This window comes from Chiloscyllium punctatum, chromosome 10 (genome assembly GCF_047496795.1).
Source record: "Chiloscyllium punctatum isolate Juve2018m chromosome 10, sChiPun1.3, whole genome shotgun sequence".
Taxonomy (NCBI): domain Eukaryota; kingdom Metazoa; phylum Chordata; class Chondrichthyes; order Orectolobiformes; family Hemiscylliidae; genus Chiloscyllium; species Chiloscyllium punctatum.
Window position 1 is genome coordinate 112,636,939 of NC_092748.1, and position 144,179 is coordinate 112,781,117.

At 44.8% G+C, this 144,179-nt stretch overlaps 2 protein-coding genes across 4 annotated transcripts in view; both read left to right on the forward strand.

Moving 5' to 3' along the window:
* Window positions 1-8,320: 8,320 nt before the first annotated feature.
* LOC140481810 (5'-AMP-activated protein kinase subunit gamma-1-like) lies at window positions 8,321-66,947 on the forward strand. 3 transcript variants are annotated; one of them, XM_072578333.1, is made up of 13 exons: window positions 8,321-8,455; window positions 11,162-11,213; window positions 20,357-20,463; window positions 21,570-21,651; window positions 25,660-25,718; window positions 30,761-30,806; window positions 36,883-36,937; window positions 38,094-38,220; window positions 43,227-43,392; window positions 46,316-46,353; window positions 55,620-55,766; window positions 59,587-59,747; window positions 66,382-66,947. In XM_072578333.1, exons 1-12 carry the CDS (start codon window positions 8,423-8,425, stop codon window positions 59,701-59,703), a joined length of 1,029 nt encoding a protein of 342 aa, XP_072434434.1. In that variant the 5' UTR covers window positions 8,321-8,422; the 3' UTR covers window positions 59,704-59,747; window positions 66,382-66,947. The 3 variants fall into 3 exon arrangements, with proteins under 3 accessions (XP_072434434.1, XP_072434433.1, XP_072434435.1); XM_072578332.1 differs by having other exon boundaries at window positions 59,587-59,680; XM_072578334.1 differs by having other exon boundaries at window positions 36,883-36,914; window positions 38,125-38,220; window positions 59,587-59,680.
* A 21,436-nt stretch (window positions 66,948-88,383) lies between these two features.
* Window positions 88,384-144,179, forward strand: part of slc23a3 (solute carrier family 23 member 3) — a 90,714-nt gene continuing 34,918 nt past the window's right edge. The window contains exons 1-7 of the mRNA XM_072578335.1: window positions 88,384-88,624; window positions 91,507-91,667; window positions 108,996-109,090; window positions 116,504-116,589; window positions 121,298-121,479; window positions 140,721-140,844; window positions 142,276-142,423. Coding sequence (XP_072434436.1) covers window positions 88,514-88,624; window positions 91,507-91,667; window positions 108,996-109,090; window positions 116,504-116,589; window positions 121,298-121,479; window positions 140,721-140,844; window positions 142,276-142,423 — 907 coding nt within the window. The 5' untranslated portion in view covers window positions 88,384-88,513. The remainder of the gene's footprint in view (window positions 88,625-91,506; window positions 91,668-108,995; window positions 109,091-116,503; window positions 116,590-121,297; window positions 121,480-140,720; window positions 140,845-142,275; window positions 142,424-144,179) is intronic.

A 144,179-nucleotide genomic window follows, 5' to 3' on the forward strand; every position in this document is an offset into this window, starting at 1 on the left:
TGTCCAAAATCCTTTTAAATGTTATTAATGTACCACCTCAACCAACTCTGCTGGCAGCTCATTGGGTTGGGTTTGGGTCTGGGTGGGATGCTCTTTGGAGGAGCGGTGTGGATTTGATAGGCCAGATGGCCTGTTTCCACTCTGAAGGTTTTCTATTCTATGATTGTGCAAATAGACCTCTGTTTGGTACAAGTCGCTAATTGATCTATGTCCTAGTGACCACTTAGTGATGACAGAGGCATTCTGCCTACCAGCTACAGTGACTGGTACCCAGGAACAGCTTGAGGATGCGAGCAAGATACAAAAAGCCATCAGCTCAGGAGCTCTGTTCTCTGTCATAAACAGGGTTCTTTCCTTCAGTTGTGGCTCTAAGTCAAAGGTATTTTTGTGACTGTTCCTGACACTCTACGCCACTTGCAAACTAACGGAAACTCTGAGAGAAAAGTTATTAAGAAGCAGCAATCTAACAAATCCAGTGAACAGGAACCACTGAGCTGCTTCCATCTATAACTCTCACATTTTCTTTTGTCAGCGTAAAGGAAAGTCAAAAGGAAATTACAGTTTTAATTAGTAAAATGATATATGCTGAGGAGGTTGAGGCGTGTCCTAATAGAGGTTTGTACGTCATGAGGGGCATCGACAAGGTGAATAGCAAAGGACTTTTCCTTCAGGTGGGGGATTTCAAAACTTGGGGCCGTATTTTTAAGTTGACAGGAGAAAGATTTAAAAGAGACCCGAGAGGCAACTTGTTCATAAAAAAGGTGTTTTGTATGTGGAATGAACTGCCAGAGGAAGTGTTGGGTGTATGTACAGTTTAACTTTAAAAGACATTTGGATAAGTACATGAACAGGAAAGGGGTTAGAGAGAACTGGGCCAAATGCAGACAAATGGGACTAGTTTAGTTTGGGTAACTTGGTCAGCATGAATGAGTTGGACCAAAGGGTCTGTTACCATGCTGTATGACTCTATGATCCTATGACAGACTTATTATCTATCTATAGCTTGAAAGCTGATACCTAATTACTTGTAATAAATAGTAATTCTTAACTACTAGTACCTGGTCTGCACTTTCTGTCAATCTAGGTCTGTAAGACAAGTAATTTGGGGAATTCTGCGCAGTGTAAACATCTTAACTTTTGTGATGACTCTAAGAATAGTGAGACTTGATTTCCAGTGTGCTTATCTCAGTGAGATGTGACAATTGATGTCTTTTAAATTGAATTACAACAAAGTGTAAAGAATTTGGATTCTATAATGTTTAATAAATTAAGTAATATAACGATGTCAGGACAAGAGATGTGCAGAATGTGGGTGCTGCTGGACACCAGTGTGACCATGTGCAGTCCTTACTGTCTCCTATTTTTCATTATTTTTGTTTCCATGTGTGGTTTCTCTCATCCTTCTCTTGTGGTATTCTTCACTCAATCCTTAAAATCTCACTAGTCAAGGACACAAGCTGTCATTCACCAAAATCCTCAGCTTTCCAATTTGTGGCGCAAGATTAATTGGATGTGAGGAATATGGAAAGCAATCCAACTCCTCATGCCCATAAGATGTTTATTCAGAATGTTTTGTTGTTTTTTTAGTGCATTCATGGGATGTGGGCATCACTAACTGGGCTAACATTTATTGCCCAACCCTAGTTGCCAACGAGGAAGTATTGGTGTGCTGCTGCCTTGGACTGCTATGGTCCATGTGTTGTAAGTAAACCCACAATGCCACATGGGAAGAAGCTCCAGAATTTTGACCCACCAATAGTGAAGGAATGACGATATATTTCCACGTGTGAGTGGATTAGAAGGGAACTTGCTGGTGGTGATACATCCAAGCATCTGGTCCTCCAGGTCCTTCTAGAGGTGCTGTCCAAAGGTTTGTGGTGATTTTAATTTTGCAATGCGTTTTGTAGATGCTGCACACTGCTGTTACTGAGCACCAGTGGGGAAGGGAGTGAATGGTTTATCTTATCATCATCAAGAATGGTTTTTTTAAATGGGGTGAATCCTATATTATGAAAGAAAACCATTATCTCTTTGAAGCATTCATCATATGTTCCAGACATAGAATATTAGAATTAACAATTTTAGAGCAAACTATTAGCTAGTTATTCCGATAAAGCGGCTATATCTACTGAAGAATTAGAATTATTCACTGAGTAATTTAAATGGCTTCTATGATTTGCAGCAATGTTTGATCATAAGTAGTTACCTCAATGTTAATGTGTTTCTGGAATTATAAAATTAGATCATTTAAAAACCCATAAATAAAATTCAACACCTTTTTTTTATTGTGATAGACATGGGATAAGATGAGCATCATATCCACCTGAAGTTGTCTTAATGGGAAATCTGGGTGTGTGGTATATGGTATAGGACACAACCAAGGTCAAAAAATTAGGGGAAAGTAGGTAACTGATACCGCACTTGGGTTTAAGAAGTCTATAATGTATACACGAGACAGAAAATGTATTAATGTTTGGACGATAACCCTTCCATTAAAGCTTCCAAATGTTCAACAGAACTGAGGAAAGGTCCCTGGATTGAAACTCTGCTTTCTCTCTGCAGAAGCTGCCAGATCTGGTGAGGATCCTACTTTACACACCCCAGGCAACAATGTCACCACTCCTAGTGTGTCCTGTCTCAACAGTCCCAGCCCAGGTCACTGCACAGTGATATACAGTCAGGAGGGCGTTGCCCAGGAGGTCCTCAACATAGACTCTAGACCCCATGACCTATGGCATCAGCCAAAGCATGGGCAAGGAAACCGCCTGCTGATTATCATGAACCATATTCCCCTCAGCTGACGAATCAGTGCTCCTTCATGTTGCACACCAATTGGAGGAAGCACTGAGGGTGACAAGGGTGCAGAACTTAGTCTGGATTGGTGATATCTATCACTAAGTGCCTCAACAGCACCACTACTGAATAAGTTGGTTTTGTCTGAAAAGAAATAGACCCCAAATCTGTGGTAGGAACCACCAACAGGGAAAAACCTACTTGACCTCATCCTAACTAATGTACCTGTGACAGTTAGATTTGTCCATGAGTCAACACTGCAGTTATCATGGAGTCCAAGCCTGGTCTTTGCATTGTGTGGCACTATTCCTCAATGGATAGGGTATCACTTTATTAGAGTCATAGAGTCATGGAGTGATAGAATCATAGAGCATAGAGAAGGGTCATTTGGCTCAAACTGGTCCATGTTGACCAAAATGTCCGTTCATACTAACCCCATTTTCCTGCACTTGGCCCATATCCTTCTAAACCTTTCCTATCCATGTATTTGTCTAAATGCCTTTTAAATGTTGTTAATGTACCTGTCTCAACCACTTCTGCTGACAACTCAGTCCATATACGTACCACCCTCTGTGTAAAAAAGTTGCCCAGTAGGCTCCCTTTTATTCTTTTCCCCTCTAACCTTAAACTGATGTCCTCTAGTCCTCGATTCCCCAACCCTGGGAAAAAAACTAAGTGCATTCACCCTACCCATGCCTCTCATGATCTTATACACCTCTATAAGGTTGCCCTCAGTCTACTACACTCTGAAGAAAAATGTCCTAGCTTGTCCAACCTCTCCCTATAACTCAGACCACTGAGTGCAAGCAATATCCTTGTAAACTTCTTCCTCTTTCCAGTTTAATAACATCCTTCCTGTAGCACGGTGACCAAAAGTGAACACAATACTCCCAAGTGCGTCCTCACCAACGTCCTCAATTGTACATCTGCAACATAACTTCCCAACTTCTATACTCAATGCCCTTACTGATGAAGTCCAGTGGGCCAAAAGCCTTCTTCATTGCCCTGTGTACCTGTGACTCCACGTTCCTGTTGTATCAGGACCTTGAGCACTCTCTCTCCACAGATGCTGCCAGACCTGCTGAGTTTCTCCAGCAATTTCACCTCTATATAGCTAAATATTTTTGAAAAGTGAATAGTTTTAACAAACAGAACTTCTTGGCATCAAAAAATTATCAGTCTTTACAGGGATCCTAAGAACTCAATATTCTATGTAGAGACCATTTGGACTCCTGAAATCAGTCTGTAAATCACTCACCTTAATGACCTTAATGTGCCTTAATGACTGCCATCTGGAAGCTTGGACATCCACCATTATGAAGTGCTTCGAGAGGTTACGAACAACGCACGTAGACACCAGCCTCCCAATTTGCCTTGATCCACTACAATTCACCTCCTGTCACAATAGGTCCACTGCAGAGCTAACTCCCTGCCCCTGCATTCATCCCTTGATCATCTGGATAACAAGGATACCTACGTCAGACTCCTATTTATTGAGTTTAGCTCCACCTTCAACACCATAAATCCAAACAAACTCATCGCCAAACTCCAGCATCTAAGATTCTGCAACTGGATCATCGAGTTCCTGATCCACAGGTTGCAGTCAGTGAGGATAGGCAACAACACTTCCGTCACACTAATCCTCATTAAAGGCTGTATACTCAACCCCTTAATATTCTCCTATTCACTCATAACTGGGTGGACAAATTCAGCTCTGATTCCTTTGACAAATTTACTGATGACAACACCAGAGTGGATCAGATCTCAATGACGAGACAAGAGTACAGGAAACATAGTGTAGAGATAACAACCTTTCCCTCAATGTCAGCAAACTGAAGGAGCTGGTCACCGACTTCAGGAAGCAGAGTGGAGGACATGCCCCTCTCTGTATCGATGGTGCCGAGGTGGAGGTTGTCAAGAGCTTCAAGTACCTTGGAGTAAACATCACCAAAAGTCTGTCCTGGTCCATCCACATCAGTGCTACAGTCAAGAAAACACACCAATGCTCTACTTCCTCAGGAGGCTAAGGAAATTCAGTATGTCCACAATGAACCTTACCAAGTTTTATAGATGCATAGAATCCCTACAGTGCAAAAGCAGGCCATTCGGCCAGTCAAGTCAACATTGACCTTCCAAAGATCATGTCACCCACATCCAGCTCCAAACCCTTACTCTATCCCTATTAGCCTGCATTCCCCATAGCTAACCCATATCCCTGGATACTGTAGCATGGCCAATCCACCTAATCTACACATTTTTGGACTGTGAGAGAAAACCAGAGCACCCAGAGGAAACCCATACAGACACGGGGAGAATGTGCAAACTCCACACGGATTGTAGAGTCATAGAGTCATAGAGATGTACAGCACGGAAACAGACCCTTCAGTTCAACTTGTCCATGCCAACCAGATATCCCAACCCAATCTAGTCCCACCTGCCAGCACCCGGCCCACATTCCTACAAACACTTCCTATTCATGTACCCATCCAGATGCCTTTTAAATGTTGCAATTGTACCAGCCTCCAACACACCTCTGAGGAATAAGAGAATGATCAGGGAGAAGGTAGGGCCGATCAGGGATAGCAGAGGGAACTTGTGCATGGAGTCTGAGCAGATAGGGGAAACCCTAAATGAGTTTTTGCTTTGGTTTTTACCAAGGAAAGGGACCTTGTTGTGAATGAAAGCTTTGAGGAGCTGGGATACAGTCTTGACCAGATCAAGATTGATGAAGTTGATGTGCTGGAAATTTTGGAAAACATTAAGACTGATAAGTCCCCAGGGCCAGACCAGATTTATCCTAGGCTGCTCTGGGAAGCGAGAAAGGAGGTTGCTAAGCTGCTGGTGAGGATATTTGCCTTCTCACTCTCCACGGGAGATGTACCGGAGGATTGGAGAGAGGTGAATGTTGTTCCTCTTTTCAAGAGGGGGAATAGGGAAATCCCTGGCGATTACAGACCAGTCAGTCTTACATCTGTGGTTAGCAAGGTTTTGGAAAGAATTCTGAGGGATAGGATTTATGACTATTTGGCAAAGCATAGTGTGATTAAAGACAGTCAGCATGGCTTTGTGAGGGGCAGGTCATGCCTCACAAATCTTATTGAGTTCTTTGAGGAGGTGTCAAGACAGGTCGACGACATTCGAGCAGTGGATGTGGTGTATATGGATTTCAGCAAGGCATTTGATAGGGTTGCCCATGGTAGGCTCATTCATAAAGTCAGGAAGTATGGGATACAGGGAGATGTGGCTATCTGGATTCAGAATTGGCTGGCTGACAGAAGGCAGAGAGTGGTTGTAGATGGAAAGTATTCTGTCTGGAAGTCAGTGTTGAGTGGGGTCCCGCAGGGCTCTGTTCTTGGACTTCTGCTCTTTGTAGTTTTTATAAATGACTTGGATGAGGAGGTTGAGGGCTGGATTGGTAAATTTGCAAATGACACAAAGGTTGGAGGTGTCATCGACAGTATAGAGGGCTACTGCAGGCTGCAACATCGACAGGATGCAGAGCTGGGCTGAGAAATGACAGATGGAGTTCAACCTGGATAAGTGCAAAGTGATGCATTTTGGAAGGTCAAACTCAAATGCTGAATGTAGGATTAAAGACAGGATTCTTGGCAGTGTGGAGGAACAGAGGGATCTTGGTGTTCAAGTGCATAGATCCCTCAAAGTTGCCACCCTAGTGGATAGGGTTGTTAAGAAAGCATATGGTGTTTTGCCTTTCATTAACAGGGGCATCGAGTTTAAGAGCCGTGAGGTTTTGCTGCAGCTCTACAAGTCCCTGGTGAGACCACACTTGGAATATTGTGTCCAGTTCTGGTTGCCCTACTACAGGAAAAATACAGACGCTTTGGAGAGGGTGCAAAGAAGGTTTACCAGGATGTTGCCTGGACTGGAGGGCTTGTCTTATGAAGAAAGGTTGAATAAGCTCGGACCTTTCTCTCTGGAGAGAAGGAGGAAGAGAGGAGACCTGATCATGGTATACAAGATAATAAGAGGAATAGATAGAGTCTGTAGCCAGAGATTTTTCCCCAGGGAAGGATTGACTGGTACAAGGGGTCATAGATCTAAGATATTAGGAGAAAGGTATAGAGGAGATGTCAGAAGTAGGTTCTTTATGCAGAGAGTTGTGAATGCATGGAATGCGTTACCAGCGGTGGTAGTGGAAGCAGAGTCATTGGGGACATTTAAGTGACTGCTGGACATGCACATGGATAGCAGTGAATTGAGGGGTGCGTAGGTTAGGTTATTTTATTTTAGATTAGGAATAATCCTCGGCACAACATCATGGGCCAAAAGGCCTGTTCTGTGATGTAATTTTCTACGTTCTATGTTCTATGTTTCACCACTTCCTCTGGCAGTTCATTCCGTACCCGTACCACCCTCTGCATGAAAAAGTTGCCCCTTAGGTCTCTTTTATATCATACCCCTCTCACCCTAAACCTATGCCCTCTAGTTCTGGACTCCCCCACCACAGGGAAAAGACTGTCTATTTACCCCATCCATGCCCCCCATAATTTTGTAAACCTCTATAAGGTCACCCCTCAGCCTCCGACGCTCCAGGGAAAACAGCCCCAGCCTGTTCAGCCTCTCCCTGTAGCTCAAATCCTCCAACCCTGGCAACATCCTTGCAAATCCGAATTGAACCCAGGTCCCTAGCGCTGTGAGTCAGCAGTGCTAACCATAGAAGTTATCCTGTCCAGATGCATCACAGTGTTGTATGGCAACTGTTCTGCCCAAGACTGTAAGAAATTACAGAGTCATGAACACAGCCCAGTCCATCACACAAACCAGCCTTCCATCCATTGACTCCATCTACATGTCCCACTGCCTCAGGAAAGCAGCCAACATCATCAAAGACTCCTCCCACCCCGGTTATACTCTCCTCCACCCTCTTCCATTGGGCAGAAGATACAGAAGTTTGAAAACACATACCAACAGATTCAAGAACAGCTTCTTCCCCGCTGTTATCAGACTTCTGAATGGACCTCTCAAATATTTGCTCCATTCCTGATGAAGGGCTTTCACCCGAAATGTCGATTTTCCTGCTCCTCGGATGCTGCCTGACCTGCTGTGCTTTTCCAGCACCACTCTGATCTAAACTCTCAAATATTTGCGTTGATCTCTCTCTGCATCTTCTCTGTAGCTCTGGCACTACATTCTGCATTCTGTTCTAATACCCTGATGTAAGGTATGATTTGTCCGGTGAGCATGCAAAACAATACTTTTTACTGTATCTCGGTATGTCTCATAATGTAATCAAATCATTATTTGACAATCAAGCTATCTTAACTGGGCAATTAGATATTCAAGACTGCAAATTACTCCCAGGTATCCATCTGAACTTCTCAATTATTGGGACACCCTGTAATCCGAAACAGTTCCCCGTGGTCTGTGACTTGAGCTCGAGTCGTCAGTGATTGAGTTGTTCCTGGCTGAGTACACAGGGGAGCTCTGGTATGTGTATAACGAGCGGCAGGCTGCTCTGTCCCAGTAAGGAGAGCTCTCAAACAAGTCTGCCAAGCAAGTGTGACAAAATTAGGCCATGAAGCAAGCTGTTTGCATTCCAGATCAGGAATGAAAGTCTGGTAGTACATGAAGTTTAAACTCTCACACTATCAAGCAAGCCAGGGACAGAATGCAAGAAACTAGTGAGGAACCAGTAGAACAGGTACCGGTATTATACAGTGAGGGGTCAGTGCTGGCAGTGTCTTGTTTTTGTGCCCTCCTTGGTACTGTCTTTAACTATCTGTGCAGTACTTTCTGTTCCTTCCCAGCTTGGTTTCTTTCTGCCTCTCTGTCTCCCTCGTACAGACTCCTTATCTGATTTGCACCTGTCACCTTCTCTCTCTCTTTCTCTCTCTATCTTTCTCATTATCCTTTACCTCACTGTATATGCAACACAATTCAACTCTCCATTTCTCTCTCTCTCTCTCTCTCTCACTCTCTCTCTTTCAGCTTCCCCCATAGTTGGACATTTTTCCCAAGGTGCAGATCAAATCTGAGAGCTTGTTTCAAAGCCAATGATTTTCATGACAAGAGGGCAGAAAAATGTAAATGGGCCGATGGGACATGACAAAACAGTCAGAGGTAAAGGGAGCAATGCAGCCTGCATGTTACCCTGGGGATCTCAAATATAAATTGTTCATCTGCTTCTCCACACATTTCCTGTAGCTCAGAAATGTTCCATCACACTTCTTTTCCCTCCATACCACATTGGTGTACATATGCAGCCTTCATTCTTCCTTATCTCCAAATAGGGAAGAAGACATTTTATTGTCAGTGCAGTTTTACCTTTCCTATTTTTCTTGCTGACGCAGATCTTTTGACAGTAGCGTCTGTCGAGCCTGTCTCACACTGCTAGCTTTCCCTGTGCTTCTCTCTGTACGTCATTCTGTACTTCTGCACTTGCTCTTGGACAGTCAGAATCATACAGCACGCAGGAGGCCCTTCAGCCCATCACGGGCCCACTTTCCTTTCCTTTATTCATATATTTTTCTCAATTGTCCTTCTTTGTTGCACACCTCCTGATAAGTCATTTTCTCTCTCTGTCTAACCCCAGATATTGCTCATTCATAGTTTATTTTATCTTCTATGGAATGCTTGTGTGACTTGTGTGCATATGTGGGTTTGACTGTGTGTGTCTGTGTGAATGAGCGTGCATGTGACTGTGTATGAATGAGTGCCTGTGTATGAGAGTGTTTGGCTATGAGAGTGTGTTGCATGTATGTGCGCTATGTGTCTACATGAGAATGCTTGTCACTGTAGGAATGTGTGTGTCACTGTCTAAGTATGATGTACAATAATAAGATATAGGACCAGAATTAGGCTATTTGTCTAATTGAGTGCTTGTGTGAATGTGTGAGAGACTGTGTGCATTTGACCCTGTGTGTGTGTGAGATATGTCAGTATGTGAGAGTGAGAATGTGAGTACAATGTGAGTGTGTGCCTCTTAGAGTGTGTGAGAATGAGTGTGTGTGTGACTGTATCAGTGTGTGAGAATGAGTGTGAGTGTGTGAGAATGAGTGTGAATGTGTGACTGGGTGAGAGTGTGTGAGAATGAGTGTGAGTGTGTGACTGGGTGAGAGTGTGTGAGAATGAGTGTGAGTGTGTGAGAATGAGTGAATGTGTGACTGGGTGAGAGTGTGTGAGAATGAGTGTGAGTGTGTGACTGGGTGAGAGTGTGTAAGAATGAGTATAAATGTGTGACTGGGTGAGAGTGTGTGAGAATGAGTGTAAATGTGTGACTGGGTGAGAGTGTGAGAATGTGTGTGAGTGTGTGAGAATGAGTGTAAATGTGTGACTGGGTGACAGTGTGAGAATGACTGTGAGTGTGTGACTGGGTGAGAATGAATGTGAGTGTATGATTGTGTGAGAGTGTGTGAGAATGAGTGTGTGTGTGAGAATAAGTATGAGAATGTGTGTGAGCGTGTAAAAATGAGTGTGAGTGTGTGACTGGGTGAGAATGAATGTGAGTGTATGATTGTGTAAGAGTGTGTGAGAATGAGTGTGTGTGTGAGAATAAGTATGAGAATGCGTGTGAGCGTGTAAAAATGAGTGTGAGTGTGTGACTGGGTGAGAGTGTGTGAGAATGCGTGTGAGTGTGTGACTGTGAGTGTGTGAGAATGAGTGTGAGTGTGTGACTGGGTGAGAGTGTGTGAGAATGAGTGTGAATGTATGACTGGGTGAGAGTGTGTGAGAATGAGTGTGAATGTGTGACTGGGTGAGAGTGTGTGAGAATGTGTGTGAGTGTGTGACTGTGTGAGAGTGTGTGAGAATGTGTGTGACTGTGAGTGTGTGACTGTGTGAGAGTGTGTGAGAATGTGTGTGACTGTGTGAGTGTGTGACTGGGTGAGAGTGTGTGAGAATGTGTGTGAGTGTGTGACTGCGTGAGAGTATGTGAGAATGAGTGTGAATGTATGACTGTGTGAGAATGAGTGTGTGAATGTGTGAGAATGAGTGTGAGAATGCATGTGAGTGTGTGAAAATGAGTGTGAATGTGTGACTGGGTGAGAGTGTGTGAGAATGTGTGTGACTGTGTGAGTGTGTGACTGGGTGAGAGTGTGTGAGAATGCGTGTGAGTGTGTGACTGTGTGAGTGTGTGAGAATGAGTGTGAGTGTGTGACTGTGTGAGTGTGAGAATGAGTGTGAGTGTGTGACTGGGTGAGAGTGTGTGAGAATGCGTGTGAGTGTGTGACTGGGTGAGAGTGTGTGCACAGATGATGCTACCTGGGTTTTGTTGAATGCTTCTTAAAGTGTTTTTAAGACCCACCTGGCCCAGGATAGTGCCATAACATGTTGGAACAGGCTTGGTTTAACATATATATATATATATATATATATATATAAAATCTGCACCTCTCTTTCTGTTGTTCAGCTTCAAGATCTGGATGGCAGTCTATATGAGAAATTTCTGCCTGACAAGATTGGTGAGTACAAGTCTATTTAAAGGGGCCAGTCTCCAATTACAAAACGACTTGATATTTATAAATTAGACACCTTTCACATTCTGAGTGTTAATAATACCATTTGGATCCATCATTTAACTGAATATTCTCACAGATTTTGAAATGAGTTTTTGCTTCAGCTTTCATGAAGGAAATGGACCTTGTTGTGAATGAGAACTTTGAGGAGCTGGGAATCAGGCTTGAACAGATTAAGATTGATGAAGTTGATGTGCTGGAAATTTTGGCAAACATTAAGACTGATAAGTCCCCAGGGCCAGACCAGATTTATCCCAGGCTGCTCTGGGAAGCGAGAAAGGAGGTTGCTAAGCAGCTGGCGAGGATATTTACCTCCTCACTCTCCACAGGAGTCGTACCGGAGGATTGGAGAGAGGTGAATGTTGTTCCTCTTTTCAAGAAGGGTAATAGGGAAATCCCTGGCAAGTACAGACCAATCAGTCTTACATCTGTGGTTAGCAAGGTTTTGCAAAGAATTCTGAGGGATAGGATTTATCACTATTTGGAGAAGTATAGCATGATTAAAGGCATGGCTTTGTGAGGGGCAGGTCGTGCCTCACAAATCTAATTGAGTTCTTTGAGGAAGTGACGAGACAGGTCGACGAAGATCAAGCAGTGGATGTGGTGTATATGGCTCTGTTCTTGGGCCTCTGCTCTTTGTAGTTTTTATAAATGACATGGATGAGGAGGTTGAGGGGTGGGTTAGTAAATTTGCAGATGACACTAAGATTGGAGGTGTCGTCGATAGTATAGAGGGCGACTGCAGGCTGCAGCGCGACAGAGAAAGGATGCAGAGCTGGGCTGAGAAATGGCAGATGGAGTTCAACCTGGATAAATGCGAAGTGATGCATTTTGGAAGGTCAAACTCGAATGCTGAATATAGGATTAAAGACAGGATTCTTGGCAGTGTGGAGGAACAGAGGGATCTTGGTGTTCAAGTGCATAGATTCTTCAAAGTTGCCACCCAAGTGGATAGGGTTGTTAAGAAAGCATATGGTGTTTTGGCGTTCATTAACAGGGGGATTGAGTTTAAGAACCGCGAGCTGCAGCTTTACAAATCCCTGGTGAGACAACACTTGGAATATTGTGTCCAGTTCTGGTCGCCACATTATAGGAAAGATGTGGAGGCTTTGGAGAGGGTGCAAAGAAGATTTACCAGGATGCTGCTTGGACTGGAGGGCTTGTCTTACGCAGGGAGCTTAGACTTTTCCCTCTGGAGAGAAGGAGGAAGAGAGATGACCTGATCAAGTGTACAAAATAATGAGAGCATGGATTGAGTCGATAGCCAGAGACGTTTCCCCAGGGCAGGATTGACTGGCACGAAGGGTCATAGTGTTAAGGTGTCAGGAGGAAGGTATAAAGGAGACGTCAGAGGTAGGTTCTTTACGCGGAGAGTTGTGAATGCATGGAACGCGTTACCAGCAGTGGTGGTGGAAGCAGAGTCATTAGGAACATATAAGTGACTGCTGGACATACACATGGACGGCAGTGAATGGAAGGGTTCGTAGGTTAGATTATTTTATTTTAGTTTAGGAATACTCCTCGGCACAACATCGTGGGCTAAACGGCCTGTTCTGTACTGTACTTTTCTGGATAGATCGAGTGAATCCTTAGAAGAGGATAAAGGAAGTAGGAATATATTTAAGAGGGAAATCAGGAGGGCAAGAAGGGGACATGAGATAGTTTTGGCAAATAGAATTAAGAAGAATCCAAAAAGTTTTTACAAATACATTACGGGCAAAAGGTTAACTATGGAGAGAATAGGGACCCTCAAAGATCAGCAAGGCAGCCTTTGTGTGGAGCCACAGAAAATGGGGGAGATACTAAATGAGTATTTTGCATCAGTATTTACTGTGGAAAAGGATATGGAAGATATAGACTGTAGGGAAATAGATAGTGACATCTTGCAAATGTCGAGATTACAGAGGAGGAAGTGCTGGATGTCTTGAAACGAGTAAAGGTGGATAAATCCGCAGGACCTGATCGGGTGTACCCTTGAACTCTGTGGGAAGCTAGAGAAGTGATTGCTGAGCCTCTTGCTGAGATATTTGTCTCATCGATAGTCACAGGTGAGGTGCCAGAAGACTGGAGGTTGGCTGACGTGGTGCCACTGTTTAAGAAGGGTGGTAAGGACAAGCCAGGGAACTATAGACCATTGAGCCTGACATCGGTGGTGGGCAAGTTGTTGGAGTGAATCCTGAGGGACAGGATGTACATGTATTTGGAAAGGCAAGGACTGATTAAGGATAGTCAACATGGCTTTGTGTGTGGAAAATCATGTCTCACAAACTTGATTGAGTTTTTTGAGGAAGTAACAAAGAGGATTGATGAGGGCAGAGTGGTAGATGTGATCTATACGGACTTCAGTAAGGCGTTCGACAAGGTTTCCCATGGGAGACTGATTAGCAAGGTTAGATCTCATGGAAAACAGGGAGAACTAGCCATTTGGATACAGAACTGGCTCAAAGGTAGAAGACAGAGGGTGGTGGTGGAGGGTTGTTTTTCAGACTAGAGGCCTGTGACCAGTGGAGTGCCACAAGGATCGGTGCTGGGTCCACTACTTTTTGTCATTTACATAAATGATTTGGATGTGAGCAAAAGAGGTATAGTTAGTAAGTTTGTAGATGACACCAAAATTGGAGGTGTAGTGGACAGCGAAGAGGGTTACCTCAGATTACAACAGGATCTGGACCAGATGGGCCAATGAGCTGAGAAGTGGCAGATAGAGTTTGATTCAGATAAATACAAGGTGATGCATTTTTGGGAAAGCAAATCTTAGCAGGACTTATACACTTAATGATAAGGTCCTAGGGAGTGCTGCTGAACAAAGAGACCTTGGAGTGCAGGTTTGTAGCTCCTTGAAAATGGAGACACGGGTAGATAGGATAGTGAAGAAGGCGTTTGGTATGTTTTCCTTTATTGGTCAGAGTATTGAGTATAGGAGTTGGGAGGTCATGTGGCAGCTGTACACGACATTGGTTAGGCCACTGTTGGAATATTGCATGCAATTCTGGTCACTTTCCTATCGGAAAGATGTTGTGAAACTTGAAAGGGTTCAGAAAAGATTTACAAGGATGTTGCCAGCGTTGGAGGATTTGAGCTACAGGGAAAGGCTGAACAGGCTGGGGCTGTTTTCCCTGGAGGTTCGGAGGCTGAGGGGTAACCTTATAGAGGTTTACAAAATCATGCAGGGCATGGATAGGGTAAATAGGCAAAGTCTTTTCCCTGGGGTCAGGGAATCCAGAACTAGAGGACACAGTTTTAGGGAGAGAGGGAAAAAATATAAAAGAGACCTACGGGGCAACTTTTTCCCACACAGAGGACGGTACGTGTATGTAATGAGCTGCTGGTGGAAGTGGCAGAGTCTGGTACAATTGCAACATTTAAGAGGCGTTTGGATGGGTATATGAATAGGAAGGGTTTGGAGGGATATGGGCCGGGTGCTGGCAGGTGGGACTAGATTGGGTTGGGATATCTAGTTGGCATGGATGAGTTGGACAGAAGGGTCTGTTTCCATGCTGTACATCTCTATGACTCTACGTTCTATGTTCAAATAATGTTTGGTTTTGATGCCAGTATTTAAATTCTGTCAAATATTCATTGAGGACATAGAGATGGACATTATCCAACCTCTGACCCAGCCATCATGAAGCACAGGCTTGATAAATCCATAATTTGTAGCTGTTTATATATTGATATTTATATGTTAGTATGTAAATTTTTAAAATTCTTTACATGCTGTTTATGTCACAAGTTGTGCCAGTATTTATTTCCTGTCCCTAGATGCCCCTTGAGAAGGTGGTATTGAGTGCCTCCTTGTACCACTGCAGTCTGTAGTGATTGTAATGAGGTCAGCCAGGTGGCCCTCATAGAGTATGAGTTCCCTGATTGGAGCTGTCAATCTGGTCCAGTTGGGGAGCCCTGGCTGACAGATAAGTACAGGAGTGTCAGACATTCCATTCACTCTGAGAGCTGGCCCTGAGGGAGCTGGATCAGTGTCAAGGACTCCCCACGTGTAAATAAAGGGTGACTTGGTGATGGGGTACTGGTCTCCTGTGGAATCATTTCAAAATGATTATGGGCGGCACGGTGGCACAGTGGTTAGCACTGCTGCCTCACAGCGCCAGAGACCCGGGTTCAATTCCCGCCTCAGGCGACTGACTGTGTGGAGTTTGCACGTTCTCCCCGTGTCTGCGTGGGTTTCCTCCGGGTGCTCCGGTTTCCTCCCACAGTCCAAAGATGTGCAGGTCAGGTGAAATGGCCATGTTAAATTGCCCGTAGTGTTAGGTAAGGGGTAGATGTAGGGGTATGGGTGGTTTGCGCTTCGGCGGGGCGGTGTGGACTTGTTGGGCCGAAGGGCCTGTTTCCACACTGTAAGTAATCTAATCTAATCTAAAAAAATTTGACTCACAAAGCCATTAGGGAGGGAATTCCACGATTTTGAGCCAGTGACACTGAAGGAATGGTGATATATTTCCAAATCAGGATGGTGAGAGGCTTGGAGGGAAACCGAAAGGTGGTAGTGTTCCCCTGTACTTGGTGCCATTATCCTTCTAGATGGACGAGGTTACATCTTTGGAAGGCCTAAGGAGCGTCAAGTCTAAGGTATTGCTGTGCCTTCTGTAGAATTTCTTTTATTCTGAGTGACTGTCTAGGTCACTTCAGAAGTTCATTAAAAATCATCTCCATAGCTGTGTGTCTGGAGTCATATTGCTGTGGGTCCGTATGCCAATAGTGTAATGATGGAAAATGTCCTTCTCTCAGGGGGCATTAGTGAAGCATTTGGGTTTATATAAAAATTGACAATAACTAAATGGACCCTGTTACTGAAGCAAGATTTCTGAACTGAATTTAAATTCCACCAGCTGTATTGGTGGGATGTGAAGGTTTGCTCCCAGAACATTAGCCTGGGATTACTGGATCATGGTCCAGTGACAGCATCTCACCTTTTCCCCATAATGGTACACCCTGCTACACTGTGTGTCAGTACTGGAGGGAATGAATTTTGAAAGTGGTGGATGACGTGACAATCTAATGGATTGCTTTGTCCTGTTGACAAGGTACAAGGTAAAGAGAGAATATTACTGCAGTGTCCTCCTCTCTTGTCTCTAACATGGGCTGTTTTTTCAAAATGTTGTTTTTCCTATTTCCCTTTTGCTCTGAACATCAGACAGTATTGTGTTCCTTCACAGTCAGGTTATTAAACCCCATTTAAAATGGCCCACAGAAAGCTTTTCAGGGTGAAAACAAAAGGTTTTGTTTTAGATTCAATTAGGATCCCGACAGTATGGAAACTTCAAATCCACACTGACCCTCCGAAGAGTAACCCACCCAGACCCATTCCCCTAACGTATATTTACCCCCAACTAATGCACCTAATACAATGGGCAATTTAGCATGGCCAATTCACCTGACCTGCACATCTTTGGATTGTGGGAGGAAACCGGAGCACCTGGAGGAAACCCACACAGACACGGGGAGAGTGTGCAAACTCGACACAGACAGTCACCCGAGGCTGGAATTGAACCTGGGACCCTGGTGCTGTGAAGTAACAGTGCTAACCACTGAGCCATTTCTGCATTGAAAACCCCGTGGGGTGTGATGATGGGGATTAGAGTTATGCTGGCATACAGCACGGAAACAGTCCCTTCGGTCTAATTTATCCATACCGACCAAGTTTCCCAAACTAAACTAGTCATATCCCTCTAACCTTTCCTGTTCCTGTACCTGTCCAAATGTCTTTTAAATGTACAAATGAACCTGCAACAACTACTTTTTCTGGCAGTTCATCCTACAAAGAAAAAAACACCCTTTGCGTGAAAAAGTTAACCCTCAGATCCCTTTTAAATCTTTCCCTTCTCTTTGTAAAACATGTCCCCTCCCCTAGTTTTGAGCTCCCCAATCCTCGGGAAAAGAGCATTGCTACTTACCCTATCGATGCTCCTCATGACTTTATAAGTCTCTATAAAGTCACCCCTCAACCTCCTATACTGCAGGGAAAACAGCCCCAGCCTATTCAGCCTCTCCCTATAGTTCAAACCTTCCAGTTCTGGCAACATTTTGGTGAATCTTTTCTGAACCCTCTCCAATTTACAGACACTAACATTCACACTCACTCTGTCTTACGCACTCTCACTCACTTACATTCACTCACTCACTGACTCATACACACACTCCTCACACACTCACCCACACTCACTCACACATCTCACACACATCACACAGACATCACACACTCTCTCACACAAACATAAACATACAAATGTGCACACACAATCTCTGTTACACACACACAATCTTTTACACACACGAACACGCGCGTGCGCACACACACATATACACATAATCTCTCTCTCTTACACACATGCACGTACACATTATCTCTCACACACACGCACATATGCACACACGCACACACACATTCAGGGAAGGTGATGGCTTTGTGCAATTATCCACTGGCCTGTTAATCCAGAGAGGAGAAAGTGAGGACTGCAGATGCTGGAGATCAGAGCTGAAAATATGTTGCTGGAAAAGCGCAGCATCCAAGGGGCAGGAGAATCGACGTTTCGTGCATAAGCCCTCCCCTTCCTGGGGAAGGGCTTATGCCCGAAACATCGATTCTCCTGTTCCTTGGATGCTGCCTGACCTGCTGTGCTTTTCCAGCAACACATTTTCAGCTGTTAATCCAGAGACCCAGGTAATGTCCCAGGAGTTAACATTTTGGATTCAGTGACCCTTCCTCAGAATTGAGGGGTAGGGTGTTCTGAGCAGCGCGTCATGCTACCTGTCCTGCTGAGCTTTTCCAGCAATTTGTGTTTTCGTTTCTGATTTCCAGTATCTGTGGTTCTTTCGGTTTTTAATGTCCATGAAACTGGGTTCAAGTCTCACCACAGCAGATGGTGGAATTTAGAATTTGAATTCGATAAAAAAAATCTGGAATGAAGAGTCTAATGATGACCATGAAATTATTGTCAATTGTTGGAAAAACCCATTTGGTTCACTAACATCCTTTCGGGAAGACAATCTGCCATCCTTACCCGGTGACTCCAGACCCACAACAATGTGGTTGAGTCTAACTGCCCTCTGGGCAATTAGGGATGGGCAATAAATGCTGGCCCAGTCAGCGATGCCCCATTTCGTAAATGAATAGAATAAAGCTTATTCAAGAAATTGAGAAAGGAGAGAAGTTACTAATTAAAAATACTTGAAATCAAAGATGTCTGTCCAAAGATGTGCAGCTTAGGTGATTTGGCCATGCTAAAGTGCCCATAGTGTCCATGAATGTGTAGGTTAGGTGGATTGGCCATTAAATTGCCCATAGTGTTCAGGAATGTGTAGGTTAGGTGGATTGGCCATGATAAATTGCCCATAATGTTCAGGAATGTGTAGGTTAGGTGGTTTGGCCATGTTAAATTGCCCATAGTGTTCAGGAATGTGTAGGTTAGGTGGATTGGCCATGATAAATTGCCCATAATGTTCAGGAATGTGTAGGTTAGGTGGATTGGCTGTGGGAAAAACTGGGATTGGGTCTGGGTGGGATGCTCTTCAGAGGTCAGTGTGGACTGGATGGGCCAAATGGCCTGTTTTCACACTGTAAAGATTCTATGATTCAGTGCAAGTGAATGAGAGAGCGCGGTCAGTCAGTGCCCTATGGGTTGGTCATGCACAACAATCTCTTCCATAGGAGCACGTGGTGGGCATGTTCTGGGGAGTGAGGAGCTGAGTTACTTGTCACAGAATTATCAGAATAGATGATGATAGGAAAAAGCAATTCACCGATCCAACCTCCCCTCCCTACACTGATTTAAGTTGAAGTTTTGGTCATATGTTCCTTCTTCCTCTTTGTTATCTCCTTTAACTTGACACAAATCGTCTGATCCCCTCCAAAGAAAACTCCAGCACCAATTAGGGAAACCCCTTACGCAACAAATTTGCTTCACTGCCCTCCCAGAGGATCATGGGTATCCGGATATCTTCATGCAGCTAATCCTCTGTGAAGATCCCTACCGTCTCTTGCCCCCAGTCAGGGATGATATAATGTCAAGCACCAAGGTCAGTCCCATCGCCTGTCCCACAGTCCCAGGAACTCCCTCACACTCTCCTTTAGGTCATCCAACACCATTCATGGGATATCGCTGTTGCCCATTTACTTCCTCTAATAACCAACACTGACTTCTTGGCCTGAGCTGAGCCCATATCATCTGCAGCCGATTTAACTTTTAGCTCTCTGAGAACCCGGGGGAGAGGTGGAAAGTTGCAATTGGCACAAAGATGGGGCACAATGGGTGGGGTGATGTGATATTCAGCATTAACACTGAAGGGAGCTAAACAAAAATAGGGAGCTTATGCTGCACATGATGTACAGGGTGTATAGGGCGCTGGTGAAGCCACACCTGGAATACAATGTAGGGTTTTGGTCTCCTTACCTGAGAAAGGATGTACTGCCACTGGAGGGGGTGCAGAGGAGGTTCACTAGATTGATTCCGAAGTTGAGAGGGTCGGCTGATGAGGAGAGACTGAGTAGACTGAGATTATACTCATTGGAATTCGGAAGAATGAGGGGGGGGGATCTTATAGACACAATTAAATTATAAAAGGAATAGATAAGATAGGAGGGTGTTTCCACTGACAGGTGAGACTAGAACTAGGGGGCATAGCCTCAAAATAAGGGGAAGCTGATTTAGGACTGAGTTCAGGAGGAACTTTTTCACCTAAAGGGTTGTGAATCTGTGGAATTCCCTGCCCAATGAAGCAGTCGAGGCTAAATGCTTTTAAGGCAAAGTTGGATAGATTTTTGAACGGTAAAGGAATTAAGGGTTACGGTGAGTAGGTAGGTAAGTGGAGCTGAGTCCGTGAAAAGATCTGCCATGATCTTATTGAAGGGCGGAGCAGACTTGAGGAGCCAGGTGCTGGATTAGTGGTGCTTTTGCCCAAAACGTCGATTTCGCTGCTCGTTGGATGCTGCCTGAACTGCTGTGCTCTTCCAGCACCACTAATCCAGTATTTGGTTTTCAGCATCTGCAGTCATTGTTTTTACCTTGAGGAGCCAGGTGGCCTACTCCTGCTCTTAGTTCTTATGATCTTATGTGACACTATTTCTTCCTCTGCAGGATTGGAGCCTGATGCTAACATCTATATGAATTTTATGAAAGCCCATCAGTGCTACGATGCAATACCAACCAGTTCCAAGCTCGTCGTGTTTGATACAACTTTGCAGGTGAGGCAGTGTGCGCGAGGGAGGGAATTCCCCTCTCCCTTCATTCTGTTATAGGACAGGGGTTTACTGGAAAGACCAGCATTTCTTGCCAATCCCTAATTACCCTTATGGCACAGTGTAGTCAGTGGAGTCGCAGGTAGACAGTGTGGTGAAGAAGGCATTTGGCATATTGCCTTCATTGACAGAGCATTGAATATAGGAGGTGGGATGTCATTGGTACAAGACATTGGTGAAGCCACTTTTAGAATACTGCGTACAATTCTGATCTCCCTTCAATAAGAAGGATATCATTAAATTGGAATGGGTGCGGAAAAAATTTACAAGGATATTACCGAGATTGGAAGATTTGATTTATGGGAACAGGCTGAATAGGCTGGGGCTGTTTTCCCTGGAGCATTGGAAGCTGAGGGGTGACCTTATGGAGGTTTATAAAATCATGAGGGGCATGGATAGGATAAATAGGCAAAGTCTCTTCCCTAGGGTGGGAGAGTCCAAAACTAGGTTTAAGGTGAGAGGAGAAAGATTTAAAAGGAACCTCAGGGGCAATATTTTTACACAGAGGGTGGTTCAAATGTGGAATAAACTGCCAGAGGAAGTAGTAGATGCTGGTACAATATTTAACGGACATTTGGTCAGATACGTCAATGGCAAATGGAGGGATAAGAGCCAAACGCAGGCAAATGGGACTAGCTCAGTTTGGGAAACCTGGTTGGATGGATGAGTTGGGCCGAAGGGTCTGTTTCCGTGCTATATTATCTCGCCCATTCTGTTACCCAGTGCCAATTTCCCAACATCCCTGCCCACAATTACTATCCAAAATACAAAAACATCCAATGCCCTTTGCAATGTGACCATGGAACCTGCATCTACAATGCTTCCACCAGGCAGTGGAAGGGTCTGTTTCCATGTCCCCACCTCTGAGCCAGAGCAACCAAATTTCAGTCTTATCTGCCTCAGAGGCGTTTGTACTGAGTGATAAACAGGGAATCCTTGGCATGAGCAGACACATGGCTTTGGGGGCAGTGGAAGGGTGTGGGTGAGGGGAGAGAGGGGAAACCATCCTGAATGGGAGAAAAGCTGAGGGTTTGCTTCTGCTTTCTGCACAGGTGAAGAAAGCATTCTTGGCGATGGTCGCAAATGGAGTGAGGGCAGCCCCACTCTGGAACAGCAAGGAACAGTGCTTCGTCGGTGAGTCTTTAACCCTTCCATCTGACCGTGAAGGGAACAGGGCTGCATCTTGTGAGATTTAATTGTCAGTGAGAATTGACCAGCAATCGGCATCACGGCTTGCATTCCTAAAGCGCCTACTCGTGACTCCGGAGTGTCCCCGAAGCGGGTGATGCATTGCTCACAAAGCGTAGTCACTGTTGCAATGTGGGAGACGCAGCAGCAAACATACGCACAGCAAGATCCCACAGACACATCTTTTTCAGTGAAGTTTGTTTAGGGAGAACTATCCACAGAATTATAACAGTGCAGAAGCAGGCCATTTGGTCCCTCATGTCTGAACTAGCTCTATTATCTTGCCCGGTTCTACTACCCAGTATCAATTCCCCAACTTCCCTGCACACCATTACTATCCAAAATACAAAAACATCCAATGCCCTCTGGAATACGACCATAGAACCTGCATCTTCAGTTCTTCCACTAGGAAGTGGAAGTTCTCATGGTGTGGAAGAGCTTTCTTCCTCACATCATCTTTGCCTCATGTGCACATCACTTCCAAATTATGCTCTCTCATTCGTTTTTTGGTTTTTACAATCGGGACACCAGGAGGATCTTCTCTGTTGTTCTTCAAAGTAGTGGCTATGTTATGTTTGACATCTGCCTGAGAAAGTAGGAGGGATCCTCATTTAATATCTCAAGGAAAGGATGGCATCGTTGACTATTGCAGCACTCCCTCAGTACTGCACTCAATTGTCAGGCTAGATTTAGAGTCATAGAGATGTATAGCATAGAAACAGACCCTTCTGTCCAACTCATCTGCACCAACCAGATATCCTAAATTAATCTAGTCCTATTTGTCAGCACTTGGCCCATCTCCCTCTAAACCCTTCCTAATCATCTACCCATCCAGATGCCTTTTCAAATGTTGTAATTGTAACAGCCTCCACTACTTCCTCTGGCAGTTCATTCCATACACGCACCACCCTCTGTGTGAAAACGTTACCCTTTAGGTCCCTTTTAAATCTTTCCCTCTCACCTTAAACCTATGTCCCTCTAGTTTTGGAGTTCTCTACTCCAGGGAAAAGACTTTGGCTAATCACCCTATCCATACCCTTCATGATTTTATAAACTTCTATAAGGTCACCCCTCCAGTTCTGGCAACATTTCTGTCAGCACATTTTGAAAAGATTTGTAGCTCAGATTGAGGTTCTGGATGTAGGTTTGCTCACTGAGCTGGAAGGTTCATTTTCAGATGTTTCATCACCATACTAGGTAACATCTTCATACGGATGAGGAAGGGCATCACTTTGACTGGGACAACACATCCATCCTAAGACAAGCCAAACAGAGACACGCACGATAATTCCTAGAAACATAGCATTCTGACTGGAACTCTATCAACAAACACATTGACTTGGATCCCATTTACCACCCCCTGAGATAAAGAGCCAGAAATGACAGCACCATCGGAAATGATGTCACCACAGGAAATGACATCATCAACCCAAGGAAACCCAAACATATAAATAGGAAGCGGGCTACACCAGCAGTGCTTCATCTGGAGGCTTATTGAAGATGTTACCTAGTATGGTGACAAAACGTCTGAAAACGAACCTTCCAGCTCAGTGAGCAAACCTACATCCAGAACATTTCTGTCCTTAGAGTGTAGTGAGATTCAGAGACAGGAAGGCAGCTCAGACTGATTCACATCCCTATCAGCTAACATTGTTAAGTCTCTCAGATGTTTTGGGATATCATAGCGTAGCTCATGTTAGGTTAATGAATGAAGCACCACCTCACAGCCTGGACCTCCATGGTAGTGAAGATTATTAAATTGGAGCTGGTTCAGAAAAACATTACCAGGATGTTGTTGGGATTGGAGAGATAAGGAGAGGCTAGAAAGACTGGGACTTCTTTCCCTGGGGCATGGGAGGCTTAGGGGTAACCTTATAGAGCTTTATAAACCAATGAGGAGTATACATTAGATTACTTACAGTGTGGAAACAGGCCCTTCGGCCCAACAAGTCCACACCGCCCCGCCGAAGCGTAACCCACCCATACCCCTACATCTACATCTACCCCTTACCTAACACTACGGGCAATTTAGCATGGCCAATTCACCTGACCTGCACATCTTTGGACTGTGGGAGGAAACCGGAGCACCCGGAGGAAACCCACACAGACACGGGGAGAACGTGCAAACTCCACACAGTCAGTCGCCTGAGGCGGGAAAAGAACCCGGGTCTCCGGCGCTGCGAGGCAGCAGTGCTAACCACTGTGCCACCGTGCCGCCCACATAAGGAGAATAGCAAAAGTCTTTTTCACTAGGGTGGTGGAGTTCAAAACTAGGGGGCATATTTTTAAGGTGAGAGGAGGAAGAACTAAAAGGGACCTGTGGGGAAACCTTTTCACACAGACAGTGGCGCGTGTGTGGAATAAACTGCCAGAGGAAGTGGTAGATATAGGTATAATTACAGCATTTATAAGCCATTTGGTTTGGAACATGTATAAGAAGGGTTTAGAAGGATATGGGCCAAACACAGGTAAGAGGGACTAATTTAGTTTGGGAAAATTGGTCGGCATGGGCGGGTTGGACCAAAGGGTCTGTTTCTGTGCTGTATGACTCTGCCATTCAAGAGAGGTTACACCTGAAAGGTCAACTTCACCTCCTGATGCTGCCGGGCTCACTGTGTTCTTCCAGCCTCCTGCTGATCTATGTTGGATTCAAGCATCTGCAGTTTTTGTTGTCTCTAATTCAATATAATCATCCAACTCAGTTCTCTGTTCCCACTTTCTCCCCATTCCCTTTGATCCTGTTTGCTCTAAGAATCATATCTAACTCCTTCTTGAAATCATTTTGTCCTCAACTGCTTTCTGTAGCAGACAATTCCCCATGCTCCCCACTCTCTGGGTGAAGACAATTCTCCTCATCTCAGTCATAAATGGCCCACCCCGTATCCTTAGACTGTGATTGTCAGTGAAGAATGATCCTTTTTCAGTCCTATACTGCACAGTGGCTCAATGGTTAGCACTGCTGCCTCACATTGCCAGGGACCCAGGTTCAATTCCACCCTTGGGCGACTGTCTGTGTGGAGTTTGCACATTCTCCCTGTATCTGTGTGGGTTTCCTCCGGGTGCTCCTGTTTCCTCCCACAGTCCAAAGATATGCAGGTGAGGTGGATTGATGTGCTAAATTGCCCATAGTGCACAGGGATGGATAGGCTAGGTGGGATGGCCATGGGAAATGCAGGATTACAGGGTAGAGAAGTGTTTTTGATGGGATGCTCTTCAAAGGGTTGGTTTGAACTCAGTGGGCTGAATGGCCTCTTTCTGCACTGTAGGGAGTCGATGATTGTAGTAAGTACATTTGAAGAGTGCAGTAGCACAGCGGGTTTAGGATTCTTCATCAATTTGTTACACTGACATCATGTCAAGTTGCCTTCTCCTCCTGTTTTCCTGCCATTCCCCTGAATCATCAAATCCCCACAGTGTGGGGGAGGCCATTCAACCCATTAAATCCATACCAACTCTCCAAAGAGCATCTCACCTCCCTACCCCATCCCTGTAACCCTGCATTTTCCACTGGCCAATTCACTTGACCTCCACATATTTAGATTGTGGAAGGAAACCGGAGCACCCGGAGGAAAGCCATGCAGACAGGGGGAGAATGTGCAAACTCCATACAGACAGTCACCTGAGGGTGGAATCGAACCCAGGTCCCTGGCAGTGTGAAGTAGCAGTGCTAACCACTGAGGCACTGTACAACCAACTGAAGGTCTCTCAGTTAGAGCCGTAATGTCCTGCTCAATGATCAGAATCACTGAATAATTCAAACTTCAAATGTGTATTGAGCAGATTTTGTAACGGTCTGGCTGGGTTGGTATTGAACATTTCAGTGTGTTCCATGGTAGCATAAAGGAGGTGGTTGAGCTACTATCAATCAGTCTCTCTAGCTTTCTCAGTCACTTGTCCTGTTTATGTTGATGCTAATTCCCTGTGCATAACATTTCCACTCTTGGCTTTCTGCAGGTATGCTGACAATTACTGACTTCATCAACATCTTACACAGATATTACACCTCCCCAATGGTAAGCAGAAGCCACAGGATGAATTGAGTTTTGCTTGATGTCCTCTTCTCCTGTCTATAACAAATAAACTGAAAAACAGCGGAAACTGGAGTTCAGAAACAAAGCAGAAAGGTCTGGCAGCATCTGTGAAGAGAAAGCAGAGTCAGTTTTCCCAGAAGTTTATGTTTTTGTTTTTGGTTTTGAAAATGTTTCTTTTCATATTTCCTTTTCACAGTTATGTGATCCTCCAAATCCAGTTTGTAAAACCCAATTTAAAAATGACCGACAGCAAATTGTTTAGGATTAAAGGAGGGATTTATCACTCCATTCAAAAGCTCAGGGGTTGCGTTGGGGAATACAGTAGATAGTGACATACATACACGCGCACACACACACACACTCTCTCAAACAAACACACTCACACACACATCATACACTCTCACATGTACACTCACTCACACGCAAACTGTCAAGCATACACACACTCACTCTCACACATAGACTCACTCACACACACACACTCACACATTCACACACATACACATACGCAAACACTCACATGCACACACTCATACGCACTCCCTCACATACACATACACATAATGTGCACACACACACACATGCACACACTCTCTCTAACACACACACGTACACATACAGACACACACACACATGCACACACTCTCTCTAGCACACACACGTACACATACAGACACACACACACATGCACACACTCTCTCTAACACACACACGTACACATACAGACACACACACACATGCACACACTCTCTCTAACACACACACGCACACATACAGACACACACACACATGCACACACTCTCTCTAACACACACACGCACACATACAGACACACACACACATGCATACGCACACATTCACTCACAGTCTCTCACACACTGTCACACACACACACTCACATTCAAACACTCTCTCACGCGCACACACGCACACACACTTGAAAGGGAGGAAAGAGAAGGAGAGAATTTAGAAATTACTTGAAATGAAAGATGTCAGAATTAGGTCAAATGAACAAGAGTCCAGTTAAGCCAATGTCCTCTCGAGTCTCCTAGGAATTGTTATCCACAACAATATCTTTCATGTTGGAATATTGTATGCAATTCTGGTCTCCTTCCTATCGGAAAGATGTTGTGAAACTTGAAAGGGTTCAGAAAAGATTTACAAGGATGTTGCCAGGGTTGGACGTTTTGAGCTATAGGGAGAGGCTGAACAGGCTGGGGCTGTTTTCCCTGGAGCGTCGGAGGCTGAGGGGTGACCTTATTGAGGTTTACAAAATTATGAGGGGCATGAAAAGGATAAATAGACACGGTCTTTTCCCTGGGGTTGGGGAATCCAGAACTAGAGGGTACAGGTTTAGGGTGAGAGGGGAAAGATATAAAAGAGACCTAAGGGGCAACCTTTTCACACAGAGGGTGGTGCATGTATGGAATGAGCTGCCAGAGGGACTGGAGGAGGCTGGTACAATTGCAACATTTAAGAGCCATCTGGATGGCTATATGAATAGGAAGGGTTTGGAGGCCTATGGGCTGGGTGCTGGCAGGTGGGACTAGATTGGGTTGGGATATCTGGTCGGCATGGACGGGTTGGACCTAAGGGTCTGTTTCCATGCTGCACATCTCTATGACTCTAAAAGAGCTCAGACTGGTGAAAGGAGCATAGTGATAGCCTCCAGATTGATGAATTTCACAGCAAGATGCAGGTTTATTTCCAGAAACAAGTCTTTTAGCAGATACTGAGATTATATGTGCATGTTTAGTTGAACCTTGAGCTGCTCACTTTTGGGGTATTACCAACAGCCTGACAAACAAAAATCAAAGCTGTGTAGTTAAAACCATAAGATATAGGAGCAGAATAGGCCATTCTGCCCATATAGTCAATCATGGCTGATAAATTTACATCAATCCCTTCTGCTGCCTCCTCCCCACAAGCCTTGGTCCCCTTACTAATCAAGACCTTATCTATCTCTGTCTTAAAGCCTATGGCCTCCCCCATAGCCATCTGCGTTTCCACAGATTCACCACCCCACCAACTGAAGAAATTCCTCCTCATCTCAGTTCTAAAGTGTTGTCCTTTCACTCAGAAGCTCTGCCCTAAAATGGTTTCAAGCAAACTAGCAGTTTCAGGTCACATGATTATGGTTTTTGGATGATATTGTGACATTCCATAAACACACCTCGGCATGAATGGGTTAGACCGAATGAGGTAAAAATAATGACTGCAGATGCTGGAAATCAATTCTGGATTAGTGGTGCTGGAAGAGCACAGCAGTTCAGGCAGCATCCAACGAGCAGCGAAATCGATGTTTCGGGCAAAAGCCCTTCATCAGGAATAAAGGCAGTGAGCCTGAAGCGTGGAGAGACCGAATGGTCTGTTTCCATTCTGTAGAAGGGAGAGATGTATACTAGCTTCCAAATCCCAACAACTACTGAAAGCTAAACTAAACTTCTGATTCTGTGGGAGCTTAATCCCACCCATTCAGGCTGCTTCTATTGTTCCAACTTTCACAAAAAAAAACCCCAAGGCCTCACAAGCTGTTTCTTGGCTTGGAAGAGATTGCTCACTACCTCTGTCTCAATGAGCTGAGTTTTAATACCTTGGCTACAACCTATTGACCATGAAGACATGTAGCAGTTGTGTTAAGACCAAATCAAACCATAATGAGTCTCAATAGTCTCCTTCATTTCCATTGAACATAGGACATAGAACATTACAGTGCATTACAAGCCCTTCAGCCCTCGATGTTGCGCCAACCTGTCATATCAACCTGAAGCTCATCTAACTTACACTATTCCATGTGCGTCCATATGCTTGTCCAATGACGACTTAAATGTACTTAAAGTTGGTGAATCTACTACCATTGCAGGCAAAGCATTCCATACCCTTACTACTCTCTGAGTAAAGAAACTACCTCTGACATCTGTCCTATATCTATTACCCCTAAATTTAAAGCTATGCCCCCTCGTGCTCACTGTCACCATACTTGGAAAAAGGCTCTCCCTGTCTACCCTATCTAACTCTCTGATTATCTTTTAAGTCTCTATTAAGTCACCTCTCAACTTTCTTCTCTCTAACGAAAACAGCCTCAAGGCCCTCAGCCTTTCCTCGTAAGACCTTCCCTCCATACCAGGCAACGTCCTAGTAAATCTCCTCTGCACCCTTTCCAAAGCTTCCACATCCTTCTTATGATGCGGTGACCAGAACTGTATACAATGCTCCAAGTGCGGCCGCACCAGAGTTTTGTACAGCTGCAGCATAACCTCATGGTTCCAGAACTTGATGCCTCTATTAATAAAAGCTAAAACACTGTATGCCTTCCTAACAACCCTGTCAACCTGGGTTGCAACTTTCAAGGATCTGTGTACATGGACACCGAGATCTCTCTGCTCATCTACACTCCCAAGAATCTTACCATTAGCCCAATAAGGGTTACTCCAACCAAAGTGAATCACCTCACACTTGTCCGCATTAAACTCCATTTGCCACATCTCAGTCCAGCTCTGCAGCTTATCTATGTCTCTCTGTAACCTACAACATCCTTCATCACTATTGGTGAAGGACAACATCTTATTTCCTAGTCCTTTTGTGTTAGCTTGGCTGGGGACTGGTCATACAATGCAGGAAGGTCACATTCTAGAAGTTTCTTGTTCTCTGGTTGGAATTTTCAGAACTCATGGTCAACTGGCAATATGTGATCAGTGACACTCTTGTTGTTCATCAGGCAAAGTCCCCATTTTTAAGGAATTTTGATCAAGAAACTATTGTTTAAAAATAGCTATTTAGGATCTCTGTCTTGCCTGCCCCTTGTAAATTATAGTCCTTTTCATTTAAGAAGTATTTCAGGCATTTCCAGAGTTTCATCCGGGCCAGATAGCAATAGTCGTCAATAGGGAGCTGCTACCATGTGTATTCTTCAAGTCTATAAGTAGACTGAAATGTGGATGAGAGAGGGGAATGATAATCTATAAGATTCTGCTCAGTATTTAACAACAACACATTTCATTTATGTAGCATTTCTGACATGGTAAAATGTACTGAAGTGCTTCACAAGTACATAAACAAGCAAAGGTGATCTTATGATTGGTCCAAGTGTTAGGTTTTAAGGGGCATTTTACACATCGATAGAGAAGCTGAGAGAGGGAAAGACATGAATTTCAGAGCTCAACCACAATTGTGATGATACAATGGCTTTAAGACATGTATTTTGTCCTGTTTTATTTATGAAGAGGGGTTGAAACAGAGGTAATGAGCGGCCTGTTCCAAACCAATAAAGTACACAGCTTGTGAGAACTTGTTTTTTTTCCAAGTTGGAACAATAGAAGCAGACTGAATGAGTGGAGTCAAGCTCCCACAGAACCAGGATTTTAGTTTTGCTTTCAGTAGCAGATGGGGGTTGGAAGCTGCTATACATCTCTCCCTGCTACAGCAAAACACTTTTTTGTCGCTGTCTCTCTGAGAGTTTTCCCTTGTTACTCTTGCCTCCTGGTCTGGAGAATTGCATGTGAGACAATCTATTTTACTGAATGTGTGTTTGGGATTTTATTGTATTGGAACAATTGCTGATTGGTTGTTAGATAATCTATTTTTATGTAAAGTTTTTCAATAGAGTTAGGCTATTCCAATTCTTCTTTCTTTCATTTGTATTTTAAGTATTTGTGTAAGAATGGTATGTTTTTCTTCAAGCCTAGTAGTTTGACCAATCAGATTGCATCCAGAACATAATGCCTTACACTTGCCTTTGAAAATAAAGCGAAGTTGAGGTCTAGGCTGTCTTCTTGGTCTGGTTTTGGCTGGTCCATAGCACCAGGCACCAATGGCAGAGTGATTAAAACCAAGGATGATCAAGAGACCAGAATTGGAACAGTGCAGATGTCTCAAACCCAGGCACTGTGAAGGTCATGGAGAGATTTAGGATCACAGTTGGTGTGAGGAATATTTGCTGTTCACCTGTGGACCTATGGTTTAAAGACACGTTAATTATTTGCACTGATCATTTTTAGCATTTGATTTCAAATTTCGTCTTTCAGGTGCAGATTTATGAACTGGAGAAACATAGGATTGAGACTTGGAGAGGTGAGTTGGCGTGTGTGTGTGTGTGTGTGTCTGTGTGGGTCTTTTTCTGCATGTCTGTGACAGACTGTGCTCATGTGTGCATGCTCATATCCGTACGCGAGAGTGTGTGAGTGAATGTGAATACTCATCGGTGTGCGTTCAATAAGTGTGTATGTGTTTTTGCAACTGTGTGTCTGAGTGAGTGTCTGAATGTGAGAGTGTGTGCTTGTGAGAGAGATTTGATTTGATTTATTTATTGTCACGTGTGCCGAAGTACAGTGAAAGACTTTGTTTACGAGCAGTACAGGCAAGATTATATTAAGCAAGGACATATAGATCATAAGGTGAAAAAAAACTTAGACAGGGGCATGCATGGTTACATCACACAGGGAATGTGCTGAGCAAGATCAATGTGAAAAAGATCAGCATTATTTAAGGCTAGAGAGTCCATTCATCTGTCTAATATTGGTCGGGAAGATGCTGTTCCTGAACCTCCTGGTGAGTGTGTTCAAGCTTCCATACCTTCTGCCTGATGGAGGAGATTGTAGAAGAGCATTATCTGGGTGTGATGGCTCTTTGATGATGTTGGCAGCCTTCCTGCAGTATTGGGCTGTGTAAATGGAGTCCGTGGATGGGAGTTTGACTTATGTAATGATCTGGGCTGTGCACACAAACTTCTGTAGTTTCTTACATTCCTAGCAGTGCATTTAGTGTCATAGAGTCATAGAGATGCACAGCATGGAAACAGACCCTTTGGTCCAAACCGTCCATGTTGACCAGATATCCCAACCCAATCTAGTCCCACCTGCCAGCACCCGGCCCATATCCCTCCAAACCCTTCCTATTCATATACCCATCCAAATGCCTCTTAAATGTTGCAATTGTACCAGACTCTGCCACTTCCTCTGGCAGCTCATTCCATACATGTACCATCCTCTGTGAGAAAAAGTTGCCCCATGGGTCTCCTTTATATCTTTCCCCTCTCACCCTAAACCTATGTCCTCTAGTTCTGGACTCTCCGACCCGTGGGAAAAGACTTTGCCTATTTACCCTACCAATGCCCCTCATAATTTTGTAAACCTCTATAAGATCACCTCTCAGCCTCTGATGCTCCAGGGAAAACAGCCCCAGCCTGTTTAGCCTCTCCCTATAGCTCAAATCCTCCAACCCTGGCAACATCCTTGTAAATCTTTTCTGAACCCTTTCAAGTTTTACAACACCTTTCCGACAGGAAGGAGACCAGAATTGCATGCAATATTCCAACAGTGGCCTAACCAATGTCCTGTACACCCACAACATGACCTCCCAATTCCTGTACTCAATACACTGACCAATAAAGGGGAAAGCATACCAAATGTCTTCTTCACTATTCTATCTACCTGCAACTTCACTTTCAAGGAGCTATGAACCTGCACTCCAAGATCTCTTTGTTCAGCAACACTCCCTAGGAGTGTATAACTCCTGCTAAGATTTGCTTTCCAAAAATGCAGCACCTCACATTTATCTGTATTAAACTCCATCTGCCACTTCTCGGCCCATTGGCACATCTGGTTCAGATCCTGTTGTATTCTGAGGTAACCCTCTTCAATGTCCACTACACCTCCAATTTTGGTGTCATCTGCAAACTTACTAACTGTACCTCTTTTGCTCGCATCCAAATCATTTATGTAAATGACAAAGAGTAGAGGACCTAACACCGATCCGTGTGGCACTCCACTGGTGACAGGCCTCCAGTCTGAAGAACAACTGTCCACCACCACTCTCTGTCTTCTACCCTGGAGCCAGTTCTGTATCCAAATGGCTAGTTCTCCCTGTTTTCCGTGAGATCTAACCTTGCTAATCAGTCTCCCATGGGGAACCTTGTCAAATGCCTTACTGAAGTCCATATAGGTTACATCTACCACTCTGCCCTCATTAATTCTCTTTGTTACTACCTCAAAAAACTCAATCAAGTTTGTGAGACATGATTTCCCATGCACAAGCCATGTTGACTATCCTTAATCACTCGCTGGTTTATAGTTCCCTGGCTTGTCTTTACCACCTTCTTAAACAGTGGCACCACGTTTGCCAACCTCCAGTCTTCTGGCACCTCATCAGTGACTATCGATGATACAAATATCTCAGCAAGAGGCCCAGCAATCACTTCTCTAGCTTCCCACAGAGTTCAAGGGTACACCTGATCAGGTCCTGGGGATTTATCCACCTTTAACCGTTTCAAGACATCCAGCACTTCCTCCTCTGTAATCTGGACATTTTGCAAGATGTCACCATCTATTTCCCTACAGACCATATCTTCTATATCCTTTTCCACAGTAAATACTGATGCAAAATATTCATTTTGTATCTCCCCCATTTTCAGCAGCTGCACACAAAGGCTGCCTTGCTGATCTTTGAGGGACCCTATTATCTCCCTAGCTACCCTGTTGTCCTTAACGTATTTGGAAAAACTCTTTGGATTCTCCTTAATTCTATTTGCCAAAGCTATCTCATGTCCCCTTTATGCCCTCCTGATTTCCCTCTTAAGTATACTCCTACTTCCTTTATACTCTTCTAAGGATTCATTTGATCTATTCTGCCTATACCTTACATATGCTTCCTTCGTTTTCTTAACCAAAACCTCAATTTTTTTAGTCATCCAGCATTCCCTATACCTACCAGCCTTCCCTTTCACCCTAACAGGAATATACTTTCTCCGGATTCTCGTTATCTCATTTCTGAAGCCTTCCCATTTTCCAGCCAACCCTTTACCTGCAAACATCTGCCTCCAATCAGCTTTCGAAAGTTCTTGCCAAATATGGTCAAAATAGGCCTTTCTCCAATTTAGAACTTCAACGTTTACAGTACCAAGCTGAAGTGCACCTGGAGAGAATAGTTTCAGTGGTGTAGCTATAGGGGTTTGTTAGGGTCCTTGTGGACGTGTTGAATTTCCCAGAGCCACCTTAGGAAGAAGAAGCATGTTGTGCCTCCTTGACCATCGCATCTACATGGGAAGTGCAGGACAGGTTGTCAGTTATCATCACTCCGAGGAACTTGATGCTCTCCACCCATCTCAACATCCGCTCTGCTTCTGTTATAGTTGTCAATATACAGATTAATTCTTCCTTGGAGAAGTTGTTTAGATGTGTAATTCCTGAATATTCACTTTCTATTGAGCATAGCTTCAAAATCCTCTCTGTTCACTTCCTTCTCCACCATCACTTATGGTTTACTGGTGGTTATTTCAAAGGAGTTAAATCTCCTTTATATCCCCTCATTTAACAGGAGTGATATCACCTTCTTTTATGGGAATTCTCTCTTATATCACCCTATTTTATAGGAATTCTATCTCCCTTCTTCCCTCTTATTTTCTAGGAATTACATTCCCTTATGTTTTAGGGATTATAGCCCTTTTCTCTATCTAACTGAGGGATGCACCAACAGCCTGGGGCAGACTGATTGGAACATCTAACAAAGCTCTCATATCCAAACTTTCCACTTGCACCAATGAAACATGCCCCTGGTCCAGTCCCACAGTTATCTAGTACTGTGGTTGAGTGCATAGGGACCACAGAACTATATTCCCAGTCTTTCCCTCTGCCCATAACGCCAATGTTTTTCGTGTTTGTCTGTATAACTGTCTGTACGTGTGCGTATAGAGAATTTTATAAGGGGTTCAAGATTTATTGTGTAGAGGTATACGACGATGGTTCATAATTGTTTACCTGCTGTGAGAATCTATTTATTTGTAAGAAATAGTATTTCTTGTTAAGTATGGAAACCGGGTATATGTTTTCCATTAATCTGGGTCCAAAAGACATGTAAATTGAGGGGGTTTATGGATTTTTATCAAATCTTCAACTTTTGTGACTTTGCCAGGAAAGCAGTGTTGCATTTCCAGCTTGCTACACTCATGAGATGTGACGCTAAGTGTCAGTGATGACTGGCTTGTGAGCTGCAGACTGGGGAACATTGCTACATAACTGCGGTGCATCTTGTGGATGGTGCACACTACTGTCACTGTTGGAGGGTATGAATGCTGGTAGATGGGGTGTCAATTAAATGGGTGACTTTGTTCTGGATGGTGCCAAGGTTTTTTGGGTGTTGCTGGAGCTCCATTCATCCAACCAAGTGGGGAATATTCATCATAAAATCCCTACAGTGTGGAACCAGGCCATTTGGCCCAACACCGAACAGCATCCCACCCAGACCCATTCTCCCAACCCTTGCATTTGCCATGGCTAACCCCCTGAACACTACAGCCAATCCACCTAACCTGCACATCTTTGGACTGTGGGAGGAAACTAGAGCACCCACACAGAATGTGCAAACTCCACACAGACAGTTGCCTGAGGGTGGAATTGACCCAGGTCCCTGATGCTGTGATGCAGCGGTACTAACCTTCAAGGTCTTGACCTATGTCTTGTAGATGGTGGACAGGCAAACTATCGGTCAGTTGCTTTGACCTAATCTTGTAGCTACTGTATTTATAGAGATAGTCCAGTTAAATTTCATGTCAACAGGAGATCTCAGCATGTTGAGGATAGGGCGAATCTATGAAGATAATGCCATTGAATGTCAAGGGGTGATAGATTCTTTCTTGATGTCATTGCCTGACACTTCTGTGTGACTAATGTTACAAGGCCCAGAGATGAATAGTGTGGCGTTGGAAAAGCACAGCAGGTTAGGCAGCATCTCAGGACAGTCAACATTTCAGGCACAAGCCCTTTATCCAGGTCTTACTGCAGTTGAACACGGGCTGCTTCAGTGTCTGAGAAGTCATGAATGGTGCTGAGTGTTGTGTAATCATCAGTGAACATCCCCACTTTTGATCTTATGATGGAGGGAAGGTCATTAATGAAGTAACCGGAGATGGTTGGACCTAGGACCTATATACCCTGAGGAACTCCTGCAGAGATTTCCTGGAGTGGAAATAATTAATGTCCAACAACCACAATCACCTTCCACTGTGTGGGGAAGGTGGTGGTATGATTGCAACCAGAGTCAAAAAGTGTGGTGCTGGAAAAGCACAGCCAATCAGACAGCATCCGAGGAGCAGGAGAGTCAACGTTCAGCTCTTCATCAGGAATGTTGCGGGGTGGGGGTTAGTGCCACGGGGGTTGAGAGATAAATGGGAAGAAGGTGGGGCAGGGGGAAAGTAGCTGGGAATGCAATAGGTAGATGAAGGTGGGAGGATGATGGTGACAGGTTGGAGAGGAGGGTGGAGTGGATAGAGGGGAAGGAAGATGGACAGGTCAAGAGGGTGGTGCTGCGTTGGAGAGTTGGATCTAGGATAAGGTCGGGGGAGGGGAGATCAGGAAACTGGTGAAATCAACATTGATCCCGTGCGGCTGGAGGGTTCCAAGGTAGAAAATGAGGTGTTCTTCCTCCAGGCGTTGGGTTGCTTGAGTTTGCTGGTGGAGGAGGCCCAGTCAGCTTCCCCCTCTTTCCCAATGACTGCAGTTTAGTCAGGGCTCCTTGATGTTACATTAGGTCAAACATTGCCTTGATATCAAGGACAGTTACTCTCCCCCCACGTCTGGTGTTTCTTTCAGGAGAGGAGAGCAGAAGCTGAGAGGGAATTATAGAGTTTAGAATCTAGACTGCTGAAGATACTACTACCAAATATGAGGCAAATGAGCCCGGAGGTGAGTCAGGGGTCAGAGCTGGAGGAACATCCGAAAGGGTTAGGGGTGTTATGGAAGTGAGGGGGTGGGGGGGGGCGGAGTTGGGGGGGGGGGCGGTTGGTGGGCAGGCAATGGAGACAAGAATGAGAATTTTAAAACTGAGACAGTTCTAGTCTAGGAGTGAGTGGACCCATTTATCACTCCACTCCAGAGGCTCCCTGTCTCATTCCTGATGAAGGGCTTTTGCCCAAAACGTCTATATTCCTGCTCCTCGGATGCTGCCTGACCTGCTGTGCTTTTCCAGCATCACTCTATTCTTGACTCTGATCTCCAGCATCTGCAGTCTTCATTTTCGCCCAGCCTCCTGATGCTACGCGACCTGCTGTGTTCTTCCTGCCTCCTGCTTGTGTCCCTTTACTTCTCTCCTTCAGCCGACAATGTCCCTCAGCCTTGATCTAATCAATGATTTTACTCTCCTCTTTATTTTTCCCCAGAGATTTATTTGCAAGATTCCTTTAAGAAACTGGTCAGTATCTCCCCAAATGACAGGTAAAATGATTATTCTGTGTGATTGGAACTGCAGTTTGTCCAGTTTGATCTCACTATTACAGGGGAGGAGCAGACACTGTGGCTTTGCCGCAGAGAAATGATAAGATTTGGCATGTTTTAATTCTTGGGAGGGAGGCAACAATAAGAAGATGATGGTGCTTTCCCCGTCCTCCTGGATGGTAGTGGTTGGGGGTTTGGAAGCAGCTGTTGGAGGAGCCATGTTGCAATGCAATGTGGCCATAGCACATGCTGCAGATTGGTTGTGAAGGGGGTGAATGCTTAGACTGTTGGATGCTACGAGCAAAGGACAGACTCCTTTTTTGAAGGGGAGCTTGTTCAAGCCTGTTAAGAGACCAGTGTTTCACAAGCTTAGCATTTACATTTGTAATCTTGCCCCAAAACACGATGCAACTGGGCGGGGACTTCTGAAATGCTATCCTGAGGGGAAGTGTGGAATTTGGCAGCTTGCACACAGCAAGCCCCTGAAAAGAGTCACGTGAAAGAACTTTAGGGACAATGTTAAAGATAGCTATTGGCCAAGATTTTTAGGTGTGAATTCCTCGTTCTCTTTTCAGAGTAGTGTAGTGGGACTCTGAGATGACAGCTCTTTCTAAGACAGTATCTCTGACAGTGCGATTCTACACTAGGGGCTCGGTGGTCTGCTCAGGTCTTGCAGAGTGGAATTCAAAGCCAGAATCCCTGACTCCGAGATTATGGTCTGACTGACCAATGGTTAGACATCTACAAACAGCGCTGTGCTGATAGTTACAGAATCCAATCGCTAATCCCACATCTGAGAAATATTGAGGGCGTGCTGTGAGACAGCAATTGAAATAAAACGTGAAAAACATACGAATCAGAAGCAAGAGTAGGTCAGTCAGCTCTTCAAGCTTGTTCCACCATTCAATGTGATGATGACTGATCTTCTTGCTCAATGCCATGTGCCTGCCTTACATCCATAGGCTTTGATGCCTTTAAGATAGGTATCAATTTCTTCCTTAAATATATTCAACACAAATATTCAGCAAGGTCCAGGGTGGTCCAGTCATATTGATGTCAATCCTTCTCATCATCAGGAAGGTTAGCATTCTTGTGAAGTATGTTGACCTGTTCTTTGATTATAATCTATCCACATGTTATTTTTTTCGCAATTTAGCCTATTTGATGCAGTTTACTCTCTGATTCAGAATAAAATTCATCGACTGCCAGTGATCGACCCCATATCTGGGAATGTTCTCTACATCCTGACACATAAACGCATCCTGAAGTACTTCCACCTCTTTGTAAGTTTCTTGACTGCGTTACACTTAAATATGAGTACGGGATTGGCGTGAAACTAGGATTGTTGCTCTTACAGTGGAGAAGGTGGAGGAGAGATATAAGTGAGCTGTTCAAAATCATGAAGAGGTTTTGTTCGAGTAAATACAGAGAAACAGCTTTTACCAACAGGAGACTCAGCTAGTACAGGACACACATATTACATATAGGAGCAAAGAACTGGAGGGGAGATGACAATATTTTTACACAGACAGTTTTTATGATCTTAGCAAATAGAGTCATAGAGATGTACAGCATGGAAATAGACCCTTCAGTCCAATTCAGCCACACCAACCAGATATCCTAAATTAATTTTGTCTCATTTACCAGCCCTACATCCATATTCCTCTAAACCCCTCCTATTCATATGCTTATCCAGATGCCTTTTAAATATTGTACTTGTACCAACCTCCATCACTTCCATATACCCACCACCCTCTGCGTGAAAAAAGTTGGTTCTGAGATACCTTTTAAATCTTTCCCCTCTCACCCTAAACATATGCCCTCTAGTTCTGGACTCTCCTATCCTGAAGAAAAGATTTTGTCTATTCACCCTATCCATGCCCCACATGATTTTATAAATTTCTATAAGGTCACCCCTCAACTGCTGATGCCGGAATATAATGGAATATAATGTGGGAAAATATGATATTATACTGGAGTATTGACTGGAATAATAGAAGAGCTGAATATTATTTAAATGGGGAGAGACTGCAGAAAGCTACAGAACAGAAAGAGTTGGGGGTCTTTGTCCATCAATCTCAAAACTTTAGCATCAAAGTTCACAGGGTGAGACCGAAGGCAAATGGAACAGTGACCTTTATTTCAAAAGGAATAGAATATAAGAGTAGAGAGATTTTGCTAAAAATATACAATGCACTAGTCAGATTATGCCAGGAACATCCGTGACCAGGTTTTGGCCTCTTAACAAAGGAAAAATATACTGGCATCAGAGATAGTCTAAGGAAGGATCACTTGGTTGGTCCCAGGTAAGAAGGGACTGGTTCATGAGGAGAAATTGAGTAGGCCTGTGCCTGTACACATTAGAGTTTAGAAGAATGAGAGGTGACTTTATTGAAACATGCAAGATTCTTAGGGGACTTGACAGGGGAGATGAGGAAAGGTTGTTTCCTCTTGTGGGAGAATCGAGGACCATTGAGTGTTTCAAGAGGCTTGTGATGAGGCATATGAAGACCCTGCTGACCCCTCACTGGATGATCTGCAGATGCGTATCGTCCCAACCGCTCAACTGATGATGCCATCTCCACCACTCTCCATCTTGCCCTCACCCACCCAGAGAAGAAGGACACCTACGTCGGACTACTGTTCATAGACTTCAGTTCTGCATTTAACACTTTCATTCCTCAGCACCTGACTGGAAACTGAGTCTACTGGGCCTAGATGCCTCCCTTTGGGAGTGCTCAGTCAGTTCAGATTGGGAACAGCATCACCAACACCATCACACTGAGCATGGGGGCCCAAAGCCCTTCATCAGGAATGAGGCTGGGAGCCTCGGAGGTGGAGAGATAAATGGGAGGGTGAGGGGGCTGGGAGAAGGTAGCTGAGAGGCCCAGAGCATGCATGTCCTTGGTAGAGTGGAAGGGGGAGTTGAAGTATTTGGCCACGGGGCAGTGGGTTTGGTTGTTGCGAGTGTCCCGGAGATGTTCTCTGAAGCATTGTGCGAATAAGCGTCCTGTCTCCCCAATGTAGAGGAGACCGCATCGGGATCATACCCTCCAGCCTAGGCAGCATTCTGGTAAGTCTCCTCTGCACCCTCTCAAGTTTCCACACCTTTTCTATCATGGGATGACCAGAACTGAACACAATATTCCAAATGTGCTCTGACCAGGGCTGTACAAAGAATTATCAGATCAGCCACAATCTCATTGAATAGTGGAGGGCCTGTGATGGGCTGAATGGCCTACTTTTGTTCTGATGCCTCACAAACCTGTACCAGACTTCACTGAGATCATAGCTAAACTGTTCTGAGGAAGGGTCACTAGACATGAAACATAAACTTTGATTTCTCTCCATAAATACTGCCAGACCTACTGAGCTTTTTCCAGCAATTCCTATTTTTGTCTCTGTATCTCAATTCCAATCACCCTTACTATTTACTTGGTCAATTTCTCTTAATACCCTTGCTGGACCAGATTCTATCTCTTTCAGTTTTGAAACTTACAATTGACTACCAAACTCAACAACTTTCCCTTCAGCACTGTTCCAACTTCAAGGGTCAGTTGGTGTTTGAAGCTGCTTTCTGGTATCAGCTCCCACTTTGTACACACTGTCTTTAAAATTATTGGGATGCGAGCATCCACTGGCTAGGCCAGCATTTATTGCGCACCTCTAATTGCCCAGAGGGCAGTTAAGAGTCACTGACATTGACGCGGGTCTGGAGTCACATGTAGGCCAGACCAGGTAAAGGTGGCAGATTTTCCTCATTTTAATGAATCAAATGTTTTTAATAACTACCAGGAATAGCAAAAGAAAGCATTCCTTTGAATGTAGTGGTCAGATTTGAACCCATAATCTCCAAAACAATAAGCTGCGGCTCAGGATTACTAACTCAGTGACATTACCACACGGCACTGCCATCCCACTGAACATACTGACTCATCAATTAAAATAGTTTATAACAACTATCAAAACTTCCAAGTATACAGCGTCATCAAACACCTTTATTGTAATAAAACATCCCAAAGTCAAAGCGCTCTGTGAGAACGTTACGAAACAAATTTGACACTCAACCACACAAAGAGATAATGATACAATGCCCAGTCAGACTGTCTGTGTGGAGTTTGCACATTCTCCCTGTATCTGCATGAGTTTCCTCCCAGGTCAGTCCAAAGATGTGCAGGTCAGGTGAATTGGCTATGTTAAATTGCCCATAGTGTTAGGTGCATTAGTCAGAGGGAAATGGGTCAGGGTGGGTTACTCTTCAAAGGGTCAGTGTAGACTTGTTGGGCTGAAGGGCCTGTTTCCACACTGTAGGGAGTCTAATCTAATCTAATCCAAAGAGATAGGGTTTATACAAATACTAACAGTGAGCAGACGGAGGCCTTTCAGCTCCTCATGTCTTCTCTGCCATTTATTATGATCATGGTTTATTTGATTGTAACTTCAATCCATATTCTTGTCTATCCCTTAAAAACCTTTCACTTCCCTTGCTTACCAAATATCTATCTACCTCTGCTTCCCTCACCTGCTGTAGTGCTCGCTCGTTCTAAGCAGTGTTTTAGAGGAGGAAGGAGAGAGTGGGGAGGTTAGAACATAGAACACGGAACAGTACAGCACAGTCCAGGCCCTTCGACCCTCAATGTTGTGCTGGCCTTCTATCCTACTCTAAGATCAGACTAATCTACATACCCTTCATTGTACTATCATCCATGTGCCTATCCAAGAGTTGCTTAAGTGTCCCTAATGTATCTGACTCTACTACCACTGCTGGCAGTGCATTCCACGTACCCACCACTCTCTGTGTAAAGAACCTAACATCTCCCCCCAAACCTCCCTCCAATCACCTTAAAATTGTGCCCCCTTGTGATAGACATTTCCACCATGGAAAAAGTTTTCATCAGGGCTTTTGCCCGAAACGTCGGTTTTCCTGCTCCTCTTGCACACCTCTATCAAGTCACCTCTCATCCCTCTTCACTCCAATGAGAAAAAATCCCAGCCCCCTCAACCTTTCTTCATAAGACATGCCCTCCAGTCCAAACAGCATCCTGGTAAATCCCCTCTACACCCCCTACACTTAATCTATGCCTCTCAATATCTTGTACACCTCTAGGCAGAAGTGAGGACTGCAGATGCTGGAAATCAGAGTCTAGATTAGTGTGGTGCTGGAAAAACACAGCAGGTCAGGCAGCATCCGAGGAGCAAGAAAATCGACATTTCAGGCAAAAGCCCTTCATCAGGGCTTTTGCCCGAAACATCGGTTTTCCTGCTCCTCTTGCACACCTCTATCAAGTCACCTTTCATCCCTCTTCACTCCAATGAGAAAAAAATCCCAGCTCCCTCAACCTTTCTTCATAAGACATGCCCTCCAGTCCAAACAGCATCCTGGTAAATCCCCTCTATACCCTCTCTTAAGCTTCCATCGCATTCCTATAATGAAGAGACAAGAACTGAACACAATATTTCAGGTGTGCTCTAACCAGGGCTCTATAGAGCTGCAGCATAACCTCGCAACTCTTAAACTCAATCCCCCTAATCATGAAAGCTAACAGACCACACGCCTTCTTAACAAACCTATCAGCCTGGGTGGCAACTTTGAGGGATCTGTGGACATGGTTGTGAGAAATGTTGCAGAATGGAGGGCACAAGGGCCGAAGGGCCTGTACTGTGCTGTATTGTTCTATGTAAAACACACACTAAGTAATAGAAACATAATGCAGGAGTAATGCACATCAAGGTTATACTTTATTTTCAGCATAAATCACTTAAATAACAATGGAACTTTGCCTTAAATAAAAGTTACCAGCAGACAGCTGTACCCTCATTCATATCCTCAACTGACAAACAGGTGAAAACACTGCTGCCAATGATGGAGGAATTGAAACTGGGAAATGATAAGAGCACCAGACCAGAGAGAGTACAAAGATCTTGCAGAGTTTTGGAATTGGAAGTGATGGTTTGTAAATAAGGATGAGAATTTTTAAACTGAAGCATTGTCTGGAAACCAATCAGGCATAGGGTTAAGGGAGACCGAGGTTTGGTGTGAGTTGGCATCCAGGCAGCAGAGTTTAGATAAGCTCAAATTTAGGCGATGATTTATATGAAAATCCCTTGAGTTATCTTGATTACACCAATCTCTCAAACCATGACTGAGATCCATCAGCCCAGACCAGGAATTGAAATCACATCCTTGCGGTCTGTGACACTGCGGTGTATTCCATCTAATCGAATTTTTAAATTTATTCTGACAAAATCCATTTCGTTGATCTCACTGCCCAATTCCATTTCCTTTCAGGCCTCAAAGCTGCCCAAGCCAAGCTTTATGAAGAAGACGCTAGAGGAGCTTGCGATTGGGACCTACAAAGATGTAGCCGTGATAGAGGAGACGTCATCGGTTTATGAAGCACTTGGGATCTTTGTGGCAAGAAGGGTGTCTGCTTTACCGGTGGTGAACAAGCTGGGTAAGTAAGAGGAAGGTACAAGATGGGAGTTAACATGATGTAAATAAATAATCACCTGGACAAACCACGGAGAGCAGAATTGAAACAGGAATTGCTGGAAAATCTCAGCAGGTCCACCAGCATCTGTGGAGAGAAATCAGAGTTAACGTGACCCTTCCTCAGAATGAGGAAAAGTTTTACAAAGATGTTGCCAGGGTTGGAGGGTTTAAGCTTAGGGAGAGGCTGAACAGGCTGGGGCTGTTTTCCCTGGAGCGTCAGAGGCTGATTAGATTAGATTACTTACAGTGCGGAAACAGGCCCTTTGGCCCAACAAGTCCACACCGATCCACCACCCACCCAATCCCCTACATTTATCCCTTTTACCTAACACTACGGGCAATTTAGCATGGCCAATTCACCTGACCTGCACATCTTTGGACTGTGGGAGGAAACCGGAGCACCTGGAGGAAACCCACGCAGACACAGGGAGAATGTGCAAACTCCACACAGTCAGTTGCCTTGAGTCAGGAATTGAACCCAGGTCTCTGGCACTGTGAGGCAGCAGAGCTAATCACTGTACCACCGTGTCGCCTATGGTGAGGGGTGACCTTATAGAGGTTTATACAATCATGAGGGGCACGGATAGGGTGAATAAACAAGGTCTTTTCCCTGGGGTGGGGGAGTCCAAAACGAGATGATTTAGGTTTAGAGTGAGAGGGAAATGATATAGAAGGGACCTAATGGGTAACTTTTTCACGCAAAGGGTATTGAGTGTATGGAATGAGTTGCCAGAGAAAGTGGTGGAGGTTGGTACAATTACAACATTTAAAAGGCATCTGGATGGGTATATGAATAGGAAGGGTTTAGAGGGATATGGGCCATGTGCTGACAAATGGGACTAGATTAATTTAGGATATCTGGTCAGCATGAAGGGTCTGTTTCCATGCTAGACATCTTTATGACTATAATTGAACAGACAGAATCGAGATAGCTTACCTGTTGAGTTTAGAGGGGATTTAACCTGCATAACTGCTTTCAATGCCTTGCAAACCATTCAGCCTCAAAATGCAATGGCTCCTCAGTTGAGTTGAATGGTTGAGTTAGAATGTCATGGCTTTGAGTCCCACTCAAGTCTTGAGTACAGTGTCCAGGCTGATCTCCCAGCGTGGTACTGAGGAAGTACTGCACTGCCAGACGTGTCATGTTTGGGATGAGATGTAAATTCATTTGTCTACTCTGATAGGTGGAAGTGGAACATCTCACAGGCACGACCTTGAAGAATCACGGAGAGGGGCCATTTTTTTCCAGGGTCCAAGCCAAAAGTATTCCTCGACCATATCACTGAAAAAAGTCACAGCTGGTCATTTGTGGATGTTTGCTGCTTGCAAATTGGCATTTCCAGTATTATAAAATTGATTACAGCTCTCAAGTACTTTGGAATCACTTGGAGTCATAAAAGATCTTTATGAATGCTATTCATTTTAAAACAGCTCAAGATTTATTAATACCGGCAACTTGGGATACCTATAAATTAATGCTACCAGGACGTTAAAATCTGTGTCTCTGAGGTAGGAATCATATAAAAACATAAAAACATAAGACATAGGATCAGAAGCAGGCCACCTGGCCCATCGATAAGGCCATGGCTGATCTTTTCGTTGACTTAGCTCCACTTACCGTAACCCTTAATTCCTTTATTGTTCCAAACTCTATCCAAGTTTGCCTTAAAAACATTCAGCTAGGTAGCCTTAACTGCTTCACTGGGCCAGGAATTCCTCAGATTCACAGCCCTTTGGGTGAAGAAGTTCCTCCTCAACTCAGTCCTAAACCTGCTCCCACGTATTTTGAGACTATGCCCCCAGTTCTAGTTTAATCCGCCAGTGTAAACAACCTCCCTGCTCTATCTGATCTATTCCATTCAGAATTTTATGTGTTTCTATAAGATCACACCTCATTCTTCTAAATTCCAATGAGTATAATCCCAATCTACTCAGTCTCTCCTCTTAAGCCAACTCTCTCAACTCCGGAATCAACCTGATGAACCTCCTCTGCACCCCCTCCAGACCCGCTGAGCTTTTCCAGCGATTTCTATTTTTTATTTCTTTTTAGCTGCACATGCAGGGGTGTCCAGATATGTTCTCAGCTGTGCCTCTCAATGGAACACTCTAACGCAGTGGAACTTTAATCAAAAGATAACACACTAGCATGTCTGCTCTGTAGCACACCAGTGCCCAGAGACCAGGGTTTATAATTGTTTATTTTAACTTGATTTCTTGTATTTTGCTGGAAGATTAAAACTCAAGCATGTCTTTCTGCCTTTCCATCATGTCAACAGCCTGGGACAGAGTCCACAGGAGACCCCTATTTGGTTTGTTGAATGTATCTCTCCGTTTGGGCTATTGCTGTTGGCATGGTGGCTCAGTGGCTAGCACTGCTGCTTCACAGTGCCAGGGACCTGAGTTCAATTCCAGCCTTGGGTGACTGTCTGTGTGGAGTTTGTATGTTCTCTCTGTGTCTGTGTGGGTTTCTGCCAGGTGCTCCAGTTTCCTCCCACACTCTAAAGGTGGATTGGCCTTGCTAAATTGCCTATTGCATTCAGAGATGTGGAGGTTAGGTGCCTTATCCAGGGTTACAGAGGTGGGGTTGGGTGAGAGGGTTAGTCTGGACTCATTGGGCTGATTAGCCTATTTCTACACTGTAGGGACTTTCTTCTATCCTATGGAAGATCCTTTGATACTCATTAAGTGTGACGTTCCATAATGTTTCTCTAATATCCATAGAGGGATTTTGGGTGCTCAATCATCTTTTGGCATATATGTCTTTTTTTTTAAGAAGTTCAAAACCTCTGTAAGTAATTCAGGGTTATGATCTGTTGTCATGACACTGCTTTCATGAGTTTATAGTCCAGTGATCACTTGCTGATTGACTTTACCTTCTATTCCAGGTAAAGTTGTGAATCTCTACTCACGATTTGATGCTATTGTAAGTACTGGAGATCTCAACTGTAAGGTCCACATTTGCTAGCTTTGATAGTACAGTACAGGGATAGTAGAGCAGACAGTATGAGAAAGTACTTAATTGGGGGAGGGGGAATTACAATGCTATTAGGCAGCAACTGGGGCTCCTAAATTGGGAACAGATGTTCTCAGGGAAATGCATGACAGAAATGTGGAGGTTGTTTAGGGAGCACTTGCTGATTGTGCTGGACAGGTTTGTCCCACTGAAGTATGGCATTCCATCCAGAACTATATCAACAAACATGTCGAGTTAGACCCCATCTATCACCCCCTGACAAAAAGAACAGGAAATGACGTCACCACCGGAAATGATGTCACCACAGAAAATGATATCACCAACCCAAACATATAAATAGAAAGCAGGAATTATCAACAGTGCTTTGCCCGGAGGTCCACTGAAGATGTTATCTAGTAGGGTGACAAAACATCTGGAAATGAACCTTCCAGCTTAGCGAGCAAACCTACATCTCGAATCTCACCCTGAGCTACAAATCTTCTCAAAACTCGCAACTAAGGAAAATCCTAAAGCGTTCTACACTTACGTGAGGATCAAAAGGATAGCTAGAGTGAGGGTAGGGCTGATCAGGGATGGTGGAGGGAACTTGTGCCTGGAGTTGGAGGAAGTAGAGGAAGTCCTTAATGAATACTTGTCTTCAGTATTCACTACTGAGAGGGACCATGACGTTTCTGAGGACAGCGTGAAAGAGGCTGATAGGCTCGAACAGGTTGATGTTAGGAAGGAGGATGTGCTGAAAATTTTGAAAAATATAAGGATAGATACATCCCCTGGGCTTGATAGGATATACCCTAGGTTGCTACAGGAAATGAGGGAAGAGATTACTGTGCCTTTGCGATGATCTTTGTGTCCTCACTGTCCACTAGAGTAGTGCCAGATGATTGGAGGGTGGCAAATGTTCAAGAAAGGGAATAGAGATAATCCTTGGAATTACAAACCAGTCAGTCTTATGTCAGTGGTGGGCAAACTATTGGAAAGGATTCTGAGAGATAGGATTTATGATTACTTGGAAAATTATAGTTTAATTAGAGATAGTCAGCATGGCTTTGTGAGGGGCAGGTTGTGCCTCACGATGAAGGTAGAGCAGTGGATATGGTGTACATGGATTTTAGCAAGGTGTTCGATAAGGTTGGCTCATTCAGAAAGACAGAAGGCATGGAATGCAGGGAAATCTGGCTTTCTGGATACAGAATTGGCTGGCCCATAGAAGACAGAGGGTGGTGGTAGATGAAAGGTATTCAGCATGGAGCTCAGTGACCAGTGGTGTCCAGCAGGGATTGGTTCTGGGACCTCTGCTCTTTGTGTTGTTTATAAACAACTTGGATGAGGAAGTGGAAGGGTGGGTTAGTAAGTTTGCCAATGACACAAAGGTTGGTAGAGTTGTGGGTAGTGTGGAGGGCTATTGTAGGTTGCAATGAGACATTTCCAGGATGCAGAACTGGGCTGATCAGTGGCAGATAGAGTTCAATCTGGAAAAGGGTGAAGTTATTCACTTTGGGAGGTAGAATTTGAATGCAGAGTACAGGGTTAAAGGCATGATTCTTGACAGTGTGGAGGAATAGAGGGATCTTGGGGTCCACGTCCATAGATCCCTCAAAGTTGCCACCCAGATTGTTAGGGTTGTTAAGAAGGTGTATAGTGTGTTGGCTTTCATTAACAGGGGGATTGGGTTTAAGAGCCACGAGGTTATGCAACAGCTTTATAGAGCCCTAGTTAGACCATACCTGGAATATTGCGTCATTATAGGAAAGATGTGGAAGCTTTAGAGAGGGTGCAGAAGAGATTTACCAAGATGCTGCCTGGACTGGAGGGCGTGTCTTATGAAGAAAGGTTGAGGGAGCTGGAGCTTTTCTCATTGGAGCGAAGAGGGATGAGAGGTGACTTGATAGAGATGTACAAGATGTTGAGAGGCAGAGATAGAGTGGATAGTCAGAGACATTTTAACCAGGACAGAAATAGCTATCACGAGGGGCCATAATTTTAAAATAATTGGAGGAAGGTTAAAGGGAGATGTCAGAGGTAGGTTCTTTACTCAGAGAGTTATGGGTTTGTGGAATGCACTGCCAGCAGTGGGTGTAGAGTCAGATGCATTAGGGACATTGAGTGACTCTTGGATAGGCGCATGGAAGATAGTGTGATGAAGGTTATGGAGATTAGTCTGATCTTAGAGTAGGATAGAAGGGAAGCATTACATTGAGGGCCGAAGGGCCAGTACTGTGCTGTACTGTTCCGTATTCTATGTTCTAAATGGTGAAAGATTGCAGCGTGCTGCTGTGCAGAGGAACCTAGGTGTCCTTGTGCATGAGTCACAGAAGGTTGGTTTGCAGGTGCAGCAGGTAATTAAGAAGGCAAATAGAATATTGTCCTTCATTGCTAGTGGGACAGAGTTTAAAAACAGGAAGGTTGTGGTGCATCTGTATAGGATGTTGCTGAGACCACACCTGGAGTTCCATGTGGAGTTTTGGTTTCCTTACTTGAACAGTAAAGGAATTGAGGATAACAGTGAGAGGGTGGGTAAGTGGAGCTGAGTCCATGAAAAGATCAGCCATGATCTGAGTGAATGGCAGAGCAGGCTCAAGGGGTCAGATGGCCTACTCCTGATCCTCGTTTTTATTTTCTTATATAAATGTGAAGGCAGGTGATCAAAACCTTGGACAAAGTGGTAAGGTTTTGAGGAGTGTCTTAAATGGGGAGAAGGAGGTGAAGAGGTTTAGGGGAGCAATTCTAAAATTTGGACCAAGTTGCAGGAGTGCAGTGACCTTGGAGGAATGTAGGATTGGAGCAAGTCACAGAGATTGGGAGGGGTGAAGCCATGGCAGTATTTGGAGACAGTGGTGAGAATTTTAGGTGAAACCTTTAGTTTATTTTAGCTGGAAAGAATTTGGGAGGTCACCCAATATACCTTATCGCCACAGTAAGAAGATTTACTACCAATGTGTTATTGGTTTCTAAGCTTAGTGTACAGCCTTTGAATCAGAACATCTTTATTCAAATCCCATGAGCATTAAATCCAGACTGACACTCCAATGCAGCACAGTAGGAGTGCTGCTCTGTGTGAGGTGTTGTCTTTAAGTAGGATGTTCAACTGAGACCTCATCTGTCTTCTCAAGGCAAGCTTTGCAAAGATTTGACAACAGCACAAAATTCTCCCAGGTAACATTTAACCCTCAACCAAACAGAAAATCATTTTAAAAACACAATGTAATCTGGTGATTAACTTATTGTGGTTTGTGGGATTTTACTGTGAGCAAATTAGTGTCAATAGTTGCAAAGCTATTGGATTGAAGTAAATACATGAACATAGAACATTACAGCGCAGTACAGGCTCTTTGGCCCTCGATGTTGCGCCGCCCTGTCATCCTAATCTGAAGCCCATCCCACCTACACTATTCCATGTACATCCATATGCTTGTCCAATGACAACTTAAATGCACTTAAACTTGGTGAATCAACTACCGATGCGGGCAAAGCATTCCATACCTTGACTACGATCTGAGTAAAGAAACTACCTCTGACATCTGTCTTATACCTATCTCCCCTCACTTTGAAGTTGTGTCCCCTCGTGTTTGCTGTCCCCATACTTGGAAAAAGGCTCTCCCTGTCCACCCTATCTAACCCTCTGATTATCTTGTATGTCTCTATAAAGTCACCTCTCAACCTTCTTCTCTCTAATGAGAACAGCCTCAAGGCCCTCAGCTTTTCCTCGTAAGACATTCCTTCCATACCAGGCAACATCCTAGTAAATCTCCTCTGCACCCTTTCCAAAGCTTCCACATCCTCCTTATAATGCGGAGACCAGAACTGTACACAATATTCCAAGTGTGGCCATATCAGAGTTTTGTACAGCTGCAACATAACCTCCTGGTTCTGGAACTCAATCCCTCTATTAATAAAGGCCAAAACACTGTATGCCTTCTTAACAACCCTGTCAATCTGGGTGGCAACTTTCAGGGATCTGTATTCATGGACACCGAGATCTCTCTACTCATCTGCACTCCCATGAATCCTACCATTAGCCCAGTACTTTGCATTCCGATTACTCCGGCCAAAGTGTATCACCTCATACTTGTCCACATTAAACTCCATTTGCCACCTCTCAGCCCAGCTCTGCATCCTATCTATGTCTCTCTGCAACCTCCTACATCCATCGTCACTATCCACAACTCCACCGACCTTAGTGTCATCTGCAAATTTACTAACCCACCCTTCTAAGCCCTGATCCAGGTCATTTATAAAAACGATGAACTGCAGTGGACCCAACACCAACCATTGCGGTACGCCGCTAGTAACTGGACACCAAGGTGAACATGTTCCATCAACTACAACCCTCTATTTTCTTTCAGCAAGCCAATTACTGATCCAAACTGCTATGTCTCCCACAATCCCATTCCTCCACATTTTGTATAATCGTATACTGTGGGGAACCTTATTGAACATCTTGCTGAAATCCATATACACCACATCAATCAGCTTACTCTCATCTACCTGTTTGGTCACTTTGTCAAAAAACTCAATAAGATTCATTAGGCATCACCTACCCTTCACAAAACCATGCTCACTGTCCCGATCTGATTATTCTTTTCTAGATGGTTATAAATCCTATCTCTTATAACCTTTTTCAACACTTTACCAACAACTGAAGTGAGACTCACTGGTCTGTAATTACCAGGGTTGTCTCTACTACCCTTTCTGAACAAGGGAACCACATTTGCTATCCCCCAGTCCTCAGGGACTATTCCTGTAGACAATGATGATTTGAAGATCAATGCCAAAGGCTCGGCAATCTCTTCCCTTGTTTCCCAGAGGATCCTAGGATAGATCCCATCCGGCCCAGGGGACTTGTCTATTTCACACTCTGCAGTATTTCGAAACCTCTTCCTTGTGAACCTCAATCGCTTCTAGTCTAGGTGCAAGTATTTCTGTATCTTCCTCGCCTACTTTTTCATTTTCTATCATGAACATTTATTTAGTGCTTCCCCTATCTCCTCTGACTCCACACACAACTTCCCACTATTATCCTTGATTGGCCCTAATTTAACTCTCGTCATTCTTTTATTCCTGACATACCTGTTGAAAGCCTTAGGGTTAACCCTGATCCTATCCACCAACAACCTCTCGTGTCTCCTCCTGGCTCTTCTGAGCTCTCTTTTTAGGTCTTTCCTGACTTCCTTGTAATCCTCAAGCGCCCTAACTGAGTTTTCACATTTTGTCCTAACTAAGCCGCCGCCACCTTCTTGACCAGGGGTTTCACTTCCTTAGTAAACCACGACTCACGTGTTCTATATCTTCCTCCCTGCCTGACAGATACATACTTATCTCGGACACACAGGAGCTTTTCCATGAATAAGCTCCACATTTTTAATGTGCTCATCCCCTGCAGTTTCCTTCCTCGTTCTACGCTTCCTAAATCTTTCCTAATTACATTGTAATTTCCCTTCCCCCAGCTGTAACTCTTGTTCGGTGGAGTACACCTATCCCTTCCCATCACTAAAGTAAACTTGACAGAATTGTGATCGCTGTCTCCAAAGTGCTCACCTACTTCCAAATCTAACACCTGGCCAGGCTCGTTACCCAGTACTAAATCTAAAGTGGTTTCGCCCCTTGTAGGCCTGTCAACATCATGTGTCAGGAAGCCCTCCTCCATACACTGGACAAAAACTGACCCATCTATAGCACTCGTACTGTAGTGATCCCAGTCAATATTTGGATAGTTGAAGTCCCCCATGATAACTACCCTGCCTCGCTCACTCCTATCGAGAATCATCTTTGCTATCCTTTCATCTACATCTCTGGGACTATTTGGAGGCCTATAGAAAACTCCCAGCATGGTGACTTCTCCTTTCCTGTTTCTAACCTTAGCCCATACTACCTCAGTTAACGAGTCCCCAAACATCCTTTCTACAACTGTAATATTGTCCTTGATCAACAATGCCACACCTCCCCCTCTTTTACCATCTTCTCTGTTCTTACTGAAACATCTGAATCCCGAAGCCTGCAACAGCCATTCCTGTCCCTGCTCTATCCATGTCTCCATAATGGTCACAACATCGAAGTCCCAGGTACCAACCCACGCTGCCAGTTCACCCACTTTAGTTCGGATGCTCCTCACGTTGAAGTACACGCCCTTCAAACCAGGTTCTCACTTGCCAGTGTCAGATACTTGATTTTGGAACTCCCTACTCTCATCCTCTTCTGTACCTGTCCTACAATTTTGATTCCCATCCCCCTGCTGTATTAGTTTAAATCCACCTCAATAGCTTTAGCGAATTCTCCCCCCCCAGGATATTGGTACCCCTCTGGTTTAGATGAAGACCATCCTGCTTGTAGAGGTCCCACCTCCCACAGAAAGAGCTCCAATTATCCAAAAACCCGAAACCCTCCCTCCTGCCTCATTCCTGTAGCCATGTGTTCAACTCCTTTCTCTCCCTATTCTTCACCTCACTAGCACATGGCACAGGCAGCAAACCAGAGAAAACAACTCTGTTTGTCCTAGCTCTAAGCTTCCATCCTAGCTCCCTGAATTTCTGCCTCAAGTCCCCATCTTTCTTCTGACCTATATCGTCAGTGCCAATGTGGACCACGACTTGGGGCTGCCCTCCCTCCCCCCAAAGAATCCCAAAAACATGATCAGAGACATCACAGACCCTGGCACCCGGGAGGCAACACACCAACCGTGAGTCTCTCTCGTCCCCACAGAACCTCCTATCTGTCGCCCTAACTATCGAGTCCCCAGTGACTACTGCTCTGCTCCTCCTTCCCCTTCCCTTCTGAGCAGCAGGTGCCCCACTGCTTTCCCCCTGGAAAGTCATCCCCCCCAACAGTATCCAAAACGGTATACTTATTGTTGAGGGGAATGGCCACAGGGGATCCCTGCACTGCCTGCCGGTTCCCTTTCTGTCCCCTAACTGTCACCCATCTGTCTTTTTCTTTTATCTGGGGAGTGACTACCTCTCTGTAAGTCTTGCCAATAACCCCCTCTGCCTCCCGAATGATCCAAAGTTCATCCAACTCCTGCTCCAGTTCCCTAACGCGGTTTTCGAGCAGCTGGTGTTGGTGCACTTCCCACAGATGTAGTCAGCAGGGACACAAGTGGTCACCCTTACTTCCCACATTCTGCAGGAGGAACATTCCACTGCCCTAAACTCCATTCCCACTGTTCTAACTTCCGAAGTGACTACTCAAAAAAAAAGGATTAGGAAAGAAACTATTTACCTTATTTTCTTTGAGATTATTGCTTATTGTACTTGCTGCCTGCGATTAAGTGGCAATAAAATCGAATTCGCTAGATTAGAATATAAAGAGACATTCTGTAAACTCTTGTCAATATGATTAGGATATTTTGAACATTTTAGAAAATATCATCTCAATGCAGGATTTTACTCCTTACATTTGGTGCCAGATAGAGAACAAGGGCTGAATCAAGTTACTACAAACCTTTCCCTAAAACTGCCTTTTAGCTAGTGTTACATCTGACTGTTGAGGCCAGCTTTTTATTTGTGTTTGTTCCTGTGGAACAACACTGCACTGAAGTCCCACCGCTGAAGGTGATTGGCCTCCAGCAACATCAACTGTCTGCCTTTGTGCTGGATCTGACTCCAAGCAGTGGGGAGTTTGCCCCTCGAGTCCCATCCAGCTAGGACACCATGGTGCCACACTTAATGAAGAGGGGTATTGACATCAAGGGCACTCATTCCCACCTCACCTCTGGAGTTCGTTCACAGGACGGGAGTGTTGCTGGCTAGGCCAGAATTTATTGCCCACCCCTAATTTCCCAGAGGGCATTTAGGAGTCATTGCTGTAGGAGAAAGTGAGGATTGCTGACGCTGGAGATCAGAGTCGAGAGTGTGGTGCTGGAAAAGCACAGTAGATCAGTAGCATCCGGGAGCAGAGAATTAACATTTTAGGCATAAGCTCTTCATCAAGAATGAGGCCAAGGTCGTGGGGGGGGGGGGGGGGGGGGGGGGGAGGGGGGGTGGTTGAGAGATAAACGGGAGCAGGGGTGGGGCTTGGATGATAGTCCAGAGATGAGTGTGGCCGTTTATAAAAGACATACATATAGGCCACACCAAGTATAGACCTTGCAGTTTCCTTCCCTAAAGGGCATGAATGGATGAAATGGGTTTTTCCACAAACTGTTTTACAGTCATCACTGGAATCTTAATTCCAGATTTTTGATAAATTCAAATACCATCCTCTGTCATGGTGGGATTGGAACCTGGGTCTCATCTAGCGAAAATACCATTGTATTCGGCACGGTGGCACAGTGGTTAGCACTGCTGCCTCACAGCGCCAGAGACCCGGGTTCAATTCCCGCCTCAGGCGACTGACTGTGTGGAGTTTGCACGTTCTCCCCGTGTCTGCGTGGGTTTCCTCCGGGTGCTCCGGTTTCCTCCCACAATCCAAAGATGTGCAGATCAGGTGAATTGGCCATGCTAAATTGCCCGTAGTGTTAGGTAAGGGGTAGATGTAGGGGTATGGGTGGGTTGCGCTTTGGCGGGGCGGTGTGGACTTGTTGGGCCAAAGGGCCTGTTTCCACACTGTAAGTAATCTAATCTAATTCCCTTTTATCCATTAAGATTAGAGTGGTGTTGGAAATGCACAGCAGGTCAGGCAGCATCCAAGGAGCAGGAAAATCTATGTTTTGCGCAGGAGCCCTTCATCAGGAATAAGGGGTTGCAGTGAGAGAGAGACTCACTGAGATTTTTGTCGAGAGATGAGCAGAACTTCAGGGTAGGCATCCCTTGCAAGAGGATTCGCAGTAAGGTTAAAATCAACTAGGCGAAAGTGAGGACTGCAGATGCTGGAGATTAGAGTCAAGATCAGAGTGGTGCTGAAAATGCACAGCAGGTCGGGCAGCATCCAAAGAGCAGGAAAATCGACGTTTCAGGCAGGAGCACTTCATCAGGAATGACCTGCTGTGCTTTTTCAGCACCACTCTAATCTTGACTCTAATCTCCAGCATCTGCAGACCTCACTTTTGCCTTCCCTTTTATCCCTGTCTGGTCCAAGACTGTAATGAGATCAGGAGCTCACTGGCCCTGGCAGAACCCAAACTGGGCTTCGGAGAGATATAAGTGCTTCTTCCATGAGGTTCCTGATGATTTAGAGTAACCCGATGGACAGTAATTTGAGACTTGAAGGTAGAGGGTGGCTGATGATTAAACACGGTGAGTAGAGGTGGCCAACACTGTCAAACACTCTTACTGTTTCTCCAGAATCTCGCTGCACAGAAAGCTTACAATAACCTGGATGTCAGTGTGAAGGAGTCACTACAACAGCGATGGCATTGTTTTGAAAGTGTCCTCAAATGTTATGCACACGAGACATTGGAAGTCATTATTGAGCGCCTTGTCAAACATGAGGTAAGGACCCAATGAGTCAGGATCACTTCATCAACTGGCCAGTGTTGGTAAGTGCTATTCATCAAGAATGGTTTGGGTCCAGCTGTTATAGAGGAGGCGAACAGCAACCTGGAGATATATAGAATCATAGAATCCCTACAGCGTGGAAGCAGGTTATTTTGCTCATGGGTGGCATGGTGGCACAGTGGTTAGCACTCCTTCCTCACAGCGTCAGAGACCCAGTTCAAATCCTGCCTCAGGCAACTGTCTGTGTGGAGTTTGCACATTCTCCCTGTATCTGCGTGGGTTTCCTCCAGATGCTCCTGTTTTCTCCCACAGTCCAAAGATGTGCAGGTTAGGTGAATTGGCCATGCTAAATTGCCCGTAGTGTTAGGTGAAGGGGTAAATGTAGCGGAATGGGTCTGGGTGGGTTGTGCTTCGGCGGGTCAGTGTGGACTTATTGGGCCGAAGGGCCTGTTTCCACACTGTAAGTAATCTAAAGTAATCTAATCTAAGTCCATACTGCCCCTACAAAGAGCATCCCATCCCCCTACCCTGAAACCCTGCATTTCCCATGGCTAATCCACCTAACCTGCACATCTCTTGACACTGCAGGGCAATTTAGCATGGCCAATTCATCTTTGTATTGTGGGAGGAAACAGGAGCACCCGGAGGAAACCCACGCAGACACGGGGAGAATGTGCAAACTCCACACAGAGAGTCATGGATACCTTGGAGTGTTCCAAGTTTGTGAGAAGATTTGTAGCTCGGGTGCTCGTTGTTGTGGTTCTGTTTGCCGAGCTGGGAATTTGTGTTGCAGACGTCTCGTCCTCTGTCTAGGTGACATCCTCAGTGCTTGGGAGCCTCCTGTGAAGTGCTTCTGTGATCTTTCCTCCGGCATTTGTAGTGGTTTGAATCTGCCGCTTCCGGTTGTCAGTTCCATCTGTCCGCTGCAGTGGCCGGTATATTGGGTCCAGGTCGATGTGCTTATGATTGAATGTGTGGATGAGTGCCATGCCTCTAGGAATTCCCTGGCTGTTCTCTGTTTGGCTTGTCCTGTAATAGTAGTGTTGTCCCAGTCGAATTCATGTTGCTTGTCATCTGAGTGTGTGGCTACTAAGGATAACTGGTCGTGTCCATGAACACCAACTAGCCACGAAACGACACGACCAGCTATCCTTAGTAGCCACACACGCAGATGACAAGCAACATGAATTTGACTGGGACAAAACTACTATTATAGGGCAAGCCAAACAGAGAACAGCCAAGGAATTCCTAGAGGCATGGCACTCATCCACACATTCAATCATAAGCACATCGATCTGGACCCAATATACCGACCACTGCAACAGACAGCTGGAACTGACAACCGGAAGTGGCAGATTCAAACCCTACAAATGCTGGAGGAAACATCACAGAAGCGCTTCACAGGAGGCTCCCAAGCACTGAGGATGTCACCTAGACAGGGGACGAAACGTCTGCAACACAAATTCCGAGCTTGGTGAACAGAACCACAACAACCTTGGAGTGAGTTACAGACTGGAATCTAATCAAGGGATCAGGGTGATTAAACACAGGATAACAGATATTCAGTTATAGACTAGAATTTAATTGAGGAGTTTGGTGTGGCTATATATAACAACAGATACCTGGGAGTGAGGTGCAGACTAAAATCTAATCAAGGGGATCAGGGTGGTTATATTTAGGAAAACAGATACCTGCAAGGGGGTTACAGACTAGAATCTAATCATAGAATCCCTGCAGTGAAGAAGCAGGCCATTCGGCCTATCAGGTCCACACCAACCCTCCAAAAAGAGCCACCATCCCACCCATGCTTTGCTATTTATATATAGAATAACAGATACCGAGGGGTGAGCTATAGACTGCAATTTAATTGAGGAATTCAGAGTGGTTTATATATAAAATAACGGGCACCTGAGAGTGAGCTACAGGCTGGAATCTCATCATGAGCTTTTGAGCATATAACACACTAAATAAATCGATACCTTGAAGTGAGTTACAGGTTGGAGTCTAACCATTGGGTCAAGACATGCAGAGGACACAATGGGCTGAATGGCCTCCAGTGCAGTGATAATTCTGTGATTGAGATCGAAAGAATTGCATTAATGCTATTAAATGCTGAAAGATGGCACCTCTCTTGTAAGTAACTATTGAATTGTTCCACCAATAACTCATTGAGTGACAGAACACTCAGAGGGATCGAGTTCTGGAACCATGAGGTTATGCTACAGCTGTACAAAACTCTGGTACGGCCGCACTTGGAGTATTATGTACAGTTCTGGTCACCGCATTATAAGAAGGATGTGGAAGCTTTGGAAAGGGTGCAGAGGAGATTTACTTGGATGTTGCCTGGTATGGAGGGAAGGCCTTACGAGGAAAGGCTGAGGGACTTGAGGCTGTTTTTGTTGGAGAGAAGAAGGTTGAGAGGTGACTTAATAGAGACATATAAGATAATCAGAGGGTTTGATAGGGTGGACAGGGAGAGCCTTTTTCCAAGTATGGCGAGCACGAGGGGGCATAGCTTTAAATTGAGGGGTGATAGATATAGGATAGATGTAAGAAATAGTTTCTTTACTCAGAGAGTAGTAAGGGTATGGAATGCTTTGCCTGCAATGGTAGTAGATTCACCAACTTTAAATACATTTAAGTCGTCATTAGACAAGTATATGGACATACATGGAATAGTGTAGGTTAGATGGGCTTCAGATTGGTATGACAGGTTGGCGCAACATTGAGGGCCGAAGGGCCTGTACTGCGCTGTAATGTTCTAATGCTCCTGGCTTTTATACCATTTATCTTAAATCTATGCCCTTGAGCTGCTGACCCTTGGGACAGTGCAAATAGTTTGTCAAAACCCCTCATCATTCTGAACGCCTCTGTTAAATCGCCCCGTGGCTGTCTTCCTCAACCTGAGTTACAAATCTTCTCAAAACTCGCTATCTTCCCTCTAAGAGTTAAAAATCACACAACACCAGGTTATAGTCCAATGGGTTTATTTGGAAGCACTAGCTTTTGGAGCGCTGCTTCTTCATCAGGTGGTTCATCAGGTTGTGTGACTTTTAACTTTGTCCACCCCAGTCCAACACAGACTCCTCCACATCCCTCTGAGAGACCTTCTCTCCATCTCTCCACAGATCAGAAGATACTTCCACATTGGGGCCGTTCTAGTAAATCCCCTTGAAACCCTCTCCAATGCTTGGCCATTCTTCCCAATGTGTGTTTCCCAGGCTGAACCCCATTCCGTGATTTATAAACCTGACATAATTTAACCGTTGAGGGATGATTTTCCATGTGGGATATTCTAAAATGAGGGACATGAGCCAAATGCTGGCAAATGGGACTAGATTTATGTAGGATATCTGGTCAACATGGACGGGTTGGGTCTGTTTCGATGCTGCATGACTCTAAGAGGTCTTAGCTTTAAGATAAGGGGTAACAGATTTAAAACAGGTATGAAGAGGAATTACTTTTCCCAAAGGGTTGTGAATCTTTGAAATTCAATCCCCCAGAGTGAGGTGGATTGAGTAAATTTAAGGAGGAGATAGACATTTTTTTCATTTAGTAAGAGGTTAAAGTGTGAGGGAGATTAGACAGGAAAGTGGGGTTGAGACCAAGATGGGATCAACCATAATTGTATTAAATGGCGGAGCAGGATTGAGGGGCTGAATGGCTGTCTCTGCTTCCTATTACATTGTTAATGGACTTCCTTTGGTAGGGCAGATCCTGCTTTATAAAAATTGTTACATACTGGCTAAGATGGATGAAGATGTGATATTTCCTTGCTTCTCTTTCCGCAACTGCCTCTTGTCTTTTTCCTCAGGTTCATCGATTGGTATTGGTAAATGAGGAGGATGTTGTGCAAGGGATTGTCTCACTGTCTGATATGCTCCAAGCACTGGTCCTGTCTCCAGCAGGTATAAATGCTCTTGACTCCTGAGCACTCACAAGTCTTCTCTTCTGTATCATTCTAGAGTGTTTCAGGTAGGTAGTGAGCTGCTTGTCTCATGGGCTTGATCTAGACTGCACTCGAGTGATGACAAGGAATCAGCTCTGGTCTATTGCAGACCGAATATACAATGTAGTTCGTTTCCATACATCTCCAGTTTCCAAAAGTCAACTCTGCTCCAGAAATTGCATGGATTCTTGCAAAGAGTAGGGATCCGCACTACATTTTATTTTGATCCAACTGCACATTGTGTAAATGAGGAGCTTTGGCCCTTACTTTCAGACTTAACTTCTGCACAATGCCTATGGTTAACAGCTGTGGTTGGTTGTCCACAGTTTTGTGGGTGGGGCAGTGAGGGTGGTGGGTACGGGGAGGGGCGGGGAGGGGTGTGGAGTGTGGTGGAAGGTGGAAGGATAGATGGCCACTTTTGGACCAGAATTGCTTTGTGGAAAACACTACACCGGTCCAACCCTTAAAGCTTCCCCTCAGCACATGTGCAAACCAGAAATAGTTCCCACCAGTAAATGTGGAAACATCAAAGTATTCCCCCATCGCATGTACAAAATTTTGCTGAAATTAACGTATTCTCTCTGGGACGCTAAGAATAGAGACTCGACAAGCAAGAGAAAATAAAAGTATGGAAGTATGCTGTCTGATGATCTTCCAGTCCAGGTGGGCCATGAGTACATCACTGGCAAGGAGATAGTTAACCAGTGGCAAGATAGTGGTGTAGTGGGTTCGTAATCCAGGATCCAAGGATAATGTCCTGGGGTTCTAATCCCATTCTGGTTAAAATGTGAATTTAATAAAATTCTGAAAATGAGAGCTTTTCTATTGCTGACTATTGTTATGAACCAAACCGAACTCCCCCAAAATATATTAAGCCTAGATCTCGACTTGCTCATATTTTAAAGGCAAGTGTAAGGCATTGTGCTCCAGATGCAATTCAATTGGTCAAACTACAGATTTGAAGTTAAACATGTTTTATTTTTATACTACAGTTAACAAACAAAAGAGAAAAGAATTGGAATAATTTAACTGTTGGAAAACTTAACAGAATATTAGATTATTTAACTACTAAACAGCAACTGTTCCAATACAGTAACATCCCATAAATACACCTTTGGCAAAGGCTAATGCCAAATGGTTTGTCTCAGAGAACCCCAGCATTTAGTTTTAATAGAGGGAGGATTAAGAGCTTCCATATCCAGCTTCAAGACCTCAACAACTGCTGAAAGCTAAAACTAAAAATCCTGGTTCTGTGGGAGGTTGACCTCACCCCTTCACGCTGCTTCTATTATTTCAACGTGTTATAAAAAACTGTGGCTAGCTGGGCTCAGAATAGACAGCTGGGCTTCAAGTTTACAATGCTTACTTTCAAAAGAAACATAACGGAACAAATCCTTCTTAAAGGCACATCTCGTAACACTATGTAACCATTGGTCATAAAAAAATGTTGGTTCACTAATATCCTTTAGGGAAGAAAATCTGTTGTTCCTTACCTAGTCTGGCCTTCATATGACTCCAGACCCAGAGCAATATCGTTGAATCTTAACTATCCTCTAGTCAATTAGTGATGGGCAATAAATGTGGCCTGGCCAGTGACTCCCTGATCCCATCGATGAATAAAAGGAAACAAAGACTTCATAAACAGTAATGGTTAATTTATTTGGATCTTTTTTAAAAGTCATTGAATAAGTAGTTTCACCTCATTGCAAAATTGTCAGTATCCCATTAAACATTTAAGTGAGGTTTTTGCTTAATGTTTGAGGGATGATATATTAAGGGATACTCCTCAGACCAGCATACACATGCAACTAATGATGGTGAGGATTTCTGGTTAAGGTTGCCAACTCTGATTAGATCATTCCTGGAAGGATCAATTGTGCCTCCACACCTTGCTCCACCTCCAAACTTGTGCAACTGGTCACTCTCACACAATACTGTCATCCAGCAGTCAATTAGAAAGTGAACTGAATCTACTGTACCTGATTGGGCACTCGATATACTCCCTGACTTCAAAACTATTCAAAGAAAATGTTTTAAGAAAATGCTTTTGTCAATGATTTCCTTTTCCAAGAGTTGACCCAGAGATCAATCTCAAATTCCTGGAGAAACCAGGACAATCCCAAACAATTGACTAACCTACCCCAGGTCCATGTGTGCTATCCAACCGTGTGAATCACAATTTGCACACTTTCCGTCTCATGCAAATCTGTGTGATCCAGAAAAGGCAAAAACGTAAAATAAAATTCAACTCAAATCAGGAGGAAAAGAAAATCAGGAAACCTCTGCTCATTCTCTCTGGAACAAAACCACTCTGAATCAAAACCACTCTGAATCAAAACCACTCTGGAAGAGTATCCTGGTCTTTGACAATGTTTCCAGGCACCTACCTGTTAGCTGAGGTGGTCTCCACTTGGAGCAGATCCAGGTTTCATTTGAAGGAATTCAGTGAACCTTAACAACTTTCCTATTCTCTGGGAATGAAACCACCTCCTGATATCAAAAATAGATCTCAATATGCATGACCTAAAAATTGTGATAACTGCTCCTCCCCGTTCTGCTTAGATGAAACAAGACGTCAATGTGAACATAATCTATTCCCTTTCTCATCTTGTAAACATCTTGATCAGATCAAAATCTATTTTTCCTGTATAATGCCAGCCTTTTGAGCTGATCTTCATGAATAAGATGCCTCAAACTGGGACTGAGTCTCGTGATCTACTCTGTGCACTCTCCAAAACTCTATTACTGCGTGAAGAGGTGAAAACTGGACACACCCTTCCAGCTGGGGTCAGGCCAAGGTTTTTTGAACAAAAGATGCTTGGATTTATAGTCAATAATTCAGTAAATGCAAGCCAAAGCCCTATTCACTCCAATTATCTCTTCATATTGTTGCTCATGAAGATTTAGGGATTGAGGCACAAGCGATCCCAGGCTCTTTCACCCCAAACCAGGTGAGGTGATGGCCTAGTGGTATTATTGCTAGATTATTAATCCAGAAACTTAGCTAACATTCTGGAGTCCCGGGTTCAATTTGTGTTCAATAAAAAGAATCAAATTAAGAGTCCAACGATGACCAAGTGTTTATCGTCAGGAAAAACCTAGATGGTTCACTAGAGTCGTTTGGGAGGGAAAACTGTCATCCTTACCTGGTCTGGCCTACAAATGACTCCAGACCCACAGTAATGTGGTGGACACCTCATTGCCTCTTCAAATGGAAAAGTAAACCACTCAGTTCAAGGACAGTGAGGGATGGGATGTGCCAGTGACACCTATAACCCATGAAAGATTAAAGGAATGAAATTTCAATATGTTTAAATGTTATTTGTTAGTCAGGGCCACAAGGCAGCATTAACAGTCCTGACACCCATACGTTTCTTCGTAAGATCTTCAAACATACAGATCATTCTCCCCCATTGCCTATATTCAGACATCTAGCTTATTTCTGACTTGATAACAGTAAAATACTGCAGATGCTGGAAATTTGAAACAAACACAGGAGATGCTGGAGAAACTTCAGTCTTGAAGAAGGGTCGTATCGGACTTGAAACGTTAACTCTGCTTTCTCTCCACAGATGTTGTCAGCCCTGCTGAGTTTTTCCAGCATTCTCTGTGCTTGTTTCTTATTTAGTCTTGCCCTGTTTCAAAATATTTGGGCAGTGGTGGGTTTGCTGCTGGGAACTGTGGGTTGGGAGTTGCGGGGGGGATGGATCACGAGTCTGAATCAGAATGAGGATAAAATGATGCCTTCCATCATTATTGCACCCATCTCCCCCAATCCCCTCCTCCCTTATCTTCCTTAAGTAGGTGCTGGGATAACCTGCTTCTGCGCTCGTGTTTGTTGCATTGTAAATGGTTTGGAATGATTAATGGACTGCCGAGCTAACAAGATAGTAGCATCAAGCCTTCACTGTCAATCTCTGTCTGCTTCAGTGAAATGCATGGTGATTGACTTGACCTACTTGCAAGCATAAGGTGTGTGCTCATTTGTTGAGGGAGCTTATTTACAATATTACGCAGACAAGCTAATAATTCAACACTGACAGCAAGCTCTCTAGTGCATGAGAAGTGTCAATGTCGTGCATAACAGGATGATTTAGTGACGTTTGACACTAAAATGTATTCTGGGGGAAAGGCTAAAGGCAGACTGATTCTGTATCTAGGGCTGCCAACCCTCCAAGATCAAAGGGGGTCTTTAGGTTTGCAAATATAAATTCAGGGAGAAGGACCATCAGAGAATTAAACTAAATCACAGTCTCAGAAATTATCTTTTTGAAGATTTTTTTTGTCATAAAAGTATTGGAGATAACCTCTTATTTTCAATGTTTTTGTCTACTATTATGTCCAATATCCTCCTCATTTCTATCCTAAATATCCTACTCTATATCCTTAGACTGTGACCCCTGGTTCTGGATTATTTTGTCATTAAGAACATCCTTCGTATTTTGACCCTGTCTAGTCCTGTTAGAATTTTACAGGTTTCTGTGAGACTCCCCCTAATTTTGCTAAAGCCAGTATATATTATCCTCACTGACTTAGCGGAATTTAGAGGAAGTGATGGCCTAGTGGTACTATCATGGAACTGTTAATCCAGAGACCCAGGTAATGTTCAGGGGGCCCGGGTTTGAATCCTGTCACAGCAGATGGTGGAATTAAGAGGTTAATGATGACCATGAATTCATTGCGCATCTGGTCCTTTAGGAAAGAAAATTGCCATCCTTACTTAGTCTGGGCTACAAGTGACTCCAGACCCACAGAAATGTGGCTGACTCTTAACTGCCCTCTGAGATAGACTGGCCTAGCCAGTGGTGCATTTATCCTGCAAATGAATAAAAATAAATTAATCCAGTTTCTCTCCATATTTTGGTCTTGTGTCTCAGGGATCAATCTGCTAAACCTTCTGGGCAGAGTGAAGAGAGAAATGGTTATTTGAAAGCCTTTCACCTTATGAATAGGAAGGGTTTAGAGGGATATGGGCCAAGTGCTGGCAAATGGGACTGGATTAATTTAGGATATCTGATTGGCACGGACGAGTTGGACCAAAGGATCTGTTTCTGTGCTGTACCTCTCTATGACTCTATGATTGAAGGATAAAAACATACATAAGATATGATTTGGAGATGCCGGTTTGGATTGGGGTGTACAAAGTTTAAAATCACACAACACCAAGTCATAGTCCAACAGGTTTATTTAGAAGCACTAGCTTTCTGAGCGCTGCTCCTTCATCAGGTGACTGTGGAGTCCATAACCACCTGATGAAGGAACAGCGCTCCAAAAGCTAGTGCTTCCAAATAAACATGTTGGACTATAACCTGGTGTTGTGCGATTTTTAACTATATATAAGATAATGCTACTAACTAGAACTCTAATCCTCTGTAAATTCCCTCTTCAAAGGTAAAGTTGCAATAATCTTACTGGATTCTAGGGCTACTCTGTCAGAGAGAGAAAGACTGATGTTGGTTTAACTTGAGGGCCACCATGTGTCAGGTGAGGGGAGAGGTTGAAAAGGAGAGAGCCTTTCATTGTGACTTCAGGTGGTGTGATAATTGAAACTGTGCTGCTGGTGCCATTCTGAATCTCAAACCAGCCATCCAGTCAATGACTCCAAACTCCCCCTTATCCATTACACCAACATACTAATAAATAAGAAGCGTCTATTATTGACAGAGGTAGATAAATACTGGAAAGTCAGATCAAGGTGAGGAGAAATGTCTTCACCCAGAGAGTGGGGAGCCTGTGGAATTCTATACCACAGAAAGTGAGTGAGGCCTAAACACTGAATGTTTTCAAATGAAGGTGTTTGGTTCGCAGCTGAGGATACTAAGATTACAAACAAGTTAAAGACACACACACACACACACACACAAAGGAATGGACTTACTAACACTTTAAAGAGCAGGTCAGAGGCTAGGAATTCTGCAGTGAGTAACTCACCTCCTGACTCCCCAAAGCCTGTCCACCATCTACAAGGCACTTGCCTGAATGGGTGCAGATCCAACAACACTCAAGAAGCTTCATACCATCGAGGACAAAGCAGCTGCTTGATTGGCACCACATCCACAAACACTCATTCTCCTCCACCTCTGACACTCAGTAGCAGTGATGTGTACCATCTACAAGATGCACTGCAGAAATTCACCAGAGATCTTCAGACAGCACCTTCCAAACCTACAACGACTTTTATCTAGAAGGACAAGGGCAGCAGACACATGGGTACATCACCCCCTTCACGTTCCCCTTCAAGCCATTCACCATCCTGACTTAGAAATATATCAGTGTTCCTTCAGTGTCACTGCGTCAACATCCTGGAATTCCCTCCCTAAAGGCATTCTGGGTCAACCCACAGCACATGGATTGTAGTTGTTCATGAAGGCAGCTCATCCCTACCTTCTATAGGGGCAACTAGGGATAGACAATAAATACTGGGCCCAGCCAGTGATGCTCCCATCTCAAAAATGAATGCAAAGAAATTAGATTGAGGTAGACTTAATGGACTAACTGACTTCCTTCTGTGTTCTACTATTCTAAACTTCAATGATAATCTGAGTCAAGAAGGCAGGAGAGTTACAAGCCATCGTGCTCATGTTTGTAGATAAAATCGTCAACCATCTAAAGTGGAGACCCAAAATATTTTTGTTCATTTCTTTTGCGTTTGTTCTCTAGGTGTTAATGCAAGCTTCCTCTGCCATACCTGAAGGTCAAAGGACTGCCACATGGGGAAAGAATGGATCCTGAGTTTCTGGGATGTAGGTGGATCTCAGAGAAGAAGGATGTGAATGGATGAAGTGACCAGCAGGTTGGCTGAATGTCTTACTTGCCGACTCTGATTTCAAATCCTCAGTGGGACGGACATTCTGCAGAAACATCATCAATGGATTTAATTCCTTATTTCTAGCTTACAGATTAATGCTTTGTTCCGATCTGTGTTGTTTTCGTAACTCGGGCTTTAAAGACTTTAATTGAAGAAAACGAAGGTGTAATAATGGTGTACACAGGAAGTCAGAACCTTTGGAAGCAGAATGCAATTTATGAAATGTGCTTAACTCTTGAATGGCATGTTTGAGTCAGGTGCTGTAGCATTGTCATGCTGCCAGGGACTACGACGCATCACCTGCTCAAGGGGGCTGTGTCATTGCTGTCATGCAATAGAGGGTGTGGAGCAGCCAGTGTTGGACTGGGATGGACAAAGTTAAAAATCACACAACACCAGGTTATAGTCCAACAGGTTTATTTGGAAGCACTAGCTTTTGGAGCACTGCTTCTTCATCAGGTAGCTTTGGAAGAAGATCATAAGACACAGAATTTCTAGCAAAAAAGATTACAGTGTCATGCAACTGAAATGATATATTGAACAATCTAGGTTTGTTCAATATATCATTTCAGTTGCATGACACTGTAATGCTTTGCTATAAATTCTGTGCCTTATAATCCTGCTCCACAGCTACTTGATGAAGGAGCAGCGCTCCAAAAGCTAGTGCTTCCAAATAAACCTGTTGGACTATAACCTGGTGTGTGATTTTTAACATTATGCAGTAGAGGGAGAACCTGCCACAATGCTTGGGCTGTGTTAGTTATGGCTCTCTCAAAATCACTGTTGGATTGAATCTAGATAGGCTCTCGGACTATCCTTTATCTTAAGCAATCATGTTCTAGTCCTGAAAACTAATTGTTGAAGAATAGTAACAAAACCAGAAGTTGCTGGAAAAGCTCAGCTGCTCTGGCAGCATCTGTGAAGAAAAATCAGAGTTGACATTTCGGATTCTGTGACCGTACCTCAGAACGGTTCTGAGGAAGGGTCACTGGACCTGAAACATTAACTCTGATTTCTCTTCACAGATGCTGCCAGACCTGCTGAGCTTTTCCAGCAACTTCTGGTTTTGTTCCTGATTCATAGCATCAGCAGTTCTTTTGGTTTTTGTTGAAGGTTAGTATTAGAGCCAATCCTAACACAATCTTTTTTTCTTAATACTGTCTTATATTTGTTCACAGACTGAAATATTTTGAGTAGACAGCTCCTAAAACAACCCCATTATCATTTCAATAAATGTCTCTTCCTGCAATTTTGAAGCAAATTAAACTAAACTTAATCAAATTAACAGGTGGTGTGTATCTTTATATGTGCGCCAGTGAAACCACAATCAATGCTCCATGACTACATTTGTCCATTTGCATGTAATTAACAACAATTGATCTACAAGTAACAAGCACAGGAGCCCTCTTGTGGTACAGTGGTAGTGTCCTTACCCCTGGACCAGAAGACCTGAGTTCAAGTCTCACCTGCTCCAGAGGTGTGTAATAACATGTTTGAACAGGTTGGTTTAGAAAATAGGTTAAATAAAATTGTTAAGGGCCCTCATGTGGTACAATGGTAGTGTCCCCATCCCTGGACCGGGCGGCCTGATTCAAGCCCATCCGCTCTAGAGGTGTGTAATAACGTCTCTGAACAGGTTGATTTGAAAATAGGTTAAAGAAAGAATTTACACGAAACAAACTCGGGGGCCCTCTTGTGGTGCAATGGAAGTGATCTACCTCAGAGTTGAAGTCCAGGATTGAAGTCCTGCCTGTTCCAGAGATGTGCAGTAACATCTCTGAGCAGTTTGATGAAAAGGACAAGGTCTCTCTTATGGCCCTCCCTCTGTATCAGGAGGCCTGGGTTCAAGTCTAACCTGCTCCAGAGGTGTGTAATAACACCTCTGAGCAGTTTGATTAGGAAAATAGGTTAAATATAAATAAAATTACAAGTAACAAGCCAAGGATTTTGTTAGCACTGTGGTAGTGTCCCTATCTCTGAGCCAGGAAACCCAGATTCAAGTCCCACCTGCTCCAGAGATATCAGACAACATCTCTGAACAGGTTGATTAGAAAATGGCAATAAGTAACAAGTTGTTGATCTGTCCCACCAGTTCCAAATTTTCAACATATGCCTGCAAAGAGATGCAGACCAAGGACTAGATACCTGCCCCCTAGAATGGACAGAGAGACAGACCTTTATATCAGAGAAATTAAGCACAAGCTCAGAGTCTGGTTAAGTGAACATCTGTGTTCTGTATGCTACAACCAAGCCCACCTTCCGGTTGCCAGCCATTTGAACTCCCCCTCCCATTCTCCATCCTGAGCCTCCTCCCCCATCAATACAAGGCCACATGCAAACTGGAGGAAGAACACTTCATTTTCTGTCTCAGGAGCTTACAACCATACAGCCTTAACATTGAATGCATCAGCTTCCAAATCCCCCCACCCACCACCACCTCATCCCAGGTCCAGCCCCCCCCCCCCCCCTCCTCTGCCCGCCCCCTTAACCTACCCAGCTTCCTTCCCACCTATCACTCCAGCCTTCCCACTGACCAATCTCAATCACCTCCTACCTGTATCCACCTATCACCATCCCACCTACCTTTCCCCTGGCCCCAATCCCCTCGCTACATTTATTTCCCAGCCACATCGCCCCATTCCCAATCCTGATGAAAGGTTCTGACCCGAAACATTGACTCCCCTGCTCCTCTGATGCTGCTTGACCTGCTGTGCTTTTTCCAGCTCCACGCTTTATCGACCCTGACTTTTCAGCATCTGCAGCCCTCACTATCTCCAATTGTCAGGATTAATTTGTGGTTGTTGGACAAGAGCAGAATCACATCTAATTTGGATTTTCTGAATTTTGCAAGGAGGGTCTAGTTTAACCTGATTGGCATGTTGTCTGCTCGGCATGTTACTAATGGGGCATGTTGTTTAATGCAATCCACCATTCAGTAAGATATATGGTCCACACTCCTGCCATCTCACTGGCAGTGAAATCCATGTCAGCGTAGAAACAAATAGAAGAGTAGAAAATAGGAAAGGAAGAGGCCTTTCAGCCCTTCAGGCCTGCTTCACCATTCAATAGGATCATGGCTGATCATCCAATGCAATCCCCTGTTCCTGGTTTCTCCCCATACCCTTTGATCCATAAGAACTTTATATAACTCCTTTTTGAAAACATTTAATATTTTGGCCTCAACTGCTTTCTGTGGCAGAGAATTCCACAGGGCCCCCACTCTCTGGGTGAAGACATTTCTCCTCACCTCAGTCCTAAATGGCCCATTGCATTTCCTTAAGGGCTGATGCCCGAAACGTCGATTCTCCTGTTCCTTGGATGCTGCCTGACCTGCTGCGCTTTTCCAGCAACACATTTTCAGCTCTGATCTCCAGCATCTGCAGTCCTCACTTTCTCCTCCTTACACCAAGACCCCCTGGACTTCCTGGAGTTCGGGAACATCCTTTCTGTGTTTACCCTGGTTTGTCCTGTTAGAATTTTATAGGTTTCTATGAGATGCCCCACTATTTTTCTAAACTCCAATGAATATAATTCTAACTGATCCATCCTCGCTTCGTGCATCAGTCCTGCCATCCCAGGAATCAGTTTGGTGAATCTTCGTTGTAATCCCTCCATCTCCAGAACATCCTTCATTAGACAAGGAGATCAAATAATATTACAAGTGTGGTCTCACCAAGGAGAAAGTGGGAACTGCAGATGCTGGAGATCAGAGCTGAAAATGTGTTGCTGGAAAAGTGCAGCAGGTCAGGCAGCATCAAAGGAACAGGAGAATCAACGTTTTGGGCATGAGCCCTTCTTCAGGAATGAGGAGAGTGTGCCAAGCAGGCTAAGATAAAAGGTAGGGAGGAGAGACTTGGGGGAGGGGTGTTGGAAATGCGATAGGTGGAAGGAGGTTAAGGTGAGGATGATAGGCCGGAGTTGGGGTGGGGGCGGAGAGGCCAGGAAGATGTTTGCAGGTTTAGAAGGTGGTGCTGAGTTCGAGGGTTGGAACTGAGACAAGGTGGGGGGAAGGGAAATGAGGAAACTGGAGAAATCTGTATTCATCCCTTGTGGTTGGAGGGTTCCTAGGCGGAAGATGAGGTGCTCTTCCTCCAGCCGTCGTGTTGCTATGGTCTGGCGATGGAGGAGTCCAAGGACCTGCATGTCCTTGGTGGAGTGGGAGAGGGAGTTGAAGTGTTGAGCCACGGGGTGGTTGGGTTGGTTGGTCCGGGTGTCCCAGAGGTGTTCTCTGAAACTTTCCGCAAGTAGGCGGCCTGTCTCCCCAATATAGAGGAGGCCACATCGGGTGCAGCCTTCACCTGCACCTCCACAATGCAAAACCTGCACCCACACCTCCCCCCTTACTTCCCTCCAAGGCCCCAAGGGAATCTTCCATATCCGCCACAAATTCACCTGCACCTCCACACACATCATTTACGGCATCTGCTGCACCCAACACTGCTCAACACTTCAACTCCCTCTCCGACTCCATCAAGGACATGCAGGTCCATGGACTCCTCCATCGCCAGACCATAGCAACATGACGCCCGGTGGAGGAGCGCCTCATCTTCCGCCTGGGAACCCTCCAACCACAAGGAATGAACTCAGATTTCTCCAGTTTCCTCATTTCCCCTTCCCCCACCTTGTCTCAGTCCCAACCCTCGAACTCAGCACCACCTTCTTAACCAGCAATCTTCTTCCTGACCTCTCCGCCCCCAACCCCACTCCGGCCTATCACCCTCACCTTCACCTCCTTACACCTGTCACATTTCCAACACCCCTCCCCCAAGTCCCTCCTCTCTACCTTTTATCTTAGCCTGCTTGGCACACTCTCCTCATTCCTGATGACGGGCTCATGCCCGAAACGTCGATTCTCCTGTTCCTTTGATGCTGCCTGACCTGCTGCGCCTTTCCAGCAACACATTTTCAGCTCTGGTCTCACCAAGGCCTTGTGCAATGTAGCAAGACATCCCTGCTCCTGTACTCGAATCCTTATGTGATGAAGGCCAATACCACATCAGTTATTTGTGTAAAACATCTTTTTGGCTTGACAACAGCATCAATTTATTGGAGGATGCTAATCGTGTTCACCACAGCATAACATCATAGATTCCTGATTTTAGCTGTTGCTGAAGGTTTAGAGATTGTGCGTAAGGTACAGTATGGCCATATATTGCTCCTTGTTGCTGATTTGGCTCGTTTGGATTTCATCAGTTAATCAGTTAAGATAGTTAACATTTCCTGCTGTATTTTTATGCTAATGATTGTCAAAGCTCTTTGACACCCTCTGCTTTCTGTGTACAAGTGCTTCCTAACATCTTTCCTGAACAGTTTTGCCCTCATTCTCAGATTATGTCGTAGTTCTAGAATCCCCAATCAGTGGAAATTGTTTCTCTTTATCAACTTTGTCTTTTCCTGTTAGTACCTTGAAGGCATTGATTGGATTGTCATTTAATCATGTATATTCGAGAAAGATGATAGAGGTGGAGGAAGATTTATGTGAGTGAAAACACTAGCACTGAATTATTTAGCTGGATAAATTGTCATGCCTTTTCCAAGTTGGTTTCCTGTTCTTCAGTTCTGAGCAGTATAAGACACAAAGCTTCGAATTCATAATAACCTTCTGAAGGACCTTCTGAGAGATGAGTCTTTTCAGTGATGTACAGAGCTCAACGAGGATTTTTCTAAAAACAAAATATTCAATTCTTCCCTTAGATTTTTGAAATCGGCTGTACAGAACATTGATGAAGCCACGTTTTGAATACTGTGTTCAATTCCGGTGTCCCTATTTTAGGAAAAATATTGTTAAACTTGGAAGGGTTCAGAAAAGATTTACGAGGATGTTCCCAGGGTTGGAGGATTTGAGCTATAGGGAAAGGCTGAACAGGCTGGGGCTGTTTTCCCTGGAGCGTCAGAGGCTGGGGAGTGACCTTCTAGAGGTTTACAAAATTATGAGGGGCATGGATAGGATAAATAGACAAAGTCTTTTCCCTGGGAGTCCAGAACTGGAGGGCATAGGTTCAGGGTGAGATGGGAAAAGATATAAAAGTGACATAAGGGCAACTTTTTCTCACAGAGGGTGGTACGTGTATGAAGTGAGCTGCCCGAGGAAATGGTGGAGGCTGGTACAATTGCAACATTTCAGAGGCATTTGGATGGGTATATGAATAGGAAGGGTTTGGAGGGATATGGGCCGGGTGCTAGCAGGTGGGACTAGATTGGGTTGGGATATCTGGTCAGCATGGACGGGCTGGACCGAAGGGTCTGTTTCCGTGCTGTACATCTCTATGACTCTATGATCCAAGGGCCAATGGAGGAATTTCTCATTTATAATGTTTTGAGAAAGCTCCTTAGCTTACTAATGGGATTATTGAGTGAGACCTGAACACCCTAATCTGGATTATGGCAATCTTTCATATGAATATAAGGTAGGATTTCCCTGGTACACATTTCTGTTTTTTCCCAGTTCAGTTTCCTGGAGTTAGTCCTAAACTAAAGACAAGGATGTTGCCAGGGTTGGAGGATTTGAGCTATAGAGAGAGGTTGAATAGGCTGGGGCTCTTTTCCCTGGAGCGTCAGAGGCAGAGGGGTGACCTTGTAGAGGTTTACAAAATCATGAGGGACATGGATAGGGTAAATAGGCAAAGTCTTTTCGCTGGGGGCGGGGAGTCCACAACTAGAGGGCATAGGTTTAGGGTGAGAGGGGAAAGATATAAAAGAGACCTAAGGGGCAACGTTTTCACCCAGAAGGTGGTATATGTAGCAAATGAGCTGCCAGAGGAAGTGGTGGAGGCTGGTGCAATTGCAATATTTAAAGGCATTTATGAATAGGAAGGGTTTGGAGGGATATGGGCCGGGTGCTGGTAGGTGGGACTAGATTGGGTTGGGATATCTGGTCGGTGTGAACGGGTTGGACCGGAGGTTCTGTTTCCATGCTGTACATCTCTATGACTCTATGATTCCAGGTCAATCTGGGAGAGTTGGCATGTCCAGTCTGACCCTTCTGTGATTCAGGTCTCCACTCCATTTATCTGCTCCCTGCATATCCCTACAGTGTGGAAGCAGGCCATTCGGCCAAACAAGTAGCTTCGAAATTGACGTTTCAGGCAAAAGCTCTTCATCAGCTTTTGCCCGAAACGTCGATTTCGCTGCCCCTTGGATGCTGCCTGAACTGCTGTGCTCTTCCAGCACCACTAATCCAGAATCTGGTTTCCAGCATCTGCAGTCATTGTTTTTACCACATTCGGCCAAACAAGTCCACGTTGATCCTCCAAATAGCATCCCACCCAGACTCACCCCTGTAACCCTATCATTGTAACCCCGCGTTTCCCACGGCCAACTTACCAAACCTGCACGTCTTTGGATTGTGGGAGGAAACTGGAGCTCCCAGAGGAAACCTGCGCAGACACGGGGAGAATGTTCAAACTCCACAAAGACAGTCACTGAAGCTGGAATTGAACCGGGATCCCTGAAATTGTGAGGCAACAGTGCTAATCACTGAGCCATTTTGCCACGCCACCACCCCAAGGACCTGCAGGTTCACAGAGTCATTAAGTCATTCAGTACGAAGAGGTCCTTTGGCCCATCAGGTCTGTGCTGACCTATCTATACTGGGTCTCACTTTCCATAGTCTTGGTCCATAATCTTGAATGTTATGACATTTCAAGTGCTCATCCAAGTACTTTTTTTAAAGTTTGTGAGGTTTTCCATCGCAGACAGTGTATTCCAGACCCCAGCACCAAATTTGCCTCTTTTTATCCCCCCCTCTTGAACCTCCTGCCTCACCTTAAAATTATACCCCCTCATTATTGACCTTCCAATTAAGGAGAACAACTGCTTCCTGTCCACCCTGTCCTTGCCTCTCATAATCTGATGCATCTTTATCAGGAGAAAGTGAGGACTGCAGATGCTGGAGATCAGAGCTGAAAATGTGTTGCTGGAAAAGCGCAGCAGGTCAGGCAGCATCCAAGGAACAGGCGAATTGACGTTTCGGGCATAAGCATCATTCCTGAAGAAGGGCTTATGCCCGAAATGTCGATTCTCCTGTTCCTTGGATGCTGCCTGACCTGCTGCGCTTTTCCAGCAACACATTTTCTACATCTTTATCAGGTTTACCACTCAGCCTGCTCTGTTCCAAACCAAACTCAAGTCTATCCAGCCTCTCTTCATCCCTGAAGTGCTCCATCCCAGACAATATCCTGGTGAATCTCATCTGCAGCCCCTCCATCACAATCACATCCTTCCTATAGGATTTTGGGGTTTGGGGAAGTAGGGAAGTGGTGACAGAATCCTGGAGGATTGCCTGTTTTGTATCTTTCATTCCTAGGCATCAAGAACTTGAATTGATATAGCAGCTTCCACGCACTTTAGTTATTGGATGTAAGAGTTTTCAAGAAGGAGTCAGTTATAGTTCTTAGGATTCAAGGGGAGTAAGGAAAACGCAGGAAGAGGATTCTGAATTTGATGGTAATTTCAAAAGGGCAGGGATACAAGTTGCTGAGGCTGTATAATGCACTAGTCAGACCACATTTGGAATACCGTGAGCATTTTTGGGCCCTGTATCTAGGGAAGGATGTGCTGGCTTTGGAGGGACTCCAGAAGAGGTTTACAGGTGGAATTTAGAGGAATGAGAGGGGGATTTCATGGAAACCTACAAAATACTGAAAGGTCTGTTTACAGTGGACGTGGACATTATGCTTCCACTAATAGGAGAGACCAGGAACTGGGGATATAGCCTCAGAGTGAAGGGATGACCCTTTAGAATTGAAGTGAGGGGGAATTTGTTCATTCAGAGGGTGGTGAATCTGTGGAAGTCATTGCCACAGAAGGGTGTGGAGGCCAAGTCATTGACTGTATTTAAGGCAGAAATAGATAGGCTCTTAATGGGAAGGGGATCAAGAGTTACAAGGCGATGGTTGAGATACATGTCAAACATGATGGAATGGTGGATCAGGCTCACAGGCCTAATTCCCCTCTTGTACCTAACGGTCTTACAGCAGGCTAAAAGGGCTGAACAGTCTACTGCTGCCTGTATTGTGTTTGTTTCTACAGTGGGATAGTGACAATGTCATGAGTATGTCATTCTGAGACTTCACTTCTGGTGGCTTCAGTTCCAGGAGAGAGAAAGTGGGGACTGCAGATGCTGGAGATCAGAATCGAGAGTGTGGTGCAGGAAAAGTACAGCAGGTCAGGCAGCATCCGAGGTACGGGAAATCGATATTTCGGGTATAAGCCTTTCATCAGGAATGAGGACCTAATTCCTGATTAAGGGTTTATGCCTGAAACGTCGACTCTCCTGCTCCTCGGATGCTGTCTGGCCAGCTGTGCTTTCCCAGCACCACACTCTTGATGGCTTCATAGAGTCATAGAGATGTACAGCACGGAAACAGACTCTTCGGTCCAACGTGTCCATGCTGACCAGATATCCCAACCCAATCTAGTCCCACCTGCCAGCACCAGGCCCATATCCCTCCAAACCCTTCCTATTCATATACACATCCAGATGCCATTTAAATGTTGCAATTGTACCAGCCTCCACCACTTCCTCTGGCAGCTCAGTCCATACATGTACCACCCTCTGCATGAAAGAGTTGCCCCTTAGGTCTCTTTTGTATCTTTCCCTTCTTACCCTAAACCTATGCCCTCTAGTTCTGGACTCCCCCATCTCAGGGAAAAGACCTTGTCTATTTATCTTATCCATACCCCTCATAATTTTATAAACCTCCATAAGGTCACCCCTCAGCCTTCAATGCTCCAGTGAAAACAGTCTTAGCCTATTCAGCCTCTCCCTATAGCTCAAATCCTCCAACATCCTTGTAAATCTTTTCTGAACCATTTCAAGTTTCACAACATATTTCCAAAAGAAAGGAGACCAGAATTGCACGCAATATTCCAACAGTGGCCTAACCAATGTCCTGTACAGCCGCAACATGACCTCCCAACTCCTGTACTCAATACTCTGACCAATAAAGGAAAGCATACCAAACGCCTTCTTCACTATCCTATCTACCTGCAACTCTACTTTCAAAGAGCTATGAACCTGCACTCCAAGGTCTCTTTGTTCAGCAACACAACCTAGGACCTGACCATTATGTGTATAAGTCCTGCTAAGATTTGCTTTACCAAAATAGAGCACCTCATTTTAATCTAAATTAAACTCCACCTGCCACTTCTCAGCCCATTGGCCCATATGATCAAGATTCCATTGTAATCTGAAGTAACCTTCTTCGCTGTCCACTATACCTCCAATTTTGGTATCATTAGCAAACTTACTAACTATACCTCTTATGTTCACATCCAAATCATTAATATAAATGGTGAAAAGTAGTGGACCCAGCACCGATCCTTGTGGCACTCCACTAGTCACAGGTCTCCAGTCTGATAAAGTCTCCAGTCTCCAGTCACCCTCTGTCTTCTATTTTTGAGCCAGTTTTGTATCCAAATGGCGAGTTCTCCCTGTATTCCATGTCATCTAACCTTGCTAATCAGTTTCCCATGGGGAGCCTTGCCAAACGCCTTACTGAAGTCCATATAGATCACATCTACCTCTCTGCCCTCATCAATCCTCTTTGTTGCTTCTTCAAAGAACTTAATCAAGTTTGTGAAACATGATTTCCCACACACAAAGCCATGTATTCTATCCCTAATCAGTCCTTGCCTTTCCAATACATGTACATCTTGACCCTCCAACAACTTGCCCACCACCGATGTCAGGCTCACTGGTCTATAGTTCCCTGGCTTGTCCTTGCCACCTTTCTTAAACAATGACACCATGTTTGCCAACATCCATTCACCGGCATCTCACCTGTGACTGTTGATACAAATATCTCATCAAGAGGCCCAGCAATCACTTCCCTAGCTTCCCACAGAGTTCTCAAGTACACCTGATCAGGTCCTGGGGATTTATCCACCTTTATGCATTTCAAGACATCCAGCACTTCCTCTCAGTTCCATTCCATCATGGCAGCTTGTGGTGCTTAAGTTGAGTTAACAAAAATGGAGTTGAAAGCCAGTGACTATGAAACTGGTGTCATTTGTTGTAAAAATCCATTGGGTTTGCTGATATCCTTCAGGAATCACATTATCCAGGTATACTGGTCTGGCTTGGAGCCAATTCCTGACTCATAAAAATGAGACTGATTCTGAACTACCCTCTGAACTAGGTGAGGATGTCACTCAGTTAACATAGAACATAGAACATAGAACATTACAGTGCAGTACAGGCTCTTCGACCCTCGATGTTGCGCCGCCCTGTCATACCAATCTGAAGCCCATCTAACCTACATTATTCCATGTATGTCCATATGCCTGTCCAATTACGACTTAAATGCACTTAAATTTGGCGAATCTACTACTGTTGCAGGCAAAGCATTCCATACCCTTACTTCTCTCTGAGTAAAGAAACTACCTCTGACATCTGTCTTATACTTATCTCCCCTCATTTTAAAGTTGTGTCCCCTCGTGTTTGCTGTCCCCATACTTGGAAAAAGGCTCTCCCTGTCCACCCTATCTAACCCACTGATTATCTTGTATGTCTCTATTAAGTCACCTCTCAACCTTCTCTCTAACGAGAACAGCCTCAAGGCCCTCAGCCTTTCCTCGTAAGACATTCCTTCCATACCAGGCAACATCCTAGTAAATCTCCTCTGCATCCTTTCCAAAGCTTCCACATCCTTCTTATAATGCGGTGACCAGAACTGTACACAATACTCCAAGTGTGGCCATACCAGAGCTTTGTACAGCTGCAGCATAACCTCCTGGTTCCGACACTCATTCCCTCTATTAATAAAGGCCAAAACACTGTATGCCTTCTTAACAACCCTGTCAATCTGGGTGGCAACATTCAGGGATCTGTGTACATGGACACCGAGATCCCTCTGCTCATCTGCACTCCCAAGAACCTTAGCATTAGCCCAGTACTTTGCATTTCGGTTACTCCGTCCAAAGTGTATCAACTCACACTTGTTCACATTAAACTCTATTTGCCACCTCTCAGCCCAGCTCTACATCTTATCTATGTCTCTCTGCAACCTACTACGTCCTTCGTCACTATCCACAACTCCACTGACCTTATTGTCGTCTGCAAATTTACTAACCCACCCTTCTAAGCCCTCATCCAGGACATTTATAAAAATGATGAACAGCAGTGGACCCAACACCAACCCTTGCGGTACGCCGCTAGTAACTTGACACCAAGGTGAACATGTTCCATCAACTACAACCCTCTATTTTCTTTCAGCAAGCCAATTAATGATCCAAACTGCTATGTCTCCCACAATCCCATTCCTCCGCATTTTGTATAATAGCCTATTGTGGGGAACCTTATTGAACATTTTGCTGAAATCCATATACACCACATCAACCCTCATCTACCTGTTTGGTTACTTTGTCAAAAAACTCAATAAGATTCGTTATGCATCATCTACCCTTCACAAAACTGTGCTGACTGTCCCGATCAGATTATTCTTTTCTAGATGGTTATAAATCCTATCTCTTATAACCTTTTCTAACACTTTACCAGCAACTGAAGTGAGACTCACTGGTCTGTAATTACCAGGGTTGTCTCTACTCCCCTTTTTGAACAAGGGAACCACATTTGCTATCCCCCAGTCCTCAGGCACTATTCCTGTAGACAATGATGATTTGAAGATCAATGCCAAAGGCTCGGCAATCTCTTCCCTTGCTTCCCAGAGGATCCGAGGGTAGATCCCATCTGGCCCAGGGGACTTGTCTATTTTCACACTCTGCAGTATTTCTAAAACCTCTTCCTTGTGAACCTCAATCTCTTCTAGTCTAGGTGCAAGTATCTCTATCTTCCTCGCCAACATTTTCATTTTCTATAGTGAACACTGTCGAAAAATATTTATTTAGTGCTTCCCCTATCTCCTCTGACTCCACACACAACTTCCCACTATTATCCTTGATTGGCCCTAATTTAACTCTCGTCATTCTTTTATTCCTGACATACCTGTGGAAAGCCTTAGGACTAACCCTGATCCTATCCGCCAACAACTTCTCATGTCTCCTCCTGGCTCTTCTGAGCTCTCTTTTTAGGTCTTTCCTGACTTCCTTGTAATCCTCAAGCGCCCTAACTGAGTTTTCACATTTTGTCCTAACTAAGCTGCCGCCATCTTCTTGACCAGGGGTTCCACTTCCTTAGTAAACCACGACTCACGCGTTCTATATCTTCCTCCCTGCCTGACAGGTACATACTTATCTAGGACACACAGGAGCTTTTCCATGAATAAGCTCCACATTTCTAATGTGCTCATCCCCTGCAGTTTCCTTCCCCATTCTACGCTTCCTAAATCTTTCCTAATTGCATCGTAAATTCCCTTCCCTCAGCTGTAACTCTTGCTCGGTGGAGTACACCAATCCCTTCCCATCACTAAAGTAAACCTGACAGAATTGTGATCATTGTCTCCAAAGTGCTCACCTACTTCCAACACACCTGGCCAGGCTCGTTACCCAGTACTAAATCTAATGTGGCTTCGCCCCTTGTAGGCCTGTCTACATACTGTGTCAGGAAGCCCTCCTGCACACACTGGACAAAAACTGACCCATCTATAGTACTCATACTGTAGTGATCCCAGTCAATATTTGGATAGTTGAAGTCCCCCATGACAACTACCCTGCCTCTCTCACTCCTATTGAGAATCGTCTTTGCTATCCTTTCCTCTACATCTCTGGGACTATTTGGAGACCTATAGAAAACTCCCAGCATGGTGACTTCTCCTTTCCTGTTTCTAACCTCAGCCCATACTACCTCAGCTAACGAGTCCCCAGACATCCTTTCTACAACTGTAATATTGTCCCTGATCAACAATGCTACACCTCCCCCTCTTTTACCATCTTCTCTGTTCTTACTGAAACATCTGAATCCCAGAACCTGCAACAACCATTCCTGTCCCTGCTCTATCCATGTCTCCGTAATGGCCACAACAATTAGGGGTATGGAGCACAGTCTGCCTGTATTCCCAATGGCACAGTGGCTCATAGTTATCCTCAGTACCTTGTATTCCAGCCCTCTTGAAACTCTCATGAAACATAGTATCCTGTTCCTGGTTAGGGCTGTGGCAGGTGCCCGGGTTCAATTCCATTATCGATGACTGTCTATGTGGTGTTTGGACATTCTCCCCGTGTCTGTGTGGGTTTCCTCTGGATGCTCCAGTTTTCTCCAACAGGTTACGTGAACTGGCTGTGCTAAATTGTCCAGAGTGTCCATGGATGTGTTAGGTGGGTTCGCCGTGGGGAAGTGCAACATTTAGGGGAAAGGGTGGGAGAGTATGTCTGGCTGGGATGCTCTTCGGAGAGTAAGTGCAGACTCAATGGGCTGAATGCCCCGCACTGCATGGAATTTGTGAGTGTATTTTGAAATGCAGCAGCCAATTTTGCACACAGCAACAGCTTTGTTGATGGTGTTTGATGGACAGGTATTGACTGTGACACACCTCTCCTTTGCAATAGTGCCACGTTCATATTGACTGGGCAAGCAGGCTTGAAGGGCTGAATGGCCTGCTCCTGCTGCATGTGCCCTTATTTCATGTTTTCTCGAGAAGGGAGATAGCATCTCTGAGAGTGAACGCAACCACGAATGAAGAGAGAGCCACTCCAGGAATCCTTCAGCATCTCTTTGTGTCTGCAGTCAGGCTCCTGTAAGAGACAGTGGCTGAGTCAGCTTCTGCCTTTGGGAGATTTTGACTGAGGCCAGTGATCCATATGGCACACAGCCTGTGGAACAGATGTGCTGAGCAGTATCGCGGTGGTGGATTTTACAAGTTCAGCAGTGTTGCAAATTCCCCGTGTTTTTTGGCAGCTTATATTGAAAGATATTAATCTGCTTCACTCGACACCGGGGCTCTTGACCTCACTTAACCTTTTTTCCCTTTGACTGGCTACAGAAAGAGGCCATTCAGCCCCAACTGGTCCAGGTCAGTGGTAAGACATCACCGAGCCTCCAGCCTTTCATCCCTTAACCTTATTGACAGAACCTTATTGTCTAAGCTTTGCTCCCTCATGTGCACCTCCGTTCTTTCCCTCAGTGTGAGTAGTTTCTGTCAGTTATTTCTTGGTTTGAGGGTATCACTGGCAAGGCCAGCATTTAGTGCCCATCCATAGAATCCCTACAGTGTGGAAGCAGGCCATTCGGCCCATCGTGTTTACGCCAGTCCTGCAAAGAGCATCCGACCCAGACCCACCCCCTACACCTGTAACCCTGCATTTCCCACAGCTAACCTCTCTTGCACATCCCTGGACCCTACACTGCAATTTCCCATGGCCAATCCAGCAAACCTGCACAGGTTTGGACAGTGGGAGGAAACCGGAGCACCCAGAGGAAACCCGTGCCGACACGGGGAAAATGTAGAAATCCCACACAGTCGCCCAAGGCTGGAATTGAACCCAGGTCTCTGGAATTGTGAGGCAACAATGCTAACCACTGAACCACCATCCATAATTGCCCTGAGGGCAGTTAAGAGTCAACCACATTGTTGTGGGTCTGAAGTCACATGTAGGCCAGACCAGGTAAGGTGTTTCCCTCCCTAAAGGGTATTAGTGAATGAGATGGCTTTTTCCACTAATTGACAACAGACTCGTTATTATTACCAAACTCTTAATTCCTGATTCTTATTGAATTCAAATTCCAACATTAGGATTCAAACTCATGTACTCAGATCATTGCCTGGGTCTCTATAGATTAAGTCCAGCCATAATACTGGCTCTTCCGAGATGGCTGAGGGAGTCAGGCTCCTGACTGGAACTCATCCACTTTGACCATTTTTCTCTCTTCTTCTTCCATCTTTTCTCTTTTCTTCTTTGTTATTTCGCGTAGTCATTTAGGTTCTTTTTACCTCCTCTACTCACCTTCTACATCTCGGAGAAGGTGAGGACTGCAGATGCTGGAGAACCAGAATCGAAAAGTGTGCCGCTGGAAAAGCACAGCTGGTCAGGCAGCATCTGAGGAGCAGGAGAGTCGACATTTTGGGCATAAGACCTTCATCAGGAAGGAGAAGGGGAGTGGGAGATTAATAGGAGGGAGGTGGGACTGGGTGAATTTAGTTTGGAAGGTGGATGCAGGTGGGGTAATAGTGATAGGTAATTGTGGGGAGGGTGGAGTGGATAGGTGGGAAGAAAGATGGACAGATAGGACAGGTCAAGAGGGTGGTGCCGAGTTGAGGGTTGGATCTGGGATGAGGTGGGGAGAGGGGGGATGAGGAAACTAGTGAAGTCGATGTTGATGCAGTATGGGTGGAGGGTCCCAAGACGGAAGATGAGGTTTTCTTCCTCCAGTTGGCAGTCACTCCCATTTATCTCTCATCCCCCTTCCCCCGCACCCCACTTTCCTAACAAAGGGCTTATGCCCAAAACGTCGATTCTACTGCCCCTGGGATGCTGCCTGACCTGCTGTGGTTTTCCAGCACCACACTCTGCAACTCACCCTCTGCACGTCCGGTATGGCACCAGAGCAGGGCTCTGCAGCTAACACAGCAACGGGGCGTGGCAGCGGCTGGGGCCCAGCGTGAGCCCAGACGACGGTCAGTGATGGAAGATAACATCAGTGGCCATCGGGGCCATGGCCTGGCGTGCCCAATGGAAGTCAGCAGTGGTGGTCAGTGATGAAGGGGCCTGCCGAACACAGGTGGGTCTTACCTTAGCTCAGCACTGGGGGAGAGCGAGCCCTGGTGTGGAAAGCCCACTTTAGATTGTCTGCAGGCCCATGGCTTCGTTTAAGTGGTTCACTTTGTTTCTTTATTTTTCCACTATCACACTGAGAAGACAAATGGTGCTCAACTTTTTAACTTATTTCTTTAATTTTCGACTTCTTTACCTTAGTTTTGTGACTGGGTACATTGTATCTAAGATAGTGCTGTGTGTGGCGACATTGTACACTTTTCACTGTACTCTTGTACCCGTACAGGAGTACATGTGACAATAAACCCTAAATCTCACTGGGCCATCACCTTCTCTAAAGCAATTCTTATTTCATTCATTCACAGGATGAAGGCATCACTGGTTAGGCTAACATTTATTACCCAGAGGGCAGTTAAGAGTCAATCACATTGCTGTAGCTCTGGAGTCACATGTAGGCCAGACCAGGTAAGGATGGCAGTTTCTTTCTCTAAAGGACATTAGTGACCCAGATGGGTTTTCCTCGACAACTAATTTATGGTCATCATTAGATTCTTAAGTCCAGATATTTATTGTATTCAAATTCCAAAACTGCTATAGCAGGATTTGAACCCAGGCCCGCAGAACATTAGAAGGGTCTTTGAATTAACAGTCCAATAATAAGACCACTAGGCCATCATCTCACTATGGTAATAATGTCACTGGGGACAAATGATCTAGAGACCCTGGTTCGTGCTTTGGAGATGTGGCTGTAGATACAAATCCCACATTGGCTGCTGCTGGAATTTAATATTTTTTTTCATATTCAGTCACAGGATGTGGGCATTGCTGGCCCAGCCAGCATTTATTGCCCATCCCTAATTACCCAGAGGGCAGTTAAGAGTCAACCAAGAGCCCAGGTGTCTTTGGAGAAGAAGCACGCAGTGTCCATGAACACCCTTGAGCTTTTCAGGGAGAGGTGGGCACCGCAGGGAGTGGAGTGTATTATTTCCCCCTCCAACTCTATTTTGATTTAATCCCTGCCCTTCCCTTCGTTGTTTGATCACACAGCATTACCCTTTGAGAAGGGTGCTGCTTGTCACTGGCCACTTGGGTGTTTCCTTTCTTCCTGGTGGTGGAATATAAATAAAAATTGACACACTTGTTTCTCACTGTAAAAAATATTTTAAAAAAGAGTCAGCCATTTTGTTGTGGGTTTGGAGTAACGTGTAGGCCAGACCAGGTTTCAATTTCAAAACTGAAAGATAGTGATGGCCACCGCTGATTGTCAGAAAAGGTCACTAATGTCCTTTAGGGAAGGAACTGCCATCCTTACCTGGTCTGGCCGACATGGGACTTCAGACCCACAGCAATGTGGTTGAACTTTAACTGTTCTCTGGGATGGGTAATAAATGCTAGCCTGGCCAGCAAGGGCCTAATCCTGTGAATGAATTAAAAAATACTTGCAAAAAGGTGGGATTAAGCTTTTTGTTCTTATAACTCAATGTAAACACAAAGGGCTGAATGGCGTCCTTCTATGTTGCTAATTCTTTGTAATTTTCCCAGATCCTGAAACTTGAGCTAATGTCAGTCGCAGTGGGGAATGAGGAGGTCAGTGTTCCCATATGGAAAGCTCACAATGGACATACAGAAAGAGACATGCTTGCCGATGGTGTGAACATAAGGAATAGGGATGGCGTTTGATCTCATACTAAGGCCTGTATAGTGGCCGAATTAAAATCCCAAAATGTAGGGAACAACAAAAGGAACATCTTTCATCTCTTATCAAAGCCTTGTAAGGCTCACATCATGAACCATGATGAAGAAGCTCAACAAGAGTCAGTGAGTGTAGCGATGCTTCAGAATCACAACATCATCAAAGATAAAGCAATTATTTTAAGCTGTATCACATAGTCCAGGCCTTTCACCACCCCATCTAGTTAGCTCGGTTAGCTCGACAGTTGGTTTGTGATTTATTCATATTTTATTCATTCAAGAGATTTGGGTGTTCTTGGCTACGCCAGTTTTTATTGCCCATCCCTAGTTGCCCTGAGGGCAGTTAAGAGACAGCAACATTGCTATGGGTGTGGAGTCACATGTAGGCGACCAGGTAAAGAGTTTCCCTCCCTAAAGAACATTAGTGAACCAGATGGGTTTTTCTGACAATTGACAATGGATTCATGGTAAAGTCACCATAATCTTACCAGGCCATAGGACTGCTCTCTCACCAGAGATGACTGGAAGTAGTTTAATTCCAGATTTTTATTGAATTTAAATTCCACCATCTGCCACAATGGGATTGAAGTCCAGGACCCCAGAACATACCTGTGGTCTCTAGATTAACAGCCAAAGAGTGTGATGCAGGCAACATCTGAGGTGCAGGAGAATCGACATTTTGGGCATAAGCTCTTCATCAGGAATCTCTGGTTTAAGAGTGCAGTGATAATATCACTAGACCATCGGCTGTAGAGTGATACCAAAAGCATAGGTTCAAAACCCATATCAACTGAAGTCACCATGAACTTCTCTGTTTGCCTGTGGCATGGTGACCCTCAGATTAAATTATCATCTCTCTCTCTCTCTCTCTCTAATGAGAGAGCAGCCCTGTTGTCTGGGAAGACATTGTTACTGTGAATGCGGAAGCCATATCCTATACGAGCCACTGCCGTAACTCACCAAACCTTACCAACACAGCCAACTAGAACAGAAAGACACAATGTCCTTTTCTCAAAATCTATCCTTTCACAAAATCTAAACATCTCATTCCCCATCCCTTGAATTGAATGGCTTCAGAGACCACTTCTGAGGGAAATTAAGAGTCAATCATTTTGCTGCAGTGATACAGTCACATTTCTTAAGGTGCACTGCAGCAAAGCTCCTTCCACAGGACTTTCCAAACCCGCAGCCTCCAGCATCAAGAGGGACAAGGGCAGCAGATACATGGGAACATCACCCCCTGCAAGTTCCCCTCCAAGCCACTCACCATCCTGACTTGGAAATATATCACCATTCCTTCAGTATTCCTGGGTCAAAAAGCTGAAATTCCCAGCCAATTCCTTGAATTGTTTTTTTTTAAATGTCGGTCAGTCCAGATAAGGATGGCAGATTTCCTTCCCTGAACCATATTAATGAACTAAATTATGTTTCAATGAAACGTGATGCAAGCTACAACAGCTGTCGGTGCTGAGACTAGTTTTACATTCCAGACTATTAAATTTAATTTAACTACCAGCCAGGATGATGGTGGGATCTGATCCCACATCCCCAGATTACTTAAATGGACAACCCTTTATTGGAAAGTGGGATAATGCTCTCCTTCAGCTAGCACAGGGAGAAGGATCTAACGGTCTCCTTCTGTGCCATTGTTCCAAGTTTCAATGTTGTTTTTAATTACTTGTGGGACATGGGTGTTACTGGCTGGGCAAGCATTTATTGCCCATCCCTAGTTGCCCCTTGAGAAGGTGGGGATGAACTGCCTTCTTGAACCGCTGTGCAGTAGGTGGGAATGCCATTAGGGAGGGAATTCCAGGATTTTAACCCAGGAACATTGATAAATTTCCAAGTCAGGATGGTGAGTGGCTTGGAAGGGAACTTGGATATGGTAGTGTTCCCATGTATCTGTTGACCTTGTCCTTCGAGATAGAAATGGTCTTGGGTCTGGAAGGGGTCATCTGAGGATCTTTGGTGAATTTCTGCAGTGTTTCTTATAGATAGTACACACTGCTGCTACTGAGTGTCAGTGGTGGAAGGAGTGGATATTTGTGGATGTGGTGCCAATCAAGCAGCTGCTTTGTCCTGGATGGTGTTGAGCTTCTTGAGTGTTGTTGGAGTTGACCCCATCCAGACAAGTGGGGAGTATTCCATCACACTCTTGACTTGTGCGTTATAGATAATGGACAGGCTGTACAGAGTCAGGAGGTGAGTTATTCACTGCAGGGTTCCTAACTTCTGATTTGCTCTTGTAGCCCCAGTATTTATATGGCAAGTCCAGTTTAGCTTCTTGGCAATGATAGCCTCCAAGATGTTGCTAGTGGGAGATTTAGTGATGGTAACATCATTAACTGTTAGGGGCAATGATTATATTATCTTTTATTGGAAATGGTCATTGCCAGGCATTTGTATGGTGTGAATGTTCCTTGCCACTTGACAGCCCAAGCCTGGATATTGTCTAGCTCTTGTTGCATTCAGATATGTCTTGCTTCAGTATCTGGAGAGTTATGAATGGTGCTGAAATTTGTTACTCATTTCCCTTGGAGCTTCAGATGACTATGCAATGAAGTGTTATTACCCACCCCCTTTCCCTCCCCATCCCACCACTGCCAGCACACATCAGTAAGGCCCTCATTCCAAATCCATTATCAGCCAAGGAGGCTATATGGCCCCACCCAGTCAGTGGAAAGTGGCAGGAAAGTCACTCTGATCTCACCCAGCTCCAGTTTCAGTTTCCTAATTGCTCTTCTTGTTTTTCAGCTCTCCCAGATCTCATATTCCACTTTGTTCAAAACCCATCAGCCTTACCTTTGTTACAGCCAATGGCTCTGTATTTTTTTTATTTCAAGCCTCTCCCTGGCCTCACCTCCTCAGTCTCTGCTCCCGCGCCTCTCTCTACCCCCAATAATCTTCTCCAAATCCTACATTTTAGCGATATCTAGCTTCCAGCCATCTTTGACTTACATCTCTTCACCATTGGTGGCCATGTTTTCAATGGCGTCAATCCCAAACTCCAGCTTCCTCTTGGCCTCCCTCCCTCCTCCGCTTTAAGATGTTCCTTAAAACATGCCTAATTGGACAAAAATTTCTCTGCCCTTTATAATACTTCCTCAGCCGTCTTGATTTCAAAATTGCTCTGGATACCTTTCTACCATGTCAACAGGACAATGTAAGTGGAAATCACTGTGTAGTTGAGAGGTCCGAAGCAGTGGCCAAAGTCTATAATCAGTTTACAGTTAAATGCTGTCCAATCCCCAAATTGCAGATAACTTTGGAAGCTCTGATAAGGAAGATAGTTTGACAACAGAAGGCACAGTCATGGACAATGCCCTCTATTTGGTTGTAATTCTGATATAGTTAAGCAGATAAAAAGTGCAAAGTAGGGATGCCTCTAATGACCATTAAAATAAGCAGAGGTTATCCAGTCGGATCACCTGGGTTAATATTAAATTTGTTCCTGACTGATCCTAACACCGAACAGCCAAAGGTCAAACAGACTTCATTAGGCTACTCTGGAGACCTGTCTCTCATTTCTGTCTCTCTCTCTCTCTCTCTGTGTCATTCTTTCTGCACCTCTCGTGCTCAGCCCAGTGTAGAACAGGAGCCAGCGATAAGCCCATGACCGTTGAACGAGCGATGTCAGGGTCCCACTGAGAAGTCAGGAGGTGGACCAATGTTTAGCCTGGACACATGGAAGACTATCGAAGCACAGAACAAGGCCCAAAGAAGGAGGCTGAGGTCGCAAGATTTCCCTTCCAGCGGCAACCTCCCTGGATCCTCAGCATTTTGTTTGCAGTGCAGGTAGGGAAGTGTGAACCCAGAAATGGCACGTGTACACCTCTGATTCCCATCACTCCATCATTCGTTATTAAGTCTAGGGCTAAACGTTGCAAATTCCTCCCCCAAAACCTTGATGCCACTCTCCCTCTCTCATCCGCCCTTTCTGTCCATCCAAGCGTCACTTGCTGGACCTGCATGTGCTGCCCCATCCATAGTCGTCCCTGAGGAGGTGGTGATGAACTGCTTTCATCAGCAGTTGGGATGTGTAGGGACAATTGTAGCACTGTTAGGGGGGACATTCCAAGACTTTGATCCAACAGCAGTGAAGGAACAGCGATATAGTTTCCAGTCGTGACTGTGAGGGAAACTTGCAGGGCGGTGGTTGTTTCCCCAGTGGTCTGCTGCCCTTGGCCTATTGGATTGGGGGCAGCTGGAGGTTTGGAAGGTGTTTAAGAAGCCTTGTGAATTTCTGCAGTTCATTTTGCAGATTTTACACACTGCTGCAACTGATTGTCACTGGTGGAGTGTGATTGCTTATGTTAGTAGATGGGGTGTAACTTTAGGACCTTTCTTAAACTGCTTATTGCTCAATGCATGCAGAGTTTGGTCACCTGCCCTACTCCACAAATTGGCACATGACTTTGATGAGTAATACTGCTGTATTGTGTCTTGGATGTTTTTGCATAGGCGCTATGCAAATACAAGTCATTGCAGTTGACTGTAAGGCTGTGGTTACTTCTTTCATTGTCTTCATGGTGTTTGTGTTGCTCTAATGTTTTGTTTGCTTACCAGGCTTGTAATAATTCACCCTGCGATTACTGAATGACATTAGACTTAATGCTTGGGTAGAGTTGCACACATGACATTCCTGGGATCACTCCTGCGCAGCTGAAAAGATTTTATGAATGTTTAGGAGAAATTAGCTTCATGATCTTCAAGGTCAGCAGTCGTCAGGCCTGGAGCTTAGGTTGTGGGAAAATTCTGTGCACCCAAATAACAGTCAGGTTACCCATATCCTAAGAGTGAGTGTCCACTTAAATCGCCTCACTGGCTGTGGAACATACAGATCAGGAACTGGAGAAGGCCATTCAGCCCTTTGAGCCTATTTTGCTGTTCAATACGATCACGGCAGGGCTGATTGTAAGCTCAAAGTCATTCATACCACGTGGGCATTGTTAATTAGGTCAGCATTAATTGCCCTTGAGAAGGTGGTGGTGAGTTACTTGTATGAACGATTGAACGTAGGAATACCACCCAGCCCAGTTCTGTTCGTGAGGGATTTCCAGGATTTTGTCCCAGTGACCCTGAATGAATGGCGATATATTTCCAAGTCAGTTGACATCTTTAGCAGTGGCAGTCAACCTGGTGTGGGTTGACCCACAATGCCCTTAGAGAGGGATTTCCAGGATTTTGACCCAGTGACACTGAAGGAACGGTGATATTTTCCAAGTTGAAGCCTTTCACTGTATTTAAGCTTGTCATTCATTGTAGAGTACAAGTGACAATAAATCATTCATTCAAGTCTGGATGGTGAGTGGCTTGGACGGGAACTTACAGGGGCTGGTGTTCCTATGTACCTGCTGCCCTTGTCCTTCTAGATGGTAGTGATCATGGGTTTGGAAGATGCTGTCTGAGGAGCCCTAGTGAGTTGCTGCAGTATTTTGTGTCAGAGTTCCCTCTAATTTTCTTTCACACTGCATGGGTTTCTGAGGTCCATGTGTGGCAGCGACATCCAGAATTGGAAGGTCAAGGCAGTGAGAGACGCACCAGCATTGATCGCCACCTGTGCGTCCTTACAGCAGCAGCGTGCACAGTTTAGATTGAGTTTCGATGGTACACACTGCTGCCACTGCGAATCAGTGATAAAGCTGAGATATTTGGACCCAGGACAGTATCCTGAGTAACTCCCACAGCTGAAATGATTAGCCTTTCTGCTAGGTCTGACACCAAACAGCAGAGAGCTTTCCCCCTCTTATCCCCATTGTTTCCAGCTTTGCCTCTTTATTCATTAATGGGATGAGGGTGTTTCTGGCTAGGCAACATTTATTGTCTGTCCGTAATTGCCTAGAGGGCAGTTAAGAGTTAACCACATTATTATGGGTCTGGAGTCACATGGTCGGCCAGACCAGGAAAAGACAGCAGATTTCTTTCCTGAAAGGATATTAGTGAATCAGATGGGTTTTTCTGACAATGGGTTCGTGGGCATTATTCAATTCTTAATTCCAGATACTTATTGAATTTAAATTATACCATCTACTTTGGCAGGTTTTGAACCCAGGTCCCCAGAACATTAGAATATTTTTAAAAATTAGAATTAGAATCCTTACAGCATAGAAACAGGCCATTTGGCCCAACAAGTCAACACTGACCCTCTGAAGAGTATCCCATTCTCCTCCACCTATTACTCTACATTTACCCCTAACCTACACATCCCTGAACACTATGAGCAATTTAGCATGGCCAATTCACCTGGCCTGCTCATATTTGGATTGTGGGAGGAAACCTACGCAGACACGGGAGAATGTGCAAGTTCCACACAGACAGTCACCCAAAGCTGGAATCAAACCAGCGTCCCTGATGCTGTAAGGCAGCAGTGCTAACCACTGAGCCAGCATCTGGGTCTCTGTAATAACAGTCCAGCAAAAATACCACTAGACCATTGCCTCTTGTTGCGAGGCTTGGATCATTAGGCTCATTGGAGAGAACGGCATCTCCACGCATGGAGGCTCTGTGTTGTGACTGTTGTGTGACTCTATGACCTACCCTAATGGTGCACAGCTGTGAGTCAACCTTTTTTCAAGTACATGGCTAAAACTGCCTTGATGGGTTTTCCTGCATTAGAAGCTGCTATGAGGTGTTGGCTATTTTGTCTTAATAACTACCTTTTCTTTTTCTTTCCCCAGCATGTGTTGGTGCAGACGGCCCTCTTGCAGACTGTCCACTGCCTCCTCATCGATGCCCTCCCATCGGACCAGACTGCTCGCCAACATGGCTACCAATTCATGGCCACCAGCCTCTTTGCCTCTGGCATCTCCACTTTGCTGCAAACCACGCTGGGCAGCAGGTAATTGAGTTTTCAAATGCTCATTGCTTCCATTTAGGAGCACAATGAAGTCCCACATTAGAGATTAGCATGTAAAATTAATACATATGAAACTGGGGTAGTAGTCTACTGACATGGAGCAGCATAGTGGCTCAGTGGTTAGCACTGCTGCCTCATAGCCCAAGGGATTTGGTTTTGATTCTAACCTCGGGTGACTGCCTGTGTAGAGTTTGCATGTTCTCCCCATGTCTGATTGAGTTTCCTCTCAGATGTGCAGACTGGGTAGATTAGCCATGGGAAATGAAGAGATAGGGTAGGGGAATGGGCCTGGGTTGGATAATCTTCATACAGTTGTTGCAGTCTCTTTCCGCACTGGAGGGATTCTATGATGGATAGAGAACTGGTTGTCAGACAGCCAACAAAGAGTAAGAATAAACAGAGACTGAAACAGAAGTTGCTGGAAAAGCTCAGCAGATCTGGTAGCATCTGTTGATAGAAATCAGAGTTAACGTTTTGGGTCGAGTGATCCTTCCTCAGCACTGATGGTAGCTAGGACAATGTTGGTTTATATGCAGAAGATAGGATATGGGGAGGGGGTAAGGAATCTACGATAGGTGGGGGTAGAACCCAAAGAGAGAGAAGAGCAGTTGGACAGACAAAGGAGTGGGCAACGATTTGGCTGGGAGGGTGAATAGCTGTTAATGAGATTGTTAGTGGCTAACAATAGGTAGTGTGTAACGGCAAACTATGTGATAACAAGTCCTGGTGTGTGGGGTTGGGGGCGAGGACATGGGAGAGTTCAAGCCCTAAAATTATTCAACTTGATATTGAGTCCTGAGGGCTGCAGGGTCCCCAAGCGGAAAATGAGGTGCTGTTCTTCAAGCTTGCACTGAGCTTTGCTGGAGCACTGCAACAAACCTGAGACTGGGATGTTGGCCAGGGAACAGGGTGGGGTGTTAAAGTGACAGGCAACTGCAAGCTCACGGTCTCTGTTGCGAACAGAATGCAAGTGTTCTGTGAAATGGTCACCAAGTCTATGTTTCATTTCCCCAAGCCACAGGATCCACATTATAAGCAGCGAATGCTGTAGACTAGATTGAGTGAAGTGCAGGTAAAGCGCTGCTGCCCCTGGAAGGTGTGTTTGGGCCCTTGGATACTGAGGATGGGGGAGGCAAATGGGCAGGTCTTACACCATCAGCTGTTGCAGAGGAAGGTGCCAAGGGGCTGTGGGGGTGGGGGGAGGGGATGTTGGTGTGCTGGCAGTGATGGAGAAGTGGACCAGGGTGTCCGAGACTGAACGGTCCCTGCGCAAGGCAGGCAAGAGAGGGGAGGGAAATTTGTGTCTGGTGGTGGTATCTCACTGGAGGTGGCGGAAATGGTGGCTGATGATCCTCTGGATGTGGATGCTGGTGGGATGAGAGGTAAGGTCAAAGGGAACCGTATTGCTTTTGTAGGAAGGAAGTGAGGCGGTGAAAGCTGAAGTGTGGGAGATGGGTTGGTCTATACTGAGGGCCCTGTCAACAACGGTGCTGGGAAATCCTCAGTTGAGGAAGAAGACGGACACTTCGGAGACTCCCTTGTTGAACTTGGCCTCATTGGAATAAATGCAACAGAGATGAAGGAACTGAGAGAATGGAATAGAGTCTTTACAGAAAGCAGGATGCGAGGGTGTGTAGTTCAGGTAGCTGTGGGAGTCGGTGGGTTTACATTGGATATTAGTAGCCACTCTAACCCCAGAAATGAGAACAGAGATGTCAAGGAAGGGAAGAGTCAGAGATAGACCAGGTGAAAATGAGGGTAAGGTGGAATTTGGAAGCAAAATTAATAAAATTTTCCGATTCCAGACGAGATAGGAAGGCAACACCAATGATATCATTGTTATACTGGAGTAAGAGTTGTGGATGGTGGCCGGAATAGGAGTGGAACAAGGATTGTTCCATGTTCCCCACAAAGGGACAGGCATCACTGGGGCCCATGTGGGTAACCATGGCCACCCGTCTGAGCTGAGGAAAATGAGAGGAGTTAAAGGAGAAGTTGTTGAGGCTGAGGACAAGCTCGGCCAAAGGGAGGAGGGTGGTGGGGGGTGGGGTCGGTTCAGGCCTTTGCTCCAGGAAGAAGCAGAGAACTTTGAGACCATCCTGATGGGGGATGGGTGTGTAGAGGGATTGCACGTCCATGGGAAAGAGGAGGCATCTGGAACCTGCAAACTGGAAATTCCAAAACTGGTGCAAAGCCTCAGAGGAATAAATGCAGGGTGTTGCATTTTGGTCAAACAAACAAAGGCAGAACTTATACAATTAAGAGAGGGGCATTGGGTAGTGTTGTAGAACAGAGGGACCTAGGGGTTAGAGTCAGAGATGTTTTCAGCACAGAAACAGGCCCTAACTCGTCCATACTGACCAGATATCCTAAATTAATCTAGTCCCATTTGCCAGCACCTGGCCAATATCCCGCACCTGGCCAATATCCCTCTAAACCCTTCCTATTCGTCTTTTAAATGTTGTAATTGTACCAGCCTCCACCACTTCCACTGGCAGCTCATTCCACAAATGTACCACCCTCTGTGTGAAAAGGTTGCCCTTTAGGTCCCTTGCAAATCTCTCCCCTCACACCTTAAACCTTTGCCCTCTAGTTCTGGACTCACCCACCCCAGGGAAAAGACCTTATCTATTTAGACTATCCATGCCCCTCGTGATTTTATTAATCTCTATAAGGTCACCCCTCAGCCTCCAATGGTCCAGGGAAAATACTCCCAGCCTATTCAGCCTCTCCCTATAGCTCAAACCCTTCAACCCTGGCAGCATCCTTGTAAATCTTTTCTGAACCCTTTCAAGTTTCACAACATCTATCCTATAATCATGTACATAATTCTTTGAAATTTGCATCACAGGTAGACAGGGTGGTTCAGATGGTGTTTAGCACACTTCACTTCATTGCTCAGACTTTTGTGTATAGAAGTTGGGATGTCATGTTGAGCATGTACAGGATATTGGTGAGGCCTTTTCTGGAGTACTGTGTCCAGTTCTGGTCCCCTCATTATAGGAAGGATATTATCAAGCTGGAGAGGAGTCATAAGAGATCTACAAGGATATTGCTGGGAGTGAAGGGTTTGAGTTATAAGAAGAGGGTGGGTAAGCCGGGGCTTTTTTCACTGGAGCGTCGGAGGTTGAGGGTGGCCTTATATAGGTTTATAAAATCATGAGGGGTGTAGATAAGGTGAATGTCTTTTCCCAAGGGTGGGGGAATTTCAAGACTGGGGGCATATTTTTAAGGTCAGAGGAGAAAGATTTCAAAAAGACATGGGGACAACATTTTTACAAAGAGAGTGGTTCATGTTTGGAATGAACTTCCAGAGGAAGTGGTGGATGCGGGCACAGTTACAACATTTAAAAGACGTTTGGGTAAGTACATGAATAAGAAATGTTTGAGGCATGTGGGCCAAGCGCAGACAGGTAGGACTAGTTTAGTTTGGGATTATGGGTGGCACGGACTAATTGGACCGAAGGGTCCATTTCCGCACTGTGTGATTCTAATACTATGAAAGGGGGGCAGATTCAAAGAATCCCTACAGTGTGGAAACAGGTCCTTCGGCCCAACAAGTCCACACCGGCCCTCCAAAGAGTAATCCACCCAGACCCATTCCCCTACCCTACCCTATATTTACCTCATGGCTAAGGCTCATGCCCGAAACGTCGATTCTCCTGCTCCTTGGATGCTGCCTGACCTGCTGCGCTTTTCCAGCAACATATTTTCAGCTCATGGCTAATGCACCTACACGTCCCTGAACACTATGGGCGATTTAGCGTGGCCAATTCACCCTAACCTGCACCTCTTTAGATTGTGGGAGAAAACCAGAGCACCCAGAGGAAACCCACCCAGACAAGGGGAGAATGTGCAACTGAGACTGAAATCGAATCTGGGTCCCTGGTGCTGTGAGGCAGCAGTGCTAACCACTGAGCCACCGTGCTGCCTGCCCCCCCCCACCGTGAGAACAGCAATTGCTCTGTTTCTGGATGGTCTCAAACCACCAACCTTTCTGTCAACAGCTGAACGCGCTGATCAATTGCACCACAGAGATTGGCAGTGGGAATAGAATTGGTGCAAGTACAATGGGCTGAATGGCCTCCTTCTGGAGTATGACAATTCTGTGATTGTATGACACAGCGAGGGTGAGATCAGAATATCCTATTGGGCAATAGCACACCAAGGAAAGAAAGACCCAAAGAAAACACATTCAAAGAGGTTTGTCTGCAGCAAGTTCAGAAAGGGACTGATGGATGTCAATTAGATATGGCATCAGAACATCCCAAGATGATTCCCAAACAGCAGTTGTTTAGTGTTGTGGAGCTTTTTTTTTGATGATGCAGTTAAAAAATTGCTGATTGTAACTGACCGCTCTCTTAGCCAATTGACTGAAGCTCCATGTCTGCACTGGAAACAGCAGGGGCTGCATTTACACTACCTGTTTGGCTTGCACACAAAGGGACTTTGGCTTCTCATCCGTGTCTGAAAGCGTAAATCAGTATTTCGGGTTAGAACGGACTCTGAATGGAAGCACTGACACTCTTTCCCCTCCTGCAGAGTCTCTCTGTTTCTCTTTGGTGCCAGTTTGGGCCCTTGTTCAACACGTTGGCTGCTTTTACACGTTCACTGTTCGAAGTTATGATGTAAATGCACCTTGGATTTATTGCTGGTTGCGTTTTGATGTTCGCTGTACCGTGACAGTTTCTGGATTTTAATGTATCACACTGATTTCCACCTCCTGGGTACCTCACCAGCCAAGTGCTATCACAGACTGTTCTGTGCCGAGATCCAATTCCTGCTCATGTTTAGGTCAAGCGTTGACAGTGAAACACCGCACTAGCTGTTTCAGTGCTGAACGAGGCCATTCAGCCCATCGTACTTGTGCTCTCTTTGAAAGGGTTATTCAATTAGTCCTGCTTGTCACCATGGGGGGGGGGGGGGGGGGGGTGGGGGGGGAGCAGATTGGAATACTTTCCCTGTCATTTCCATCTCCCTTAACAGGAGCAAATGAATTTAAAGTTTGAAAATATGGAATCACCAATCTAGTGCATTTGACAGTTTATGTCCTGGTTGTAAAGAGTCAGCCAGACAATTTACTCACGATTTTAACAAAGTGACAGGTCACGTTTATTGTTACCATCCTGCATAAAGATATTAAAAGGTTAGCAAGTGCCACAGAAATGCAATGCATTCATTGGAAATTCATGCACGCTATTAGAAATTAAAAGTAGAGGGAAGGAAACTTGTAGGAGAGAGTGAGGACTGCAGATGCTGGAGATCAGAGCTGAAAATGTGTTGCTGGAGAAGCACAGCAGGTCAGGCAGCATCCAAGGAACAGGAGAATTGACGTTTCGGGCATGAGCCCTTCTTCAGGAATGGCTTCTTCATTCTCCTGCACCTTGGATGTTGCCTGACCTGCTGCGCTTTTCCAGCAACACATTTTCAACCCAGGATTAACCATGGGGAAATGCAGGCTTACAGAAAGGGGGTGAGATGCTCTTAGGAGGCGTGTTTCATACTCGATGGGTCGAATGCCTCTTTCTGCAGTGACTCTGTACATTGGACAAAAGTAAGGCAAACCCACAGCAGTCAACACAGTTTATTACATAATAAGCTAAAAACTACAATCCATTATGTTGAAAGATATAGCAGATTCTAATCTTGCTGTTACATTTTTGAAAGTGTTATGATCCCATGGATGTTAGTACTGGACACGTCAGGATGATGGACCATGTTTTGGCCTTTTTTCTATTTAATGTGACAGTCTTTCACTGAAACTTAAGCACTTCAAGCCACAGATTTGGTTTAACAATAAAACGGAAGCTTACAATGCAAAATAAATCAGAACAAAATAAAAGAAACTACACTATCTACATATAACATAGTTTGAAAGATCTCAAACATGCAGTAAAATCCAATCTATTCCCCACACCCTCAGTACTGAGGAAGGATCACTGGACTCAGAACGTTAACTCTGATTTGTCTCCACAGATTGCTTCCAGACCTGCTGAGCTTTTCCAGCAATTTCTGTTATTGTTTCTGATTTACAGCATCCGTAGTTTTTTCAGTTTCTATTCCCCACATGAATACCTTACAGTTGATCATAATCCAGGGAAACTTTCCTTTCCTGTGCAGTCTACAGGTTTGATTTAGCTGACCTATGAGCTATGATAAAAGCAATTGAGAGATTAGACTCTCTCAGCTTTGAATAAGCAGTGCAGATCTCTAACCAAACATTCCTGGTATGGATGTTTTATCAAACTGAAGGCTTACACTGAGGAAACTAATTACTAAAACAGATTGCTTTTTCTAAGAGTAACTATCCTTGTACCCAACTTTAGTCAGGTCTCTTCTGAACTGAATTTTTAAAAAAAACCTTAGCTAATTTGTGCATCCTGGCTTCTGCTAAGCTAATTGCTTATTTTTCTTTACTCCTGTCATAAACCCCACAGTATAAACAAACTTCCAAAAATGTCCAGGAGGCCTTTAGTCATCTGCTCTCTGACACATTCTGATTTAAAATCATTGTTAGAAAAAGAGTGATCTTGTTAATTACTAAATTCCCTTATACAAACAGACCAAACCCATATGCCACCAGCTTAAAATCCAAATCCTAGAAAATTATGTTAATATCTATACAATATAATATATCACAAAAGACTAATCCATACACATCAACTCTTCATGTGTTTCTCTCTTCCTGTTTCTCTCCTAACTGCAGCTACACCATAAGACCATAAGATATAGGAGCAGAATTAGGCCATTCAGCCCATCAAGTCTGCTCTGCTATTCGATAATGGCAGATATGTTTCTCAATGTCTCCCTGTAACCCTTGGTCCCCTTACCATGCAAGAAGCTGTCTATCTCTGTCTTAAATACACTCAATGACTTGGCCTTCACAATCTTCTGTAGCAATGAGTTCTATAGATTCACTGCCCTCTGGCTGAGGAAATTCCTCCTCATCTCAGTTCTAAACGATTGTTACTTCACTCCAAGGCTGTGCCCTTGGCGTCTAGTCTCTTCTTTAAGTGGAAATATTTTCTCCATGTCTAGTCAGTGTTCTGTAAGTTTCAATCAGAACTCCCCTCATCTTTCTAATCTCCATTGAGTACAGACCCAAAGTCCTCAACCACTCCTCATATATGAGCCCTTCATCTCCGGGATCGTTCTTGTAAATCCCCTCCGGCCATCCCTCCAACACTAACACATCCTTCCTTAGGTATAGGGCCCAAAACTGCTCACAATATTCCAAATGCGATCTGACCAGAGTCTTATATAGCCTCAGCAATACATCTCTGCTCTCGTATTCTAGCCCTCTCAAAATGGACTGTAACATTCCATTTGCCTTCTTAACAGCCAACTGAACCAACTGAACCTGCATGTTAACCTTAAGGGAATCCTGTTCTAGGACTTCCAAATTCCTTTGTGCTTCAGATCTTCAAAATCTTTCCTCATTTCAAAAATAGGTTACGCCTCAATACATAGAATCGCGACAGTGTGGAAACCAGCATTTTGGCCCAACAAGTCCACACCGACCCTTCAAAGAGTATCCCATCCCCCTACCGTATAACTCTATATGTTACCCCTGACTAATGCACTTAACCTACACATCCCTGATCACTATGGGCAATTTAGCATGGCCAATTCACCTAACATGCACATCTTTGGATTGTCGGAGGAAACTGGAACACCTGGAGGAAACCCACGCAGACATGGGGAGAACGTGTAAATTCCACACAGACAGTCGCCCAAGGCTAGAATCAAACCCAGGTCTCTGGTACTGTGAGGCAGCAATGCGAACCACCATGTCACCTTCTTCCATTTTCTTCCTATCAAAGTGCATGACCTCACATTATCCACATTATACTCCCTTTGCCACTTCTTTGCACACTCTCCCAGCCAGTCCAAGTCCTTTTGCAGTCTCCCTGCCTCCTCAGCACTACCTGTCCCTCCACTTATCTTTGTGTCATCTGCAAACTTAGCAACAATGCTCTCAGTCCAGATCATTAATGTTGTGGTCCCAACACTGACTCCTGTGGAACTCCACTTGTCACTGGCTGCCAGCCTGAAAAAGACCCCTTTAGCCCCACTTTCTGTTTTCTGCCAGTCAGACAATCCTTTATCTCTGCCCGTATCTTGCCCCTAATACGATGGGCTGTTTAACAACCCCTGTGAGACACCTTGTCAAAGGCCTTCTGGAAATCCAAGTCGATCGCGTCCACTGTCTCTCCTTTGTCTACCTTGCTCAATACCTCCTCAAAGAATTCAAACAGATTTGTCAGGCGTGATGTCCCCTTGACGAGGCCGTGCTGACTCAGCCCTATTTTACCATGCACTTCCAAGTACACTACAAACTCAGCCTTAATAATGGACTCTAAAATCTTACCAATCTAACGAGCCTATAGTTTCCCATCTTCTGTCTTCCTCCCTTATTAAATATGAATGTTACATTAGTCATTTTCCAGTCCTCCAAAACCCTTAAGTAATTCCTGAAAGTTGACCATCAATGTCTCTATAATCTCCTCAGCTATCTCCTTGAGAACTCTGGAGTATATGTGGATTTAATCACCTTCAGACTTTTCAGCTTCCCCAACATCACTTCCTTACTGATGGACAAAGTTAAAAATCACACAACACCAGGTTATAGTCCAACAGGTTTAATTGGAAGCACTAGCTTTCGGAGCGCTGCTCCTTCATCAAGTGATTGTGGAGGACACAATTCTAAGTCACAGAATTTATAGCAAAAATTTACAATGTGATGTAACTGAGATTATACATTGAAAAATACCTTGATTGTCTGTTGAGTCTTTCATCTGTTTGAATACCATGACAGTTTCACTTCTTCCATGTGTAAATCACAAAACCTTTTTTTTAAAGTTACTGATGGACGCTACACTCACCTCTGCTCCTTGACTCTCTCGTGGTTCTGGTATGCTGCTGGTATCGTCCATTGTAAAGACTGATGCCAAGCACCTATTCAGTTCCTCCACTATTACTTTGTTCTCCATTGGTACTGCTGAAACCTAATTTTCCAGCAGTCCAATGCCCACTCTTAGAGTCATAGAGATGTACACCACGGAAACAGACTCTTTGGTCCAACTCGTCCACGCCAACCAGATATCCTAACCTAATCTAGTCCCATTTGTCAGCACTTGGCCCATATCCCTCTAAACCCATCCTAATCATCTACCCATCCAGAAGCCTGTTAAATGTTGCAATTGAACCAGCCTCCACCATTTCCTCTGGAAGCTCATTCCATACACGTACCACCCTCTATGTGGAAAAGTTGCCCCTTAGGTCTCTTTTATATCTTTCCCCTCTCACCCTAAATTTATGCCTTCTAGTTCTGGACTCCCCAACCCCTGGGAAAATACCTTGTCTGTTTATCCTATCTCAGTCCCCGATGATTTTATAAACCTCAATAAAGTCACCCCTCAGCCTCTGATGCTCCAGGGAAAACAGCCCCAGCCTATTAAGCCTCTCCCTAGAGCTCAATCCTTGCCTCTCTCTTGCCTTTTAGCCAGCTAAAAGCTCTTGCAATATTCTTTTATATTACTAGCTGGCTTACTCTCATTTTTCGTCTTCTCTTCCCCCCACCTTATTGCTTTTTCACTTATCCTCTGCTGGTTTTGAAAGGCTTCCCAGTCCTCTGGTTTCCCACTAATCTTCACCACACTGTATGCTTTTTCTTATGATTTGGAGATGCCGGTGTTGGACTGGGGTGTACAAAGTTAAAAATCACACAACACCAGGTTATAGTCCAACAGGTTTAATTGGAAGCACACTAGCTTTCGGAGCGACGCTCCTTCATCAGGTGATTGTGGAGGGCTCGATTGTAACACAGAATTTATAGCAAAAATTTGCAGTGTGATGTAACTGAAATTATACATTGAAAAATTGATTGTCTGTTAAGCCTTTCATCTGTTAGAATATAGTGATAGTTTCACTTCTTTCATGTGTAAATCACAAAACCCTTTTTTTTAAAGTTGCTTTCTCGGGTTAGCTGTTAACAATGGTGATAGCGAGTCCCTCTCCCACTGCAACTCCCAGGTAATTTCTCTGCCCTGAAGCTCTTCAACCATGTCATGCCTACCTGCCTATCTTCTTTTCCACCTATCCACTCCACCCTCTCCTCCTTGACCTATCACCTTCATCCCCTCCCCCACTCACCCATTGTACTCTATGCTACTTTCTCCCCACCCCCACCCTCCTCACGCTTCAGGCTCACTGCCTTTATTCCTGATGAAGGGCTTTTGCCCGAAACGTCGATTTCGAAGCTACTTGGATGCTGCCTGAACTGCTGTGCTCTTCCAGCACCACTAATCCAGAATCTGGTTTCCAGCATCTGCAGTCATTGTTTTTACCTCGTTGATTTTAACCCTACTGCGAATCCTCTTGCAAGGATGCCTGCCTTGAAGAAGTTTTCCTCCTCTCTCTACAAGAATCTCAGGGAGTCCCTCTCCCACTGCAACTCCCAGGTCATTTCCTCTGCCCTGAAGCTCTTCAACCATGTCATGCCTACCTGCCTATCTTCTTTTCCACCTATCCACTCCACCCTCTCCTCCTTGACCTATCACCTTCATCCCCTCCCCCACTCACCCATTGTACTCTATGCTACTTTCTCCCCACCCCCACCCTCCTCGAGCTTATCTCTCCACGCTTCAGGCTCACTGCCTTTATTCCTGATGAAGGGCTTTTGCCCGAAACGTCAATTTCGAAGCTACTTGGATGCTGCCTGAACTGCTGTGCTCTTCCAGCACCACTAATCCAGAATATGTTGAAGGTGTTAGCCCCCTGTGTTCTCTGTCTATGACCTGATGTTTAGATTGATTCTAATCTAAAAAGTGAGATAACAGAGTTTTACATAAATTCATGCAGTTTTTGAGCTCCTGGTTGAGGCCCTCCCTATGGGTCTCAACTGGGACCTTGGGTTCATGTCACATTATAGGTGATCACCATTGCACTACACACACACACAGATATTCATACACACACACACTCACATACACACGGACACAGGTACACACAGACGTGCACACAGACCCACACACACCCTTATAGACATACACACTCCCACACATGCACCCCCTCACAGACTTAAGACACTCTGCACTCACTACACACACACACACACTTTCTCACACTCACAACCCCCACCCCAGACAGACAGACACACACAGACAGACAAAGACCCACATGCACACATATATTTTGTGGGGTGAATTTGTACTTGCAGAGTTACATTGCACTTTGCTCAAAAACTGCATATATTCATGTAGAACTCTGAGCTCAAAAACTGCATGAATTTATGTAAAACTCTGTTATTTCACTTTTTAGATTAGAATCAATCTAAACATCAGGTCATAGACAGAGAACACAGGGGGCTAACACCTTCAACACATTGTCTAGCTATCACCATTGTTAACAGCTAACCCGAGAATGCAACTTTTAAAAAAAGGGTTTTGTGATTTACACATGAAAGAAGTGAAACTATCACTGTATTCTAACAGATGAAAGGCTTAACAGACAATCAATTTTTCAATGTATAATTTCAGTTTCATCACACTGCAAATTTTTGCTATAAATTCTGTGTTACAATCGAGCCCTCCACAATCACCTGATGAAGGAGCGTCGCTCTGAAAGCTAGTGTGCTTCCAATTAAACCTGTTGGACTATAACCTGGTGTTGTGTGATTTTTAACTTTGCTTTTTCCTATGTTTTCATGCTGTTGTTGATGAGTCAAATCAAAATTGGCTCATTCCCAGGATAATGCATGATGGGTAATTTTGCAAGTGGAAAGTGGTTTCCAATGGGGTTCCACAGGGCACAAATGGAGACCCCCTTGCTGTTTGTGGTATAGGTGAATGATTTATACTTGCATGATTGGGAAATTAGCAGATGATACAAAAATTGCCCGTGTTGTTGATAGTGAGGAAGACGGCAGCTACAGGTTGCTCAGCAATAATGCAACAGTTGTGGTCCTATGCAACCTCACGTTATGGGAAACCACTACAGAAAATTGCATGGTAGAAGGTCACTCATAGAAAATCGCTTTACCCATTCAGCAGAAGGTCCATGTTATCCAAACAGCATCCAGAATTCATTAATCGCATTATGACCAATTTGCGCTGACAAATTGCGTGTTATAGCAGAACGACTTGTATTAACGGTTTGCTTGAGTGTTTGAAAAGGTGGTAAATTGAACACAACCTGGAGAAGTACAAGGTCACAAAGTTATGTATCTGGGCAAGAAAGGAAAGGAATACCCAATAAACCAGAGGGTGTTGAGAGAGGTACAGGGAGTGAGAAACTTGGGAGTGCATGTCCATATGTCTCTGAAGGCAAAAGGACAGGTAGTTAAGGTGGTAAAGAAGATCAATGGGATGCTTGTCTTTAATTGATGAGGTACCAAATACAAAAGTCTTAACGTGGTGCTGGAAATAAATAAAATGGTATTCAGACCAGAGCAGGAATTATGTACAGATCTTGATTACAACATTACAACATTACAACATTACAGTTGGAGGATATAGAGGAAAGTCGGAGGAGTTGTAGACAGTGAGGAAGGATATGGCAGGTTACAGCGGGATATAGAGAAGCTGCAGAGCTGGGCAGAAAGGTGGCAAATGGAGTTCAATGTAGCTAAGTGTGAAGTGATTCACTTTGGTAAGAGTAATAAAAAGATGGAGTACTGGGCTAATGGTAGACTACTTGGTGGTGTAGAAGAGCAGAGGGATCTTGGTGTCCATGTACACAGATCTCTGAAAGTTGCCACCCAGGTAAATAGTGCAGTGAAGAAGGCATATGGCGTACTGGCTTTTATTGGTAGAGGAATTGAGTTCCGGAGTCCTGAGGTCATGCTGCAGTTGTATAAGACTCTGGTGCGGCCGCATCTGGAATATTGTGTGCAGTTTTGGTCGCCATACTATAGGAAGGATGTGGAGGCACTGGAACGGGTGCAGAGGAAGTTTACCAGGATGTTGCCTGGTATGGTAGGAAAATCCTATGAGGAAAGGCTGAGGCACTTGGGGTTGTTTTCATTGGAGAAAAGAAGGTTTAGGGGTGATTTGATAGAGGTGTACAAGATGATTAGGGGGTTAGATAGGGTTGACAGTGAGAACCTTTTTCCACGTATGGAGTCAGCTATTACAAGGGGGCATAGCTTTAAATTAAGGGGGGGTAGATATAGGACTGATGTTAGGGGTAGGTTCTTCACTCAGCGAGTCGTAAGTTCATGGAATGCCCTGCCAGTAGCAGTAGTGGACTCTCCCTCTTTATGGGTATTTAAGCGGGCATTGGATAGGTATATGGAGGATAGTGGGTTAGTGTAGGTTAGGTGGGCTTTGATCGGCGCAACATCGAGGGCTGAAGGGCCTGTACTGCGCTGTATTCTTCTATGTTCTATGTTCTATGTTCTACAGGAAGGACATAAGTACCCTAGAGACAGTCCAAGCACATAACCACATCTTGAAAGTTGCAGTTAGGAGAAAAGTTTGGATAAGCTAAAGTCGTCATAAAACAGACGAGGCTAAAAGCTGGCTTAATTGAGATGTACAGAGTAATGAAGTGTTTGGATAGAGCAGGCAGGGAAGAGCTGTCTCCCTGGTGGAGAGGTCAATTTCCTGGGACCACAGATTGAAAGTGGTTGGTAGAAGGATAAGAGGGGGCACAGGAAATGTCGTATCACCAATCAGAAGGTGCTGAGTGTCGACAAGTTTCTACCTGGTTTGGTGGTGGAGACAGAAACCCTGTATTTATTTAAAAGATCTGCCCCTGAAGTTGTGGAACTTACAGAACAATGGACCAACTGCTGCGAGATGGATTAAATCAGATTCCCTACAGTGTAGAAATAGGCCATTTGGCCCAACAAATCCACACCGACCCTTTGAAGGGTAACCCACCCTGACCCATTTCCCTCTGACTAATGCACCTAACACTAAGGGCAATTTCTCATGGCCAATTTACCTGACCTGCATATCTTTGGATTGTTGGAGGAGACCAGACCAAACCCACATAGACATGGGGAGAATATGCAAACTCCAAACAGACAGTCACCCGCGGTGGGAATCGAACCCAGGTCCCTGACACTGTGAGGCTAACCACTGAACCACCGTGCTGCCCTCATGGGACTCAAATGAATGGCTTTCTAAATGAATACCCTTTCTGTGCTATAGTGTTTTAGGTCTTACATTCCTGAAGAAGGGCTTATGCCTGGAACGTCGATTCTCCTGTTCCTTGGATGCTGCCTGACCTTCTGCGCTTTTCCAGCACCACATTTTTTAGCTCTGATCTCCAGCATCTGCAGTCCTTACTTTCTCCTAGGTCTTACATATACCTATTTTCGTATCATCATTAAATTATGTTACTTGTAGTGTGGTAGCAGGTCCTTCAGCCCAACAACTCCACACCGACCCACCGAAGCGCAACCCACCCAAACCCATTCCCCTACATTTACCCCATCACCTAATACTATGGGCAATTTAGCATGGTCAGTTCACCTAAACTGCACAATTTTGGACTGTGGGAGGAAACCGGAGCACCCGGAAGAAACCCACACAGACACGGGGAGAATGTGCAAACTCCACACAGACAGTCGCCTGAGGTGGGAATTGAACCCGGGTTGCTGGTGCTGTGAGGCAGCAGTGCTAACCACTGTGCCACCGTGCTGCCCCAAATGTAGCAACCAAACCTTCAATCCCTTCATCCAAGACATCTACACAAATTGTAAACAGTTGAGGACACTCTATTCATTGCATTTTGCCAATCAGAAAATGATCCACTATGCATACCCTGTTTTCTGCTAGCCAGCCAGTCTTCTATCCATGGCAATATTGCAGTCCCCTACAACATCAGCATTTATTTTCCACAACAACCTTTGATGTATCATCTTATCAAATGTCTTGTGGAAGTTCAACTACACTTGGTCCACTGGTTCCCTTTTATCCACCGCACATGTCACTTCCTCAAAGAACTCCAATAACTGAATTAATTATGGTCAGAAGTCACACAATACCAGGAAATAGTCCAATGGGTTTATCTAATATCACAAGCTTTCAGAGCACTGCGTCTTCATCACTCTACTGAATGAAAGGGGCATTGCTCCAAAAGCTCGTGATTTCAAATAAACCTGTGGGACTATAACCTGATGTCATGTGACTTCTGACTTTGGCCACCACAGTCCAACACTGGCACCTCCACATATCATTTTCAGTTCACAAAACCATGTTGACTCGGCCTGTTTACCCTGAACTTCACTAAAGTGCTCTGCTGAAATAGCTTTAACAGCTGTTTCTAATATGCTCTTTATGACAAATGTAGGACATACTTGCCATTAGATATGCTTGTGAAATAAAGTTAATATTTTCCTTACCTCAGCAAACTTTGTAAATACTCTTCGGGTGACACAGTGAGCATCATGGTCTTCACGGGAACTTGCTGTACACAAATTGAGCTGCACCATTTCTGACATTACAACGGTGACCACACTTTAAAAGTATTTCAATAGTTGTAAATGCTTTGAGACATGAGGAAGTTATTTTGTTCACTTTGAAACATTGGGACCGTTATAGACCAGACCAGACCCCTCAAAATAATTTAAGAAGGTAGTCTAGACCCTACCTTTTCCTTATTTTAAAGACAGATTTTTGGGCGGCACGGTGGCACAGTGGTTAGCACTGCTGCCTCACAGCGTCAGAGACCCGGGTTCAGTTCCAGCCTCAGGCGACTGACTGTGTGGAGTTTGCACATTCTCCCTGTGTCTGCGTGGGTTTCCTCCGGGTGCTCCGGTTTCCTCCCACAGTCCAAAGATGTGCAGGGTCAGGTGAATTGGCCATGCTAAATTGCCCGTAGTGTTAGTTAAGGGGTAAATGTAGGGGAATGGGTGGGCGGCGGGTCGGTGTGGACTTGTTGGGCCGAAGGGCCTGTTTTCACACTGTAAATCTAATCTAAAAAGATTTGAAGCATGTTCCAGATGTGATGTGACTGGTCAAACTATTCGATGTTAAGCAAAACAATTTATTTAAATACTATAGTCAAAATATAAACAAACGAAAGAGGAATTTAGAATAACTCAACTGTTGGAAAACTTAATCGAACAGTAGATACGGTAACCATGACTAATTAACTGTTGCAGTATAGTAATATCCCCTAAAGACATCCCATGACAAAAAGACAAATTCAGACACACATTCTTACATGCAGTTCTCCAAACTAGAAGGAAGAAACATCAAAAGGAAGAAACATCAAGTGAAAATTCAGACAGAGTAGCAGCCAGGAGACATTCACTGAAGCTTCCAACTCTTTTGAGGCACCTATAGCTTCTGATGTTATTGAAAGAAACCAAAACCCAGAAATGCTAATGTGTGAGAGCTGGCCACACCCATTCAGGCTATTTCCATTGTTCCAACTTCAAAAAAAACCAAGTCCTCACATGTTGCTTATTTAAGCCGTCTTCAGTAGTCGGTTCAGTACCCTTGCCTTACAATCTCAGTTCAAAAACATGGCTACATGGAGAGGAAAGGTTTAGAAGGATATGGGCCAAGTGCAGGGAAATGGGGTCAGCGGGGATGGACAACTTGGTTGGCATGGACCAGTTGGGCCAAAGGACCTGTCTCCATGCTATAGGCCTCCATGACTCCCTCTAAACAAAAAAGGACAAAGTAACCTTTTAAAGTGACAATATCGTCACACAAGATCCAGTCATTCAAATTGGGAGACTATTCTAGCTTGCTCCAGCTTTCAAAAACATTGTGTCTGATCTGATTGTGATCTAAACTCCACATTCCCCGCTAACCCAATAACCCTCGACCCTCTTGTTAATCAAGAGCGTATCTACCTCTGTCTTAAAAGCGATCAATGACCCAGCATCCCCTCCCATTCCCAGTGCCTCCTGAGGAACGGAATCCCACAGAGTAACCTCCCTCTAGAGCAGACATTCATCCATAACTCTGTCCTAAGTAGAAGAGCCCCTTAGTAATAAATTGCAGCCCCTTCTTTCAGTATAGTGCGACAGGTAATTCCGATATCACGAGCATTTCGTTAGCGCGAATTGGCTATAATGCAATTGACGAATTGTGGATGTTTCTTGGATAGCACAAACTTTCTACTGAATGATATAGTGATTTTCTCTTAGCAATTTTCTATAGCAGTTTCCCATAGTGCGATTTTCTATAGCATGATGTCACATTGTAGCAGAACCACCTGTATCTGTTGAGAAGTGGGAAGCTCAGTGCAAACAATGAGAGCGTGGTGATGCATCAGTTAATTTTATCAACTGTTTTAATGAGAGTTCTTCCCTTCCCTTCTTCTCTTTTATGTGCTGTCTAGATTACCACTGGTCCAAGCACCATCCTTCGAATATTTGATCCCTGCCATAACTCTCGTCTCATCGCCCACAGAGACCAATAGCAGCCATCATAACGGTATGGTGTTTCTCTCCTGTAACTCTTCATGTAAATCATATCTTTCAACAACATGGGATCTTTTCATAATCAGTAATGTTGGGATTGCCAGTTTGGTTGGATGTATTTTCAGGATAGTTGGTCACGGGACTGGAGGCCTGTGACAAGTGGTGTGCCTCAAGAATCGGTGCTGGATTTATATAAATGATTTGGATGTGAACATAGTTAGTAAGTTTGCAGATGACACCAAAATTGGAGGCACTGCATTTTGGAAAGGCAAATCAGGACTTATTCACTTATTGGTAAGGTCCTGGGGAGTGTTGCCAAACAAAGAAACCTTCACATGCAGGTTCACAGTTCCTTGAAAGTAGAGTCGCAGGTCTTGAAAGTAGAGTCAGACCATTGAGTATAGGAGTTGGGAGGTCATTTTGTGGCTGTACAGGACATTGGTTAGGCTACTTTTGGAATGATCCATGCAATTCTGGTCTCCCTGCTGTAGAAAGGATGTTGTGAAAGGGTTCAGAAAAGATTTACCAAGATATTGCTAGGTTGGAGGATTTGAGCTGCAGGGAGAGGCTGAAAAGGATGTATGGAACAAGCTGCCAGAGGAAATGATGGAGGCAGATAGCAATTACAACATTTAAAGGCATCTGGATGGGTTTATGAATAGGAAGGGTTTAGTAGGATATGGGCCAAATGCTGACAAATGGGACTGGGTCAGATTGGGATATCTGGTCAGCACAGAGGAGTTGCATCGAAGAGTTAGTTTCCGTGCTGTGTGACTCTGTTTGACCTCTGACCTCCAATTACCTGTCCACTCCCTATACCCCTCCTCCCTTGGTCACCTGACATGTCCATCCTCATGGCATTCCACCTTCCTGTGGCCAAGTGGATAGCGACAGACTTGCTGTTGACCAATTCGATATTCCGGATACCTTTGTTCAATTCTAATCTACAGTTCCTCTGTAACTAATAAAGCAGAGACAGCAAATGAATAAAATTCAAGTTATTTAAAGGCCTGCAATCCTTTTCTTGTTGCATTGCTAGTAACATTGCTAGTTAATTGTTGATTAACTGGTAATTTCTGATGATTCCGGAATACCGCTGGGGTCTTAATGATGCAATGTTGCGATGTCATGTGCATGCACCTTTAAGGGGACATAGCTCAACTTACTGTCAATCATTATCACCCAAGACAGGATATGGTATACCCAGCTACATAGCTTGTTGTTAGTCTAGAAGCAGGAGTGGAATTCAGACCATAAGAAATTGAACAGAAGCAGGCCATTCAGCCCTTTGAGCCTGTTCTGCCATTCAATAGGATCATGGCTGATCCAACGTTCCAATTAGATTATTATACTTAGACTTCAGTTCATTTGGTCATAATTTTATCTTCAAATAAAGAACCCAACTTATTATTTAACCAATCAACTTATTGTTTAACCAATCATTGGTACTTTTGCATCAAAGAGAAGATGAAAATAGAACCCCATATGGGAGGATAAGGGTTCAGCTCATCAGTTCTGTTTTACCATTCAACTGGATTCATAGGACTGCTACAGTGTGGAAACAGAACACTCAGCCCATGGAGTCCACATTGACTATCCAAAAAGCATCTTTCCAAGACCTAACCCCTAACCTATAACCCTGCATTTCCCCATGGGTAATTCCCCTTAGCCTACATATTCCTGCACACTATGAGCCATTTACCATGGCCAATCCACCCAATCCTGCACATCTTTGGACAATGGAAGGAAACCGGAGCACCCAGAGAAAACCCACACAGACTCTGTGAGAACGTGCTAACTCCACACAGGCAGTTACCTGAGGATGGAATTGAACCTGGGTCCCTGACGCTGTGAGGCAGCACTGATGGTATCTTAACCCTATGTACTTGCCTTAGTACAGAGACACATGCCAATATAAAAAATCCACTAATCTCAAACATTTCACTTGATCCCTTTCCCAGCCTCAACAGTGTTTAGGGTGAAAGATTTCCAAATCTCCACAAATTTTGTGTGAAAAACTGCTTCCAGACATCACTCCTGAAAGTTCTCCGCCTCCATGTTCTGGACTCCCGCGCCAGAGAGAGATGTTTCTCTCTGTCAATTTACCTCTACTCAAAATCTATTTGGTCTCAATTCTCCCAACTCCTCTTTAACACCTGCATTTCAAACACTCCTTCGCCTCTGGACCCAAGGGAATTTCAGCCTAGCCTAGGCAACATGCCTCTTTATTGAACCCTTTCAGTTCCAGTGTTGGGAAGATAGGCTTTAAGGCAAATCAAGGATAGCAGTGGAAAGTTGTGTGTGGAGTCCGAGGAGATAGGGGATGTGCTAAATGAATATCTTTTGTCAATATTCACACTGGAAAAAGACAATGTTGTCAGAGAGAATACTGAGACGCAGGCTACTAGGCTAGATGGGATTGAGTTTCACAAGGATAGGATTTATCTGAGTATTCTCTGAGAAGCCAGGGAGGAGACTGCAGAGCCTTTGACTTTGATCTTTATGTCGTCATTTACTACAGGAATAGTGCCAGAAGAATGAAGGATGGCAAATGTTGTCTCCTTGTTCAAGAAGGGGAGTAGAGACAACCCGAGTAATTTTAGATTAGTGAGCCTTACTTTGGTTGTGAGTAAAGTGTTGGTAAAGCTTATAAGAGACTGATTTATAATCATCTAGAGAAGAATAAGTTGGTTAGGGATAGTCAACACAGTTTTATGAAGGGTAGGCCATGCCTCACAAACCTTATTGAGTTTTTCAAGATAGTGACCAAACAGGTGGTTGGGGGTAAAGTGGTTGGTGTGGTGTATATGGATTTCAGTAAGGCATTTGATAAGGTTCCCCATGGTAGGCTATTGCACAAAATACAGAGACATGGGATTGAGGGTGCAGTTTGATCAGAAATTGGCTAGTTGAAAGAAGGCAGAAGGCAATGGTTGATGGGAAATGGTCATCCTGGAGTTCAGTTACCAGTGGTATACCGCAAGGATCTGTTTTGGGGCCACTGCTGTTTGTCATTTCTATAAATGAGCTAATTGTGGGTGTAGAAGGATATGTGTTAGTAAATTTGCGGATGACACTAAGGTCAGTGGATTTGTTGATAGTGCTGAAGGATGTTGCAGGTTACAGAGGGACATAGATAAGCTGCAGAGCTGGGCTGAGGTGGCAAACGGAGTTTCATGCGGAAAAGTGTGAGATGATTCACTTTGGAAGGAACAACAGGAATAAAGAGAATTGGGTTTATGGTAAGAGTCTTGGTCACGTAGATGAGCAGAGACATCTCAGTGTCCATTTACATAGATCCCTGAAAGTTGCTACCCAGGTTGATAAGGTTGTTAAGATGCTATACGGTGTGTTAGCTTTTATTGATAGAAGGATTATGTTTCAGAGCCATGAAGTCATGCTGCAGCTGTTCAAAACTCTGGTGCGGCCGCACTTGGAGTATTACGTACAGTTCTGGTCACCTCATTATAGGAAGGATGTGGAAGCTTTGGAAAGGGTGCAGAGGAGATTTACCAGGATATTGCCTGGTATGGAGGGAAGGTCTTATGACGAAAGGCTGATTTCATTAAAGAGAAGACTTAGATTAGATTCCCTACAGTGTGGAAACAGGCCCTTCGGCCCAACCAGTCCACACTGACCCTCCAAAGAACAACCCACCCATTTCTCTCTGACTAATGCACCTAACACTATGGAAATTTAACATGGTCAATTCACCTAACCTGCACATCTTTGGATTGTGGGAAGACACCAGAGCACCTGGAGGAAATCCACACAGACACAGAGAGAATGTGCAAACTCCACACCGACTGTCATCCGAGGCTGGAATCAAACCTGGGACCCTGGGGTTGTGAGGCAGCAATGCTAACCACTGAGCCACTGTGCCACTCACTTAGTTGCGACATATAAGGTAATCAGAGGGTTAGATAGGGTGGACAGGGAGAGCCTTTTTCCTCAAATGGTGATGGCTAGCATGATGGGACATCGCTTTAAATTGAGGGGTGATAGATATAGGACAGATGTCAGAGGTAGTTTCATTACTCAGAGAGTTGTGAGGGTGTGGAAGGCACTGCCTGCAACAATAGTAGACTTGCCAACTTTAAGAGCATTTAAATGGTCATTGGATAAACATACGGATGAAATTGGAATAGTGTAGGTTAGATGGGCTTCAGATTGCTTCCACAGGTCGGCACCACATCGAGGGCCGAAAGGCCTGTACTGCGCTGGAATATTCTATGTTCGATGTTACTTGCTGTCTATGACTTTCCTACATGTTGAAACACCATATAGCATAGACATGACAGAAAGAGAGAGAATGTTACAGCAAAGTCTCACTTTTTCAACCTTCTAACAAAGATCCCCACAAAACCTAACCAGAAGGGGGACCCTGACTTTCAGGAACTCTCATTGATCTCCCATTTGCCAATTGTAGATCAGTGTGCATCTGTCAGGTCAAAATCCTGTACCTTGCTTCCTAACAGCAAAGATACCTACAGCCTAAAGACTACAGCAGTTCAAGAAGGCAGCTCACCCCACCCTTCTCTGGGGCATCAGGGAATAGGCACAACACTCAAGAAGCTTGATACCATCCAGAAAGAATTGGATAGAGCTCTTAAAGATAGTGGAGGCAAGGGTTATGGAGATAAGGCTGGAACAGGATACTGATTGGGAATGATCAGCCATGATCATATTGAATGGCGGTGCAGGCTCGAAGGGCTGAATGGCCTACTCCTGCATCTATTGTCTATTGTCTATTGTCTATTATCTATTGTCTATTGTCAGAACAAAGCAGCCCAGTAGATTGGTAGCACATCCACAAACATCCACTCCCTCTACCACCAATGCACAGTAGCGGCAGTGTGTACTAACTACAAGATGTACTGCAGAAACTTGCCAAAGATCCAAATAGACAGCACCTTCCAAACCAATGACCACTTTCATCAAGAAGGACATGGGCAGTGGATACCTAGGAACACCAGCAAGTTCCCCTCCAAGCAACTCACCATCTCAACTTGGAAATATATTGTCCTTCCATCAGTGTCACTGGGTCAAAATCCTGGAATCCCCTCCCTAAGAGCAACCTACAGCACATGGACTGCACCAGTTCATGAAGGCAGCTCATCCCCATCTTCTCAAGGGGCAACTGGAGAAGGGCAATAAATACTGGCCATAATCCATGAGCGAATATAAAATGCTGGCAGGTGCCATGACTAAATGAAATACGTTTGTGCGCGATATGAGACCTAAGGGACTTGGGTAGAGTCAGTTGTATTCAGAATATGTATCAGCTTGAGATATCATTCACTGACTCTGAGTTCTGGTACATTCTAAAAGCAGCTCATTTGTTCTACCAGCACAGGGGGCGTCAGATCACTAAAATATCGCCTGACTAACTGAAGAAAGTGTCATTCTGGAAATGGAAAACTTGTCAGGCAATTTCTTAAAGTTCTCTGCTTTGTCTCTGAAGGGGGTTCGTGCAAGGTTTTGGTCTTCAGGATCATTCAGCAGTTTGCCCTGTTCTTGACAGGCTGGTTTACTCTTAATTAAAATGCGGCTGAACTGCTTTTTGCACAGTTTTCTCACATTAATCTCTGTCCTCCCTGCTCCCTCTGTCTTCCATTTGGTGCCTGTTGTATCACTCGGGCCCCATTTGTCTCCCTGCCTTGGTTCCAGTCAGCTTGGATCATGGCCAAAGGGGCAGGAGCCTGAACACTAGCCTGAGTCAGAGCTCCTCTTGTTGGCTGTTCACTGCATCAGGAACTGAACCTCACACACCAGAAAGAAGCCACCTCCCATCCCTGGTCTCTGCTTCATGGGTAATCTCAGGTGGGTCAGGGAAACACCTTGGGTCAAGGACAATAGGCTCCAGGAGAGGAATACATGGGTGAGGCACAAAGCCGAGGGGAGTGCGGTTGATAAGCAGCGATTCTATCCCTCAGCACCATCGCCCTACTGGAAATGCAAACAAGACTAAATTAAACGCCTAGGAGAAAGTGAGGACTGCAGATGCTGGAGATCAGAGCTGAAAATGTGTTGCTGGAAAAGCGCAGCAGGTCAGGCAGCATCCAAGGAACAGGAGAATTGACGTTTCGGGCATAAGCCCGATTCCTGAAGAAGGGCTTATGCCCAAAACGTCAATTCCCCTGTTCCTTTGATGCTGCCTGACCTGCTGCGCTTTTCCAGCAACACATTTTCAGCTCTAAATTAAACGCCTAGGCAATTCCTGCCACAGGTTACACTCAAAATAAAGCCACGTAGACGAAGAACAGAAGCAAATTTCAGCATCTTAAGGAGTAAAAGGGGTAAAACTAACTGTTCTGGAAAAGTTCCTTCATTCCGTCTTGGCCGCCACCCCCCCCCACCCCCCTTACAATGTGTGAGCTATCACTCAGAATTGACACTAGGTTAGGAGGTTGCTCTTCAGAACACATGGTTGTGGAGATCGGAAGACAGTCATCACAGCTCCAGGACATCTCTGCAGGAGTTCCTCAAGGTAGTGTCCTAGGCCCAACCATTGTCAGCTGCTTCATCGATGACCTTCCTTCCATCAGAAGGTCAGAAGTGGGGATGTTCACTGGGCTGCTAGGTTGGCAAATAACATTTGCCTCCCACAGTATCAGGCATTGACCCATCTCCAGTAAGAGGGAACCTAACCATCTCGTCCTGACATTTCAATGATATTACCCTCACTGAATCCTCCACTATCAACATTATGAGGGTTACCATTGATCAGAAACTGAACTGGCCTAGCCATTTAAATACAACAGCAGGTCAGAGGTTAGGAATCCTCCTGTGAGTAACTCACCTCCTGGCTCCCCAAAGCCAGTCGACCATCTACAAGCCACAAGTCAGGAATATTCCCCACTTGCCTGAATGGGTGCAGCCCCAACAACACTCAAGAAGTTTGGCACCATCCAAACAAAGCAGCCGGCTTCATTGGCAACCCATCAATTACTTTCAAGTTTCACCATCAATCTTATTTTGTCTATGCTGAGTCTCGGCCCTGCCCAATTCTCAATTGTAGAGAACAGACATTGAAACAGAAGTGGCACTTGTCCAAAGTAAGAAGGTAATTTACTGTCTGATAGCAAAAGGTACACTCTTCATTATCAGTGAAGCATAACTACTAAGGACTCTAACATTATGTACAGAACACATCTGTTCCCTTTGCATATTCATGTGGCCCTCAAAGGCTGAGTGACATGGTCAGGGTGGGTGGAACTCAGTAGTAGGTGAAATACACATTAACTGCTTGCGAACCATTACCTTATAAATGCATAACCATTTATCTTAGAAATTGCCTGCAGTGCTACAACAGTGATGACAATTCACATGCCCTTTGCTGGCTGGACTGGGCCATCTTGAGAAGGAGGAAGGTGTTAGAGAAATGCAAAACTCCTTCCATCTTTCTGTCGTTTGACCAATACAGGTTCGGATGTGGCCTTACTCTGTGAAGGAGCTCAGTGCCCAGAGACAGACCTCACACTGAGGAAGTGGAAAAGCACCTTGTGTGAAGTAAGATGTTTTCAAAATTGGCACATTGTAAGGTCTGGGGTCAGTCAAGGGGTACCACCTATCCTTCAACCTGCATGCTTCAGATGGAAGCTGCCCAGTGAGCATGCTCCATCAAGGTTGAATGGGATCCTCGGCTGAGGGTAATCTTAATGAAGTACTGGTTTGACTTTATTTGGAGTTTGGCGCCTCCTCCTGGGCACTTTTGAAAGGATACAAAGGGATTGGAAAGGGTGCAGAGAAGATTCAGAAGGCTGGTCCCAGGGCTAAAGAAGGTGTGGAATCAGGAGCAGGCCATTAGCCCTTTAAAGAGGAGAAAGGGAGGACGGCAGATGCTGGAGATCAGAGTCGAAGGTTGTGGTGCTGGAAAAGCACAGCAGCACCGGCAGCATCCGAGGAGCAGGAGAATTGATGTTTCAGGCCTAAGAACTTCATCACACATTCTTGATGAAGGGCTTAGGCCTGAAACGTCGACTCTCCTGCTCCTCGGATTCTGCCTGAGCTGCTGTGTTTTGCCAATGCCACACTTTTCAACACTAGGCTCTTTGAACCTCCTTCACAGTTCAGTAAGGTCATGGTTGATCTGGTATGGTCTCATCTCCACTTTCCCGTTTGTCCCCACGACCCTGTATTCTCTTATAAGATCATAAGATACAGGAGCAGAATTAGGCCACTCGGCCCATCAAGTCTGTGTCACTATTTGATAATGGCTGATGTTTCTTAACTCCATTCTTCTGCTTTCTTCCCATTACTTTTGATCCACTTACTAATCAAGAGTCTTTCTATCTCTGTCTTACATACACTCAGTGATGTGACCTCCACAGCCCTCCAGGGCAATGAGTTCCCACAGATTCACCACCCTCTGGCTGAAGAAATTTCTCCTTATCTCAGTTCTAAAGGTTACCCCTTCACTCTGAGGTTGTGCCCTCAGGTCCTGGTCTCTCCTATTAGCGGAAACATCTTCTCCACGTCCAGGCCTCTATCCAGGCCTCTCAGTATTCTGTAAGTTTCAAGCCAATCCCACCTCATCCTTGTGAACTCCATCGAGTAGACACCCAGAGTTCTCAACTGCTCCTCATGTGACAAGCCCTTCATCCCCCAGATCATTCTTGCAAATCTCGTTTGGACCGCACCCAATGCCAGTACATCCTTAGGTACAAGGTCCAAAACTGCTCACAATATTCCAAATGTCTGACCAGACCCTTATGCAGCTTCAGCAGTACATCTCTGCTTTTATAGAGTCACACAGACAGAAACAGACCCTTTAGTCCAACCAGTCCTTGCTGACCATAATCCCAAACTAGTCTAGTCCCACCTGTCTGCATTTGGCCCATATCCTTCCGAACCTTTCCTATTCTGAACTTAACCAAATGTCTTTTAAATGTAGTATCCGGACCCACATCCACCACTTCCTCTGGAAGTTCATTCCACATCTGAATCACTCTCTGCGTAGACAAGTTCAAGTTTAAGAATAGTTTATTGCCTGCTTGTATTAGATTTCTGAATGAACCTTTCAAATTTCAAATCTAATGTTGATCTTGTTGTTTGCGCACCTTCTCTGCAGCCGTAACTTTATATTCCTCGCTTTGTTCAATCACCCGATGATCGTTGGATGGCATGATCTGCCTGTACTGCGCACAAAACACAACGTTTCACTGTACTTAGGTACATGTGACAATAATAAATCAAATCAAATCAAAAGTTGCCCCACGTGTTCTTTTTAAAGCTTTTTCCTCTCACCTTAAAAATATGCCCCCTAGCCTTGAACCCCCACACGGTGGGGAAAAGAACTTTGCTATTTACCTTATCCATGCCCTTCATGATTTCATGATTTGGAGATGCTGGTGTTGGACTGGGGTGTACAAAGTTAAAAATCACACAACACCAGGTTATATTAAACCTGTTGGACTATAACCTGGTGTTGTGTGATTTTTAACTTCATGATTTCATCCACCTCAATAAGGTCACCCCTCAACTTCCTATGGTCCAGTGAAAAAAGCCACAGCCTTTCCAGCCTATTTTTATAACTCAAACCCTCCATTCCCAGTAACATCCTGGTAAATCTTTTCTGAACCCTCTCCAATTTAATAATATCCTTCCTATAACAAGGTGACTGGAATTGCACACAATATTCCAGAAGAGGCCTCACCAACATCCTGTACAATCTCAACATGACATCCCAACTCCTGTACTCAATAGTCTGAGCAATGAAGGCAAGCAAGCTAAACACCTTCTTAACCACCCTATCTGTGATGCAAATTTCAAAGAATTATGTACCTGAACTTCTAGGTCTCTGTGTTCGACAACGCTCCCCAGGGCCCGACCATTAATTGTATAGGTGCTGCTGTTGTTTGTTTTACTAAAGTGCAAAATACCTTGCATTTATCCAAATTCAACTCCAACTGCCACTCCTCAGTCATTGACCTAATTGATTAAGATCTATTCTATCCCTCTTGAAATGAATGTTCTCATTGCATTTGCCTTCCTAACTGCCACCTGAATCTACATGTTAGTCTGAACTAGGTCCTGAACTGTGACTCCTGAGTTCCTTTGTACTCAGATTTCTGAAGACTCTCCCTGTTTAGCCTCTATTCTTCCGATCAAAGGGCATAACCTCACACTTTCCCACATTATATTCCATCTGCCACTTCTTTGTCCACTCTCTTACCTGCCCGAGTCTTTCTGCAGCCTTCCTGCTTGCTCAACACTACCTGTCCCTCCACCTATCTTTGTGTCATCTTAGCAAACTTAGCAACAATGCCCTCAGTTCCTTTGTCCAGATCATTAGTGTGTCACGTGAATAGTTGTGGTCCCAACACTGACCCCTGTAGAGCTCCACCAGTCACTGGCTGCCATCCAGAAAAAGACCCCTTTATCCCCACTCTTTGCCTTCTGCCGGTCAGCTAATCCTCTGTTCATGCCAGTACCTTACCCATAACACCATGTGCTCATCTTATTTAGCAGTTTCCTTTGCGGCATCTTGTCAAAGGCCTTCTGGAAATCCACATAGATCACGTTCACTGGCTCTCCTTTGTCTAACTTGCTCAAAGGATTCTAACAGATATGTCAGGTGTGACCTCCCCTTGACAAAGCCATGTTGACTGAGCCCTATATTACAAAGCCTTTCCAAGTACTCCGCAATCTCCTCCTTAATAATGGACTTTAAAATCTTACAATGACTGAGGTCACTCTAACTGGCCACTAGTTTCCTTTCTTCTGCCTCCTTCCCTTCTGAAACAGGGATGTTACATCAGCTATTTTCCAGTCCTCTGGGATCCTCCCTGACTCCAATGATTCCTGAAAGATCACCACTAACACCTCCACAATCTCCTCAGCTATCTCTTTCTGAACTCTGGGGTGTGGTCCATCCAGTCCGGGTGAATTATCTAACTTTAGGCCATTCAGCTTTACCAGTACCTTCTCCTTAGTGGTAGCCCCTACACCCACCTCTGTCCCCAATTCTGTTGACATTCTGGTTTGCTACCTTCCACTGTGAAAGTTGATACAAAGTATCTATTCAGTACCTGCATTATTTTTTTATTCCCCATTACTATTTCTCCAGACTTAGTTTCCATTGGTCCATTGTCCAATGTTTCCTCTTTCTTACCTTTTATATATCTAAAAAAAGTCTCTGGCAATCTTCTCTTCTATTACTAGCTAGTTTACTTCATATTTCATCTTCTCCCCCTCTTATTGCTTTTAGATCCTCTGCTGGTTTTTAAAGACTTCCCAATCCTCTGGCTTCCCACTAATCTTCACCACATTGTATGCTTTTATTTTGCTTTCTGCTGTCCCTGGTTTCCCTTGCCAGCCACGGTTCCCTCATCCTCCTCTTAGTATGTTTCTTCTTCCTTGGGATGAATTTTTGCAGTGCTTTCCGGGTTACCCTCAGAAACTCCTGCCATTACTGCTCCACCATCTTCCCTGCTAGGCTCCTCTTCCAATCAGCTCTCACCAGCTCCTCCCTTATGTCTTTGTTGTTACCTTTACTCAATTGTAATACCGTCACATCTGATTCAATCTTCTCCCTCTCAAACTGCAGGGTGTATTCGATCATATTAGGGGTTCCGTCACCTTCAGCTCCCTAATCAAGCTCCCAAATCCAGAATTGCCTGTTTCCTACTGGACTCTACCACAAGCCGTTCCAAAAAACCATCTTGTAGACATTCCACAAATACCTTTTCTTGGGATCCGCTACCAACCTGATTTTCCCAGTTTAGCTGCACATTGAAGTCTCCCATGTTTATTGTAAGAGTGAAGAGTGCCTTGCTTACATTCCTTCCCTATCTCCTGACTTACTTTCTGCCACACATCCTGACAACTGCTAGCAGGCCACTAGTTGCAGGGATAGGGTAGGGAGGTGGGTCTGGGTGGGACACTCTTTGGAGTGCAATGGGCTGAATGGCCTGCTTCCACACTGTAGGGATTCTATGACTAATAACATTTGTGAAGCAGATGGAGTTTCCCCCAACGGTTGACAATTGTTCCATTATTAGACTCTTATATCGAAATTTCTTTTAAAACATTTTAAAAATTGAATTCAAATCCCACCATTGTGGGATTCGATCCCAGGTCCCCAGAACATTACCCGCACCTCTGGATGAGTAGCCCAGTGACAATCCCACACGATTACACCCTTCCCTGGCTGGTGGGAAGAGACTAGGTGAGAGAGGGGGGAGCTAACAACTTCTTCTGTTTCGCATGCTTCCAGGTACGTGGCGCCATCGTTGTTTCGGGAATTCTACAAGTGTTCCTGGGATTTTCGGGACTGCAGGGCCTGGTGTTCCGACATTGTGGTCCCATGGTGCTGGCTCCCATGCTGTCAATAATTGGCCTGTCCTGCTACAAAGAGGTGGCACATTTCAGCTCATTGCACTGGGGTGTGACTGCTCTGTGAGTACCACCCACTCAAATATATCAATGGATGTGACAAATATGAATTGCCTATCACACTGTTTTATCGTTGCATACCTGCCATGGACCAGACCAGACCCCCTCAAAATATTTCAAGAAGGTAGCCCAGACCCTCACTTTTCTCATTGTTTTAAGCGGGAGTAAAGTGGATATTCCCAAATGGATGCAGCTGGCCAGGGGGAGCTGAGACATAAATGGGATGGGGGTGGGCAAGGTAGCTGAGAGTGCGATGGGTATGTAATTCCCAGCTACCTTCACCCCAGTCCCACCCCCATCCCATTTATGTCTCAGCTCCCCCTGGCCCACAAACTGCATTCCTGATAAAGATCATATGCCCAAAACATTGATTTCCCTGCTCTTTGGATGCTGCCTGACCTGCTGTACTTTTCTAGCACCACACTCTCGAATAAAATCCCTCAACTGGGAGAACTGGCCACTCCCCTTTCTTTGTACAATTGTTTTAGAAAAACCTAAAAGCCCTTTTTCCCTGATTACTGCTTTGGACAGTATCTGTTAGCCATTAGCAAAGTGGCCCAAACCCAGACAAATCAGAACCTCTGCCTTTTACAACCCCTTTTGATAAAAAGCAAGGACAACATGACCTTGTTAAAGGAGCAACATCAGCATGTTGGGATGCAAGGTACAGATTTGACCCTGTTTGTCCTCCACATTAATTGCCTCCCACCTCCTGTTCATCTCATCCCATCAAACTACCCTTTCCTTGTTTAATGAGGGCATCACTGGCCAGGCCAGCATTTATTGTCCATCCCTAATTGCCCAGAGGGCAATTAAGTGTCAGCCACAATGCTGTGGGTCTGGAGTCACATGCAGGCTAGATTTCTTTCCAGTTATAGGAAGGAAATTATTAGGCTAGAGAAGGTTCAGAAGAGATTTACCAGGATATTGCTTGGTTCAGAAGGTCTGAGTTATAAAGAAAGACTGGGACTTTTTCACTGGAGCATAGGAGGTTGAGAGGCGAACTGATAGAAGTTTATAAAATAATGAGAGGTATAGATGGAGTGAATGGTAGTTGTCTTTGCCCTAGGATGGGGCATTTCAGGACTAGGTGTATATGTTTAAGGTGAGAGGAGAGAGATTTTTAAAAAAAACATGAGGGGCAATTTTTTTACACAGACGGTGTTTTGCATTTGGGACCTGGGTTCAATTCCAACCTCAGGTGACTGTCTGTGTGGAGTTTGCACATTCTCCCCATGTCTGCATGGGTTTCCTCCCACAATCCAAAGATGTGCAGGTTAGGGTGAATTGGCCATGCTAAATTGCCCACAGTGTTCATGGATGGATAGGTTCGGCAAGGGTAAATATAGGGTAGGGGAATGGGTTTGGGTGGGTTACTCTTTGGAGGGTTGGTGTGGACTTGTTGGGCCGAAGGGCCTGTTTCTACACTATAAGGATTCTATTTACACTTTCTGATTAATGAATGACGTGCATTTGCATAGCACCTTTTACAACCTGTTGTTCTTCAAGACTAACAAACACCTCTTGTTCAATGCCCAGTCACTGGCACCCTGCCGTCCTACCCAGCAGGCAATCAGCACACAGCAAAATCCTACAAAACGCAACATTATGCGACCAGTTTAATATCATGTGAGAGTTGGCTGAGCTGGGAATATTTGGCCAGAGTGCTTCTCGTGAGTTTTCTTGGCAATTGTCTTCCAAATGGAGCCCCCTCCGTGGCCCTTTGTTAGGTCTCCGTTACCTCCAGGCACCATCGCTTTGATGTTCTCCTGTTCCCTACCTGTTCTCCACAGTCAGTCCAGCTGTCACACGACCCCTCATTCCTGTTCCATACCAGGGCTAGATCACCCATCAGCCTTGTACCTGCTGGTCTTAGAGTGGCTCGTGATCCTCCTCCTGCTCCGGTTTAAATCCCTCCAAGGACCCGATCCCTCTCTCTGTAAGCGACTCGAGTTCTTGAATCCTTCGACAGCCGAACAGCCCTCTTTGTCCATTCAGGTTTCCTCTCTTTGACTCTCATTGGCTGTGTTTTTCAGATCCACCTTTCCAAATCTCTTATCACCAGCCTGCCTTTTTGAACACATTTTATTTGTTATTTTTTATTTGTTCATGGGACATCAGTGTCACTGACAAGGCAAGCATTTATCACTGATCCCCACTGATCCCCTTGAACTGAGAGGATTGTGGAGACATTTTAACCAGTCAACCACATTGCATAGGGTTCAGAGTAAGCCAGACCAGGTGAAAATGGCAGATTTCCTTCCTTAGAGTAGAACCAGATAGATTTTTAAAAAGAATAATAATGAATGATACTTTCTCGATGCTCCAATTAGCTTTCGATTCCACATTTTATTACATTTCAATGTCTCCCGATGGTGGAACTTGAACCTACACCCCTCCCAAACCATTTGATTGTTAAGCCCATTGGCGTTATCATTATCTTTAGATCGGGCTTTTGTACCATTTTCAGGGATGGGCAATAAATGCTGGGCCAGCCAGCAACACCCACGTGCCACGTGTGAATAAAAAAGTCACTATTTGACTGTGCGACCAATATTTTTCTTCAGCTAATTTCTCGAGATCCTGTGTGAGCAGGAAAGGAGTGGGAATAGTTCAGAGCAAGATAAGCCAAACTGCTTGGGAAGAACATAACACGTCTCTAACTCAGGAGCAGCTTCAGTGGTACCAAGGCTGGGTGCAGGTCACATGACCTGCAATTTCCACCTGTCAGAAGAGGCCTTTAGCTGAGCAAACTAATCAATGCCTTTTGATGTTTAAATGCCGATCCTAGAGGGTCAGTTACCTTACAGTATATAGTGTACCATCATGTGTCCGTGTAACGGGCAGAGTACCAGGAAGAAAAATCACAAAACGGAGAAGAAATAATTAATCAAGAATCTAATCAATCTATTGCACTCATATGTGGAAACAGGCTGTTCAGCCCATCAATGCCACACCAACTCTCTGAAGAGTTACCCATTCCCCCCCCTATCCTATTACTCTACATTTACCCCAGACTAAGGCAGCTAACCTACACATCCTTGAACACTATGAGCAATTTAGCATGGCCAATCCACCGAAACCTACACATCCTTGAACACTATGGGCAATTTAGCACTGCCAATACACCCTAACCTACACACCTTGAACACTATGGGAATGTTAGCATGGCCACTCCACCCTAACCTACACATCCTTGAACATTATGGGCAATTTAGCACTGCCAATCCACCCTAACCTACACATCCTTGAACACTATGGGCAATTTAGCATGGCCAATCCACCCTAACTATCCAAATATTAACTGGGATCACTACAGTATGAGTACTATAGATGGGTCAGTTTTTGTCCAGTGTGTGCAGGAGGGCTTCCTGACACAGTATGTTGACAGGCCTATAAGAGGCAAAGCCACTTTAGATTTAGTACTGGGTAACGAGCCTGGCCAGGTGTTAGATTTGGAAGTACGGGAGCACTTTGGAGACAATGATCACAATTCTGTCAAGTTTACTTTAGTGATGGAAAGGGATAGGTGTACTCCACCGAGCAAGAGTTACAGCTGAGGGAAGGGAATTTACGATGCAATTAGGAAAGATTTAGGAAGCGTAGAATGGGGAAGGAAACTGCAGGGAATGAGCACATTAAAAATGTGGAGCTTATTCATGGAAAAGCTCCTGTGTGTCCGAGATAAATATGTATCTGTCAGGCAGGGAGGAAGATATAGAACGCGTGAGTCGTGGTTTACTAAGTAAGTGGAACCCCTGGTCAAGAAGATGGCTGCGGCTTAGTTAGGACAAAATGTGAAAACTCAGTTAGGGCGCTTGAGGGTTACAAGGAAGTCAGGAAAGACCTAAAAAGAGAGCTCAGAAGAGCCAGGAGGAGACATGAGAAGTTGTTGGTGGATAGGATCAGGGTTAACCCTAAGGCTTTCCACAGGTATGTCAGGAATAAAAGAATGACGAGAGTTAAATTAGGGCCAATCAAGGATAATAGTGGGAAGTTGTGTGTGGAGTCAGAGGAGATAGGGGAAGCACTAAATAAATATTTTTCGACAGTGTTCACTATAGAAAATGAAAATGTTGGCGAGGAAGATACAGAGATACTTGCACCTAGACTAGAAGAGATTGACGTTCACAAGGAAGAAGTATTGAAAATAGGCAAGTCCCCTGGGCCAGATGGGATCTATCCTAGGATCTTCTGGGAAGCAAGGGAAGAGATTGCCGAGCCTTTGGCATTGATCTTCAAATCATCATTGTCTACAGGAATAGTGCGTGAGGACTGGAGGAGAGCAAATGTGGTTCCCTTGTTCAAAAAGGGTAGTAGAGACAACCCTGGTAATTACAGACCAGTGAGTCTCACTTCAGTTGTTGGTAAAGTGTTGGAAAAGGTTATAAGAGATAGGATTTATAACCATCTAGAAAAGAATAATCTGATCAGGGACAGTCAGCTTGGTTTTGTGAAGGGTAGGTGATGCCTAACGAATGTTATTGAGTTTTTTGACAAAGTGACCAAACAGGTAGATGAGAGTAACAGGTTGATGTGGTGTATATGGATTCCAGCAAGGCGTTCAATAAAGTTCCCAACAGTAGGCTATTATACAAAATGCGGAGGAATGGGATTGTGGGAGACATAGCAGTTTGGATCAGTAATTGGCTTGCTGACAGAAAATAGAGGGTTGTAGTTGATGGAACATGTTCATCTTGGTGTCCAGTTACTAGTGGCGTACTGCAATGGTTGGTGTTAGGTCCACTGCTGTTCATCATTTTTATAAATGACCTTGATGAGGGCTTAGAAGGGTGGGTTAGTAAATTTGCGGATGACATGAACGTCGGTGGAGTTGTGGATAGTGATGAAGGATGTAGTAGGTTGCAGAGAGACATAGATAGGATGCAGAGCTGAGCTGAGAGGTGGCAAATGGAGTTTAATGTGGACAAGTATGAGGTGATACACTTTGGACGGAGTAATCAGAATGCAAAGTACTGGGCTAATGGTAAGAATCTTGGGAGTGTAGATGAGCAGAGAGATCTCGGTGTCCATGTACACAGATCACTGAAAGTTGCCACCCAGATTGACAGGGTTGTTAAGAAGGCATAGTGTTTTGGCCTTTATTAATAGAGGGATTAAGTTCCAGAACCAGGAGGTTATGCTGCAGCTGTACAAAGCTCTGGTACGGCCACACTTGGAGTATTGTGTACAGTTCTGGTCACCGCATTATAAGAAGGATGTGGAAGCTTTGGAAAGGGTGCAGAGGAGATTTACTAGGATGTTGCCTGGTATGGAAGGAATGTCTTACGAGGAAAAGCGGAGGGCCTTAAGGCTGTTCTCGTTAGAGAGAAGAAGGTCGAGAGGTGACTTAATAGAGACATACAAGATAATCAGAGGGTTAGATAGGGTGGACAGGGAGAGCCTTTTACCAAGTATGGGGACGGCAAACACAAGGGGACACAACTTTAAAGTGGGGGGAGATAGGTATAAGACAGATGTCAGAGGTAGTTTCTTTACTCAAAGAGTCGTAAGGGTATGGAATGCTTTGCCTGCAACAGTAGTAGATTCGCCAACTTTAAGTACATTTAAGTCGTCGTTGGACAAGCATATGGACGTACATGGAATAGTGTAGGTTAGATGGGCTTCAGATTGGTATGACAGGCCGGCACAACATCGAGGGCCGAAGGGCCTGTACTGCGCTGTAACATTCTATGTTCTATGTTCTAACCTACACATCCCTGAATACTATGGGCAATATTAAATGAATATTTTGCATCAGTATTTACTGTGGAAAAGGATATGGAAGATATAGACTGTAGGGAAATAGATGGTGACATCTTGCAAAATGTCCAGATTACAGAGGAGGAAGTGCTGGATGTCTTGAAACGGTTAAAGGTGGATAAATCCCCAGGACCTGATCAGGTGTATCCGAGAACTCTATGGGAAGCTAGAGAAGTGATTGCTGGGCCTCTTGCTGAGATATTTGTATCATCGATAGTCACAGGTGAGGTGCACAACTTAAACTGGAACACCCAGAGGGAATCCATGCAGACACGGGGAGAATGTTCAAACTCCACATAGACAGTCACCCGAGGCTGGGATTGAACCCAGGTTCCTGGTGCTGTTAGGCAGTGGTGCTAACCACTGAGTCCCCACGCCACTCTTCATGCACAATCCCAAAGTGCCTACACCCAAAACATTATTTCCTCCAGATCTCTTGCGCTGCAGTGGTAATGTCTCTATCTTTGGAACAGGAGGGCTGGGTTCAGGTCTCACCTACTCCAATTGTGTGTAATGCCATCCCTGAGCAAGACACCCTGTTGTAGCACAGTGGTAATGCTCCTAACTCTAAACTAGGTGATCCAAGGTTCAAATCGCCAGCTGTTCCAGAGGTTAGTAAAAACATCTCCAAGTAGGTTGGATAGAAAATAGGTAAAAATGGCAAGTTTTAAAAAATGTTTATAAGTTGTTTCTTTTCAAATTTTTGAAAAGTGGGAAACAAAGCAACCATTTGGCCATGGGAAAATGTTTGCTCAGGGTCAATGATCAATCCCAGTCCAACCTATTCCCCACAAAAATACTTGGCATCAGCATTGATTAGAAACTGGACTGGGACAAGCCAAATAAACACCACCATAGGTAGAATGGCCCTGGCCAGTCATTAAAATATACAGGTATTGAGTGTTATGTTCAGTGTCTTTGATTCTCTTTGTTTATCACTAATAAAACATACACAGTGACAACAAGAGCAGGTCAGAGGCTAGGAATACTGCAGTGAATAACTCACCCCCTGACTCCCCAAAGCCTGTCCACCATCTACAAGGCACAAGTTAGGAGTGTGATGGAAAGGCAAAAGTGCAGTGTAAGGAAAGGCAAAAGTGAGTATTGCAGATGCTGGAGATTAGCATCAAGAGTGTGGTGCTGGAAAAGCAAAGCAGGTCAGGTAGCATCCGAGGAGCAGGAAAGTCGATGTTTCAGGCAAAAGCCTTTCATCGGGAATGAGGCTGGGAGCCTTGGGGATGGAGACTCTCCATAGAATCATAAAGATGTACAGCACGGAAACAGACCCTTCGGTCCAACTCGTCCATGCCGACCAATATCCCAACCCAATCTAGTCCCACCTGCCAGCGCCCGGCCCATATCCCTCCAAACCCTTCCTATTCATATACCCATCCAAGTGCCTTTTAAATGTTGCAATTGTACCAGCCTCGATCACTTCCTCTGGCAGCTCATTCCATACACGCACCACCCTCTGTGTGAAAACGTTGTCCCTGAGGTCTCTTTTATATCTTTCCCCTCTCACCCTAAACCTATGCCCTCTAGTTCTGGACTCCCCAACCCCAGGGAAAAGACTTTGCCTATTTATCCTAACCATGCCCCTCATAATTTTATAAATTTTTTTAAGGTCATCCCTCAGCCTCCGATGCTCCAGAGAAAACAGCCCCAGCCTGTTCAGCCTCTCTCTATAGCTCAAATCCTCCAACTGACAACATCCTTGTAAATTTTTTCAGAACCATTTCACAACATCTTTCCGATAGGAAGGAGACCAGAATTGCATGCAATATTCCAACAGTGGCCTAACCAATGTCCTGTACAGCCGCAACATGACCTCCCAACTCCTGTACTCAATACTCTGACCAATAAAGGAAAGCATACCAAACGCCTTATTCACTATCCTATCTACCTGCGACTCCACTTTCAAGGAGCTATGAACCTGCACTCCAAGGTCTCTTTGTTCAGCCACACTCCAAAGGACCTTACCATTAAGTGTATAAATCCTGCTAAGATTTGCTTTCCCAAAATGCAGCACCTCGCATTTATCTGAATTAAACTCCATCTGCCACTTCTCAGCCCATTGGCCCATCTGATCAAGATGCTGTTGTAATCTAAGGTAACCCTCTTTGCTCCAATTTTGTTGTCATCTGCAAACTTACTAACTGTACCTCTTATGCTCGCATCCAAATCATTTATATAAATGATGAAAAGTAGAGGACCCAGCACCGATCCTTGTGGCACTCCACTGGTCACAGGCCTCCAGTCTGAAAAACAACCCTCCACCACCACTCTCTGTCTTCTACCTTTGAGCCAGTTCTGTATCCAAATGGCTAGTTCTCCCTGTATTCCATGAGATCTAACCTTGCTAACCAGCCTCCCATGCCAAATGCCTTACTGAAGTCCATATAGATCACATCTACTGCTCGCCTTCATCAATCCTCTTGGTTACTTCTCAAAAATCTCAATCAAGTTTGTGAGACATGATGTCCCACGCACAAAGCCATGTTGACTATCCCGAATCAGTCCTTGCCTTTCCAAATACATGTACATCCTGTCCCTCAGGATTCCCTCCAACAACTTGCCCACCACCGAGGTCAGGCTCACTGGTCTATAGTTCCCTGGCCAGTTCCCTAGTTCACCACGTTTGCCAACCTCCAGTCTTCCGGCACCTCACCTGTGGCTATCAATAACACAAATATCTCAGCAAGAGGACCAGCAATCACTTCTCTAGCTTCCTACAGAGTTCGAGGGTATACCTGATCAGGTTATGGGGGATTATGCACTTTTATGTGTTTCAAGACATCCAGTACTTCCTCCTCTGTAATATGGACATTTTTCAAGATGTCACCATCAATTTCCCTACAGTCTATATCTTCCATATCCTTTTCTACAGTAAATACTGATGCAAAATATTCATTTAGTATCTCCCCCATTTTCTGCGGCTCCACACAAAGGCTGCCTTGCTGATCTTTGAGGGGCCCTATTCTCTCCCTAGTTACCCTTTTGTCCTTAATATATTTGTAAAAACTCTTTGGATTCTCCTTAATTCTATTTGCCAAAGCTATCTCATGTCTCCTTTTTGCCCTTCTGATTTCCCTCTTAGGGAAGAATGGCCTCCTCCTGCTCCTATCTTCTATGTTTCTATGCCCCATCAAAAAGTAAAACAGAATATTACCCAGTGTCAAAGGGCGATCTCAATGGCTCTTCCTTGTGCTGTACTGCACTGGGGAATAGAACCTCAGACTCACTGCTCATGTCTCTGCAGTGGGGACTCAACGGGCTCCAAGGTGAGAACACTGCCAGCTGGAACCAGGCTGACTCTGATTCCCAAACAACTAAATGATCAAAAGGGGAAATGTAGATCTAGCTGAGGGTACAGCCCCGAAATGTGCTTCTGTGGAATGTTCCAATCCCTCTGACAAACGCTGTAGGTCAATCTGTGGAGCACACTGACACCTGGTGGTGAAATGGTGAAGTGGCAGAGCTTGGCCATTCTGGAAGGGGATGGTTGCAAAACAGTCAGAAATCTGGAACGAAAGCTCACTGGAAACATCCAGCAAGAGTCATAGAGTCATAGAGATGAACAGCTTGGAAACAGACCTTTTGGTCCAACTTGTCCATGCTGACCAGGTATCCTGAATTAATCTAGTCCCTTTTGCCAGCTTTTGGCCCGTATCTCTCAAAACCCTTCCTATTCTCTGTGGTTCTGTGGTTCTGACTGTATATAATAGTCCAGCTGAGATCTCACAAGTTCAAACATCACCTCACTGCTCTAGTAATCTCTGCTCCTATTCATAAAAGAGATATTACAGCACACAAGGGGCAGTTAATGACGATAGAAACTCATAGGATTGTGGGCAAATTACTGACATAGCCAGGAGAGATTGACAGACAGGAACCTCGATTATCCAGCATTCGATTAACTGAATTTCAGATTATCCGAACAAGATTGCAAGGTCCCGATTCGTGGCTAACTATGCTATCCGGCATCGATTATCCAGTATTCAATTAACCGAATGACATACTCACCACCTGTGTCCTTCGGATAGTCGATGTTCCTCTGTAATGGGTAAGTAGGAGAAAGTGAGGACTGCAGATGCTGGGGATCAGCGTCAAAAAGGGTGGTGCTGGAAAAGCGCCGCCGGTCAGGCAGCATCCGAGGAACAGGAGAATCAACGTTTCGGGAATATCAGAATTCCTGATGAAGACCTTATGCTGGAAACATGGATTGTCTTGCTTCTCGGATGCTGCCTGACCGTCTGTGCTTTTGCAGTAACACACATTTTTAAATACGGGTAAGATATGAACAGTGGTGTGCCACAAGGATCTGTGTTCGAGACTCAATTATTTAAATTATTTATTAACGACTTGGATAATGGCTTGGCAAGTCATTAATTCAAATTTGTGAAGACACAGAGTCATCCGGCATTGTGGTCACTGAGAACGATAGCATTAAATTTCAAAGGGATACTGATGAACTGAGTGAATGGGTAAAATTGTGACGAGTGGATTTCAATGTAAGCAAGTGTGAGATTATCCATATTAGACCAATAAAGGATCAATCAGGATACTTTCTAGATGGTATGAAGTTAAATATAATGGATATCCACAGGGTCTGGTATGGGATGGGGGTGGGGGGGGGGGGGTGTTCAGGTTCAGAGATCTTTAAAATGATACAAACAAGTGCAGAAAATAATCAAGAAGGCTAAAGCTGGCCTTTCTATCTAGAGGACTAGAGTGCAAGGATGCACAAGTTATGCTGCAGTTATACAAAACCCTGGTTCGGGCCCAATCCGAGTGCTGGGAGCAGATCTGGGCACCACACCTCAAGGAGGATAGATTGTCCTTGGAGGGAATACAACACGGGGTTTACAAGAATGGTACTTGGACTACACGGGTTATCAGGAGAGATTATTCACTTTAGGCCTGTTTTCTCGAGAATTTGGAATGTTAAGGGATTGATCTGATTGAAGTCTTCAAGAAATTAGCAGGAAAAGGCAGGGTAGATAAAGAGAAACTATTTCTGCTGCTTAGGGATTCTGGAACTAGGGGCATAGTCTGAGAGTTCGGGTCAGACTATGTCAGGAACCACTTTGACACACAAAGGTGGAAGGTGTTTGGAACTCTCTTCCACAGATGGTCATTGATGCCAGACCAGTTGTTAATTTTAAATCTGAGATAGATAATTTTTTTGTTCAGCTGAGATCTCACAAGTTCAAACATCACCTCACTGCTCTAGTAATCTCTGCTCCTATTCATAAAAGTAATTTCTGGTGCCATCTACTGTACAGTGTGAGACCTGCATGATCAATTCCTGCTTGAGGTCTCATTGTTAAACCGTAGAACCCCTGCAGTGTGGAAACAAAGTTACAAATCATTCAACACCCGGTATAGTTCAACAGGTTTATTTGGAAGCACTAACTTTTGGAGCGCTGCTCCTTCATCAGGTGGTTCATCAACCTGATGAAGGAGCAGTGCTCTGAAATCTAGTGCTTCCAAATAAACCTGTTCGACTATAACCTGGTGTTGTGTGATTTTTAATTTTGTACACCCCAGTCATGGCATCTCCAAATCATGACATGTGGAAACAGGCCATTTGGCCCAACAAGTCCACACTAACCCTCTAAAGAATATCCCACCCAGATCCATTCCCCCTACCCTATTACTCTACTAATGAGCCTAATCTAGGCATCACTGAGCACAACAGGCAATTTAGCACGGCCAATTCACCTAACCTGCACATCTTTGGACTGTGAGAGGAAACTGGAGCACCCGGAGGAAACCCACACAGACACGGGGAAAATGTGCAAACTCCACAGAGACAGTCACCTGAGGCGGGAATCGAACCCGGGTCCCCGGCCTGTGAGGCAGCAGTGCTAACCACTGAACCACACCGACTCTCTGAGTATTCTAACTTAGTGTCAATCTCTTGCCTTTTCCCCCAACTTGGGCATTGGTATTATTCACCTGGTACCAACCTCTTTTAGCAGTCCATTCCAAAACCTAACTGCTCATATCTTGTTAACTCATTCAATGGGATGACTCTGAGTTAGAACCCTCAGCTTCAGGTCCCGCTGTTCGGAACCGAGTTCTGTTCTGAATTGAATTGAGACAATTTGTGGCCCACTGAAGCACACTGATTTGCCCTGTGACACTTTGGGACATTCTGAGGTCATTAGAGGTGCTACAGAAATGCAAGCCTTTGGACTGAACGTTTTCCATGTAGAGAAAACTGTTTCTACTTGTGGGAAAACAAGGCAGCATGAAAATAACTGGAATTCTGAGGGTCCCTCAACCTGAAACATTAATCTCTGATTTCTCCCCATGGGTGCTGCCTGAACTGCTGAGCTTTTCCAGCAATTTCTGATTTTGTTTCTGATTTCCAGCGTCCGCAGTTCTTTCGGTTTTTGTGGTCCAGTGAATTTGAAGAGAGTTTCCTTAAATTGAATATGGTGAGAATAGAAACCGTCATTGCCACAGGGAATAATCTAACAAATTGATTTGTTTAGTTCAAGACTTGAACTAGTCTAGCCAGTGGTAACGGGGTTGGGGGGTGGTGGTGGGGAGGTTGGAAATTTGCGGGCTGGGGACGAAGAGAGTAGGAAGGTGGTGATGTGGGGACATTAACACTCTCCCAGAGCTGTCTCTATGCTGGAGGTTGTGTGGTGAGGGTAGGTTAGCTCAGCTGGCTGGAATACTTGCTGATGCCAAAAATATGGGCTCAATTCCAGCATCAGCTGAACTTACCATGCACACCTCGAGTCATAGAGCACAGAAACAGACCCTTCGGTCCAACCAGTCCACTCCGACCATAATCCCAACCATAGTCCCACATGCCTGCTCCTGGCCCATATCCCTGCAAACCTTTCCTATTCATGTACTTATCCAAATGTATTTTAAATGTAACTGTATCCACATCTATTACATTCTCCAGAAGTTCATTCCACACACGAATATCTGTGTAAAAATAATTTCCCCTCATGTCATAGAGTCATAGAGATGTACAACATGGAAACAGACCCTTTGGTCCAACCCGTCCATGCTGACCAGATATCCCAACCCAATCTAGTCCCACCTGCCAGCACCCGGCCCATATCCCTCCAAACCCTTCCTATTCATATACCCATCCAAATGCCTCTTAAACGTTGCAATTGTACCAGCCTCCACTACATCCTCTGGCAGCTCATTCCATACACGTACCACTCTCTGCGTGAAAAAGTTGCCCCTTAGGTCTCTTTTATATCTTTCCCCTCTCACCCTAAACCTATGCCCTCTAGTTCTGGACCTTTTGAAATCTTTCTCCTCTCACCTTAAAAATATGATCCCTTGCCTTGAGATCCCCCGCCCCAGGGAAAAGACACCTGCCATTCACCTTATCTATACCTCTCATGATTTTATAAATCTCTGTAAGGTCACTCCTCAACCTCCTATGCCCCAGTGAAAGAAGTCTCAGCCTATCCTGCCTCTCCTTATAGCTCAAACTCTCCAGTCCCTGGTAAATCTTTTCTGAATTCTCTCCAGCTTAATAATATCCTTCCTAAAACAGGGTGACCAGAACTTGTGACATAATTGAGGGATGCACAATCATGAAAGGTAAAGATAGTTTGGACAGGAGGAACCTGTTTCCCTTGGCAGACAGTTCAATCACCAGGGGTCACTGATGCAAGCCGAGTGGCAGAGGATTGGAGGGGGCATGAGGAAACATGTTTTCACACAGAGGGTGGTGAGTGCCTGAAGTTCACTGCCTGAGCTAGTGGTGAATGTTAAGAAACCCTTTTCAAAAGTTAAAATCACACCATACCAGGTTATAATCCAACAGGTTTATTGAAAGTACAAGCTTTCACATCGTTTTTGGAAGCTACCTGGCGAAGAAGCAGTGCTCCGATAGTTAGTGCTTCCAAATAAACCTGTTGGACTATAACCTGGTGTCATGTGATTTTTAACTTTGCCCACTCCAGTCCAACACTGGCTCCTCCTCATCTTTTACAAAGCACCTGGATCTGCATCTTAAGTGTTGTAGGGAGCAGAGTCATGGGGTGTGGTGACTGTCAGGTTAAACTGCCACCAACACTCAACCTCACTCTAAAGGAGAGTGTGGCAACTGTGTGTGAGAAAACAGTTCACCTGACGCCACATCACCTGCCAACAGTTCCTCTGATTTCCACCAGGTGGGGCATTTGCCTCATCTTTGTTAATGGTAAATGCCTGGACTCCCTTGATAGTTTTTAACCACAGAAAATTGAATTTATTGTCACATGTACCGAGGCACAGTGCGAGTAATACAGGCAGATGACAGAGTCAAGTAGCATAGAGCAGTAAATAATAGGTATAAACAGCGACAAAAACAAAAACACAGTTACAGGTTAAGAGTTTGTGAGTCCATTCAGTATTCTAACAACAGTAGGGTAGAAACTGTTACAAAACCGGCTGGTGCATGTGTTCAAGTTTCTGTACCTTCTCCCCGATGGTAGAGGTTGTAGGAAAACATTGCCAGGGTGGGATGGATCTTTGAGAATGCTGGTGGCCTTTCCTTGACAGCGGGCCTGGTAGATGGATTCTATAGATGGGAAGTTGGCCTTTGTGATTGTCCGGGCCGAGTTCACCACTCTCTGTAACCATCTCCGATCTTGAATGGTACAGTTGCCATACCAGGTAGTGATACACCCAGACAGAATGCTCTCGATGGCGCACCTATAAAAGTTGGCAAGGGTATTTGCCATTATGCCAAATTTCCTCGGCTGCCCGGGGAAGAAGAACGTTGTTGGGCCTTTGTAACCAGTGCGTCCACTTGAAGAGTCCAAGAGCCATTCAGCCCATCATCAATTTGCCAGATCATTTAATAACGCAATTAGCCCCTCTCATCTTTTTCCACAACCCTTCACTATTTTCTGTCACAAATATAAACCATTCCCTTTTGAAAGTTCTGATTGTATCCTTTCCCTATTGCATGTTTTACACAAAGTACTCCAGATCACTGCTTTTAAAAAGAAACCTTATCTCCGCACCCTGGTTCTTTTGCCAAGCAAGTTCAACCTGTGCACTTCAGTAACTGAATCTCTGGCCAGTGAGAACAGTATCTGCTTTAACAGAGCCAATGCTGTGTCCGGTGCCACTGAGTCAGAGGCTGTTTATAACACAAGCTCCAGTGTAGGGTCTTCCAATGGCACCCTGCTCAGGCCAGTACTGAGGGACTGGCATTAGGTGCGTTAAGCGAAGGCCCTGTCTGAGCAGTCACAGTCACACTATAGCCTAACAGGTTTAGACAATGCAACACAGCAAGGAAGTTCATAGAATCATAGAATCCCTACAGCGTGGAAACAGACCATTCAGTCCAACAAGTCCACACTGATCCTCTGAAGAGTATTCCACCCAGACCCATTCCCCTACCCTATTACTCTACATCTCCCATGACTAATGCACCTAACCTACACACCCCTGAACACTATGGACAATTTAGCATGGCCAGTCCACCTAACCTGCACATCTTTGGACTGTGGGAGGAAACCAGAGCACTCAGAGGAAACCCACATAGACACAGGGAGAATATGCCAAACTCCGCACAGACAGTCACCTGAGGTTGGAATCGAACCCAGGTCCCTGGTGCTGTGAGGCAGCAGTGCTAACCACTGAGCCACCGTGCTTCCCAAAGACAAGGGAGCCCAGAATCAGGAAATACAGTCCAACGATTGGACTGAGATCAGGAGAAATGTCTTCAACAAGCAAGTGGGAGGCTGTTGGAATTCTCTGCAGCTGAGGCCAAAGCACTGGATGTTTTCATGAGGGGATTAGGTATAGTTTTGGGGTTAAAAGGATGAAAAGGTATAGGGAGAAAGCAGGAGAAATGGGTTAGATGATCAGCCATGATCATATTGAAGGGGGGAGCAGGCTTGTAGGACCGAATGGCCTACTCCTGCTCCTATTTCCTGTTAAACCAGATTCTCCACCTTTCCTGCCACCTTCATTAGAGTTAACAGTACGGAAACAGGCCCTTCTGCCCACGAGATCTATGCCGTTCAACAAGGACCTAACTACACTTGGTCTACACCCTACCATGTCCCGGTGTTTTGCGTCCTTATCCCAGATGTTGTGAGAGGACCTGTCTCTGCCATCCTCTCAGGCAGTGCATTCCATATTTCCTCAGGACGATAAAGTTTTTTCCTCAGATCCCCTCTCAACCCCTTGTTCCTCGCCTTAAACGTATACTCTCTGGTCTTCGACACGTCAGCCACGGGAAAACAATTCTCACAATCTACCCTGTCTGTGCCTCCCATAATATTGTACACCTCAATCAGATCCCTCTCAGCCTTCTCTGCTCCAGGGGAAAACAAGCCCAGTCTATCCACTCCCTCCTCATAACCAAAGCTTTTCACCCCAGGCAACATCCTGGTGAATCTCCTCCGCACCCTCTACAGTGCAATCACATCCCTCCAATAGTGTGGCGCCTGGAACTGCACACAGTATTCCATTTGTGGCCTAACTAGTGCTTTATAAAGTTGTAACAAGACTTCCTTGCTCCTATATTCTAGGGGTAAAAGTGAGGATTCCAGATGCTGGAGATCAGAGTCTAGCTTAGAGTAGTGCTGGAAAAGCACAGCATCCGAGGAGCAGGAAAATCGATGTTTCGGGCAAAAGCCCTGTATTCTATGCCCCGCCTAATGAAGGCAAGAATCCCTTATGGCTCCTTCGCCACCCTGCCTATCGGTGCTGACACCTTCAGGGACCTATGGACTGGTACACCAAGATCTCTTTGTTCCTCAAGTGCTCCCTAGGGACCTGCCCTTCATTGTCTATATCCTTCCCTTATTATACTTCCCAAAATGCATCACCACTGACTTATCAGGATTAAATTCCATCTGCCATTGCTCTGCAATCAATATCAGCCTGAGACCATCCTCCTTACTATCAACACAACCACCAATTTTCATATCATCTGACAACTTGTAAACTAAACCTTCACATTCACATCCAAGTCACTAATGTGCATAACAAACAGCAAGGCTCCCAGTACTGATCCATGTAGTCCACCCCTGGGTCACAGGCTTCCAATCACAAAAACAACTCTCCAGCATCATCCTTCCCCTCCTCCCTGGAAGCTCATTTTGGATCCAGTTCGCCAACTTGCCTTGGATCCTACGGACTGTTACCTTTTGGACCAGCTCTCCATGTGGGATCTTGTCAAAGGCCTTACTGAAGTCCATGTAAACCACAGCAACTGCACATGATGCCCACACACACACCCACATGCACATATACACCCACATTACACACCCACATGCACATATACACCCACATTATACACCCACATGCACATATACACCCACATTACACACCCACATGCTTGTATACACCCACATTATACACCCACATGCACATATACACCCACATTACACATCCACATGCATGTATACACCCACATTACACACCCACATGCACAAACACACTCACATTACACACCCACATGCACAAACACACTCACATTACACACCCACATGCACATATCCACCCACATGACACACCCACATGCACATATCCACCCACATGACACACCCACATGCACATACACACCCACATTACACACCCACATGTACATACACACCCACATGCACATATACACCCACATTACATACCCACATGCACATACACACCCACATACACACCCACATGCACATATACACCCACATTACATACCCACATGCACATACACACTCACATTATACACCCACATGCACATACACACCCAGATTACACATCCACATGCGTGTATACACCCACAAAACACACTCAGATGCACATACACACCCACATTACACACCCACATGCATGTACACAACCACATGCACATATACACCCACATTACACACCCACATGCACATACACACCCACATTACACACCCAAATGCTCATATACACTCACATTACACACTCACATGCACATATACACCCACATTACACACCCACATGCACATATACACCCACATTACACACCCACATGCACATACACACCCACATTACATACCCACATGCACATACACACCCACATTACACACCCAAATGCTCATATACACTCACATTACACACCCACATGCATGCATACACCCACATGCATGCATACACCCACATTACACACCCACATGCATGTATACACAATTACACACCCACATGCACATATACACCCACATTACACACCCACATGCATGTATACACAATTACACACCCACATGCACATATACACCCACATTACACACCCACATGCACATATAAACCCACATGCGCAACCATATGCAAACCCACATTCACATATACACCCATTATACACCCACATTACACATCCACATGTACATATACACCCATTAAACTCACATGCACATATCCACCCGTTACACGCTCACATGTACATCTACACCCATCACACGCCCATATGCACACCCACATGCACATATACACCCACATCACACATCCACATGCACATATACACCCACATTACATGCCCAAATGCACATATACACCCACATTACACACCCACATGCACATATATACTCACATCGCACACCCACATGCACATATACACCCACATTACACACCCACATGCACATATACACCCACATCGCACACCCACATGCACATATACACCCACATTACACACCCACATGCACATATACACCCACATCGCACACCCACATGCACATATACACCCACATTACACACCCACATGCACATATACACCCACATTACACACCCCATGCACATATACACTCACATCGTACACCCACATGCACATATACACCCACATTACACACCCACATGCACATATACACTCACATCGTACACCCACATGCACATATACACCCACATTACACACCCACATGCACATATACACCCACATTACACACCCACATGCACATATACACCCACATTACACACCCACATGCACATATATACTCACATCGCACACCCACATGCACATATACACCCACATTACACACCCACATGCACATATACACCCACATTACACACCCACATGCACATATACACCCACATTACACACCCACATGCACATATACACCCACATCGCACACCCACATGCACATATACACCCACATTACACACCCACATGCACATATACACCCACATTACACACCCACATGCACATATACACTCACATCGTACACCCACATGCACACATACACCCTCAACTCAGTTCTAAACCTGCTCCCCATTATTTTGAAGCAATGCCCCCGGGTTCTAGTACTCTAGCATGAGCCCCCGTTTTCTGGGTCCCACATCTACCCCACAACCAAGACTTTGAAAAGGTTCACTTGCTCGTTGTCATGGTGCTGTTAATGGGATCTTGCTGTGTGGCTGCTGCATCCACTATGACACTAAAACTGCAAGATGGAACGATTTAGCCGATGAGGGACTTGCTAAAGCTCTCTGGTCTTCCTGTGTCCATAACGATGACATTTAGGTCTTATGCCTTTCCTCTTTAGGCTGGTCCTCCAGGTGATGCTCCTGTCCCAACATCTATGCAGCTGCCACATTCCTGTTTGCAGGTGGAAGAGATCCAAAGGCTTTGTCGTCGAGACGTACTTCCCGCTTTTCAGGATATTTTCGGTATGGATTGTGGATTTCCCATCTCGGGCCATGGGTTTAAAAGGAGAAGGGTCTCCCCAACTATTACCAGGTGTCATGACTTTTCCGTATGGGAACAGACCTTGGAGACTCAACTCCTCAAACCTACCCCGCCATTCAATGAGATGCACGCGCTCTCCGCTCTGCATCATTTTCAGGATACGGGCATCACTGGCAACGACCAGTATTTGTTGCCCATCCCCTAATTGCCCCTCAACTGAGTCACTTCCTTGGCCATTTCAGAAGGGCAGTTAACCCTTATTGAATGGTCGGGATGGGTCAGGTGGCAGAATGGCCTCCTACTAGCCTTGATTCTAATGTTGATCAGAATGGTTTGCTCTTCCCAGGGGGGTTTAGAGGGGAGTTAAGGAAAATTCTTTCTCCCAGAGGGTGACGGGGGCTCTGGAATGCTCTTCCTGGGAAAGTAGTTAAGGCAGAAAACCTCAGAACCTTTAAAAAGTACTTGGGTGAACATTTAAAGTGTCATAATATTCAAGGCTAAGAGCTTTGTGCTGGGAGTAGATCACACTTGGTAGTACAGACTTGACAGGCCAAAGGGCCTGTCCTACACTGTGTGATTCCATGATTGAGTCGGTCTTTGAATCAACCTTGGCTTTTGTTTTCCTACTTTCCTTTTATTCATTCATGGGATGTGGGTGTCACAGGCTGGGTCAGCATTGATTACCCATCCCTTATTGTGGAGAGGGCAGCCAAGAGTTAACCAAATTGCTGGGGGACTGGAGTCACATTGAGGCCAGACCCAGTAAGGATGGCAGTTTCCTTCCCTGAAGGACATTAGTGAATCAGATAGGGCTATTCCCAGCACAGTGTCATAGTCATCATTCGACTATTAATTCCAGATAGTTAGAAACAAAATTCAAATTTCACCATCTGCTTTCATGTATCATATAACCCTACAGTGGGGAAGCAGGCCATTCAGCCCACCAAATCCACACCCACCCTCCAAAGAGCATCCCACCCAGACTCACCTCTGTAAAATCGCATTTCCCATGGATAACCCACCTAAGCCTGCACACTATGGGCAATTTCCCATGGCCAATCCGCCTAGCTGGTACCCCATTGGTCTGTAGGAGGAAATCGGAGCACCAGAGGAAACCCACGCAGACATGGGGAGAATGTGCAAACTCCACACAGACAGTCACCTGAGGCTGGAATCGAACCCGGGTCCCTGGCGCTGCGTGAGAACAGTGCTAACCATATTGATAATGCCACAAGGTCATCACCTCCCAATGCCAGGAGACTTTTGGGGTACAAGAGCGATCGCGGGATATGGGGACTCAGCAGGAGGGGGCTAATGCAGAGCATCGGCCATGATCTTATCAAAAGAGACATACATGATCTCCTCCTGCTCCTGTTTCTGATGTGACTAAAGTCTTGCTTCTAATCCCCAAGCTCCTGCTGCCTATCTTATTCCTATGGACTTTGTGTGGGATCCTCCAGGAAGGAAATATCCTGAATCCCTACCCACCCGGAGGCTCTCGAGGGATTCTTCAAAGCAATGGCACAGGCCTGGTGCCCTGGTTCAATGTGCCAATCCCAGGTAAACAAGACACCAATTAATAAAAGGGTAGGAACTGTGGATTCTCCAAATGAGAAACAAAAATATAAGTTGCTGGAAAAGCTCAGCAGGTCTGGCAGCATCCATGGAGAGAAATCAGAGTTAACGTTCCGGGTCCGGTGACCCTTCCTCAGAACTGATGCTAGCGAGGAAAATGTTGATTTCATGCAGAAGATAGGGTGGGGGGGGGGGGGGGGGGGGGGAGGGGGGGGAGGATGGTGGTGGATGCAGGGATAAGGAGTAGATAATGGGTGGAGATAGAGCCCAAAGAGAGAGAGAAGAACACCAAGGGTGACCTTATAGAGGTTTATAAAATCATTAGGGGTGTGGATAGGGAAAATAAACAAAGTCATTTCCCTGGGATGGGGGAGTCCAGAACTAGAGGAGCATAAGTATAAGGTTAGAGGGGAAATATTTAAAAGGGACCTAAGAGGCAACTTTTTCACTCAGAGGGTGATGCTGCCAGAGGAAGTGGTGGAGGCTGGTACAGTTACAACATTTAAAAGGCATCTGGATGGGGACGTGAACAGGAAGGGTTTGGAGGGATATGGGCCGGGTGCTGGTAAATGGGACTAGATTAGTTTAGGATATCCTATCAGCATAGACAAGTTGGACCGAAGGGTTAGAGTCTAAGAACAATTGGGCAGACAAAGGAATAGATAACAGTCAGCCTAAGAGGGTAAGTAGCTGTTAGTGGGGACAGTTAGTGGCTAACAATGGGTTATATGTAATTAGCAGACCATGTGATAACAGGGCCTGGTGTGTGGGGATCGGGGTGAGGACGTGGGAGAAGGTGTCTTAAGCCTTAAACAAACTTCAAACCGCATCGGATCAGGCTGGGGAGATGTGGGTTGGGGGGTGGGGGGGGAGGGGAGATGGGGTGGGGGGGGGGAGGTGGGGGGGGAGTCCTTTCTGCTATCTCTACCAGATTGACAAAACGTCATTCCCCAGGAAGGAAAGACAGTATAACTGAAGAGGTGGTGGCCTAGTGGTCTATTAATCCAGAGATCCAGGTAATGTTCTGGTAGACCTGGGTTCAAATGCCATGACAGGAGATAGTGGAATTTGAGTTCCACTAACAAGCCATTCCCAATTGTTGGGGGTTGGGAACCCATCTGGTTCACTAATGTCCTTTCAGAAAGTAAACTGCCAGGTCTTAGCTACATGTGACTGCAGACCCACAGCAATGTGGTTGACTCTTAACTGCCCTCTGGGCAATTAAGGATGGGCAATAAATGCGGGCCAAGCCAGTGATGCCCTCATCCTGGGAATGAATGAAATAAATGGTTTCTCTGTAGCTGTAACACTATATCCTGCACTCTGTTCTGTTACCCTGATGTAAGGTATGATTTGTCTAGTTAGTATGCAAACCAGTACTTTTCACTATGTCTTGGTAGGCGATAATAATAAATCAAATCATCAAACAAAATCATCCACAAACATTTAATCCCTCTACCATCGACACTCAGTAGCAGCAGTGTGTACTATCTACAAGATGTATTGCAGAAATTCAGAAAAGATCTTTCAAACCCAGGACCACTTCCATGTAGAAGGACAAGGGCAGCAGATACATGGGAACACCACCCCTTTGCCAGTTCCCTTCCAAGTGACTCACCATCCCGACTTGGAAATATATCACCATTCCTTCACTGTCGCTGGGTCAGAATCCTGGAATTCCCTCCCCAAGAGCATTGGGGGTCAACCCAAAGCACATGGACTGCTGCGGTTCAAGAAGGCA

Coding starts and splice junctions, on each gene's coding strand:
- LOC140481810 (XM_072578332.1), top strand. CDS start 8,423: ATGCAAGAAACTAGTGAGGAACCAGTAGAACAG. Junction 11,214..20,356: donor ATTTCTGCCTGACAAGATTG/GTGAGTACAAGT, acceptor CTTCCTCTGCAG/GATTGGAGCCTGATGCTAAC. Junction 20,464..21,569: donor TGTTTGATACAACTTTGCAG/GTGAGGCAGTGT, acceptor CTTTCTGCACAG/GTGAAGAAAGCATTCTTGGC.